This window comes from Parambassis ranga, chromosome 1, assembly GCF_900634625.1.
Source record: "Parambassis ranga chromosome 1, fParRan2.1, whole genome shotgun sequence".
Classification (NCBI taxonomy): Eukaryota; Metazoa; Chordata; class Actinopteri; family Ambassidae; genus Parambassis; species Parambassis ranga.
Genome location: NC_041022.1, coordinates 21056215 through 21199570, shown reverse-complemented (window position 1 = coordinate 21199570; position 143356 = coordinate 21056215). Strand labels below are relative to the sequence as shown.

Genomic DNA, 143356 nt, shown 5'->3' with positions numbered 1-143356 from the left:
AGTGGAATGTTTTTCCCCCCTCTGTAAAACATCCACTGAGCGGAGCTAAGATCAGATAAATAAAGTACGCCGCGTGTTGTTCAGCTATTCAAAATGTAATTACCCGCTGCTGTATCTGCTCAGGTCTGCCTGCAGGCCGCTATCTGTCTGAATGGGCAGAATGATTAGCAAATGTAATGTCATTGTTAACCCTGCGGAGCGGAAGCTTTTATGTATACACATAGAGAGTAAAAAGAGTTTCTTTATTACCATCTAGTTATGTACACAAATCAGTTATTGGTTAAGGTGAACAAAACCTATTGTAGCAAATGTTTTATACATCATGATTCGAATTTATTATTTTTTCCCTTAAGAGTATCTTTTATTGACTGACAAAATTACAGCGCAACAGCTCTTACTTCTTCTTCAAAATATTGACTTAAACTTGAATGATTTTTTTTATTCCTTTCAAAAAAGAAGAAGAGAGAAAATGAATAAAACTGAAAACACAACAACTGTGAGATTAAAAAAAATTACTGGTAGTAAATATCACCCTATAAAGAAACAAACGTTCAATCTACACAATAAAAAAACAAGTCTGAACAGAATTACTCGAAAAGATAATGCAACAAAGACAAACAAGAGGAATTTAATTACACTTACATTTAGAAGAACTTATTTAATCTAAATTAGAGACAGAAGCCATTTGTAGAATAAAGTGAAACAAATATGTCTTAGGGACTGCCCTAAAATTTGAGCTTTTTTAGACTCCGTCTCAAAATTAAAGTGCCAGTCTGTCCTTATAATTGACTGACAGGCTACATTAATTGCCAATTACTCAAGAAAACAACAAGCTGAGTAGAGCCCGAAAACAAAGGGAAGTAGAGGTATGACCCCAAATCTAGACTTTGACTTTACTGTTGTTTCAGTTCAGCCTGTTTTCCATTCACAGTGATAAAGCTGCCTTTATTCAAATGTTCAAACCCCCCCCATGCCATTTGGGCCAGCCATAGAAATGTCACACATTTCTCCATTTCCTTTCTTTCCATGGTCACTTGTACTACACTAACCCAAAGATGTGTGTAAGCAGTTTCAGTCGACCTCTGAAAATTCATCCTTTTCTGTCATTTGTCTGGTTAGAATGGGCAAAATTTACCAATAGGGCCATTTGAGAAATAACTCCTCTCATTATTTTTCCAGCCTGGTGAAGCATGTACAAAGATAGCTCCATTCTAAAGAGATCTCAATACTGACTGATGATAACATGAAAGTTGAAATTACACCCATTTGGTACATGATGCATTCTGCCTTCGCGCACTTGTTTACTGAGGATTTGCATCTGTATGCTGTTAAGCGTTGCTTCTATTGGCTTTAACCTGCTGAGGGACTGCAGATGTAAATTAGCCTTTTTACTAAAGATCTAACATGTTTACATTGTGTAGCACATACTCATGTTCATTAGGGCGTATTGTTTTTATTAAATGAATAAAGGATTTGTATTATTCTTCTCATGAGAACAGCCAGATTTCCATCTTCTAAAATAAATGTTAATATTTCCTTTGGGCATCTTTACTTTACATTACAGAATTTTGCTCCTCTGTGCCTATTATTACTCCATGTGTCACTATGGTTAGCCCAGCTACTATCGCTATGACCTCTGAACAAGAATGACACTCAAGCACAAAATTGTGTGCCAAGATTCTGCTGTTTTTTTTTTTTTTTTTAACTTGTACTGCTGCCATTATTCAACGTCTGCATCCTGCAGCTTTAAAGTCATTATGAATCATTGGTCATGATCCATGACTGTGTCAATTCTCAGAATCAACCACACAAGACCACAGGAGATTGAAGGAGGAGAATTTAGTCCATCTGCTTCAAGGTAGAGAGATCAGAGAGATGTGAGAGCGACACGACAAAGAGCAGAGCTGGAGCATCTCTCACGGGCCACCAGAACACATTTTAAATTGCTGGTGAGGCTCTGTTAGAGCATCACATTTGCTGCACTGTGAAAGCAAGAGCCACTCCAGACTACATTGTCGCCACCTGAGTCTGAGACATTTGATAAACACCAGCTTCTGTCTGTGCTGCACGCTAATGCACCACTTCAGCTTGAATTTTTGAAGATCTTAGGTGTGGAATAGCACACGTCCAAGCTGTAGTAGCAAAGGCGCACTTAAAGTTGTCCTCTACATTTTTAAACATCCAAGCTGCTGCCCTGCTGAGTTTAACAGAACACAGGGAAAAAACAGAGGAAGGATAAATATGGAGAGAAAAGCAAAAAGTATTGTGATGTTTTTTTTTGTAGATTCATACTGTTTTCCAGCGGTGCTCTTGGAGTTCGTCTGGCATGTGAAGTTATGAGAAAGAATTTTTGGGGCTCAATGGGCAAAACTTTTCTCTGAGGAACTGCCGAGCTTTGTAGCTATTGTACAAGTCTCACATTTTGCTGCCTGAATTGTTGAACTCCTGATGTGCTTTGGCTGCAGCTTCAAAACAGACTGGGGGAAAACACAGTTTTGCACTCCTGTGAGGCTGCAGAGATTAGAGGGACTTGTCCTCTAACTAGTTCAGAGATGATGGGTACTTCTTTACAGATTCTGTTTAATGTACGGATATATACACATAAACATGATCAGCTACAGCCAGGTGTAGCCCCTTGGTGACACCGAAACAGCAGATTCTCTCTACAAAACCTGAATAATCAGTAGCATCTAGCACCATGATATTAGCAGCAGTCCTGAAAGTGAGGTCTCTGTGGACCAGGTATCTGTAGAGCACATTCCAATGACACTTGATTGGATGAGTAGTCCAGTCTATTCACCATTGAGATCCCTGCCTGTAGGCTAACATTATACTACTAGACACTGGTTCTTCTTAGCAATCTACAAGAGTAGTTGCCATGGCAGCACAACACAACTTCCTGTGTTCACTAATAGTTTTATAAGCAAAAGGTTGTCTGCCTGCAATAGTATTTTACACTATGGTGTGATAGTGTGTCAACAGCAGTGTGAGAAGACAAGCCTGTTGTTTCCAGAGGTCAGTGCCAGCAACTTCATAGCATTGAATGATGAATCATGACAAGAAGATCAGTGATGTCACTGAGGTAAAGGAAGGAGAAATGGATGAACAGCTATGCCCTGATATCGGCTAATACTCAAAATCACAAGTAGAAAAATCTCACTGGAACTTCTGATGCCTTTTCCCCTTTGGTCATCTTTCCTGCACCTGGTGCCAGGGAACCTAGCTCCATAGTCTAGATCTGATTCTCACAAACCAATTGGAGACATTTGTAAATGATAACAAAGGTCAGCAAAGGTCTCACACCTCATCCACATCATCCTCTTCATGACATCTTCAGCACCATTTTGGCAGGAATAAGCTCCTGCAGTCCACAAACAACACATAGGACATGCTCTGACACATCTCGCCATCACAATTTACCCCTCCTCAGAGTTGCCCAGATCCTCACACTTTTCCCTCCTTCGAACCATTAAGCTTCAAGAACTGACTGTCTGCTTGTTTCTTCTGACAGGGGCCATTGCTGTTATTTTTACTTCACGTGTCAGTGTTGTGGCTGAACATGTCTGATAGGGTGCAAAAGTTTTAGATGCTCGCTATGTTGGACTTACAATGTTGATCCCTCTAAAGTTTACACATATTTTCAAACATTTTTAAAAATCCAGCACTCAGAAGTTACGAAGACATGCGTGAGAGATGAATACTTTGTGTTTCAAAGTACTAATGTCAGTAAAAGGCCTTCTAAAATTATTAATATTAATTTTGTGTTTTCTAAAATCCAGAACAAAGTGAGGACAGACAAGAAGAATTCATTTTCCTCCACTCTGAGTGCAGGTCCTTTCATTTTATTACTCTACTGTCATTTGCATTTCTATCTGTTTTTCAGTCACTTCAACTTTTTTAAGTCGGCACCTTGGGCTTCAAGGCAGAACATTATGAAGTTTCAGGCAACAAAAAATAAACTGAACAAAACAGTATAACTCGGGGAAGACATAAGGCAGAGAAAGTGTGTGTGTGACAAAGTGAGGAGTCCGGAAGCTAAACAATGGCTCCTTATTCTCATTTCAACACATCATCAGCTCCTCGATGGATTCAACTGCCACCATCATAAACAAGTTTTACACTGAGAGGAACTCGCAGCAGAAACTTCGAGTCATTCTGCAGGCTAAACAACGCAGCACACACAGACACACATGAAAAAAAAACTGCAACTACCACCTTGTGGTTGCGTTCCTTTGCTACAGATGAATGGCTGTCTCCTCCCAAGATACATTGTGCTAGACTTCTATGCAAAAGTACATCCATGGTATCTTTGTAAAACTTGTGAATTGAAGCTGAGGTAGCGTCTCTCTGAACAACACACACTTTATACTTGTGTCAAACTGTACACAAAAAGTAGAGCCCGAATAATATAGCAGTTATTACTGTTGCCATCAGCCTGTCACAGATCAGAATCAGAGTACATGTTGGCTGATATCTGCTGATCATAAGTTTCCTGAGCTTTTAAATTCATGGTGTCATTACATAGTTTCAGAAGTGCTTAAAACAACCAGGGTTTACAGTATTCAGCAGGTCTACACACTACACGATTTTTGCCTGAATGGCAGGAAGAGTCTGCACCAGTCTGCACTAGTTGGGGACAATCGTCATGTGTGGTCGGCACCAAAATCTGTTAGCATGTGAGGGAAACAGACCCACACAGACCTTATTCACAGTCATTCTAACATGTTTGAATTTTTCTGGCTGATTCTGGATGCAGTCATGTGTGAACTGATCACTGACCTGACTGCAAACACATGTTGTCAACAGCCAATGAAAAGGGAGGGTGTGACACAGGAAATAATGTCAAAAGACAACGGGAAACAGTGGGAATATCAAAACAACGATCGACTCCTTCACAACTTGATCCAAACCCATTTTTTCTCTGAGCGGATAGCTGCACAGACAGCAGCAGCAACCGCCTGTCATCAGTGTTTGTTTACTTTGTCCTCTTCTTCTCCCTCTTCCTCTTCCTTGAGTTTGTTAGTGGTTGGCAAACAATAATTTGCCCCACAACCTCCACCAGCTGGTATGTTTGTTTGTAAACCGTCGCCGTGGCAAAAGTTTGCTGTGTTCAGTGGTCTTTAGTTGGTTTGATAAATCCTGGAGTCTGTGATCCCTCATCAGGAGCAGTTAAGTGTGTGACCCCCATCACCATAAAAAACCTGCTGGAGTCTGTTAGTGTGTCCTCCTAGTCTTTTTAAAATCTGCTAAAACTGGAAAAGTCATGTAGTGTGTCCCCAGTCTAAGGGTAGTATTTGAGCACTGAAGACATAATATAGTCAGTGACAACCACCATGTTTCTTATACAGTAAATGTATATGTATCTACACTCAACAAAAATATAAACGCAACACTTTTGTTTTTGCTCCCATGTTTCATGAGATGGACTTGAAGTTCTAAACTTCATTCCAGATACACAATATTACCATTCCTCTCAAACATTGTTCACAAATCTGTCTAAATGTGTGATAGTGAGCACTTCTGCTTTGCTGAGATAATCCATCCCACCTCACAGGTGTGCCACATCAAGATGCTGATCTGACATCATGATTAGTGCACAGGTGTACCTTAAACTGCCCACAATAAAAGGCCACCCTGAAATGTGCAGTTTTGTCTCACAGCAAAATGCCACAGATGCCACAAGCATTGAGGGAGCGTGCAATTGGCATGCTGACAGCAGGAATGTCAACCAGATCTGTTGCTCGTGCATTGAATGTTCATTTCTCCACCATAAGCCGTCTCCAAAGGCGTTTCAGAGAATATGGCAGTACATCCAACCGGCCTCACAACCGCAGACCACGAGTAACCACACCAGCCCAGGACCTCCACATCCAGCAGGTTCACCTCCGAGATCGTCTGAGACCAGCCACTCAGACAGCTGCTGAAACAATTGGTTTGCATAACCAAACAATTTCTGCACAAACTGTCAGAAACCGTCTCAGGGAAGCTCAACTGCATGCTCGTCGTCCTCATCGGGGTCTTAACCTGACTCCAGATCGTCGCCGTAACAGACTTGAGTGGGCAAATGCTCACATTCGATGGCGTCTAGCACGTTGGAGAGGTGTTCTCTTCACGGATGAATCTCGGTTTACATTGTTCAGGGCAGATGGCAGACAGCGTGTGTGGCGTCGTGTGGGTGAGCGCTTTGCTGATGTCAATGTTGTGGATCGAGTGGCCCATGGTGGTGGTGGGGTCATGGTATGGGCAGGCATCTGTTATGGACGAAGAACACAGGTGCATTTTATTGATGGCATTTTGAATGCACAGAGATACCGTGATGAGATCCTGAGGCCCATTGTTGTGCCATACATCCATGAACATCACCTCATGTTTCAGCAAGATAATGCACGGCCCCATGTTGCAAGGATCTGTACACAATTCTTGGAAGCTGAAAATGTCCCAGTTCTTGCATGGCCAGCATTCTCACCGGACATGTCACCCATTGAACATGTTTGGGATGTGCTTGACCGGCGTATACGACAGCGTGCACCAGTTCCCACTAATATCCAGCAACTTCGCACAGCCATTGAAGAGGAGTGGACCAACATTCCACAGGCCACAATAGACAATCTGATAAACTCTATGCGAAGAAGATGTGTTGCACTGCATGAGGCAAATGGTGGTCACACCAGATACTGACTGGTTCTGAGTCCCCAGACCGCCAATAAAGCAGAAACAAAATGCACATTTCAGGGTGGCCTTTTATTGTGGGCAGTTTAAGGTACACCTGTGCACTAATCGTGATGTCAGATCAGCATCTTGATGTGGCACACCTGTGAGGTGGGATGGATTATCTCAGCAAAGCAGAAGTGCTCACTATCACACATTTAGACAGATTTGTGAACAATGTTTGAGAGGAATGGTAATATTGTGTATCTGGAATGAAGTTTAGATCTTCAAGTCCATCTCATGAAACATGGGAGCAAAAACAAAAGTGTTGCGTTTATATTTTTGTTGAGTGTATATATATTAAAATATTTTCAGCATCTTAGGGAGGCTAGTGAATGTATTCCTTAATAACAAAACACTGAGGTGCATTTCAAAAATGTTTGTGGTTGGTGTTCTCTGTGCCCTAAAATACTTCAATCATAAATAGCCGTGTGCATTGCTCCACTGTATGCCACTTTTACTGTAAGTCAATATGTTGCATTTTTATCACCCTGACTGTAAATGAGCCTCCTATATCAGTTCTGGCTCCACAAGTGACTTTCAGCCTTGGTCAGTTCCAGTTTGAAATTATCTTCACCGAGACAACTGCAGGTCATTGTTGGGAATCTGTATAATGTATTTTATTGGCAAAAAGGCATGCAGCAGCTCTGAATACCAGCTCCACACTGTGACAACTTTTTATCCTCCCTCCTCCTCCCCTTTTCTCCTTTTTTGCATTCATCTAAAACCGCTGTGTCTCTTCTCTAACTTATCGCCACCAGCCACAGTCTGCCATTTGACAATGGCAAAAAATAAACATTCGGGGCGTTGATAAGATTTGTCCTCGCTGTTTGCCAGAGTCATTGTTGCAGATGAACAGCAGAGTTAACAGTGGAACGCATCCTTCTCTCAGACACAGGCCTCCATCTTTCCCCTCCATACCTCTCATGTTTGTGCCGAGGGAAACAGATGGGGAGGGGAGAGCCAGAACAACACAGACTACTAACACATACAGTATACAGACAGAGATGCATGCAGCACACTGGCCACTTCACACTCACAGACTTCACACACACAGCAAAGCTGAAATCAGACATGTTCAATTCTCCTCATCTCTCCATCCACATTCTATTTCCACATATTCATCGCCAAGGTCAGAGTGTAGCTGGAGCTGCTCCCAGCATGCACCTGCTGAAAAGCTGAGAAACAGCTCAGACGTGTTGCTGCAGCATGACAAGGACTTCTTCATCTATAATACATGTTTATTGATGTTGTGAGTTTGTTGTTAACCATCCACTTAAAGGGCTGCCGCACAGGGATTATGTAACGATCTCCCCACTTACAATAGCTCCTCAAGTGTTTGTTAAAAAAAGAAATCATATTGTGCAACACCTAAGAATGAAATAATATTGCATCCAGTTCTATTTTTGTCCTGGTCAGATTTGGCAGCTTGTTGGAAGTGTTGGATGAAATCAGTATTGATTTGTACTGCTCCTTTTTTTCCTGATTAGCAATAGCAGCCTGCTGCAGGTGTTCATGGTGGTCATTGGGATTTCTGGACGTTGTTGTCTGTTAGCCAGTAGATTTTTCATTATCATGGCAGACAATCCTCTAAAGACCAGCATGGGATACAGGTTGCCTAAAAATCTCATCATAATATTCTCCCTTTCCTCTATATTTCCTCTGCTCTCTCCTTATCTACCTCTTTCTTATTCCTGTTCCTCTGATCGGCACCTCTTTGAATGTGGCCCTCAGGGACCCTAAATCCAATCCACTGCTTATATTCCCTTCAGCACTGCATTGTAGCTTCGGTTACAATTAGACACAGATTACTGATCAACACACCTAACGTAGCCTGAAGTTGTGTTTTTAAATAGTTTTTGTTTTTGTTGTCGGTTTCATTTTTTTACGAGCTGGTGCACGTTCGTTGTTTTGGATTATTTCATTATTTGTCCAGTGGCTTCTCAGAGTTGACATGACACCTTGTTGTCATGGTCACCTATGTTCACTGATTATTGGCTGATGTGTTTTTTAGAGACATTATAAAGGTGCACTATGTTTGTGTACTGAGGAAGCGGAACCAGACCAGGAGGAATGCACAGGTGGTGATGAAAGAACAGTTTGGGAATGGATGCTGAAGCCAAGTTTGTACTGACAACTCTGTCGCACTAAATAACCAAGTAATAATATAAAAAGAAGCGGTGGTAGCACAAGCTAAAGTTCAAGCACTGAGCTTTTCCTACATTAATACACCCTTTTTGATGTTTTCATTCAAATACTACACATCATTGTTATCAGCACATATACAACCTAAAAGCAACAACAAATATAGTGATGTCTGACTGCAGGGCAATGCACATTCACCTGTTGGCCCTGCAGCAGATTTATGAATAAGATCTCAGGCCTGTGGGCATTTATAGACCTTTGCCTGCTGACAGCGTGTGTTGTACTTTAAAGCTGGAGGAGAGGAGTCTCAATATGACTATTTGAATCAGTTCACCCACATGATGATGATGATGGTGGTGCTATATATTCCTGTAAATAAATGTAAAGTAGTTAAGAGGAGGTTCAGGAGGATGATGACAAAGATCACAAAGGTGAGGAAGGCAAAAATGATGAAGATGTCTTTCGAAATGATAAATGTTGTGGGATTATAATGTTTATGGCAACAAGGACAATGAGGAAGAAAGTAATGAAGTCATGATGGTCATCGTTATGTTAATGAGGAGGAAGAGGATGGGGACACTGTCAGGTGAGAAGATGATGAAATGATAAAAAGAGTACGGGGGTGAGTATTATTTAACTATGAAGATCAATCTGTGCTTTGGGTCTGCTCTGTCCCTAATGTTTTTCTATCAGTCCCATTGAATTTGGAGCTCTTCCTAACAGCCTGCAGCGCTGCGCTGCATGGCTTCCACTGTCCCGGCACTGCGGCCACATAAGTCACGCACGCATTATCGCAATGAGACGCAAAAATGAATGTATCCGCATCTTAATGCAAGGTTAGAGATAGAAATCTCAATTCATCAATCAAACCATGTCCATTGGTTTGCTCGTCACATTGCATCAGTCATGATTGCTTTCGCGGTGGCAATCACCCGTCATGTCTTTACGCGTGTTTGGCCTATGGGGCCGCCTGGTAATAACAGTGGAGGAGTGGGTGGAAGAGGAGGAGGGAATGGGGGGTAACGGGGTCTTATCTTTGGGTGAGGGTATGTTCCTGGTGGCTAGATGGGTTGACGACCGTCAGTGTGACATAATCCTGATCAGTCTGCGAGATGACGACGAATGAGAGCGGGGGGGACCCGGAGCTCCGTGCGTCAGTGCGCATTGGAGAGGCGATAAATCAAATGACTGACAGAAAGCGCTGGTGTAGGGCGCCATCTCTCTCCTTCTCTCTCTCATCTCTCTCACTTGCCGTCTCAACCCCTCTCCCCCCTTCGCTCTCTCTTCGTCCCCCCATCTCCCTCTCCACGTCTCTCTTTCTCTTTCCTATTCTACTCACCGTCTCCAAACGCGTAGCTGAATGAGGTTTGTGTCTAAGGACTGAGAAACAGCCTCTCCCGCTCTCCTCCATCCTGAATTATGCAAAATCTATCGAAACCATCACTTTGATATGGAAATTGATAACTCTTGCACAGGCACTTATGTGCGTGCGCGCGCAATATACGCACGCATCTGTTACAGCGATCGCTACCGCACACAGCATGTATCTATCTTCACACACACACAGGGACTCAGTGATGATGGCACACACACCCAAGCAGAGATGCGCACACATAAGTAGCAGCTGCCTCTTTTGTGTGTTTGGCAGCGTGCAACTCCAGCAACGCCTCCCCGCTCAGAGCGGATCATGCCCGGGATCTTCTCATCCGCAGACAGCCGCTCTAAACCGGAGCGCGAGTCTAATCTTTCTCACACACCTTCTGTTCAACAGCTGTCTTGTCCACAGCAACCGTGAAAAATACACACTGTGAAGCGATAATGATAAGTCTGCCCACATAGGATGGATGTCACTACTTGTCAATAGGTCGCACCGGCAACAATTTGCCCAAATCTCTCCACACTTTCTCGCTTCTGTTCTCAGTGTTTTCTCCCCAGTCTTTCATCCCTTGCCCTCTGCTCTCACACTCAGTTTCTCTGTCACTGAAGTGTCTGTGGAGGGGACCCTGCCCAACAACAATCGGTGGTGGTGGTGGGTGGGGGAGAGAGCCCGTCCGAGCAGCAACATGATTCTTTTTGAGCACAAATAAAGCTACAACAAATCTTACGACCCACACGGACCGCAGCCTCTCAAACGTGGCAGCATGTGCGCGTCTCCACGCGCATCCCAGTAAAACCCACAAGTGCAGACATCCACACACACACCCCTCCACCCCCTTGCACGCACCTTTCCACCCCGACACTGACCAGCTATGCCCAGCGTGGACACAACACCAGCGATGTTTCACTTGTCTTACCTTGATAGGAGTCCGGGTCTGGAAGGAAGGAAGAGGCAGCGTGCAGCTTTACGGTCCGTTCTGCAGCAGCTAAGACGGAGAAAGCGAGAGTAGGCTATTATCCCTGGACGTGCGTTCCAGCAGAGAGAGAGAGAGAGAGAGCGAGAGAGAGAGAGAGAGAGAGAGAGAGAGTAAGCATGGGGCGGAATGAGGGACAGAGGCGCGCTAACGGGAGAGGGGGGTGGTTCAGTGATGTGGAGTCAGGGCAGCAGCCGCTCCTGATCAGTGGACCTGCAGGATAAAACAAGAGGAAAAAAATCTGGTTGTTTATTTTTATTTTGATGTCACTCATCAGTTATTCAGGAGTTGTTTAAATGCCAAAGCACCCCGATTGAAATGCCACAGTTATATTCCCACCGGGATTTGACGCATCTGTGATTCTCACTAAAGAGCTTCAAGTGCTATTTTACCTCTCCTCGTTAGATATTATTGGCATACGTATATCTTATTATCCACAGGCTAAGCTACAGTCAACTTCATTTCTGGTTTGCAGTTTCACAATGTTCCAGTATTACAGTCCTGTTCGTGTGGCACAGCAGTGCGCATTATCGGCTCCAATCTGTAGATATTAAAAATGATGGGAGGCGCGCAGCAGCCCACTCCTGTCTCCAGAGGCAGTAATTACATAATGTTTACTCTCAAACAGTGTGTGGGATTTTCGGGGAAAACTGGGAAGCCCACTCGCGGGTCTCTGTCTCCCCTCCATCACTTGTGCAACTTATTGCCTCCCCCATGCAGCGGCGCGCAGCTGCTTTCCAATCTGGACACGTAGCAACGCGCTTCACAAGTGCGCGCCCGCGTATAAAGGAGTAAGGGAAGGGGGCAGGCTCAAACACGCGCGCGCGCACGCGCAGACACGCAGATGCAAAGAAAGACAGAGAAGAAGAGGTGGGGGGGTCCTAAAGGTGAAGCTGACGTCATTGCCGGTCAGCTGGAGATTGTATTGATTTGCTTCAGTGTAATTTGTGCATGAGTACTTTTGGGGCGTATGCATGGACAGAACACACACACACAGAGGAAGATAGACAAAAATCAGGACTCTTGTACACACCCAGACTTTCCCACTGTGTCATTCTTCAGTCACCCCAGTGATGAAACACCACATGTGGGACAATCCACAGGTGTCACTATCAGTTATCCCTGTTCATTTAGTTTCTATCTGAACGGCGGGGGCTTTGTGTTTAGTCATCCGTCAAATGTAAGTTTGCCCTCAGTCTATTTAGTTTCATAAACACAGCATTTTGTATAACTAAAAGCGACCACAGTTCTGTCAGATAAATAAGTCCATGTGATGTCTGCATCATGTCCTAATATGCTTTTAAAATAAATGAACCAAATCATATTGAGTGAGTGATACAGCCCTAAAATGTCCAACTTTACAGCAGATTAAGCACATTTGTTTTATAACTCACTCTTTTTCACTAAAGTTTTGCAAAATGAAGACTGTGTCAAATATGAGTGACAGGATGATGCAGACTGAGACTTCTAGCTGACTGCTCACCTAAGCGCCACTCATGCTCCACATCTTTGCCTATATTTGGATCATGGAGATAGACAGACCCATGGAGGTGATGCCCACATGGAGCTTCTAAACTCCTAAACCTGTGCGTGGCATCAGGGAGGTGATTTATTTACAGGCTACGGTCATGTTACATGTTATTACTAAACATGTGGTTTTGGTATGTTACTTAAAGCTGTCCCTAGTTAGGGACAGGGTTGGGAGGGTTACTTTAAAAATGTATTCTGGTTCAACACTCAACCATCATTTACAGTCAACTTTACCACAGAAAACAAACTAGGGACGTTACCAATTTCAATTGTTTAATAAAAAGAAAAGACCAACTTGGATAACTTAAATTTCACTGTCAACCACAGTGTCCTGTTAAAGGGCTTGCCCCGCAAAACAATACACTCCCAATAAGGAAACAAAGGTTTTTTTCTATTTAAGTATTTCTCACCCAACAAAAATTCCACCCCTTTCCCACAAAACTCTCAACACAACAGGCAGTCCAAAAGGAGGCCAAAGGCACATCCTACTAAGAGAGAAGAAAAGAAAAAGAAAAATGTCCGTTTTCTTATCCTGTGGGTGGCAATGTCCATTCCATATGAAAAGGTCCCATAAATCCCAAAGTCTTTCAAAAGGTAACAAAAATAAAGTCCAAAATACCAGTTGTAGCAAAAAACGAATTAGAAGCTTCTCCCTCACTCACCCTGGACACCAGGGGTTTCCATCCAGGCTTTGTGGTGAGGTGATTCTCTTCCCAGTCTTTATTCTCACTTCAGGCTAAGAGTTCCTTCTTGTGTAGTTTCGCTGGGGTCCACTTTTCCCAGAAAAACCCCTGTGGGCCCTGAAGAAACACAGACTCCCTTCCTTCCTGGTCCTCAGTCTATCTCTCCCCCCCTCAAACTTTTCTCACTCGCCCTTTTTCAAATCTAAGCCCCACCCAGCTAACCTGCATGACACAGGAAACACTTCTCCCCAAACAGGAAGGAAACATACATATACTCATGCACATACATTTTCTCATTTTTGTGGTGGTGCCACACAGTTACTAGTTACTTGTTAAAAATGTATTTAGTAAAGTAATCCAAGAACTATAATATTAAAGTAATGAAACTTGATTACTTCCAATTACTAAAGAAAAAAAATATCAATAAAGTTACTAGCGTTTGTGCATTCTGTAAGACAACAGAACAATGTAACCTAGCAGACACAATATGCCCTGTTTTAATTCACAGTATGGATCAAGAACGGTCAAACAACAAATCCAGTGTTCACCTAATAAATTTTCAATAAAAAAAGTTATGAATATACAAAACAGTATGCAGCACAGAAATAAAGTCTGCTCCTTACACAGTAAACATAAAATTCTCTTATTTTAATTGTATGTAAATCGGGGTTCCTCATTTAACCATGTGTTTATCTGTAAAACTACCTGACTGCAAGCCAAATGTTCGTACTTTAAATTAATGTTAATCAGCCTGATTATTGGTCAGAATTACATTAGACTCTGGACTACATGACTCTGGCAGTGCAGACCTCCCTTCTCCCTGTTTATGGTAGTTATATAAAGAGAAAGGAGTACAGAGACTAGAAGTAGCCATGAGGCGGTACAATATTAAAAAACAATGCAGTAAGCTACACACACCACTTTCATTCCCCCAGTGGTGAGCACCTGCAGCACTCAGGCGACCCTGTTCAGTCTCACTACATGTTCAAGCTCAGCTTTTATTTGGACTCATCTGTCATGGTTCACCGGCTAATAGTGTGTAATTGCTGCACATTTGTTTGTTTCAGGTGAGCAATAAGTCTGCAGAGGAGCTTCATGGTCTCTACATTTGTCTAGTGATGGGGGTGATTTCCCAGCAACTGGATACTGCTGGTAAATAATTGCAGAGAGGAGGAGAGGGCTCACAAAGCCGCTGTGGGCAGGTTTATGAAACACGCCACCATCAAAGGCTAAGAAATCTGCTTCCCTTTCTCACAATAGAAATTTGACAGTAATTTGTTGCCAGATGAGCAGCAGTTCAGTCTCATTATGATGCTGGTACTATTTACCTTGGAAGCTGGGGATGATGTCACACTAGAGGTTCAGTGTGACACAAGTCAAAGAAAATAAAAACCAAGATGGATGCCACAAGTCCAGCTTTGTTTTGCTTGCACAATACAGTGGGGTTTGGTCACTAGCCATCATTAACATTTGGTCAGTAGATTTAGTCTGTGTAGCCTACAGCCGATATAATGGCACACAAACTGACACAAGTGTTAATATGACTGCAGCTTGCACTGTTGATGCCTGCAGCATCTGTCTAGGATTTTGCGGTGGGAGTTTGTGTGGTTCTTCCAACTCCCGAGTTCTTCTTCTGACTTGTGGGGGTGTTCTGTTAACATTTTGTTATTATGACTTCCCACTTCAAATGGAAAAACACAATGCTGTTATAGAATTCCTTCTAAAAACATAGGTTTGGTTGGGAGCTGTTATACAACAAAAAAGTTTCTGGGGAAAAAAAATAACAAATACTACAATGTAAAGCATCACATTCTCTAGTTATGTTTTTTTAAGCTGCAGTGCAGCATGGTAATCTATACATGGCATCACCTCGTTCGAAAATGAATCCACAATAAATCAACGTACGCAGTCGCTTTACAATAAAAGGACCACAAACAAACCTAGTCTTTCTTCATTACTATTCCACTAACTGTAAGTAGGTTACTTTCATTCTTTGAAATCCTGTGAAATGATTTTAAATGCCTGTTTCACAGGTTGATAGCGACAGCAATAGAAAAACAAACCAATGGAAACACTTTCATTATGTTCTCCTCTGCCGTGAAACTGAGGCAAAGACGCACACTGCCAGAGCAACAACATTTTGGAGGGATAGAAATTTGGGCACGTCACAGTGCTGCAGTTAAACAGCATGTTGTGGTGGCGTCTCCTTCTTCTTGTTCATGTTTGACCTTATGTGTTGTCATACAAGGATGTCTACACGTATCTAAGAAAATCTGGTGCTCTCTCTGTGACATGTAGACAAATGTCCTTCTGTTTGCAGTCAGAGCTAATTAAAGCCAAACACATGTGGTCCTTTTCCATGGTCGTCCTCTGTTCGATCGGTGGACTGCCCTGCCAGTGTGGATCTCTTTCTCTCTCTCTTGTGGATGCCATGGGTGCTTCTGCAAGTGTACCATGGTGGAGAGAGTGGCTTAATCATCCTTTGATGGAGAGATGAAGTAGACTCCTCAGTCCTTCTCCTTCTGCACCTTTTCAAAATTAGGTAGACTTAATCAAATGATTTAGTCAGCAATACAATAGTGATTTAGGATGAATGGCTGCTTTGGTGCTTTGAAAGTAAGATCCGAACATAATGTGTCATTCGTCCATTCCTTGACAGTATGATCTAATAATACAACCACAGTATTACACCTGAGTTACAGACTATACTTTTTTTAAACTAATGACAAACCTCCATCCACCTGTTAGTCATGCTTTTTTTCTTTTAAATAGGCTCTGTCTGAAGTCTATCTGAGCTGGAGCTCTGGGAAATGCGAAAGAAGGATTATGAGATGACAGTAATCCCATTAATCTGTGTTCTTCCTTTGTTATGTTTGCCCTTGCTTATGATATTTGGAACGACATTTAGGCCAAAACTCATATATTTAAAAGGATAGAATTTTTTGTTACTGTCTCATAAGAGTACTGGGTATGAGTGGGGGATACTTCAGGGTGTAGTAGAGCACAACACTAGGCCATTGTGAGGCAGCAAAAATAAGCTTTGTGTTCACATAGATAACATGTTGAGGATTAGCCTGTGATGACTTCATCACTTTGAGCGAGTAGCTTTTCAATATAGACCAAAATATGTGGACACCCTGCTACTATATGTGTTGGCTGGCCTCCATTCTGATGCATCATTCTACAGTCCAGCCCATAAATCTGACAAAGGGTAAAATGTCCAGGACAGGCAAGTGTTTTACATGCTCTAAATTAGAATGGCAGTTGGAAAGTGTCCAAACTGTCCTTACTATCCAAAAACAATAACATTTTTTATTTTACACTGGTTTGCCTATATATACACATTGATTACTTATAGGACAGCCAGTCAACAAAGCCAACAATTATCAGCTGCAGATGTAGACAGCAGCTTCAGGATTTCCCACCTTTACAACTAAAAACAGACCAGCGGTGTACTAACGTTGCACAAGGTGTCCATTTACCTTTGGTCACATAGTGTTTTTGCTGTTTATTCTCATTGAACACAAAAATAAAAAACATGTTGCAAACATCAGTCCTCTGCTCCAAGCCTCTCTCCTAACATTTTCTGGACTGAAGACAATTCAAGGAGCAAGATCTTTCATTTAGATCTTAGGCACTGAAGGAAAATTCTGAGGCTCCCCAAATCAGCAGGATTCATCCAACAAGGATTATGAATGCATCTTGCATGTGTGTCTATGGTTACACTCCATCATAATCCAACAGAGGGTTAACACCAAAGTCATTAGGAATCATCATCTGCGCCATGAATGGTTGCATGGTAGCTACAAAGTTCAACCACCAACACACATAACCATGTATAAATCCTTGCCTCCATCCCACAGTGTGACCACCATGAACGTACGTACTGCAGATATCAGATGTGTGAAATGAACCAGCACAGCTCTGACCTCCACAGCTGCAAGCCATTTTTCAGCAGTGCCAGATTTTTGCCTGAGCCACCTGTCAGTTTCATTTTTCTGCATACTGTACTCCTTGGCGTCCTTTCTTTGTCAAAGTGGTAGAAAAGTCTCCAAATATCCCTGGCAATCTCCTCACTATCTCATCACATGCTCAGTGGGCAGACAGAGGGCTTTGTGACTGTGACTGTTTTTCCATCAGTGAGGATTACCTCAATGTCTGCATCCCACACAGACATAGACCTGTGTGTGTGTTTGGGGGGTGAGGGGGTGAGGATCTGGGAACAAGTCAGTTGTGTATGCACCCTCACTACACAGGAGTCAGACACACCTGCAATGAAGAAGCAACTGCACAAGAGCATGATATTCAATACAACATTACAATCCTCTTGTCTCTAAAATTACAGTGAAAGATACAACACCACCAACCACTATAGGGCTGTGCAGAAAAAAACTAATCCATATTTAGATAAATATCAATATTTTTTCATCAATTTACCAGCCCCTGTATCGATACTCCCTGGCCAGTGCAACATGCATCTTTTGTCTTGTCAGATCAATTGATGCAAGTGAAAGATTCAAATGTCAAAAAGCAGCACCTCTGTCTTCATCACACACAGTTAAAAAAGTGGGCAAACACATGTTTGTGTCATGTGTCATGTTTTGGTCTGGCAATGCAACTGCTAGGTTAGTCTTTGTGTGTGTGGAGGAAAACTCCCCTGTGTGCGACACAGACACACAGTGGGTTGTAAACATGTGACCATAAAGTGACTCCTTAGCACACATCTCACCATGTCTGCTCACCACTACTATACCTGAACCAGTGCCAAGGTTTGCCAAAAATATTTTGGGATGTTGCTTGCAACAGTATAACTGGTACATAGCAAGTCATATTTTAAGCTCTTTTTCTTTAGGAGGTGCATATAGGGCATTATACTGTGTATCAGTATAAGTAAAAGTATAAAGTATAATATTAAAGGTAGGGTATGAGATTGTGAAAACTCAGTGAGAGTCAGCCAGATATTGAAAGATAAATGCATGCCCTTTATCTCGGAGCTCACCCCGAAGCCATGCCTCCCGATCAAATGGACGCGCATTACCTGAAGACGAGCTGCGGTCTGTGACTTCGGCCATCATGCACGTACCTCTCTGGTGAGCAGAACAGGAAGAGAGTGACAATCAGCCAACACTCCGCGCAGGGTCCACCCAGAGGATTGGCTGATGTTTTTAGCGTTTTATAGCTACCACAGATGATTCATATTCTTTGTTTTAATGCGAATTAATGCAAACTAATTCGTTGCTATCGGATTGTAAATAGAAGTTACACTAATTTAACAAAACGTGCATCAGAATGAAACTACCTAACAGCACATGCCGCAAGGCTAGCTGCTTTGAAATCTATTATTTTGCCAGTGTAACACCTGTGCTTTAGAAATATGCATTTCCACATCCTTTACATGAGTTTGTATGTCTACAGATGTATACACAATCTCTATTGTTACCCTGTAATTTATTTAGTGCTACCAGGTGTGAAAGTCTAATCCTCAGTGTAAAAGCCAAGGAAGCGACAATCTATTTATAATCTGTGTAATCTGTCTGACTGTCTGACTTTTCTCAGCAACTGTTGATCCATTCTCATTCACACTTTACAGGGTTATTACTGAGGAGCCAGTCATAGAAGTGCTCTTCATGTTCACTGAGCCAGAGGAGAAGCAGGCTTGTGTAGTCAATATCAGCTGTTCTGCTCTAAGAGGAACACTGTGGTGGTTTATGCAAAAAACAATGAACACAAGTTTCCTTTTAAGTAATAACCAACCCCATTAACATTCATTTCAATTCCGTCATCTGTTGTCTTCAGGGGCTTTACAGACCCCTAAGCAAACAGATCAGGTGGCATTGACCTCAAGCTGCCAGTATCTTAACTGTGATTAAAAACCAACCGTGTCTGACTTCCCCCATGACAAACCTGGCAGGAAAGCTAGAATTCACCAAGATGCTGTCTATGTTTCTTCCACAGACAATGTTAACTCAGGTCCTATTATTGTCCAGGCTGTTGATGCAAAATACACTCTGGCTGCTTCAGCAGAGCATGCAGGAACTACATGTCTGTGTGTTTAAACGTATTCACAATGTCGACAAAACAGTGGAGAGCAATATACAGGGTGCAACAAAGTGTGAAGCAGCAACTGCTTGTTTTGGCCTCCTCAATATTGTTATCCGTCTACATTCACACATCAGATGGATCGGACATTACCCAGACTTTGTGTCAGGGAGTCAGTGGGTTAAAGACCTGCCTGTCTGTGGGTCAACATACTACATGTATGTCTGGAGACCACTGCATGTGTGACAGGGGTCTAGGTCACTTACATAGTAACTATGCTGAGCTATAAACTGTAGCACAGTTTTATTTCTTCATTTGTTGACAGAAATTTATGTAGGTTACAAATACACATCTAAAAATGTTTGCATCTACAAATTAATACAATCATTATTACTGGGTCACAGCGGGGACTGCAGCCTATCACAGCTATCTGCAGTGGGAGGCAGGGTACACCATGGACAGATCGCCATTCCATCATATAATATATATATATATATATATATCATATAATAAATTAAATCTCTAAGGAACATTTAGAACAGGCACTATTTTGGTACTACTAAAAACAATCAACAGTTTTATCAGCTGGATTTAAGCCACATCCCTCCCCCCATCATATCTCCAAAATGCTGTTTTGAGGAGCAAAAACAAGAATAAAGTCGAGGCATGGCAACGTAACCTGAATCACATGCAGAGTCTAGGAGTGGCATGAACACAATTTAATTTATGAGGGTGCCATCTTCCTTGACACTGACCCGGTGATACACATCTACTTCTGTGTAAATGTTACCAAAGCAGCTGCTGTGATATTTCAGTTTGGGCATGTCACTTTTTAGCAGTATAGTCCAGGAAACATGGGAAATTTGTAAGCTTTTTATTTTAAAAAATGTGTTGCAGAAAAAAAAGAGAACTTGCTTGATAAACAACTAGTGCCACAAGTTAGGATAGTAAAGGAATATTGAATAATAGTTTCTGACTGTATGTCACACATGATGCATTCAAAGACCATTGGAATGTTTAAAGTCTATAAATTCTCTTCCTGCTCTTACAGTTTCAGACAAATCATTAAAACTTTCTTTCCTGACTGCCTGTACAGAACCGTGGCTTCCAGTGTTGTGTCTTGATTATGGTGCCTCTATATTCTGTGTTTTAAGAAGACTCTATCTACTCTAGACTCTATCTACTCTATCTATGATGTAAGGTGACACACATCCACATCCCCTCATGCAAGGCACTCACCCACTCAACAACAAGTTCAAGGTCGAGCAGTCAGACTCTCAGATGGGGAATACCTGACCCATGTGGGTATGAAACAGGGCGTACCTGAGGAGCAGGATGCCGTCTCAGCAAATCCTCCCTGGATAAATACAGGCTTAAAAGAAAAGACAGGAGAGCATGTCAGAGAGATGGATGGCAGGGTTAGGTGTTTAGGACACCGAGACGGTTGGGAGTGCAATTCATTGACTGCCCTGTAAATAGACAGCTTGAGAAATGAACTGGGCTCACTACTGCCACTAGTGAGCTGTGCTCAATGGTCTGCATCGCTGCTGGGGATTACCACGCCCACACAAAGATGCATGCACACAGGGAGGCAAAAAGTTACGCCCCCACATGATTTCATTAGGATCTGCCCTCAAGGGTAAGAGACTTGAGAATTAACTTTACAGCAAATGCAACATGATTTGTGGGTCCACAGACATATGAGCCATCCTGTGTTCCTGTTGGGAAGCCCTTTGGCAAATCCATAGCTGCAGTGGGAAGATCACGGCTTTGAATTACTGGATTCCATCTCTATCAAAGGGTGCACCCTACAAAGGTGATGCTTTTTGAGCTACAGCACTGACAAACTAAAAACCAACCGCAAGCAGCCGAGGCTGGCTGATCAAACGCATTGCTTCACCTCTGTTAAGTTGGCTGATCAGATGACATTAAAGCATGGGCATGGCAAACTGGCTTCAGGCTTTAAGGCAGGGTTTGGGCTAAACAGAGCTAAGACTCCATAGCTCCTCTGTGAAGCTTAAACACAGCAGCTCTTTTAACTAAATGCCAGTATGGTAACATCTTCAGTGACAAATAAAGGAGTCACCATGTGTGAACAACAAGCAAAAACTTCAGCGGGGGCATTCAGTGGCTCTTCTTTATCTCTAGGGATTGATAGGTCGCCTAAGCTGCAGACATAATAGCAGATCTCAACAGTAGGCGTTGGTGTGTGGAAAGCACATTTATAACGTTCATTACTGTATTTTTTCAAACAAAACTGTAGCATACTGACTGAAAATCTTTTTGCCAGCTGAGTGCTTTTTGGGCAAGCTGCAAGCCTCATACAGGCAGGCATTTTACCAGTGCTCATTATTACAATACTAACATCAGTGGCGGTTTTTGGCACAGGCGAACCGGGCAGACGCCCAGGGCGGCACGAGTAGTTGGAAAAAAAATCATCTGCACGGATAAGCGGTTTTCTATCATATTATCTATAATATCACTGTGTGGGGAATTGGCAAATTGGCGCCCCCTGCAGCTGGAGGCACCCCTGCTTGCTCAGAGGGAGTAATTCAATATAGAACCACCACTGACTAACATACAGTACTAACATACTGTTCAGAGTTCTCTTTTGGGGTTTGACATGTTAAAATGCTCATAATAATATTAGCTCATTTGCACCAAATGATGCACATTGATTTGAAAAATCATTTGCACATTTACAGACTATTATGTGCAGAGATCAAATAGGCCTGGAAGTGAGTTAAACATGCAGTGGATGGAGGGATGGATGGATGGTAGGGTTGGAGACATTTACATTGTTATCATCAGTATCTATGATTGACTAAAAAGGAGCTAGAAAAGATCTCTGTCAAATATGTGCAGTAATCCAATACTGTGCACCACAAAGTATTTAAGTGGTAAAATGTTTCACTCAAACTCAGACTAAGTGGACCTCCAGAGAAGCAAGATCCCCCTCTCAGTAGGTGCTTAATTCTATGCCAATCACGACATTGAAAGATCTTTTGTGAGGGAAGTTCGTGCCATTGAAACATAATTACTAGTGTTGCATGCTGGACTAGCATTAATGCAAGTAGCAGCACAATCTCAGACTCACACAGTTCTGTCTTTGCAGATGGGACTGAAATATTTAGTTTAGCAACCCTAAAAATCAGAACCTATTATTAATGTGAAGAAAAGAACAACATCTCTTCCTGGAACAAAAAAATGTGTCAGCTTTAGAGTTTCCTGGGTGATAAAATGTAGAAAATACACATACACAGAAGCCACACAGAAACAGCCACAGATCACACACACTCCAATCCTCTGCTCACCTCCTTGAAATCCACCTTGCACAAATACCAGCAAGAGATAATTCTCTTATTTTGCCTCGCTGCAGTTTGCCCGATTTGTGACCGCCTGAAAGATCTACAGACAATCTCCTTGTCTGCTCTGGAGGAGAGTAAGTGAGAGTCACTGAAGTGTTTTTCAAACTCTTAAACCCAGCAAGAGGTGCAGGCGGGGAGGCGAGGCGACACCGAAGAGAGGAGGCTGGAGTCCGCTGACCTCCTTGGAGTTGACAAATGTGTCGCTTTAGACAAGAGGCACTTGAATAAGTACAGGATTATGGTACATATTGCTAACTGCAATGACCATCAGATGGACACTACTTTTCATGATGCATTGTGGGATACATTGAGGGCCCTATATGGGGTCTACAATTTGTCACTATGCATTCAGACCCCACTACAAAATGGCAGAGCTCTATATAGTGATGAGGGAGTGATTTGTAATTCTACTTCCTGGGATGACTGAAAATCTTCACCAACATTATTGCTGATGTTTTGGTTGTCTTCTAAAACGATGACGGCCTTGTATGTCTGTTAGTGTGCAGATTTACAATGCAGTGGAGTTGCATGTTTTCCTTTGGGAATCCGGCTCTCAATAAAAAAAAAGCATTTCTCTGCAATTATAATGCTTGTGGAAATGGAAAAGCAATTATTGATGGCTATGGTCAATAACTTCCTGCTGTTTGTTAGTCGCCCCATTTTAAAGTGAGGACGAGCTAATGGTTTGTCTATTAATGTTTCTCATAACCTTTCATTTGCTTTCTATGATAATCATCGCAGAAAGCAAAGTTCTTATGCTGCTTTTAGAACTTCTAAGTGCAGTCCTCTAGCTGATTGGTTACTTGGTGGTTTATTCAGACCTTGGCCACATCATAGAGCTGTACACTTTATAAGTGAATTTCCCCTGCGGGGGACAAATAAAGGATTATCTTATTTTACCTTATCTTATCTTATCTTATATTATAACTTATAGAACTATACAGCTTTATAAAGTGTATATAAGTGTGTATAAGCTGAAGTAACAGTTTTTTAGCCACTAGGGCACAGAGAAACTGCAATGTAATTGTATCTACTGCCATTTAAAGAGGGGTTGTTAAAAGATGTCTGACTGGCAATGAACAGTTTCCTGTTTAAAAAACCTGTAGACACAGATTGATGCTATCATTGAATGTACATTTTAATCTAGATTACTATCACAGGCAGGTGTTATACACTGCTCAAAAAAATAAAATATTCTAGTTGAAAATCTTCATTCATTACATAGTGGAATACGTTGAGAACAAAATAACATAAAATGATCAATATAAATCAAAATAATAACCCATGGAGGTCTGGATTTGGAACCATACTCAAAATGAAAGTGGAAAATCACATTACAGGCTGATCCAACTTGAGTGGAAATTTCTCAAGACAAGTCAAAATGAGACTCAGTAGTGTGTGTGGCCTCCACGTGCCTGTATGACCTCCCTACAACACCTGGGCATGCTCCTGATGAGGCGGCAGATGCTCTCCTGAGGGATCTCCTCCCAGACCTGGATTAAAGCATCAGTCAACTCCTGGACAGTTTGTGGTGCAACGTGGTATTAGTGGATGGAACGAGACATGATGTCCCAGATGTGCTGGATTGGATTCAGGTCTGGGGAACGGGCAAGCCAGTCCATAGCATCAATGCCTTCATCATGCAGGAACTGCTGACACACTTCAGCCACATGAGGCCTAGCATGGTCATCATCAGAAGGAACCCAGGGCCCACTGCACCAGCATCTGGTCTCACAGTGGGTCTGAGGATCCCATACTGGTACCTAATGGCAGTGAGGGTACCTCTGGCTAGCATATGGAGGGCTGTGTGGCCTCCAAAGGAATGCCTCCCCACACCATTACTGACCCACCACCAAACCGGTAATGCTGGAGGATGTTACAGGCAGTAGAAGGTTCTCCACGGCGTCTCCAGACTCTGTCACGTCTGTCACATGTGCTCAGTGTAAACCTTCTCTCATCCATGAACAGCACCAGGCACTAATAGTGAATCTGCCAAAGATGATGTTCTTTGGCAAATGCCAATCACCCTGCACGGTGTTGGACTGTAAGCACAAGCCCCACTTGTGGACGTCAGGCCCTCATATTACCCTCATGGAGTCTGTTTCTGACAGTTTGAGCAGAGACTTGCATATTAGTGGCCTGATGCAGGTCATGTTGCAGGGCTCTGGCAATGCTCCTCCTGCTCCTCCTTACACAAAGGAGGAGGTAGCGTTCCTGCTGCTGGGTTGTTCCTCTTCTACGGCCCCCTCCACGTCTCCTGGTGTACTGGCCTGTCTGCTGGTATCTCCTCCATGCTCTGGACACAGTGCTGACAGACACAGCAAACCTTCTTGCCACAGCTCGCATTGATGTGCCATCCTGGATGAGCTGCACTACCTGAGCAGCTTCTGTGGGTTGTAGACACTGAGCACTGACAAAATGCAAAAGTGAGCAAAACATCAGGCAGAAAGGATGAGAACAGAGAAATGGTCTGTGGTCAGCACCTGCAGAACCTCTCCTTTATTGGGGCTGTCTTGATAACTGCCTCTCATTTCCATCTGTTGTCTGTTCCATTTGCACAACAGCAGCTGAAATTGATTCACAATCAGTGTTGCTTCCTAACTGGACAGGCTGATTTCACAAAAGCATGACTGACTTGGAGTTACATTGTGTTCCCTTTATTTTTTGAGCAGTGTACTTTGCATGGTGGTTTTGCCCAAAAAGAAGCACCCTGAGCAGACAGGGTTCTGTGGATGACCTGGACAACCAGGCAACAACAGGATTACTAACAAGGTCCAAAGACACAGAGAGCAAAGCAGATTAACGTGTTGTGCTTGTGTGAGTAAACTGATGATCTGGTGATGTGTGACTGCCGCACTGCATCACTACTTGATAAATGATAAGCCTTAGGTGGAGCCACATTCACACCCATACTGAAGATACACAAAAACAGAGGAAAACAAAGTGGAACAATTAACAGGAAACACAGTAAAGAAGAAAAGGGGGAGAAAGCTTCCCTCATGGTCACATGGCTCACATCACAGCCAGTAATGGCAGACACAAATGCAGGACAACAGTCAGCTGAAAAGGCAAAAAACAGAGGTCGATCCACAGGCAGGCAGTCAATAAAGCAAAGGTACAAAGGGTTAGGCAAAAACGGTGGTCCAAAAACACACTAGGTCATACACTAAGTTTCTATAGCAAGACAAATACCAAAGCTAGAATTACTCAAGAAGGAATACAAAGAAATAAAAGGTTCTAAAAAAACACTCGTAAAACTCAAAAGACAAACTGGCACCGTGTGGAGGGAAGACACACATTATATATAGGGGGAAGGGAGAGACAACGAGGTACAGGTGAGACACATTAGGGCGGAGCAGGTAATCACCAGGAGGAAGAGGAGAGAGCACATGAGGAAGGGGAAGACAAGACACTTGAAACGAGAGGAGGGTCAGTGACTTAAAATAAAACTGGAAATATTACAACACTACATGGTCAAACTCGAAGCAAATACAACAAAACTACAAACGAAAAGCCCTGGCTCAGACTGAAACCCTGACCCTAATGATACATTTTTTTGTTTTTTTGTAGGGATCTAACTATATATATATATATATATATATATATATATATATATATATATATATATATATATATATATATATATATATATATATACATACTTAGAATATGCTTCACACCACATGTTGATGACATACGTTTCCATTGCTTCCCATTTGTCTTCTGCTCATATTGTTTTGTTAGCAGATGCTACCACACTCCCAATATTTTGTCAAATCAGCTGATTCTAGGGTCTGCATCCTGTTTTTGTCTCATTATAATTAAAAGGGCCCCAGATCTTTTTTCATGAAAGGCTCAAAATGAAAAAAAGAACAATATGTTGTTTTTTGTGCTGCTTTGTTACCAGCTGGCTTAAAGCCAGTAAGTACAATCACACCATTGTGTCTTACCTAAACCTAAATGTGTATTCAGTGAGTAAAATGTGTTGCTATTACCTAGCCAGCATGTACAATTGAGTTTTAGCAGTCCTGGTTGACAGCAAGAATGATTAAAACTGATAGAAATCCTTCATTTGTAATGGCTCAGGATCAAAAACATTATGCCTTTTTGTTTTTATCTTTCACATTTAATCATTAATCTGATGAGTATGGCCAATTCAATTCATTAGCCTTACATACACTGACAGTTACAAAGCACACACAGCCCACACATCTATCACATATGACTGCTGATTACATAAAAAAACTCAATAGCATATTACTCTCAAATAGCAGCCTGACCATGTCAGAGATACACATTAGGGAAATGATATTACCAAGCAGAAATTCTTTATGCCTCACTTTTTATATAAAATGGGTTCGGACATGCTGCTTTTTCTTGTATATTTACATTTGAGGTAATTTATTAGCTCCATCACTTTCAACTAACACACATATTTGAGATAATAAACAGCAACCAAACCAGAAATAACATACAAAAATAAAACATGCTTTATTGGCTACAGATGTAGATTTGCATTCTGTACAAAGCGATACAGGACAGAGTGAACAGAATGGGAGGAGAATCAGCATGTAAAACAACATTTGTTCAGCTTGTTGATTAGGCGTCAGTTATTCAAACGTCACAGGAAGAGGATTGGAGAAAATAAATATAGCATCTCTGGGGAAAACTGCACGTGTGTGTTATCATCGAGCTAAGATGTGTTTCTCCTCCACCACTTCAAAGGGCCTGAACAACAGTTGCTGGCTTTATTTGGCTCATCTCCCTTGCCAGTGACTGACACTTCCTTTTGAGATAAAAAATTCACACTGAGGTGCCTCATCAGGAAAAAAACATTACACTGTGTTAATGTGTTCACATGAATTTTTGCTAATGGATGTCTACCTAATAAAATCTCTAAAATTTGTTGATATGTTGGTATACAACTGCAGCCATTGGACAAATTTATCCATTGACTGTATTTATTCAGATTTGCATAACTTCATTGGAATGCACTTTGGATTAATTATGAAGTTGATTTAATTAGAAATATAAATTACAACTCAGATGGATAACTTTGATAAAAGAATTGCTGATTGCAATTTAAGCACATAACAGCTGCAAATAAGTTTGTTATTTCGGTGCCTAATGGTGTCGTGTACTAGTAATTTGTCAATCAAACAATGTTGCTGTAGTTTATCCTTTTAGTTTATTAATGTTGAAGTTTAACTTCTCCCATTAGAAATGCTATGGCCATCCCACTACTTCCTGGTTATGAACTGAGATACCAAAATAATACCTTTATATTCACACATATTTTCCATGCTTTGCTGTAGTATTGGGTAATTGAACTTGTAGTTATGAAGAGCTATTTCAAGCAGAAAGCAGCCATGCTGTTTCTCATACCTCCACATCACCCTTTCATAGACTCCCTGAAGTATTGACATCATTTTTAATGCATCCAAAGAGTGTTTGTCAGAGTCTTACCAGCCAACCTGTCTGCTGATATTGATACCAATGTTTTGTTCATAATATAGTATTTCCTGGATTGTTTGTTGACAAAGAAACCGTTCAATATTAATTACATTCTTTGGACTACATTCCAGTCTATATATTTGTAAGCTGTTCAGTCTTTCTGTCTGTGATTGACAGCAATAAATCATCCTGGTGATTGATGAAAATTGGTTTTGTCTGGTTCCTTAATGGCTGTCATGTCCCTCTCTCCCTAACCTCAAATGATTTCCCTCAAATACAGGATTATTTTTGACCAAACAAATCACCTCCTGTTGTGGATGTGTTAATCAGATGCAGCCTAATTTCTAATTTCCAAAGAAATGTCTTATTTCATTCACTCATCAAAATCACAGTGATCAGCGAGCAGAACGAATCAACAGAGAGCAGACTGGCGGTGCCAAAACAAGCAGCTGCTGGTCAGTGGAGGACCTGGTGTTTTGGCAGGGGGAAAGCATGACACTGAAGAAATGATATGCACATGTTATTGTTTATCTATCATGCAAATATATGGAAATAAGTTGATTTAATTCATGATTCACATTACTGTCAAAAGTCAACTTTACCATAGTTTGTATAATCTGAATTTTTCACTACTGAAGCCTTGTTCTCATTTAGCTTAGCATATGTGTGTGTAGTGTTCCCACAACTATTAGAATATTCACATCACTGATTAACACAAAGAATATTTTTCACACATAACATGTGAATGTTGTTGAACATAAACTCGAATTATTGGACAAAAATCAATAAAATGTTGCCAAATCTCAACAGGTCCTACAAGATGTTGTGGTGCTCTGGGAAACATAGTTGTTCAAACAGACCTTTGTTGCAACCCCTCCCTGCAGTAGCCTGGTTAAAAAGCCAAAGTAACACAGTACTTGTTTACTTTCAAAGTTTTAACTCCATTAATCCTTCCATTTATTTTGTACCTACTTATCCTGATCAGTGACAGACTACCCTTTTAAACACTTTCCTTGAGCTCCTCTAACAGGAAGCCTAAGGACATTTCATACCTCCAGTGACTGCTAGGTTTGCCCTCAGGTTACCTCTTAGACTAATGTGCACCTCCAAACACGTCCAAATGGATGGATAGGAGTAAAATGCTATCGGAACTTCGTCTACAGTTAGGACATATAGATTGAACATTGTGTTATAAATAACTCACGTTGTTTCTGTTTGTGCTGACGGTGATATGACAACACGCTTCCTGCTTTCCTTTAGTTACATGGTCCCTAATATAAATCAGGACATATGACATATGAAGTCTCATTACTTCAGCTGAACTATCGCTGATCCATCCGCTAATGCATTCAATAACCACACAGTCACAGATAACAGCACCCAATTATCATGCTCTGGTCAGCACCATCATTATTTCTCCAGTGTCACATCTGTGGCAGCTTCCCAGTGTTATTTGTCTCTGCTGTCCCTGAGCAGAAGCCACTGAAGCAGAGAGCCTGGGGAAATTGCGGCTACACAGGTGTGCCACCATTGTGGCTCAATACTGTGTACCAGAGGACTCAATTTGTCTTCTGAGCCCATTAAGAGAAACACTGATCAAGGTGAAAGTGAGCAGGTGTTCAGACACTAGAAGAGTTCCTTTTCCAAAACAGCCTATTATCCATTTTGTAGATTTTAAAGTTTAATTAATGGGAAATAAATTATATAAGTGATCTACTGTATTGACTGTTGGTGGATCAGTTACAGAAACATGTAACTAACTGAGATTGAGTACTGTAGACTTTCCAAGGAGATTTGATTCTCTATAGAGACTAATGAATCTCCTGGACAAAGGATTACAGTAAGGCAAAAGATAAATGTACATTCCTCCAATCATTACTTAAGTTGTTCATCTAGAGAGAACAGCAGTAGCACTCAAAACATGTCAGCAAATATAGGTAGACAATGTGAGGGGATGATCAAAACTGGCCGCCATATACTATATAGCTACGGTCTGGACTAGATCAGGACTACATATTGAGAGGTCCTTTGATGGCTGACGCATCCAGATCAGCGGTTGCTGGCATGCTCAGCTCTGGGCTCACAATCTCCATCACAGAATTCCCCCTGTCCTGTCACAGTGTTTAGAAACTGTCTGCAAAGCCAAGGCCTCTGCAACCACTGTCCACCATTGTGTTTGGTGTAGATAAAGCCCTTCAGGTTCCAGTGCAAACACGACCCAGAATGTGCACAAAAGCACATGGCAGACTGGGTTCTCATTGGTTCCAAGACCTTGAACTTATTACAGGAAGAAATTGTCTTCCTCAGTTCAGCACCTGTGTTGATGTTTTTGTCACCCATGACACTATCACATCCCCTTGAGTGAGCTGTGTTCCCCCTGCTGCACTGAGACCTGTGCACAGTGGCTCTACAGGTCATCCTGGTGACACGTCCCTCACTGACACAAAATGATCCTACAACCTTGTCACAGCTAAAGGAATGGTCTGGTACATAATATAGTCTGAACCACTGCCACACATCTGCAGACAGGGCCTGTGGCTTCCTCATGGGGAGATTAAGGCATTTCTGATGAATCCTTGAAACAAATATTGGGCTCTTCATCCCTTGAGAAGCCTTTTAGACAATTGGCTTTTTGCAATCTGAAATGCTAGCTCAGAAAACCTACACATTCCTCATTGGAAGTCATTACTCTGCTTTATTATTTATTGACGGTCTTCTGTGAAGGGTGGACAATGGAATATTGTACACTCTGACATATATTCACATAAACAGACTGTAGTTTAAATAGCTACAGTGCTGCTTTCAATCCTCTTTAAAGGGTAACAAATCTTCCCATCCCCCTCAGTTTTGGTGCAGGCCATTTCCATCAGCCACTGTGCACATCTGTTTGCTCTGCAGGCTGCTGTGTCCAGCCTCTCTGCTCCATCATGGCTCTCTGTTGTTCCTCAGGCTGCCTGTCTGTTATAGATATCATGTGTGATGAATGACCTCAGGCTTTGCTTATCACTTTACTCTTAGCTGAGCTAGTCTCTCTCTCACACACACACACACAGACACACACCCTGTACTCATCCACACACATCCACAGGATGTGGGTCTGTAGAAATGGTACCATTTCTTTCTTTTTTCATTGGTTCTGCTGCTTCCTCCTGCTTGTCCTCCAGATGAATCAACAACATTTTTCCACTTTTCAGCTATGATATTGAATTTCTTCTGGTTCATTTGAATTTGTCTTGGAAGCATTTCTTTCTTCCATCTGCAGCCTGCTTACCTTCTTTCCCCTGGGAAGACCATTTGGCACACGGATGACATCCCCTGCCAATCAAAGAGCGAGCTGCATAACTGAGGTGGAGATTCCTCTCATGTTTGGCCTCCTGCAAAGTCACACACAGGCACTCAGATGCAGATATGTAAACGTGTGGATGCACAGATAGACACACACATGCATTCAGGTGTGAAAAAATTCACATACATACTCTCAGTCCCTGTGGTATTTTCCAAGGAATAGCTTCTGGTGAGCAACCTGAAACACACACACACACACACACATACAAAAAAAAAATATCACAACATACATCTTAGCTACAGCACAAGCGATCAATCATCGCTCTCTAGTGGTCCACCCCACTGTCATCATCCAATTACCAGCTCGCGAAACCATGAATCAACCAATCAGCACAAGCCGGGGGCTGTCCAAATATTGCCCAGCTCTTGCTGGCAGAAAATAAGCTGTAAGAAAAAAAAATATATGAGTCAGAGGTAGCCAAGCTAAGTTTGTGTGTAGTCTGAAGAGTTTGAAAAATATATATATAAAAAGGAATGCTATGACCATTTTTTGCAAAACAATACAGATATCTTGATTTTTTTTCTCCATCAGCTCCATCAGATGCTCCTAGAAACATAACACATTGTGTTGTATTTCCTGTTTCTGTTTTTTGTCTAATCATATGGCTTCATACTCACACTGATTGAGATATATTTGTGATATACTAACATCGACCAATTGATGTCAAAATGTTAAACTCAGCAGTCACATATAAAGTTTAATAAAAGTGCAACTCTGGTAATTTCATCACCCTCCATCTGGTAATACCACTGTATCTTGTCTTTGAAGTGACACACCTTCTCACTCTGCTGCAAGTGTGGTGAAATATTTTATAAGCTTTCAGAGGAGCTGTAGCACCACTCTCAGGGCCCATTAATGCTGACACGGTATGGTACCAGTGGAATTTACTCCTCACAGGTTCTTTATGAAGTCAAGACTCTCACAGACTCTCAACCCAGCAGTGAATGATGCTGCGCTGCCGCAGTCTTTATTTAATATGATGCTTTATCCCTGGTGACCGCCTTAGCTGCCCTTCACTCACGCTCATTGTGTATTGATATGCATTTAACTTCCAGCAGCAGACACATTTGGAGTGGCAGACGTTTGACGGCTCGGCTAATAGCCTTCTGCATGTTCTGACCATGACAGTGTTTCTAAGAGAGACATAGGGAGTGAGCAAAGAAATTCAATCTATAATTATGTCTTTAAAGTGCTAGATGATTATAATAATACATCTATTATTTCATGGGACATTAATTTCCATTATGATTGGCAAGAAAATTAAGTTGAGTGTCACAATTGTCACCACTTCTGTCTGACTGGCACACAAAAATCCTGTGTTCACAAATGCAATAACAAACATGTGGCCTTGGTTTGCAGCTATAGCTCTAGATGTTGACTCCGATATCTGAATGCCTGTTTCCAAAGGATGCTTTTTTTTTCCTCAGAATATTCACAACCAACCCTAATGGCTGAAAAAGTAGGGGTGAGCACTTCAAGTACACAATGCTAGCAAACATTCTGCAAACAGTCTGCAGTGTCAATATCTACCATTAGATTTGGTCTATACTATATATCTGAACCTAGGTAAAGGAAGCCAATGGCCAATCTGAGGACTTATTCAATGTTCATAAACATACACCAAGGTCACATTCAAGGACCTTAAAGGACTAGCAGTCTGCCTTGGAACTTATGCTGAGGTTGATGAGGGTACAGGCAGTGCAGTGGACCTTCAGTCCAGGGTTCAGGTCCCTCTGTGACACTCATGACACATAGAGATGTGGTCAAAGAAATATACACGCATGTTCCATCTCTAAATACTGAAATCTTGACCTCATGTTAGGTTTTCCTGGTGGTTATGGTGTGTTCAGGTCACTGGGTACTAAAGCTTCCCATAGAACATTTCTAGTCTGCGATGATAGAGCAGTCAAAATAGTGGAGCCTGGACCTGTCAGGAAAGACAAATCTGTGGAGTCTGCAGACAAAGCGATGACTTCCAAAAAAGTGAACTGACAGTGAAAGGTCTACAGAGGCCTACTACACCAGTCACTCCAACCCACAGCTCCCCAGTGGTGATAGCTGCCAGGTTTGTGGATCTGAGTTCAGCCTGGTTGAAGCTTATTTTGACTGTGGTGCTGACATTGTGGCTGCTGTGGACCACTTTGTGGAGAACCAAACAAATTTCTAGGAACATGGTGCACAATAAAGTTGACTCCTCAGGCCATGAACAAACAAAGCAGCATCAAATGGGGAGGCCCAGTCACCTTTGACTTTTCTCTGTGAGAAATTTTACAAAAGCACCAAAATGTCTAATTAAGTTAGCATACAGGAGAATGAGAAAGAATGAACAAAGGAGAAGTATGCACAAAGAACAGAGCATTAAAATAGAGAGTAGGAGGTGAATGTGTCAGTGCAGCAGAGTGAACCCTGTAGGGGTGCTGCTAAGTCAACCTCCTCCGGCTACAAGAGAAGCAAGGATTGAGAGACCAAGAAAAAGAGCAAATGCGAGGAACAAAAAAAGTTTCTTGTTTTTAAATTGCCTTATTTTGTGTTGGAATGATAGCATGTATAACCCAGAGGCTTGTTGCTGTAATATAATCTTACACGAACCCACCCACACACTCAAACACAGACTCTGTAAGTGGTAGAAGAACAGGGGAAGTCCTGCAGTTTATTGGGTCATTGTACATTCCTCCGTGGATGAAATATGCTTTAATTTGCAGAGTGCTGGAGGGACAGTCGATAGGAAACCTCCTGTTTCCTCTGCAGAGAGGGAGGGGAAGCAGGAAAAGGGAAGAATGAGGGGAAAATAAGAAGGAAACCGAGAGTGAAGTGAAGGAGAGTGGGTTTAATGATATGTATAGTAAGAGGTGTGGAGAGTGCTAACGGGAGGAAGACATGACAAAAGAGAGGGCAGATTATACTGGAGGACAGAGAAAAGAGGTCTGCATGGTGTCCGCGCTCCATACATGCACATCACATAATCAGTGCTGACACACAGTTCTCTTTGTTTTCTTTTAAAGGCAACAGAGCGCACACAGTTGTGGGTTGGCGTCAGGGGTGCTTTTCTGGCTGATGCACAGCTACATCTGCATGGTGCTCACATGCTGGAATACATAAAGGACAGAGATGTTTGCAATGGTCAATTTGTAATTATTTTAAAAAAGCACTGAAGATGTACTGCTAGTGAAGAGTTTCATCACCATCGTCCATGTCACTATTATGTCTTTTTCCGTGTGCTTAAAGCAGCCTGTCCTCAAAATTAGTCTTTCATTGTCCCTACTTTTAATGTCATATGTTAGCTAACTGACAGAATAGCACCAGAGGCTGGACGAGTTGCAGCTCAGCACATCATCAAAAGGCCAGAACAAGCTTTTACTCTACTTTCTGGGGCCCATGATGCTTTGCTGGTTGGCCCTCGCTCACACAGAAAATAAACAAAAACAAAACAAAATTTTAATTACACATCTCTCTTGGAAATTGGCTAATGAGCCAATGAGGGAGCCAAAGTGGTGACACATAATTTGTGTGGTCTCCTGGCAAAGGCTGTCTATTTAATACAAATGGATTCAGGGATTTGCTTTTTTTGCCTTAGTAAACTATAGACTTGTGAGTCAGTTCATGTAAAAATGCTTCAAAGTACACATAAGTCAGACTTGAATTAAACTAATTATTGAGATGCTAGGACTGATGCTACATTTGTAATATGTGTGCACTAAATCATAGTGTACAGTTCAGACATCAAAAGAGAAGAAGAAATGAGGTATTCATTTCCAACCAAAATCACCACACAAAGGGTCTGCAGGTAGTAGGAATAATAACAAACTAAGGGCTCAGGTTACTGTGACCCTTCATTGATATATAATTTGGCTCTGCCCCATACCTCCAAGTGGTCTCTCAGTACAGACTGCAGTCTGTGTGAGAGCTGGACTCAGCAGAGGCCGGGGCACAATGAGCCTAAAGAAGGAAACGTATCAACATCGCTTGCAGACTAACTTTGTCACACAGCAGTCAAGTTTATCCCAGTTGAAGAAAAAAAACACACTAGCAGGCATGTGTGGGGCTGCTGTACGTTCAGAGAGCTGACATGCAAGGTGCTTGTCAGCCATCAGGAGAAACCTGGGGTTCTGTGTCTTGCCCAAGGACCCTTAAACATGTTGACAGGCATATTAGTGGACAACACACTCTGTCACCATGACAGCCCCGGTGCAGATACAGTCACTCAGAAAGGCCGCCTCCAGCCGGAGGCCCTTTTGGCTGTCAGCCTGCTGGGATCCAGCTTCCAGTCCAGGTTCTCGAGAATTCACACTAAACTCGCCCACTCGTTTATTTACAGGGTGTCACTGAAGGGAGGCACTTCCTTTTATGTACAGTGAAGTCAATGTACACCCTGTGCAAAGTGCTTTTGTTGAATGTAATTCAACGAGGTGACATTTGAACTGGAACACACATCTGTTTTAGCTGGTGGGGCTTGAAACTGGGGGAAGCAAAAAAGGAGAATATGTTAAATAATAGGGAGGAAGTGAAATCATTGTGGTTTGGTGAAGACGAGAAAGTGAAGAGAAAAGAATGTTTGAGGGATGAAAAGAGAAAAGGGTGAAAGCAGGGGGAATTAGAGAGAGCTTAGCGGGGGGTGAAGGAATAGATATAGGGAGGGTGGGTCAGGGGGAACACAGGCTGAAGAAGAAGAGAGGGAAGAGAGAGGAGTACGAGGAGAATCTCAAGCGCCGCACTCCTGGGTTCAGCCCGTTGTCATAGTAACAGCAGCGAGGCAAGACGAGCGGCAGACAGGCTGATTCGCTCTCTCTTGATCTCAGCCTCTCTTTATGTCTCTCACCCAGAGATTAGTGGACAGCTGATCTCAGTGCCTGGTTACGTCTGTCTTCTCCTTCCTTCTGATGGAACATGGATTGACAGCAAGGAGACCTCTGGCTACTTCACACATGAACACCTACAGCACTGGGAGTGTGTGTCTGTGTGCACGCGTGTTTGCATTCCTCTGTTTTCTCAGGAGTTTTAAAGTTGCTCTTTAGGTTTGGAAACATCACGAGAGTCTAACCTTTTCTAAACAGACACAGTGGGAGCACCTCTGAGACACACCTCAGACAGCCAGACCTCTTCTTCCTCCTCATAGCTGCTCCACTACCTATTGTTTGTTCTTTACCCACACACATCATCACACAATTAACCTCGGAAAAGGTCAATTTACATGACTACTGATGCTAATTTGGGTTAAAACCCTCTTACACAGACCTAGGCATAGCACGGCCCGCAGGCCACACCCGGCCCGCTTGCATCTTCAATGAGGCCCGCGGACCATGCACACAATATTAAACCAAGGCAAGGGTGTGTGTTTCACAGCACACACTCAAAGTAGACATGGACACACGCAGAGAGGACAGAGGAGTAACCAGTAAATGACAGTAAAGGATTCTTACAGTGATGAAAATGTCCCTCACAAGAAATAATTGCCCACCCCTGCTCTTACAACATTTCACGAACATCTACAACAAGTCTCTCCACCATTTTCTAGGATATAAGGTATAACCCCATCATTATCTTGTTGTTGAGCTGGACATGATATATGAAGATGAGGGAGAGGGGGACGGTTGCAACAATTAAATGAGAACTGACAGAGAGGGGAGCATTTAAAGTTTGACAGCATGGACATGATTGGCTAATTGAGACAGAGGCAGAAGCTCCCAAAGATAGCTCATTAGAGGGAGCGGGAGAGCGAGGGGAAGATAGAACAAGTTAATTAATGGGACATAAAGAAGGAGAATGTCCTTGCAGAACAAGTTTCTTCCATGAATCTATGAGTGTTTTAATAATTTACAGAGAGAGGAGTGGATGGCACAGACAACAAGGTCGCTTCAAAATGAGGCTCCATTCAACAATTTTTTTCCTTTTTTTTATCATTACTCTGTCAGTTTTCTTGTAAACAAGAACTAAAGTTTATTCAAAGGTTTTTGTTACAGATTGTAAAAGAGGCCAACATGTCACTTTCCCAAAAGTGAAGCCAAATCATCTCAGTTACCCCCCTCTGGTTGGCTGCAGTATAGCTCTTACACCCTGTCTCCTCCCAACTGGGACATGGACCAAACTAAAAACTAAAATCAAATGTTTTTTCCCCAGACATGTATTATGGCTACTTTTTTATCATGCTGACCTGTGTTAAAATGCTAATCTTTTAAATAAGCTCATGTTTGGTTATTGTTGCTGTAAAAGGAGGAAGCGGCAGCAGCTGCAGCTGACAGCTGTAGAGACAGAGTGGGTCAGTGTATGAGGGGAACAACAATGATCTGGCTTCAGCTCTCGACCTCTGCTGCTCAGGCATCTTTTTCCAAGATGGCAGTGCCTGCAAGAGAGATAATTTGGCCTCACTTTTATACATGGACAGAGGCAGATTCATCTTGTCAGTCTTTTATACAATCTATAGTTTCAAGCCTGCATATATTACACCCAGCAAGCAGTGTTTTCCCTCTCCTCTGTAAAGAAATTGGGATCCATTCTCTGCCATAGAGATGAAGAAAAAAAACATTATCATATCAACAGCAACAAAGCAGATTCATTTTAACATTGACTTGTAACCTTCTTGGACAACAAAGAGAAATGACGCCCTGTTGATTCAGGCGTCTCTCATCTTCCTGTCATTCTAGAGGGCACGAAAAAACAACATCTTGGATGTTTTGTCACACATTGGATGACAAATTTATGTGTACAAAAGCTCAACAAAGAAAAAAAGCACATGAGAGCATAATACCATAATAGTATTTAAACTGTGTTTTTGAAGTCCCTGCGTTTTGGGTCACGTCTGCTTTCATCTGTTTATTCATGCACAGAAGTTATCTACGCTAGCAGGCACTGCTATGTTTTGAGCTCAGTGTACAACCAGTAACCCTGTTTTAACCCTGCAAAAAGTAAAGGCCAGTGCTTTATGGTTCATGAATCGGAATGGCTGAGTGGCTCATACAATGAAAAAAAAAAAAACATTTTTTTTGTACCATCACTGTGCCAACAGAAATGCAATACATGCAGCCTCAAATAAATGCATTCCAGTTGAGGCTACTACATAAATGTAAAGTGGCTCAGCGGACTGGAATGCAAGCATCATAAAAATGTCCTAGACACAGTAACAAATTGCACAGCAACCTTAAAATGTGCAACAACAGCAGAGCTGTTTTGGCAAAGTGGTGCAGAGTCATGATTATTGGCCTGGTCCTAATCGATGTGGATGAGCTGGAGATGAAGAAGAACACACTGCAGCTACTGTTTGCATGATCTTTTCTGTTCTTTACCACTCTAGGAAACTGTCAAAAAAGAGAATTAGCATAAAGGCTTTCAGAAAAAAAACAGATCACTTAGTGCAACACTAGTCCCAGACAGTCAGAATATCAGCAGTTGTTTTACAGGTAGGCCCAGTTGCAGTGTGTATAAACTGGAGCCTATAATCATTACAGTGTAATTTGTGTTTACAAGGCCTTTTTGGATTGTAATCAGGCAGTGTTACACACCATTACACCCGCCGTGGCATTGGGTTTGTGCACACATGCACAGGTGTTCTCACTTATTATGGCCAGAACAGGTTTCCTTCCTGTTGACTGACCTCAGCAGTGTCTAAGCATAATGGTGTGCAAAACAAGTTCGCTTTAGTCTGACTCTTTGAGTTACCTTACTACACTGTCCTTTTCAATCAACAAACTGTTACCACAGTAACTGATAAAATTGAGGAAAAGCTAGCATGTTGTGAAAGGGTGTATTTTAACCAGGTTAAACAGAAATACAGAAGAAACAGGGAGCTGGAGAAGCTTTGGGTAAGGCAGGGAACACACACACAGAAATACACACACATTAATAGGTACAAATTTCCTACTCACTGTACAGGGGAGGGTTTGTTTTATATAACTGTCTTGCTTTAATTACATATAATTAGGCATAATGAATGCTTTTACTGAAAGGTCAGACTGCCTCAGCTCATCCCTTTTGCCTGGAATTGGGTTAAGCAGAAGTTTATGTGGACTCAGGTGTCGCCAAGATGGCAACATTAGAAAAAAGGTTACCTGTTGTTATGATCCTCAATATGTTTTCCATCCGAGTCAGCTCACATAATTAAGGTTCAGATATTTAACACTATAAATTAAGAGCTAGGGAGACGGGAGGTTTGCAAACATCATCTCTATGTGCTCGTATAATTGAACTTCTCATGGCAAAAACAATTCCTCACTCACATCAGTGTACTCATGACTTTACTTGCTGTTTTTAAAATCCATGTCTTCTCTTCAGTGGCAAACTGTCTCAAAATCCTGCCCGTGGGCTTGCCCAGTGGCGTTTGTAAATCCAGCTGTGGGAGGACTTTCATCTCTGTTCCTGATGTCACTCCTGTGCTCAGAAAATCTGTTTCTCAATTCCTTTGACTTCCCATCAGAACACAGTGTATGGTTATGGGAGCTCTAAGCTCTGGTAGGTAGACAGTTCATGCAGTTGAGACAAACTGTGCAAGGGTAGACTTTTACCATGCAGAACAAGGGAATATAATAGAACGTTCTTTGACTTTGTCTTTTCTAACTCACTAAAACTTATTGTGTTGACAGCTGTTAACTCATACTTAACATCATTTAAGGCAGGCGCTTTGTGTCCAGAGGCTTTGTTGTAATGTCATCATTTTACTATAAAGTTCAGTAGAGGTAGTAGGAAGTTGTGGTAATGGTACCAGGATGAGAGTCTGAAAGTGCAGTGCTGGTGCACAGAAAGTTGAGGCTACACCAAGTTTAATCACTGTATGATATCAGTATTGATAAACAACCACATAAACCTCTCAGATACAGTATATTATTGTGAACTATGGGGCAATAAACCTTATTGCCTCTCGCAGACCACAGCATATTGTTTTTCTAACTTTTTTTTTGTCGGCTAACCCCTGGAATAAGATTTCCTCCTGTGTAGAAACAGGGTGACTACTTAATAGAGTGTCTCTCAGCAGGACAGACAGCAGGGAGGATGGCCAAGCACCCACCTGACCCTGAACTCCATTAGTCATCCCAGGCTGATCCTCAGAACCTTCTTCCATGGGCACACGGCCGGCCGGCCAGCCCAGATGCATCGTCACCCCAGCAACAGGAACGTGAGCTAACTGCACAATGCTTGGCTGGGATGCCCGAGGATGACGGTGGCATCTGTGGGGCTGGAATGGAGCATGTGCCCATGGGGGGAAAAGAAAAGAATGTCAAGAGAGATTAGAGGAGGCGGATGGGAGGAGGATGCAAGGAGAGATGGAGGATGCAAAGCAATCTGGAGACATGGCTTTGACTGCATGTGTGTATCCAGAGGATAGCTTTGTGTGTGTTAGTGTGTAAGGGGATAGGGATTTGTAGGTGTGTGCCGTCATGCCTCGCTGACTTGCTGCTCCTCCACCTGCCAACTTGTTTGCAAGCGTGTGTGCGCTCATGCATGTTGAAGACTGCTGGTTATTTTGTATGAAGCAGTGTCTTTTGTTGCTCATTTCATTCTGCACACTAACCCGCCATCTCCTGCAGAGTGGATCCTTTGGTAGACAGATCAATTAGATGCATACATGAGTGCTGATCAGCTTCTGTCGAGACCCACATGTCAATCATGAAACTGACTGAATTTGATACAGAGAAAAACGTACATCCAGCATACTAATTGAGACTAATTGATCATATACAGAAAGTGATCTGATCCTTTTGTATTTTATTGTGCACTAAATTTGACTTTAAGCCTTTAATAATGAATAATTGTGAACAATTTCTTTTTCAAGTAATGCATTTCAAATAGTTAGAGTCCTTAGGGGTTGCCTGGCAACCTTGAAATGATGACAAGACCTCATAAAACTATAGAATTGGCTTTTATTGATTAGAAATGTTTTTCTTAGCATTGCTAACAAGCAGCTAAATTCAGCTGCAGACGCTATTTTAGGCGAATCCCTTGCTTTAGTTGTATAGTATGCTTATTCTTTCATTTATGCAAATCAAGCTGTGACACAAACAAACTCTTTAAAACGAGCATGTGAAAACCCACTTCATCATTAAATTGAATGCTTTAGCTGCTTCCACCAGGGCAGGCTCCCTGCACCTCCAATGTGTTGTGTATAATTGGAGCAGTCTCAGATCTGATCTCAGCATCCGGGATGGGAAGCCTTCTTTTTGCTTCTTGACTCACTGACAGAACGTCTTGCACTGGGGAAAAAACAACCACACAAAGCACTTTTCATGCCTTCTATCTAAGGATCGTCTGATGTTTATATGTTAGCGAACTAGCCTGCATCTGCAGCATCCACAGAGAACCAGAATTATATCACATTACACATGTTATGTCCATTTAACTGAGCTGATGAGGCCAAGGCAAAGAAATGTTGCCTTTACAAGAAAAAATGTAATAATTTGAGTGTTTACTTTGATCTTTAACATCATATCTTTACATCTTCCCCTTGATCCGCTTTCACCGCTGTCACTGCAAGGCTCATCTTGGCAGCATTGCTCCTCTGGTGCACTTTTAAGATGTGTGCAGATTTTGCAGTGTTGGCTCCAGATGCTTCCACCTCCATCACAGAAAAGTTTACAGATTGCCTTTTACTTTATGTTTGTTTTGATACCAAATCCTCCTCCATCGTTTTGCTACCTGGCAAGTAAAATCAGACTCCTGCTGCTCTGTGCTGACACATACACTTTCTGATTGTAGCATCTGTCGTCTGACTGAGACCTGATAACACACTTTATGTCAGGAAATGAACTGAATGGTTTTTAAGGGTTTGTTCGTGTTTATATCTGCCATTCACCTACCAGCCCAGTTCAAATTTCAACAGTAAAAGCCACCTTGTAGGCTCTTATTTTGAAGTAAACAGTGAGGCTACATGATTCTATTACATAAGGAGGTAACACAGGTAATCACACTATGGAAATACAATAAAACTAATTGATTTTATAATATACATAGCTCTAATTCCAGATCATTATTGAAGCCATGTGTTACTGAAAAATGCACTTGTCTCAGGTAGTAAAAAATAAATAACAACCCCCCAATCTGCTGGCAAGTCCTCACCATGCAGTCCCACAGGGTATTAGAAACCAAAACAATTAAAAATGAATAAAACCTTCATCTCTGCACTGCTGGCTCTTTTTTATCTTCTGAGAGTTAATATGTGTGTGTGTGTGTGTGTGTGTGTGTGTGCATGTTTTTTTTTTTTTTTTTTAGCTATGAGTGTGTGTAAAATACCAAAATGATCCAGGGAGGTGTTTCAGCAGTTGCATAGTAACAGCAGAAACCTTGGCCAGCATTTGTAATCGACAGTTAGCACTATGGGTGTTAATGAAATATCTCTGCAAGAGAGTCCAAAGAAAAGACTATGATGTCAGGATTTTGGCAAGTATGCCTGTCAAGGCACAGGAAGTAAACAAAAAAAAAATAAATAAATAAATCGAAATTCAAATCCCCTTTGGTAATGAGCTGAAGCAGTGCGTCCTATGCCCAGCTATCCAATGTGTGCTATAAAAACACCATGTTTTTATTTCCAAAAGTTCAATAAAAATATGAAATTTATCATTCCAACTGGCGGCATCAAAAGTTAAATCTTGACTCTGAGGCCAAATTTCGTCTGTTAATCTGACAGGATATCAAAACGATACGGACATCAGAGCCAGCAGTAAATTACTACATGGCTTGCTGAGATAAGACTGTCCTCCTAGGAAGACACGGACACTGACCAGCTGGTCATCTCATGCTGATCAATCTCATCTGGCAAACAGCTCCTCGTATCTCTAAGCGTGTCTGAGCAGATTTTAAGATACATATATATATATAAACTGGATATATAAGTTGTCGATTGAATTGGGTACTTTCTCACCTTGCACCAGGGAGCATTGTTTATATTACATAAACAGTCGATTATCACAATTAAAGGTAGGTATAGGAGATTTCATTCTGATGCACTTTTTGTTAAATTAGTGTAACTTTTCTTTACAATCCGATAGCAACCAGTTAGTTCGGCAGTTTTACATTAAAACGAAGAATATTAATCATCTGTGGAAGCTATAAAACGCTAAAAACATTAGCCAATCCTCCGGGTGGCTAATGGACTGCGCGGAGTATTGGCTGGTTGTCACTCTTCCTGCTCTGCGGGCACCAGAAAGGTGCGTGCATGATGGCCAAAGTCACAGACCGCAGCTCGTCTTCAGGTAATGCGCGTCCATGTGATTGGGAGGCGTGGCTTCGGGGTGAGCTCCGAGAGAAAGGGGCATGTGTTTACTTTAGAAATCTGGCTGACTCTCAATGAGTTTTCGAAATCTCCTACTCTACCTTTAAGGCATAAACATCAGAGCAACTGATGCAACAAGTACTTGTGAAAAATCACTATGTTTGATTAAAGATACACTCGCTACATACAACACATCTGATCAAAGGATTAGTACAGCTGCTAAAGTCTGTAATAGTAGGAAGATTGCAGACAGCGGCAAACCAGACTTTTACTCTGGAGTCCGGGGTTTGAGTCCCCCTGACCCCATAAGCTGTTTTGTTTACACTTAACGCTGAGTTTTGTTTGTGGTTTGGCATTAAAAACACGGTAATGGGATAGATAAAGTAATCTTAAAACACACACAATCAAGACATCAAACACATTTTACAAGTTAAACCACTTCTATTGCATCATTTAAGGTCATTTAAGGCTGCCATTACCTTCTCCAAGAGATGTGCAGATGCTGGTGAGGATGGACTGATAATCATATGCCATACCCCTAACCCATGCATGAGGATGTGTTGGTATATTTAAATAGTCTGTTAGACCCATTCCCCTGTGTATTCCTCTGTGTTTTCCTTCTTCTTGTGTCCCACCATTATGATTGCTTTACCCTGCCCTAATGTGTCTCGCCTGTGTCTTGAGGACAATGAGTCGAATCAGACTTTTGAAAGAGTTATTTGACCAGGAAGCAGAGTACATCAAATGACAATGACCTTGACAACCGCCCAACCTGATCACACATAGTGAAGTGAAAGCAGTCAATAAGCACTCAGCGTCTTTCAAGTCTTCAGTGACAACCCTTGAATATATATATATATATATATATATATATATATATATATATAAATATTTCTACCTAATCTGTTGCATTGTAAACTCCAGCTCTCCTGGTCGAGCACCACTCAGGTAGACGCAAAATGGGAACCGTGAAATCGGTATGTTTTGTATTAGACTCTCCTGCTGCTGGATTAATTTGAGCTGAAATGAAATCTGAAATTGGCTCTGCTGCTGAATACTTGCCTGCCTCTCATTGCTAAATGGAGAGGACATATACAGTATAAGCACACCACACACATTCACACAGAAAAAAAACACAGCTTGACCCGTCTTCTGCAGTTGGCAAAAGGAGAGGCCAGACTGACGTGACATGCACGCCGTAATGTTAGGGGAGGAAAAACAGAAACCTGCTGTGAAATGGAAAGTCCTCAGAACAAATTGGAACTGACAGCATGTTGCACCTGTGCATGCTGGGATGTTAGAGTTTGTTGGTATTCTTTTTTTCTCTCCTCTTCTTTCTTCTTCACCATTATGATTATTTGTTACCTTTGCATTTTTCTGCCTCCATCACTCTCCACCTTGTTGCCTCTTCATCCTGAGAAATCCCAGTTATCTCCCTCCATTTTCCCACCCGTCACTGGTGATCAGTCTCTAAATCTATCCAATCCAGCTATCACACAGGAACCAGTCGTGACCATTTGATAATGCAGACAAGGCACGTGCGAGACCCCTCTTTTTCACGCACCAGAACGAGACCACGTGTGCTCACATTTACATTCCCTGCGCCTCTGAACCCAGCCTTCTTTTTTCTCTCTATTCATTAGTGGCTGTTTGTTGGCAGGCTGCTGCCTCTTGGTGGCTGCTGGCGGTACGCTTGGTGCCGTTCACAGCTGGAGTTTTGTGCTTCGTGGGGCTTTCATAATGCGAGAAGAATCCTTCCCCCGCGCCCCTCGCCATCTGTCTCAGGGACATTCCTCCATTTCCCAACTGAACACCATCCTCTCTACCTCCGCTCTCACCTTCATCATTATCATCATCATCACCCTTTTTTCTCAGCCCTCTCACAGGTGCTGCTTTTTTATCAATATTTATTACATCACCTCACTTCGCTGCTCTGTGCAAGACTGAGCAGATTTGCTCCACTCAAGGGCCAATTATGGATTTAACTAAAGAGAGGCGGGTTTATGTTAAGTAGAATGAATAAGCAGGCATTTTAGGAAGCTGTGTCCAAACTGAGAGACAGAATTGGAAGTGATGTGGCCTTGAAATATTGATATCATGCTAATACACATGATAATATCATCCTTGTGCCTTCTCTATTTTTTTTTATAATAGGCAACAGTAATACCTATTTCCTGGTTGCTACCCGATATAAAGCTCTATCCCAGCTGTCATTGGGTGAGAGGCAGGGTACACACCAGACAGGTCACCAGTCAGTCTTAGGGCTAAGCCAACCTACGGAAAGTATTCAGACCCCCTTAACATATCACCTTTTTGTTATTTTGCAGCCATTTGCTAAAATCATTTAAGTTCATTTTTTCCTCATTAATGTACACACAGCACTCCATATTGACAGAAAAACACAGAATTGTTGATATTTCTGCAGATTTATTAGAAAAGAAAAAGTGAAATATGACATGGTCCTAAGTATCAGAGCCTTTGCTGTGACTCTCATATATTGAACTCAGGTGCGTCCATTTCTTCAGATGGTTCTACACCTTCATCTGAGTCCAGCTGTGTCTGATGATACTGATTGGACTTAATTAGGAAAAACACACACCTGTCTGTATAAGACCTTACAGCTCACAGTGCATGTTAGAGCACATGAGGATCATGAGGTCAAAGGAACTGCCTGAAGAGCATTCCACTGTGGCATGGCACAGATCTGGCCATGGTTACAAAAAACTTCTGTTGCACTTCGGATTCCTAAGAGCACAGTGGCTCAGAATCCCATGTTTGGGATGACCAGAACCCTTCCTAGAGTCTTCTGTTATAGGGGGAGAAGAGCCTTGGTGAGAGAGGTAAAGAAGAACCCAAAGATCACTGTGGCTGAGCTCCAGAGATGCAGTCGGGAGATGGGAGAAAGTTGTAGAAAGTCAACCATCACTGCAGCCCTCCACCAGTTGGGGCTTTATGGCAGTGGCCTGACCGAAGCCTCTCCTGAGTGCAAGACACATGAAGGCCTGCATGGAGTTTTCTAAAAAAAAAACACCTGAAGGACTCCAAGATGGTGAGAAATAAGATTCTCTGGTCTGATGAGACCAAGATAAAACTTTTTGGCCTTGATTCTAAGCGGTATGTGTAGAGAAAACCAGGCTCCTGCTCATCACCTGTCCAACACAGTCCCATCAGTGAAGCATGGTAGTGGCAGCATCATGCTGTGGGGGTGTTTTCCAGCTGCACGGACAGGACGACTGGTTGCAATCGAGGGAAAGATGAGTGCAGCCAAGTACAGGGATATCCTGGATGAAAACCTTCTCCAGAGTGCTCAGGACCTCAGACTGGGCCGAAGGTTTACAAGACAATGACCCTATAAGCACACAGCTAAAATAAAAGGAAGGAGTGGCTTCACAACAACTCTGTGACTGTTCTTGAATGGCCCAGCCAGAGCCCTGACTTAAACCCAATTGAGCATCTCTGGAGAGAAAAACTTGCAGTCTTTTCCAAAAAGTCTCATGGCTCTATTAGATCAAAAGGGTGCTTCTACTAAATACTGAGCAAGACCATGTGATATTTCACTTTTTCTTTTTTAACAAATCTGCAAAAATGTCAACAATCCTGTGTTTGTCTGTCAATATGGGGTGCTTACACACACTTAGCTGTGTGTACATTAATGAGGAAAAACTGAACTTTAATTCTAATGATTTTAGTAAATGGCTGCAATATAACAAAGAGTGAAAAAGTTAGTTAGCTTGTGCAAATTTCACCACAGAAAGTCACAGTTTTGTAACATCTGCCACTTTGAGGAGAAACTGTGCATCCTTACCCCAACTGACTCTAAATTGGGTCCCAACAACACAGCAGCCTCCTTTTTTTGTTCTCACTTAAAGCAGCATCATCATGTGTTGATCAGACAAAGAGAACTAAGGATTTCCTTTTGATCCTAGTTGCCTAGTACCATCTCTGCATGGCCCCATGTAGCTGTGGAGAGTGGTGGACTGTAAGAAGCTGCTCCAGCTGCCTGCTGAGACTAATTTACAATGCAGTTGGACTGCAAGATTTTCCATTTCACACTTATCTATAATTCAAACTGTTTGTGGAAGTGTTGTGGACATGTTCTACCGGGAGATGCTCGCTTTACTGAAGTGGTCAGTTATACATTTTTCACATTCTTTATGTGGGCAGATAGAGAACCTGAACATGAGTGAAGATAAACAAAAGCTTATGGCTGAATCAGCAAAAACCAAATGTTTTACACATTTTCACAAATAGGAACAGTATCAGACATAAGAAAAGAAGAAGTAGAAGGACACTGACTGGATCCAGGATGTCGAGTAAGAGGTGATATTATGATGTTTCCAGAATGGCTGCCTTTATAATCTGTCTTTTCTTTTTCTCTACTTGTCTGCATTAAAGCTTAATCCTGACCTCACTAATGTGAACTCATGGGAGGGACCTGTGTAGCATTCAAGGTGCTGGAGAGGAGTCTATATGACCTGCTTGCAGACTGGAACTCCCTGCCTCTAAATGAGATCCATCCCATCACAAGACAGGTTTGTGTGAGTGTGATATGACACTACTTATCAGTGAGTCTGGGTATTCCACACTCTGATTCACAATGTCAACATACAGAGCCACCTTCAAAGCCTGTGTTAGAGCCTTGCTTGGTGAGACTACACCTACCAGGTCTCCATTAGTGACAGCTTAAATTGAATTTAAAGCGTTCACAGTTGGCAAATCTTTGAGTGGCATTAAACAGATGTGACTTTTTCTCTCCCACTGCACATGTGCCCTCTGTCACAGGAAGAATTAAAGCAGGCATCCCAGTCACAGCCGGCATGCCTCACATCTTTCCATTAAGTTAAGCATTCGCAGAATCAGAGAGATACTAGAGCGGAGATACAGCAGGATGGAAGCAGCGGGACGGTGAGCAACAAAACAACTCAAAACAAAAGACGGAAACCAAAGCTGAGGGGTGGTAATGTGAGAAATAAAGAGAAGATTGCAGGCTGAGCATAGAATACAACCCCCTCCAAAAAATATATTACATAGATACAAAGGGATATTCAGGTATTAAGCAGCACACAAACACATGATTCACATCAATAAAGCTTCTGTGAAAAGGAAACCAAAGCTGACTGAATACACCAAGATGACAGATCAACAGTGAAAAATAAAAAAAATAAGTTAGATGCTTTGGAAAGTTTATTTTACATAACAAAAAAAATAAATCACCCACCACAATATCCCACCTTCTTATTGATGTGTTTTTCAGGAAATCTTAGAACTGATGAGCAGTTTCACGTTCAAACTGAGCTCAGACGTATGCTCTATAACATTTGTATAGTGTATTAGTCAGTGGCCTCTTCTGTGCTTTCACATGCTTTCACATATTTCGTCGAGTGCACCATCTGTGTACTCAGAGTGCACTGCATGTTGCCATATCTGTCAGTGTGAACCCACTTATCCTTTCAAATGTGATTTGAGACACTTGATTTGACGCCTTATTCTATTTATAGACACCGAGTTAAACCAATATGTGCATCTTTTGATGCATATACCTATATAAAAATATTCACATGAGTACATTACATGATTGGGTTGCTGTTATTAGATTTAGAACCTGGTTTGAGGTTAAATATAGATAGTGAGCAATAAACCCAGGCTCACTTCAGTTTAAGCCAAAGGTCTATCTTGATGCTTTGCTGTGTCTACTTGGTAAGGTTTTAAAAATCTGCTGTATTCTTCTGAATATAAGACAGTGTTTTTTTTTTCTTGAAAAAATGAGGGCGTCTTATTATCAGGGTCTAGACTTTTACATGTCAGTAATACATCAGTAACCAGTGCTGCCATATACATGTAAAACATACGTGGATAACTACCAGGTGTATAACTTATCTTTTATCTTTTACTGTATGCCATAAAAGGTTTATTATAAATGTGATTGTTAGTTCAATCATTTAAATGTGCAATATGAAAATAATTTTCACTTATTTAAAAAGACATGATTTGGTCTTTAAACAGCCTTTTCCAAAAAGTACATTTTAAAAAAGCTGGGGTCATCTTATAAAAACAAGGTTCTTTCATATTTGACACAATACGGTAATTGGTTAGGTTTAAACAAACTATTTGATAAATTATTATTACATTATTATTAAAACTACTTGGTCATGTTTAGATTGGGTTAAAATTAAACCCATAAACATGTTCCAAAAGCCAAATTCAGCCAATTCAGATAGCTTTTCCATTTGAATCCACATATATTAACATCAATGGTTCCCTGTGATTGCAATGATCATCAACCAGCATGCAGACAAACCATTTATATTTAGCAGGAGCACATAGTACTGCATAGCAATAAGATGACAAAATGTGTCAATGGTACCCTAACCCTTTGACACTCTCTTTATTTCTGCACACATCTCTTTACCGGACTGAATTCCACCTGCCAGTCACACCTTTCCTCCCTCCCTGCCGCCTCCTCCGTCATTTTATTCTTCCCAGGCATCTTTCCGGGCTTGCTGTCCCTTTTACAAGGCTCCATCGATTTAATGTGATGGACAGAGGAGATGAGAGACGTCGTTCCTCTGACAGCAGTAACACTCTGCCTCCAATTGACCTGGTCCTCTGCTACCACAGTTAGTCCTGTTTATGGACAGTGGAGGTCATAAATCTGCTGTACAAGCGACGCAGAAAAAAACACGGGGGAGGAGGAGGAGACAGGAATATGATTTTCACACAAATATACTGGAAGAACATGCAGTACACAGTGGGTAGCAATGGTTCTCCAACTTATTAATGGTGTAATATGGAAGAGTGCATCTGTAGCTTGATTAATATCTACACATTTTTATCACCTAGCTTCTGTCTGGCCCTGCGTTCTATGACGCACAGAGCACAGTCTTCCAGTTAAAACCATTCCCCATACTGTCACCAATTGTTTTACAAAATCCATCCATTAATTTGGAACATCCCATTAAAACTAAACGAAGTCTAGAAAAAAAAACAAATAAAACAATGTGCTATCTGAAGAAAATTATTTAATTAAGTTGTGATCACAAGAAATTGGTTTGTGTTCCTGAGATAATGAGCTAATTAACTTCTGATCTCCAGATAAGAGGCACAAAAAATGATTACGCTCCTTCAAAAACCCCACACACTCATCACTGATAGAAGTCTACACTTGTAAAGATAAGTGAACTTTGTAAACTCTGATATTCCCTGACAAAAAAACACATCCATCAGCTGTGGAAATTAAACAAAGGAGGCTGATAAAGTGGGTCTAATCTTGGAAAATGGCACCATTTGTAATTGCGTGCTTTAGGCCTTTATTTTTTTAGCACTGTAGTTTGTATTGTTATTTCGTCCATCAAATATGTTATTTGTTGTTTTGTATTTTTTTTCTCCAGGCTTTGACCAAGTATCTTGGCCAAAGTCTCAGCTACAAAAGAGGATCCTAATGTCAGACACTTCCTGAGGTATAAATCTACCATTCTGTAAGCGTATTAAAGCTGTAGGTGTACATATGGTTGCACAGCTCATTACTGGGAGTTGTAATGATGTTAAGACGGAGCTAATTACATTCCAGCACACAAACACACACAAACTTAATTTCCATTAAAGTGTTTCATGTAAAGTGATTGTAATCAGATCAATTAAAAACAGGACTTTATTTAAAGTTGCCGTGTGTAAAGAGCAACTATATATATATATATATATATATATATATATATATATATATATATATATATATATTTAAGTGCTGAAAGGTCATCAAAACATCACATACAACCTTGATACATAATACCTCAAGCTGTCATCTTGTTTATACAGAAACTATTTTCACAAGTATTAGATGCAAATTCTACTTTTACAGCTTATATGAGGCAGTCAGACAGAAATACACACTGGGAAAAACAAAACAATGAGGAGAGGGACTATTATGAGTACAGTCACATTTTATATGAGGTGTCTTCACACACAGATTAGGAGGATTTGATGCTAACTTTATGACTGTTGTCTTTTTGTCAGCTAAACAACTGTAGTGACATTTAAATAAAAAAAATCTAAAAGGAGCAAAACAGAAAAACAAACTACAACAAAACACTCTGAAAAGCAGGGCATGGAAGACTCACAGAGGAGAAGAGCAGGCTAGGAACACAGCCGGGGAAGCAACCAACCAGAGAACAGACAACAGGAAGCACAGGACTAAATACACTATTGGAGCAAACACACACACACACACAAGTGAAACTAATCAGAGGATTGAGGCAGGATGTGAAATACTATGTCACGACACACAGGAGAAATACCAAAATAAAACAGGAAGTACAGAAAAGAACCATGTCACACATTTAACTGTAAACAGGAAACTACAAATACAAACTCAACATGTGACAATTTGAGAAATGATTTATAATAACTAAGGATGTGCCATCATGTCAGCTCGACATTCATCGGAAAGCGGGAAATCTTTGTGAGAGTAAACAAATATTAAATATGATATATGAAAAAGCTATCATATGTATTATTTGTGTAGATGTCAGTCAGCCACATCAAATATATTTTTGTGTAGGCTGTATCTATAAATGATCTGTTCACTAGTCAACATCTTCCAAGAACTGCTTACCTTCTTATTTCCCTTTTTTATTAAAGCAGTATGAAACTGTAAAAATACAATAGTAGTAAATAAATTTTACATTCACAGTGAACTTTGAATGTTATTATTGATGGTGAGGATTGATCTCAGTATTCAGGTGAAGACGTGTTAAAGTCACACAGTCATTCCTGGATTTCAATCCACATCACATAGGGTCAGCCTCTGGCGCTTCCGCAGCATATCTGTATTCATCACATCTCCATTCACGGCAAACAAGCTACGTACGGGCAGTCGGCAGTGTCATCTCTCTGCATGTACTCTGCATCTGTCCTCTGCCTTTTATTCCTGCACTAACGTTTGATTGTGTGCATGTCATTGTGACATTTGTATTCCAAGCCTGATCCGTCCAGCTTGATGAGATTTGCCTGCATATATGAGCTGTATTTTCTCACCAGGAGAGCAGGTCATCTCAGGCATGTCAGCTGTGATCTGCTTCATACCTTCAGGAGTTTGTTGTGGTTTTATAAATTCAAGGCTAAAAAAAAATAAATGCAAATGAGCCAAACGGGATTGGTGGAAGTTCGTTTTACTTTCAGCCAAGGACCACAACGACTGTGGACGAGACTGAGTAAACAGAGAGAGATGGAGGGAAGAAAAAGGAAGGAGGAGGGTGGGAAGGAGACAGATGGAGGGGTGGAGGGAAAAAGTGAGACATGGAAGGGAGGGAGGGAGGGAGGGAGGGACGACAGGAGGTTTGGATAAGGAGGGAGATGTGGGTCAAGATGCATCACTGTGTGCAGACTTCAGAGGTGCAAGGACAGCCTCTCCTTCATAACAGCAAACACACAGGTACACGTATTCAGTCAATAAGAGCTCAAATATTTCCAGCTACTCAGAAGCTCAGCAGCACCTGAGTTAATCTAGCCTCTGTTTGTACAGCCTGCAGTTTTAATCATCATTAAGTTAAACCAATCATATCTTTGTACATCAGAAATGTAGGAACACAGTCTGTAAAAGTTGGAATCTAAATTTTCATTATATCTTAAGTGCTTCAGTCTCACAAATAAGTCACAGTTTCTTCATGATTTTAACACAGAGTTGAAGACTTTATAGTCTTGTAAGTAAATGTCTACGTCGTCACTGCAGGCAGGTACAAGAGACAAAGCAGATTCTTACGGCTCATTCCCCACTTCCTGCTTTTACAGTTCTTCATCTCCGACTGCTCCATCGTTTCCACATTAAGACACCCAGGAACGTCCACCGGCACAGCAGCCTTGTCTCAAGAGTTAGGATGTTGTAGTCTTCCATATGTTACTCAAGGACACCAGCTGGTGAAAGGATACAGCATGCAGTGGACGGTCTTAAACCTGCAGAGGGCAGAAGTCAGAATAATAATTCACCTTTGATAGCTCTTAGTCACTGTTAGTGATGTCAGGAAAACACAGCCAGGCTTGGACATATGGGACCTTAATGTGGAAACAATGGAACATTATTATTATTAAATACTGTATTCTTATCCATGTGTGTCCAGCAAGCACTGATCAGCCATGACATGGCGCCCACTAACATGTGGGTGGGATATATCAGGCTGTAAGTGAACATGTTGCCCTCAAAGTTGGTGTCAGAAGCAGGAAGAATGGGCAGCAGAGGGGTGTGAGTGAGTTTCACACACACCAATTTGTGATGTCTAGACAAGTGAGTCAGAGCATCTGAAAAACCTGCAGGTGAACTGGAGGCAACGTCATGGGTGGTCAAAGCTCATTGCACATGGGGAGTGAAGGCTGGCTTGTGGGGACTGTAGCTCAAACTACTAAAAAAAATGTCACGCTAAAGGACTCAGAACACAGTGCATGACAGTTTGAATGGGGCGGCTGGATGCAGACCATCCAGGGTGTCCATGCTGGTCATATTGTTATAGCTGATTGGTGTTATGGTCAGTATAAAAGTAAGAGGAAACTAGCACAGCTGTTTTTAGAGTCTATTTATTGTGGGGTAAGCAGAGGGCAGTGGGGCATCTGTTGATACAAAGTTACCTGTGACTTTGTAGTGTCCTCTATCAGCAGCCAGTAGCAACTGCTGCTACTACAAAGAAGAAAGCTACACGAGCTAAAAATACTCCACCGGGAGCTGCTAATGAAGATGTCATGCATCATGTTAATAAGTGTTTATGCATTTTTATGATTTTCTATTTTACCTCTGGCAAGGAGAGGATGTTTCTGCTCCCACAACATGTCTGTTGTTGTTAACAAAAATATCTTGTCTAAATGAAAACTATGTTTTTTTTCTAATTTTCATTCCCACTTTTTTTTTCCCACTATACAAGCTTCAAAAGGATTTTTTTTAAACTAATTCTGCCTTTGACCGTGTACACCCTTCATTCTCATATATTCACCAGGAAAACTGTGATGGTGCAATGTTGACTGTATAAAGAAATCTGAGATATTCCATTCCTAATGCTTTATCTTTACATGAGATGGACACAGCTTAACAATTACATCATATATTTCCATTATATACCTGACCAGCTATGTTTGTACACAGGAAAACCATTGACCTGCTCCTTTAAGGCTGCAGTGATGTTGGACGTAAGTCTGTGGGACACCTGAGGATGGGAACAAATGGAAGCCTTTTATAGCACTGCCATAGAACTTGGTGATATGAAGATGGGGACAAACATGTCTGTAGTTCCTCTGTATTACATCAAATTGCAACATGAGCTGGAGCTATAGGGGTGTCATGTCTTCATGTCAGATCGTATGAGAAGAAACTGTCCAGAGTAAACAATGCACAGGTTAATAAGTCTGAAATATTTCAAAATATCTAGTATATCTTGATAATGGGTCAAAATAACCTGTCAATATAATATTCTAGCTAGCAACAGACTCTTTCACACTAATACTAATACTACTAGACTAATACACATCAACAACCTTTGGTCTAAATTAGGGATGTCCAGATCAAGTCACGTGATCGGAAATCAGGCCTGATTACGTGGTTTCAGACTCGTCTAGAATCGGACGTTAGCTCCCGATCAGGACTCGGATACATATTTATTAGGGCTGTGAAAGTTTCGCCAGATTAATCCAGCATAATGCTGTGTAGGATGGCTCTCTGGTTTGTAGTGTAGGGGTATGATAGTCACTTCAGGTGTAAGAGGCAGGGTAGTGTGGCCGAGCGGTTTGGTAGTGTGTGCCAAACAATTATGTCTTGGGGACAGCAGTGGCGCAGTGGTACAGCAGGGTTGTCCAATAGTGGTTTGATCCCGGCTTGGGCAAGACACTTCACCCTAGCCTGTGGCGCGCCTTGCTAGTCATTGTATCACACTGCTTGGCAGCAGCCTTAAACAATTTCCCTTACTAAAGTATCTACAATAAAAAAATATATAAATAAATAAGAGGTGCCGGGTTTGGAACTTGCATGAGCTTTTTTTTGAGTGAAATTTCTCAGTTTACTTTACCATGTATCACCAACGAACCAGATCCAGAAATAGATAAAATCAAACACAACCTGCAGGAAAACAGGATTTAGCTTTTTGCATAACAATGTTTTTGTTGTTTGTCAAGTAAATGTACACAAATGCATCTCATGCCTGTAACTGTTTGTCCAAAGATGCTTATTAGTCTGAGCCACACGTGGCTAAGCCACAAGCACATAGATTGAAGTATGGTGCTGTTGCCCAAGGACCAACCTTCTGATTATTGGACAAGCTGCTCTACTAACAGATCCACAGTGAGTGTCATTGGTCATTGTTGATGCAGAAGGCCAGCTAAAAGCACATGAGTGTGAGCATGAACGTGTTATTTTTGCTGTTCATTTATCTTTGTCAGAGGTCAGAGTAAGCTCTGCCAAGTTTATAGCATTTTCTCACACTAAGAGAAGTTTAAAAATTTACCTTACTCTTAGTCTAAAACTGTATCATATATGCCGCAGTGTGCATCAGCCAAGAGCTTCACTAAATATCAAAGACACTAAACACACTCCTGGGAGCAGAGATCATTCACAAATGAATGGAGGGAGACAAACCTGGAGGGGTCCTCCTCCTTAGAGAAACTTCCTTTCACCTCGATGCTGTTCAGCTTATTCTCAAACATCCCATAGCTCAGCGTCACCTGCAGACACACATTGCAGTAAGAGGAAGTGTGTGGACTATCTGTGTGTGTCGTGTATGCCTGTGCTACTACCTGCTGTGGTATGCTTCTGTGGCTGATGAGCAGCAGGTTTTCCAGGTGGGAGTGGAATAAAGGACAGTGGACCATCGAGACACCCAGCCTCTTCTCAACGATGAAGCCCACCGTACAGTCGTCAGGGAGACGGATGGTTGCTGATGTCTTCTCAAAGTGGGAGCCACTGAAAAAAAAAACACGCCCCGCAAGAAGACATTTGTTTATTTTGCCTTTGACATATTTTCACGGATCACAGATTTAAGTGGTATTTTTTTGTGGCAGAAATTCTGCAAAAACAGCATAAAAACTGTCCAACTTTTTATCCTGCAGGATCATTATTGGTGATATTGCATGTTTTGGCCCATTAACTATTTATTGTGTGTGCTTTACTGCTGACCTTTTCCAAAGAACACCATAAATTTTGGGATTGATTCTCCAGCATCTAGCCCTGGGCAGCCATTAGTCTCAGTTCTTTGAGAGCAGTATAAAAGAAGTCGCACAGACCTGAAATTTACTGGTGGACTGGTGATTCATCACTTTGAACATTTAGTCAGCTTTATTTTTTTTTTCTTGATCAAAGTCTCACTGCTGGATAATGCAGTCAAAAGAAAACTGAGGAAGAGACAGCGGTCTGTGCAGCCTACTGACACATTATTCAGATTATTACCTTTCCATTTCCATTTCCTTTTTCTGTCTTTTTAACAAAGGTAATGATTGTTTTTTATTTTTTATTTATTTTTGGCTCTCAAAATATACTTTTAGGTGCATTACTAAGTGAATATTTTATAAAATAAATAGCAGAATATTAACTTGCAACCGTCATGGACTCACATAAAATAGTAAAAATCATCATTTGTCATTATCTTTCAGATCTCTGCACTACCTATAATGACGGTTTTCCTAAGTTAGGATTTAAATACCATGGACTTCGGTCAGACCCTGAACTTTCAAGACTCATATTTATATTATTATATTTTTTATTATATATTTATAATATGTTCATATTTTAACATATGTTGGCCTGATTCCTTTCTATTGTTAACTGCTGCACATTTTAAGTCAGAATAATAGTCAGAATAATGTACACATCCCTCCTTATCACATGAATCCTCTTAATGTTTTGTTTAGCATTGTGCGTAGATTTGTTTGAGACCGGGGAAGTCACTTGATTGCAGCTCAAATCAAATCTAGGAGGCAGGATCACTGTTTGACTATGTTTTCTCTGTTAAATTAGCAATTAGTTTAAAAAAACATGCATCTCAGCATCACATAACCTCCTCACATGATTACAGTATGCACAGATCAGCCACAACATTAAAACATTATGATGATTATGCCATTGCCAGGGTCCCTTTAAAAGAGTGGGATTTATCAGCCAGCAGGTCAAAACTCCATTCTTGAAATTGTTGAGTGAATTCTGTCTGAATGACTTTGTCAGGGGTCAAATTGTGATAGTGAGTTGGTGGTTCCAAAACACAATAGGAGCTGGTGTCCTCTCAGCCTGACGGTGTCCTCCCTGTGTTTGTCTGAGTGTGGGTGTGGCACACCTGAGAGTCATCAGCTATCTGCTTTCCTGGTCTCCATCACACTGTGTGTCATTCAGCAATCATCCTCTGCCAAACATCTATGTTTGTTTATGATGCTCTTTGAGTGTTCTCTCAGCTCTGCTGTGTCAAAATATAATCATTAGGGCTTTCAGTCACTTCCCAGTGCAGAAGGGCTGGCCTAGCCCAGTGACTCACTTATTATTTTTAGAGTTAAGTGTGTGTTTTTGGTTTTTATTAGAATATTAGGTGGAATCAGATGCCGCCTATATGGCAACAGGTTGGAGCCTCTCACAGAATGCAGACAGGCTTTTCAGAAGCCTATGGGTGCCTTTACACAAGTATCAGTCACATTATGTATTTACGTATCCTGTGTTTCAGCTGCATAAATGTGACCATCTGTTGTTTCTGGGACAGGTCGTTATCGATTTGCTGGTTATATCACAAGAGATGTTGACAATAAATATTTTATCTTGTGCCCATTAAGACTCACAATGTCCCAGTCCATTGTCCACCTGTGTACCCTCATTTTAATGCCTTTAAGCAGTTGTCGTAGTAGCAATAGGCTAAGAAGACAACATGTGCATTCAGGGTATTGAAGTTGTACCAGCTGAAGTTGTATCTTTCAGTTGTCTTTTCGTTGTCTTCGTATCTAACTTCCTCTCCTGAACCTGATTCCAACCTGTACTTTCTTTAGTTTCTGAACCATATGTATTGTTGCTTGAACCTGCCCTTGGTGTTTTCTGTTATCTTGTACAAGCTGTTCACTTTTTGCTTCTACAACCTGCCTGCCCTGTGATGCCTTCCTGTAACTGGGATCAAATGTGCAAAAACGTTTTACTTGACACACAGACACATGCAGTTTTTTTATAAATACCTGGCCCATGGAGCCATCTTTTCTGCCAACCTTTGAGTCAGACAGAAACCTGCTCCTCCTGTCGCGAACCAGAACCGTACCTCCCTCTGATAGACAAGACACACACATAGATAGATATTAAAAGACACATTATATGTACTGTAGATACAAACATAAAGAAAAAAGAAAGTGATGATGAGAGATGAAATGTGGTCGTTATACAGATGTTTGAGGGCTCTGGGAAAAAGCTCTTGCTTGCTTGCTGCATCATTCAGCGCTGTACAGTCAGTGGAGCACAAAATGATTCCTGCTGTGGTGAGTTGCTGTGGTTGTTAGCTGCTGCTTAGTGCCATCTGTAATTTAGTAATGCACCACAGAAGGTGCAGCTCTGACTCTGAAATGTCACTCAAACATGGCTGTTCGAGCTTAGAGAAAACCTCTAAAACCACTTTAAGATGGAAAAAAAATGCTGACCGCCTGCATTAGTTTTTAGTTCCAGAAAAAGAAAAAATTCTATTTTCATAATTGCCTTTCAGGCTGGCTGTCCTTCAGGTAAAGAGGCTTTTACCTTTAAAGGGCTTGCTTTCAGTTCTTCTTCTTTGCTTTTAAGTCATTTTTTGTACAAACATGAACTGTAACATTACACATATTAGGAAGCAGTAACTTACTCTGTCACACACACACTATCACTGATTCTAAATAGTGTTGTTTTCAGCTTATTATGAATAGCCTGTCTTTATCGGCTCACTCTGAGCCATTTGTCAAACAGATTATGCACTTTTATTTCCTGCAAAATAAAGTGTTACAAGGATATTTTAGCAGAGTAAATGTATTATTTTTGTGTTTCGGTTTAAATTTGTCTTTGCCTTTTTCATTTCCTTTCCTTTATTCCCCTCCAAACTTCAATTTCCCCTTTGTTCTTTCCTCTTTGCTTCTTTTTTGTCAACTTGTCTTTCCTGTAGGCCACACTTTGTTTTCATTTGCTGTATTTTCTTTTCCTTTCTCATTAGTTTCCTTTGCCCTTTATCTCCTAACCCTTCTTATATAGTTTCATTCTTTTTCTTCATACTGTTTTCCTTCCTTGTTCCTGTTTTCATCCTTTTTAGCATTTCCTTTAAATTTATTTAATTGATTTTCCTTTCCTTCCTGCCATCCCTCTCTTTTCTTCCCATGTTTCTTCCTTTGGATCTTTCTGTTGAAATTAATCCTCAATATTTTTTCTTCTCTTTTATTTCTTTGCTTTCTTTTCCCTGCTTCCTCTTCTCAGTCTCCTATAATAGTGTCAGGAAATCGAAAAAGATAGGCAGCGAGATGTAAGAAAATGAGGAGAGTCGGACTTTTTTTGTTTTCCTCCTTCCAGAAAATAGGAAGAGAGGGAGTGAGAGAGGGTGAGGAAAAGGAAGTCAGGAAGCAAAGATAAATAAAGATCTATTTTTCACTGTAAATGGGTGCAATCAGAGCACAGAATGTGACACGGGGGAGATGAAGAGTGTAATTTCAAGAAATAAGCAAGAGAGGTGGAATTGTGCGAGCGAGAGAGAAACAGATGATGGCATGGTGTTCAGAGAGCTGGCTATAGAATCAGGATGCACTTTAACTCAATACGTGCATTAATTCTGTAAACCCAGTGACACATACTCATGCAGACACACACCTGTGAATAGCTGCATGTGTGTTAACCCTCCTGTTGTCCTCGGGTCAAAATGACCCGCTACTGTGTTTAAAAACCCCAAAAAATGACCTTAATGATAATTTTTGTACTTGAAATTTTATGACTTTTCCTAGATTGACCCAAACTTTAAAAAAAGTGAATTGTTGCCTTTGTTCACACTATCATGTATGCTGTACAAAAAAAGGTACAAAGGTGGTCTTCGGGTCAAAATGACCCAACAGTGAAATTCAACTAAAATCACAGTCACAGAGTTATTTACACACAACAGAATGTGAGAATGTTTTAGTTCTGCCTCAGATCAATCAGTAGCAGACGTAAACAATCAGTAGCAGACGTAAATAAGACAAGAGTTCTCGTGGACAGTGCCTTTGATCTGTGGATTTCCAGAAGTTATAAAGGTGCTGCAGATGACATTACCCCCATATCTCTCTGTGCTGAAGCCATGAGTGCACGTTATAACGTCCAAAAGGCTCTGGAGCTGATTTTTTCAGATGTCCAGCAAGACAACTCTGATTCAGAGGAGGAAGTGGTATCAGAAGAAGAAGATGGGGAGGAATACAACCCAGAGCATGATGAATCATCTTCAGAAGAAGAAGAAAATGCTGAAGCTGAAAGAGAGACTTTCCTTTCAAAAAACAGCAAAATAACATGGTTCTCGGAAGCATATGACCAACATGGCAGGGAGGCAGAACAAAATGTCATAAAGATGACCCCAGGACCCACAAGATATGCTGTTTCTCATGCCCATGACATTGTCTCTACATTCTACCTGTTCATCACACCAGCAATAGAAAAAATAATCCTGGAGATGACAAATCTGGAGGGTTTTCGCAAAAATGGAGACAGCTGGAAAAAGATGGATGAGACTGATCTGCGGGCCTACTTAGGGCTGCTCATCTTAGCAGGTGTTTACAGGTCCCGAGGTGAGGCTGCAGCCAGTCTATGGGATGCAGAGAGTGGAAGGCCAATTTTCCGAGCTACAATGCCACTCAAACTCTTTCACACCTATTCAAGACTGCTACGTTTTGATAACCGCGAGTCAAGACCAGCGAGACGTGTGACAGACAAACTTGCAGCCATAAGAGAGGTCTGGGATAAGTGGGTGGAGCGGCTGCCCTACCTCTACAACCCAGGGCCTGATGTAACAGTGGATGAGCAACTGGTTCCATTTAGAGGTAATTTATTTTCATATTTCTAATAAAAGTGATTTTCACTATTGAATTATATGACTGTTTTCTGTGACTCAGATACAAATTATTGATGCTAATCTCTGTCCAAAGGTCGTTGTCCTTTCCGCCAGTATATGCCCAGCAAGCCAGCAAAATATGGGATCAAGTCATGGGTGGCTTGCGATGCCAAATCAAGCTACGCTTGGAAGATGCAAGTCTACACTGGGAAGCTGACCAGTGGAGGTCCAGAGAAGAACCAGGGGATGAGAGTAGTGCTTGATGTGACAGAGGGACTGAGGGGTCACAATGTGACATGTGACAATTTTTTCACCTCTTATGAACTCGGACAGCAGCTCCTGAAGAGGAAGATAACCATGGTTGGCACAGTTCGAAAGAACAAGCCTGAGCTCCCACCTGCACTGCTTGCAACAAAGGAGAGAGAGGTCTTCTCATCCAAGTTTGCCTTCACACCCACCACCACCCTAGTGTCCTACATCCCAAAGAAAAATAAGAATGTAGTACTTCTGAGCACACTACACACAGATGCTGGCATTAGTGATCGTGAGGACAGGAAGCCATCCATCATCCTAGACTACAACTGTAACAAAGGGGGTGTGGACAATCTAGATAAGGTGATTGGAACCTACAGCTGCAGAAGGATGACTGCCCGCTGGCCCCTGGTCATCTTCCACAACATCATTGATGTTTCCTCTTACAATGCCTTTGTGATTTGGAGAGAGATCAACCCAACCTGGATGCCTCGTAAGCAGAACAAGAGGAGGGTGTTCCTGGAGCAGTTAGGAAAGGCACTTGTAACACCACTTATTGAAAGGAGGAAGCATTTCCCCCGCACAGAAGCCTCTGCAGCAGTTGTCAAAGCTATACAGAGTGCAGGAACCCCTGATCAACCTGAGGATCCAGCTGCCACAGCCACTGCCCCAGCCGGGGCAAGTAAAAGAAAGAGATGTCAGTTCTGCCCGCCAAAGAAGGACTGTAAAACACATACTGTGTGCAGTAGGTGTAAGAAATATATCTGCAAGAGCTGTGCATTTGCATACTGCCCTACATGTGCTAATTAGTTGAATTATTGTTGTTTAGTTGGGTTATATTGTTTTTTGGATTGTATATTTTCTTACATTGTTCACTGGCAAAAAAATCAGAAGAATCTAACTCATTGCGATGAATTAAGAGGCATTCGATATTCCTTTTTGAATATTTGTTTTGTTTCTAAAACTATAGAAATGCAGGTGAAAAGGGAAAACTCAAGTATTTACATGTTTTGTGGTTAATGTTTCTTCAAGCAAAATAAAATTTGGTGTTTAAAAATCGAATAAACTGCTTATATTATTGTGGATTTAGTGAAGACGGGTCATTTTGACCGGGAGGACACGGGGTGTATAGAGGATATGAGGACAACAGGAGGGTTAAGAAAACCTTGCTGTGTGTGTGTGTATGTGTTTACTGTTTACCAATCAATAATCCCTAAGACACTTATTGATCTACTGTCCAAAAATCTGGTGCTTCGGCTGTGATGACAGTGAAAATGATGAGAGTATGGATGCTTGAAGAGCAGCGGTTAACCTGGCTGGGCAACATTTGGCACAAAACCAATGAGAGCAGACCTCAGCTTTGTTTTGCTGTTCATTAGTGTCCTCAACAGAGCAGAAAGAACAAAGACAGGGGAAAAAAAAAGGAAGGAAGGAACACTGGCTGGACAGAGAGAGGGTGGGAAAGAGGAGGGGGGGGCATAAGAAAGGAGGAAAAAGGGAAAAATGACATTATTCATCTTTGGCTTTTTAGTTTGCAGAAGCAACAGAAGCACATGTACCAGACCGCACAGACTACAATGAGTGATTCGGTCAGGTGTTTCTACTAATATCAGTGATCAGTATCAGAAACAGCTGGTCTGGTTCTTCTCAGGACACTCAGTGAATACAATATGGGAGAAAAATGAGTGGTGACTGTGTGGGGATCTTCCTTGGTCATCTTTTATGTCTAGCTTATTTCACTCAACTCAGTCCATCCCGTAACATGAAATAGTCACGTTATTTATGAGTGCGTTGTTTAATGAACACTGACACAAATGTCAAAAGACACTAAGCAGTCATAAAACTTAATGGTAAAAGTCTACTGTGGATTTGTGCCGCCCACCATTTCTTCTACCTCCTAACATGGACTTTTCTAAGCTTATACCTGGTTATCATTGTTTGTTTGTGTCCCATATATGATGCAAGGGGTTGTCATGAGAGGTCGGTCAAAAACCACCACACATATCGCCTTTGGAGTAGTGGTAGAAACACATTCACACTGGACCATTTTCACCAGCTGATTGCTTTGTTTTCAAACTTTGGTGTTTTGTGAGCACTGCTACTTCAGTTACCTTGTTGAATATCAACCTTTTTAGCAGCAGTAATGTTAGGTCTTTCATAGATGGATGGGAAAGATAGCCAGCTAAGAGACATTTCTGATTGTTTATTGATTTTATAAGACAAGATCATGAGTACCGACCACTGGTCCAGCCAGCCATGTTATGAATCATGGATGTGCTGACTGTGTTGCGGGCTCAGGCACATGTCATGGCATGAGAGATCATTGCTGAACAATAACTGAAACAGGTAGAGATGTGGGCTGGAAAATAGGAGCAACAGATATTGTGTGCTCAATACAGTCAGTAAGGAATAAGTAAAAATAACCATGGAAGAAATTGAAGAAGAAGAAAAAACTCTCAGGAGGCAGGACAGCAAGAGAAGAGTAAATCTGTTGAGTCATATTAAAGACAGTAATGTATCTCAGGGGGTCACCCTGCCGTAAGGACTTACCAGCCCATATAAATTAAATTCAGTGCGGGTTTCAGGGGACTTTAAATCTGCTGTAGTATAAATTGCTCTAGCTGTTTGTCTGAAGGTGCCAGAATTAGATAGCTGTGCTGACCATGCTACTATACTCCACTTTTCTTGCCTTTATGCACATTTATTAAATCTTTTTTTGCATTTAAACAGCCCCCTGTTCTTTGGGCTGAGACTTAAAAAAAATCATGACATCAGCATGTGCTTAGCAAAGCTGCGCCAAGCGTCAATGCCAAAGTTGAATCTGCCAAGAAGCCAAAAATGTGAGTGTTTGAAATGAAATGAGCACTGTGGTGTAGTACCGTTGTGTTGCCCTCCAGCAGTTCGTGAGCTGTGATGGGTTTGTCCAGGCTCGGTTTGCCCACATAGATGTCGCCATCCTGGGGAAAGGCTGAGAGCAGGGAAAGGAGAGCCTCTGGATTCACATAGTTATCATCATCCACATGACAAAACCACCTGAGGAGCAGCAGAACAAGAAGCGTTTAATATACAATTTATCTCAAAATTTACTCTCAATAACCTTGTGTCTCAAAGCATCAGACTTACAGATACACCCCGTTACACATGATTCATAGGTGATTATAAGAACTCAGCTGGTATTGATTCTGTGGTTACTTGCTTGGCAGCTGTGTGTTTAAACCACTGAACCAACATGTTTCGATGTTCATGTTTTTTTATCTGAACAAACTTTTTTGACTTTTTTTCAATTATATGCAACACAAATTCTTATTATACACTATAGTCGGTGTCTTTGTGAACTGAAGAGCTACCACCTACAGCATGAGGGGGTATAGCTCAGTGGTAGAGCATTTGACTGCAGATCAAGAGGTCCCCAGTTCAAATCTGGGTGCCCCCTAGTATTTATTTGTTTGTTTCTTAACTGGTGAATAGTTCCTTGGCTTGTGATGCTGAATCAAGCGGCAACCTTCGGGGCTCAAAGTTGAAGCCCATGCGGAAGTGTCAAAACTTGTAATTCACGCCGCAACTGCTGGGGGCTGGCTTCAAAAGCAAGTAATTTTCCATAGTCTCCCATGTTAAAATGGCCGACTTCACAGCAGAAAAAAACACTATGGTCTCGGATGATAGGTTCTCTTCTAGTGTCAATTGTAGGAGGGGTGAATTTTTTTACAACTCACTCATTTCAATGGTATTCAGACTTAAAATTACGCATAATTATGGGCGTTGCCGCTTGAGTGACAGACAGTTGACATATCACAACGTGAGTTTCCTGCTTCCACGATCGCCCGCCCCCCTAAAGCCCGCTGGTGCTCCCCCTTTTTGTCCATATTTAGGGTGTTTGGCGGACGTGACGCTGCCAACATGGCGGCGGTCGTCAACGTCCTGGAACCTCCCACCGAGCCTCAGAACGGCTCTTCAGAAACAAACGGGTGACGTCACGGAAGCTCTGTCCATAGTGTTTACTTTCAATGTGCTGAATCAAGAACCCTCCTGCTAGTTGCAAAGCTAACATTTGTAGCGCCTTAGTGTAAATCGGACTGAACTCTGTTCTGAAGGGCGCTTTCCATACCAACAAGTCTGATGTGGCTCTTTCTGTATTTGAGTTTCCCTCTTACATAGAGGTCGTATACAAGCAGCTGTTTTTAGCATTTAGCAGCCATGCACCGGTAAAGAAACAGGTCAACAAAGCACTATTGTGTCAGTCAGGATGATCAGAAGACGTGATCAGACACCTTGGTCTTGTAAAAGGGAAAACACAGAGGGAGCTGTGTCGGAGTTGTTGGTACAGGCCGTCTATTTCAATCAGGTGATAGCAAATTAACAGCGGTGCACCGTTAAGGCAACAGATCAACAGCGGACTCTGCTGTCAGTAGACAGGATGCCCCCAATCAGCTCGATCTTTGAGCTGATTGTGTTCATTCATTAAAAGTGACATAACTAGATTAGAAAAAGTATGTCACGACATTCAGTGGGAGTACAAACATGTCCTTTGTTTGGCCTTTGTTGCTTTTAGCTTTGTAGTCATTGTCAAAACTGTCAATGCTGTTTAGCTAATGCTGCTGTAGGACTTCCACACAGACCAGCTGGGACACAGTGGTGCAATACATGTTGGAAAATGTTTAAAAAATAAACAGTGATTATTTTAATCCTGTTTCACTGACACTAACTTGTGAACTCTGTCTTTACCAGGAAGTGTCAGATTAATGGTTGGGTTTGGGTAACAAAGTTGCTGTTTCCTTCTGATTCTGAGCCGTCATGTCTCTTAGAACAGGGGGTATAGCTCAGTGGTAGAGCATTTGACTGCAGATCAAGAGGTCCCTAGTTCAATTCTGGGTGCCCCCTGGTGTCTCATTTTTCCCATAAAACGTTTACAAAAAGCATAAAAAAAGCAACCAAAAGTTAAGAATTGATCTGTTCTCAGTTCACCATTACCCCCCTTGATTTTCTCTGTATGACTCAGTGATTACGCTGTTTGATTATTTCTTCCATGTTAATGACTGGACATGATGTCAGTCTCATTCCAAACCAAACAGACTTCTACTGCAACATCAGAGTCCAAATTACAAAGCTGTTGGTTACAAACTGAAGTGCTGCCTTGTTTCCTCTGCCATCCTATTGGCTGCCCAACAACACAAGCGGCTTCTTTCCAAAGCAAACAGCCTCACTTCCCTCGTCAGTGGGGCTTCAGGGAAACTGGGGAAGTTTCGGAGAGGGCCTTGGAACCAAACTGAAAACATTCTCTCTGCCATCTTAACAAGATAAAGGCGCAACAAGCTTTCGTCACACACCAAACACAAGTTGTTGATTGTTTTTCCACAAATCAAAAATACGTATTCAACACATGTCCGGTACCCTGTGTGACAGCTTCAAGCAGTGAAAATGTCATCTAACACATATTGAGCAGTGAAGTTCTGACTGATATTCAGTGTTTACACACCCTGCATTAGCTCAGCCAAATATCACATCTTCCTCATTCTAATACACCCAGATACAAGTGTAGGAATGTGATGAGCAACTATTTTCTTATCCACAATGAAAACAAATTAAACAAACTAATTATATAGAAAGATGATGTGCTTAATTTGGCACCTTACAAAGACGAGGCTAATAGGCTGTATCTATTCTACCAAGTTATTGTTGCGGTTTTTACCCTATGAAGCTCAATATATTATGGCAGGTTTAAAGTGTATGCTTTAAAAATAGGGAGAATAGAAAAAATGAAGAAGCTGAGCTTTCTGATGGTCCTTAAATGCACCTTGAACTCTTTTTTTAAAAAAAACTGTAATATTGTGATATTTCATTGAACTAAACTACGTTATTCTACATGCAATTACAAATTTTCACTCAGAATAATTATGCATGATTAATATTATTCAAAAAAAAATAATAAAAATAAAATCCTCATCAAAACCAAAAAGTGACTGAATTGCAATCAGAGCAATCATGTGGAGGTTCCACGGTGTAATGGTTAGCACTCTGGACTCTGAATCCAGTGATCTGAGTTCAAATCTCAGTGGAACCTTTTGTGGGCAGTAGTGGCTCAGTGGTAGAGCAGGGTTGTCCAATAACTGGAAGGTTGGTGGTTTGATCCCAACTCCTCCCTAAGTCATTGTTGTGTGTCCTTGGGCAAGACACTTTACCCACACTGCCTCCAGTGTACTCACTGGTGTGGCGCACCTTGCTCGTCATTGTATGACACTGCTTGGCAGTAGCCTTAAACAATTTCCCTCTGGGATTATTAAAGTATTTAAAAAATTAAATAAAATTATAAGTCATGTTATGTATGCATATTGACTTTAACTGTATCAGAAATGCTGTAAATCTAACTTTAAATATCACCTTTATGCTTCTGTAACTCCAGAAGACTGTTTATTCTTTTGATTTTTTTTTCTCTGTTGCACCACCTACTGGTGTAACCACCTGATTTCCCCACGGTGGTCATTAAAGTATGTAATCTTAATCCTATCTATAAACCCTTGTGCGGAGAGGCTGATAGATTTGCTGTAATCTTTCTCACCTCTTGTTTGAGGCCATGAAACCGTCGTACTCAGCAGACATCTTGCAAGACAGAGCCTGCTGACTGTGGTCTGACTGGCAGCCAGTTACTACCATGTTATAACCTATGAGAGAGAGAAGGAAGGTGACATGTAAGAAAAGAGATGAGAAAAGAAGCAGAAAGTAAAACTTCATGACCAAAAGTATGTGGACAAATTATTGATGAATTCCCACATTAACCCTGTCTGCCATAAGCACAAGACTTTGGGTCCTGACTGCTTCTATTTACAGACTAAATCATTAGTGAATTCTGCCGCCGATGTTAGATGATAAGGTCTTCCTTGTTAATCTGTGTTTAAATTGACCATTTATCAGTTGTCGTCTCAGCTGGCAAAACAGACCGGGAATGAGAAGCCGGCTGGAAATGCTGCTTCAATTGAGAGTCTGTTGTTTTCAAATACTGCTTTAAATATCAAGTGGCAAATCAGCTGCTACATTACAGCAAGCAGCACAGTGAGGATGTAGCCACAAGTTAAGGAGTTAGGCGTCAGTTCATTCCATCCCTGTGTGAATTTCTTTACTGTGGAGCACTTTAAGTTTGTGTATGTTGCCCTGTGATGGACTGGTGACCTGTCCAGAGTGTACCCCGCCCCTTATCCATAAATAGCTGGGATAGGCTCCAGCCCCCCGTCACCCTGTGCTACAGAACAAAGCGGGATCAGAAGATGGATAGATGCATGTATTAGATCCATGATCGCTGCTTACCTTGCAAACCTAACTCCTCATCCTCTGTGTCAGTGAAAATGAATGTCTAAAGGGGAAACACAGACATAAAGGGGTTTAACAACACACACTTTGATTAGAATACATTCTTCTTCTTCTTCTTCTTCTTCTTCTCCACACACTGAAAGCCCTCTCATTAAGGAGTAACCACGCTTGCAGGATCAATATCGTTTTTGGATGTAGCAAATTCAATGCCACAAATGAGTCACTGCACACACGCGCGCGCGCACACACACATACACACACACACACATTTATGGGTCACAGTGGACAGAGGAGAATAACTGAGTTCATTTGTTCTTTGGCAGATAGATTAGTCAATTCAGTCCCAAATCACATACAGTCGAAGATAGATAGATAGATAGATAGATAGATAGATAGATAGATAGATAGATAGATAGATAGATAGATAGATAGATAGATAGATAGATAGATAGATAGATAGATCAGTACAATACTGACATCTGGTGGTGCTGAATTGTAAGTGTTACATTGGTGTGTTCTCAAACAAAATCATCTCAAAATATGATTTAACGACCTTTACCATCTTTGGCCTAAATAAATAATATAAGACATTTACAAATTGTATAAATAGCTGGAGCTGCACCAGTCTCCTCTAGCAGACACTTGACTGAAAAGACTGCATGCTGCATGAGTCACTGAGGAGACCGGCGATGTTTGCCCTTCATGCAAGCTACTCGATCTCCACAGCCCCTCAGGCTGAACCGTGCTCTCTGTGCTCAAGCTTTCTTTGCCACTAAATAAATAAAATAACTCCAGAATGGGACAAATCACCTGTTAGATAAGATAAACAGCACCCATAACTCGTGTTTTTTATTCAAGGCCTGGAAATGTATTCATGTTTTTGGCTGAAATAGAGAAATATTAAAAGAAGGTTGATATATCTGTGGATGCTCTCATTCATCCAGGTCATAGTCATATAGTCAAGAGTTTAAATCGAGGCAACTGGACTCAAGGATTGTTTTTTGAAGACGTTTTCTCCACTTCTTCTTCAGTTCTGGTTGATGTGACAGAGTTGTTTAAAATCTCAAACAAAAGTCCACACTTGTATGTGAGGATAATACCTTTGGGTGCTGAATTTGTTAAATTACACTAACAAAAGGTGATTTCTGAGTGTGGTAAAAGGGTGTAGAGAAATGGGTTAAAATTCAAACATTCAAAGCAATTGAATTTAGAGAGACAAGATAATATAAATTCAACACACATGATCAAGACAAAATATTGTGCTGGTACAAAGTGAATAATCATGTGAGGGGTGTGTGACAGAAAAACAATAATGTATATAGTGGGGCTAACGTGTGAAGAGACCAGGGTGTGAAACTGAATTTCCCAACACAGAGACAACATACAAAGCCTGTGTCTGTGTGTATGTGCCCATGTGTGTGAGAGACACAGACAGCCTGACAGGCAGAACCAGCTAATAACTTTAATCCCTGGATTGCATGATGCAATTACAGAAATATATAAAACAGGGATATATAGATATAGCAATATCTCTGATTTCATGATTGGTGTTAAAAAGAGAGCTGAGGACTGAAGTAGACATGAGTTTGTAAGTGGAAATAGATATGAAGACAGCCAGTAGAGGGCAACAGAGTTACTGCCTCAATCTGTGGGTTACACTGTGACTTCTGCCTTTGGTAGGATTACACATGGAAGGGCAAACATGTGTATAATGTCTCAATGGGTCCTTACAGGCATGTCCATGAATAGGAACAGTATAAAGGGCCAAGACCTGCATTATGGGGACTTCCAAGCTTGTCTCATCCCCACAAACCTATAACAAGGTTTGACAAAAAAATCTCTCCTCTGCTCATACCTCAAACTAAAGTACCTGTGCTGAGATCAGTCTGAGTCTGGTCCGAGGAAATGGCTGAGTGTGGAGCTTGTGGTCGCTTGTAAACCGGGAGTCTGTGGGGATGTTTCACAAGGGCCATTAAGAAAGATTTGTACAACCTCGTAAAAGAAAATGACTCTAATATATCTGATTCTGATCAGTATTTTGATGGTTCCCTAATGGAGCTGTCAAATTTGCCATTGGGATCCTCTTAGGTCCCGAACAGCATATATTATAAAGCCTTTGTCTTTTAAAAACCCATCTAGATTTCAATGAATCCAGTTCCCTCACAGTTAAATACATTCATAAGTTTCTGCCCAAAACGTGTCTATTATATAGAAAATATGAAGCATATCAGGGACAGCACAGCGTCAGGACATTTCTGTAGCCACACACAGCAAAAAATAAAATGCATGAGGCACAAAATCATATAAAAAATCATATGAAAAATACTATTACACTGTAATTGTAGTAATCAATTTCTTACTTAAAAAAAGAGAACACATTGAAATCTTATGTTTGACTGTGTAATAATTGTGAAAGGGTTCTGTTTTGTACTCAAAAATTTCAATAAAAAAACCATGGGAAAAAAAAAAGAGGATCACCGCCTATGACGTGCCATTTTCAGGTCCCGACCGAGCATGGCAGGAGGCTATGAGGTGCTGGTACTGCAGTAAACAATTGGAGTGTTAAGAAATATCTTCTCATCCCTTCTCAAGATTCAAGATTCAAGACTCAAGAAGTGTATTGTCAAATGCACAGCAGAGGTTACACTGAGCAATGGAATTCTTATTTTGCGAGTTCCCTTCACAGGACTTCGTACACAACTAAACTAAGATAAAAGACAGTAGACTTATTTTAGTCATAGTAGAATAAATAAAAATAAGAACAAGCAATAAAAAAAAATAAATAAAATGTGCAGTTCTATGTACAGAGGGTAAAGTGTTATCAGTGTTTAAGGTGCATTGTTGAGAGGTAGGACAATTATAGTGTGGAAATATGTTTCTAAATTGGAATAAACATGAGGGGGCACCCAGATTTGAACTGGGGACCTCTTGATCTGCAGTCAAATGCTCTACCACTGAGCTATACCCCCCAAATGTCATCATACTTTGCACAGCACACAACCTGTGCAGATGCAGCACAAGTTACAGCTAGAGCTGAAGTTTAGGCTTGATTTCACATGGGCTTGCATTCTTGTGTGGTAAACGAGCGTCATGTGATGAGTTGTAAAAACGGATGCTGACTATTACGTTTTGGTTGCGCCTGCAACTAAAGCAATGTGTGAGGTGTGGAAAAGTTTGACCATATGCATAATGAGAATAATGATCCAGTGGGTTATATGAAATAAAAAAAATATGACATTCTGTTAAAGTGTGATAGCAAAACATCAGGGAATTTGGCCTTTAGGCCATTAGGCATTTTAACATCATAAATGGCGAGGGGTTTGAAGAGCTGGTGCAAGAACTACTTGATGTCGGGGCTAGAGGGTTCTCGTAAACTCTGTTTATCCCCGCCATGTGACAATTGAGGTGCACTGACATGGCAGAAGAAAAGAGGGAAGCTTTAGCACAGAACCTAGGAGGGCACAGTCACAATGTCACGACGCATTCTCTCTGCAATATTGTATGGGTGACCGATGGAGGGCAAACTTTAAATTAGCTCTGCGGCCATATCAGAGATTGGACTGCATTTAACATGTCATTAATATGGTACTGTGCCATGGACTTGACATTGCAGTTATCAAAAGCTGACGGTGCTCGGACATAGGAGATACAATTTCTCTGACCCTAACCCTTGAGTATTACCAAGCAACACATGTGACAGTAATGATGTTCATGCTGTCTGTGCGTATAGAGTCAGCCTGCTTACTATGTATGCTGCAATACTTTGCCAGTTCATTTCAACAGGACATTAAATGAAAGATTGAAGTCTGTCTCACTGCGACTTCCTCCAACAATAAGAAGCACACTTGACATTGTGACAGCTTAAATGTCACTTGAATATGTCATATATGCAGTACAAGAAGGTCATGTATATATGCATTTTTATTGAATGCACTGTGCTATTAAATGGTATGTGTGGGGCTTTATGGCAGGCTAGAGGGCGCTGTGACTAGCGCCGCACCCGAGTGCATTTAAGGGGAAGTCAGGAGAGAGATAGGAAGCCGGAAGTAGAGAGAGAGAAGTGTGGCAGGTGATGTGTGTTGGCGCCAGGGTGTAGGATAGAGTGAATTGTGTAAAGGTTGTAATGTGTGTGAAGGAGCTCCGGACCGATCGAGTGCTGGAGAAAAGAGACTAGACAGTAAAGCAAGAAACGAGGAATACCAATCCCGGGAACGCCGCACGAGACCCGCACTTGGCCTCCTCGGACAATGAAGTGAAGCAGTTGCCACGTTGGCGCAGTGGATAAGTCGGGCGCTACCACGCGGTGGGCCCGAGTTCGAATCCTTCTATCGCCGACATTGATAACTAGGGTGAGATTTTTCCATGTTTGATTCGTTTTTGGAACTATTTAAGCGATCGCTTATTTTTGTGTATATTTTTGGGTTTTTCTTCATTTGGATTAATCGTTTGGGATTTTTGAGCCAGTGGACTATTGGATTAAGGACTGAGCCTCAGAAAAAGACTGAGTGTATTCGCTTTGTATGTACAAAATATTATGGACAAATGTATGCCGGGTTTGTGGTGGTGGTGATTTCAGTTGGTTGAATACATTTTCTTAAAAGAATTCCCCTGGTTTATGTTCCTTTCAACTAACAGTTAACTTTAGGAGGTCATTCAAAGAACCCGTGTTTAGTAACGTCAGCTAATTCACCTAGCAGATTGTTACAGATGGTGGCCCGTACGGGGAATGATATTGCAGTGTTTTTTTGCATTATTGTATTGATTGTTGACTTGTTTATTGAAGGCTGGTTTTGGGGTGTTCTCGATAAGGATTGTTTAGAGACGTAGAGTAGGTAGCACAAATGTACTGCACAGGTTTTACTGCAAAACAATTGGTTAGTCAGTGAAGCGTACACACACAAAAAAAAAAAAAAACATGGATGATCTGAGAGGTGCCTCACTGGATGAGCTGGAGGAATACCCTGAGAATGAAACTTTTGAGCCGGGCACACGGGCTTCTACACCTACGTCAGGGCCTGGGCATAGTGATCAGCACCATGAAGAAAGGGGAGACACCTGGGTCACTAGGCGGAATCCTGTTGGTGAAATAACTTCCCTACTTAGTTCGTTATGGCTTGCAGACGCGGATGAAAGTGACCAGAGCATTGGTGGAGAGGAGGGTAGCACATCTTACCTCAACTTTCCGGCTCTTACATCCATTACCACTGATTTAGGGTCAGTCGTGGAGAGACTGAATATCCTTGAGAGCGATTTCAGGGATTCCCTTAATAGTGCATTAAATCGAGAGGCCAGCATAAGGAACTATGTGGACCGCAGCATTGGGATGATGGAGGAAAACATGATCTCCACCTTTAAACAGTTTGAAGAAAAATTAGTGGAGTGCCTACAGAGACGGGATGATAAATGGAAAGCAGAATTTGAACGGCTGAAGCGCGCCAGCCTGGTTGCTGTCCATAGGCCCGTGTCACATGCTGAGGCGACTGTCCATCTACCTCCTAGTCGCTCCGCTCTTACTCCAATTGGACCTAGAGCTCCATTAGCACACACAACAGCTGCCAGTACATTCACCCAAACATCTGATCCTCTTAACATCGAGGGAATAAGTCCACGCAGAGTAGCTCCACTTCAGTTGTCCAGCCTGGCCACTCCTGAGATGAAGGCGAGTACTACCAGTGCAGTTCAGGATAGCCAGCCCACTCCCACTCCAGTGAGTGCTCAGGTTCCACCTCCAGGTACTGGAGTTCTGGCTCAGCCGGGCACCCAGCCCTTTACACTCCGCTCCAGTGTATCTAGTCCAGGGGATGTTTCGTACAACCAGCCAGCTACCAGACCATCTGTGGTTTATTCCAAGCCTGCCATTCAGATGGAGTTTCCTTCTTTTAGTGGGTCAAGTGAGGTATCCGATGTTTTAAATTTTCTAGACCGCTGTGAGATTTTTTTTGCAGTGCGTCCATTGATGGATGCGGAGCTGATCGGGGCACTGTCCAACAATCTCAAAGGTCCAGCGCACAGTTGGTGGATGGTGGCAAGAAACAGCATTCACAACTGGCCAGAATTTAAGGACGCCTTTAAGGCCGCTTTCCTTCCCCCTGACTACCTCACAGAAGTGGAGGAGAAATTGAGGGATATGGTGCAGCTACCTGGACAGTGTCTGAGGGATTTTGCTTACGACTACCGCGCTCTTTGTCTACGTTGGAAGCCAGACATCTCTGAGTCCGAGTTGGTGCGGAAAATCCTGAACAATTGCAACCCTCGGATAGCAGGATGCCTCAGGGGCACAGTTACCAATGTGGAGCAGCTGGTTCAGATTGGTACCTTGGTTGAGAAGGACTGCACCTCATCTAAGGAATACTGGGGCAAGGTGGACCAACAGAAGGCCAAGGAAAGGACCTCGAAGAAGGACAAGGGCCCGTCTAAAGAGCCCAGGAAGCCTGCTGATGTGGTGACTGTGGTCCAGCAGGGACAGAAATCTCCCGTGCTGCTCCTATATGTTCCAATAGAGGTGAGGGGCAAACAATGTCGTGCTGTTTTTGATACAGGCTGCACTTACTCACTGATGCGGCATAGTCTTTGGCTGGAGATAGCTCGGAAAGGGGAACGACTGCTGCCAGCTGACGACCAGAACTTTGTCCTGGCAGATGGGAAAAAGTATGGAGCTGCGGGGAAAACACAAATATTGTATGCCTGGCATGGGGGGATATGGTCTATGGAGACCCACATCATGTCTGACCAACACCTCGCAATCCCCATCATCTTAGGTCTGGACTTTCTCATCAAGACCTCAGCCATCATAAATATGAGAGACCAGACCTATGGCGTGAAGGGCCCTAGAGGTTATATCTTTTATCCTTTTCTGTCCCTACCTCATGAAGATACCATAGGTCGGGGTCGGGAAGTGGGCTCTAACGCCGGTCTGTATGTGGCTATTCCGTCTTCCAGCTCTGTAATTCCTTTTCCTTTGTTGGAGACAGCCCCTCCCTTTCCAGAATACTCTCCAGAAGTCAGGGAACTGTTTCAGACCTGGCCAACGGTGTGTTCTGGGACATTAGGTAAGACGACTGTCGAGGAGCACAAGATCTTCACCACAGACAATATGCCTGTTCGATGCAAAGCCTACCGAGTGTCCCCGCTCAGACGTCAGATCATTACTGAACATGTGGAACAGATGCTCAAGGATGGCATTATTGAGCCATCACAGTCTGCTTGGGGAGCACCGGTTGTGTTAGTCAAGAAACCAGATGGATCTCTTCGTTTTTGTGTGGATTTTCGCCAATTAAATGCCAAAACTCTCCCCGATGCCTACCCAATGCCTATGATACACGAGCTGCTGGAGTCTATGCATGGTGCTGCCGTTTTCTCCACACTGGATATGAAGTCAGGATATTGGCAGGTCGCCATGGATGAAGACAGTAAGGCCAAGACGGCCGTCATTACCCCCATAGGCCTGTACCAGTTCCGTTCCATGCCTTTTGGGTTGAAAAATGCAGGGGCAACGTTTCAGCGTCTCATGGAGAAGGTGTTGGGAGAGCTTAGGGGGAAGATCTGTTATGTGTACATTGATGATGTCATTGTCTTTTCTCCCACCCCTCAGCAACATCTCGAGGATCTGCATGCTGTCATGGACAAGCTCCATCGGGCAGGGTTAACACTTAACCTGAAAAAGTGTTCCTTTTTCCAACGTGAGCTGAAATTCTTGGGTCATGTGGTATCGGACAAGGGGGTGCAGGTGGACCCAGAGAAGACTCTCGCTGTGACATCATATCCTACACCTACCAACATCAAAACTCTGCAGCAATTTTTAGGTCTTGTGGGATGGTATCACAAATTCATTGATCATTTTGCAGACATGGCTGCTCCCCTGAACCGCCTGAAAAGAAACAATGTGGCGTGGGCCTGGACCGAGGAGTGTGAGAAGAGCTTCAATCAGCTGAAGAAGGCGCTGGTGGAGGCACCAGTTCTTATGCAACCAGACCCATCTCAGCCTTTTGAAGTTCATACAGACGCCAGTGATGTGGGCTTGGGGGCAGTGTTGGTGCAGAGGACTGATGATGGAGAGAAGGTGATTGCTTACGCCTCCAGGGGGATACGTGGAGCTGAGTGCAATTATTCCACCTCTGAAAAGGAGTGCCTAGCAGTTGTGTGGGCGATTGAGAAGTGGAGGCATTACCTAGAGGGGGCAGAGTTTACGGTGTACACCGACCATGCTGCCCTGATGTGGGCCTTTAACTGTCCAAAAACGTCCTCCCGTTTGACTCGTTGGATCCTGCGTCTCCAGCAGTTTCAGTTCAAGGTTCAGTACCGAAAAGGTCTTCATAACATTGTTCCTGATGCCTTGTCCAGAGGTTTTACTCATCCCAACACTAATGCAGCCTATGTCACGTTGAATACCTCGACAGGGTCTGCTGATTTGCCCTCTTCACTGGCTGAAATAAGGGAGGCCCAAGAAGAGGATCTAGATGTGGCAGACCTGGTAAAAAAGGCTGACACCAATGATAGGACAGACCGTATTGGGGTTACCATGTTGCAGGGACTCCTGTACAGACGATCTCCCGTGAAGGGAGGGGGAGACAAATACCAGCTGGTCGTTCCCAAATGTCTTGTCCCTGTTTTCCTGGCATACTTCCACGACCATCCTCTTAGTGGACATTTGGGTAGGATGAAAACTCTTCTAAGGGTCCTTGAAGTTGCCTGGTGGCCGTCTGTCCGCAAGGATGTTTGGAGCCACGTCAAGTGCTGTACCACCTGTCAAGTCTACAAAGCCGAAACCCAGAAACCAGCGGGCTTCATGCAACCTACAGCCATAGAGGATCCTTGGGAGAAGCTGGGGATGGATCTGATGGGGCCTTTTCCTCGCAGCAAAAGGGGTAACACCTACCTACTCGTCCTTGTGGATTATTTCACTAAATGGGTGGAGATGTTCCCCTTGAAGGAAGCCAAAGCGCACCGCATTGGCACCATCTTAAAAGAGGAAATCTTCACCCGCTATGGTGTTCCCCGGGAGCTGGTCTCGGACCGCGGGCCACAGTTCACTGGCCATGAGCTGGCCAACCTCTGCAAAGCTTGGGGGGTGACACAGAAATTCACCACCAGTTATCACCCCCAGGCTAACCTCACTGAACGGTCAAACCGCTCCATCAAGACCATGATCGCCTCGTATGTGGGGAACCACCATCGGAATTGGGACCAGTGGATCAGAGAGTTTCGCTTCGCCCTCAACGCTGCCTACCATGAGACCACGGGCAAAACCCCCGCAGAGCTAGCGCTCGGAAGGTCCCTGAAGGGCCCACTGGAGAGACTCATCAGTTCACCACCCACTCCACACCAACCCTCATACTCACTCCTGGAAAGACAAAAACAAATGATGACACAGGTCAAGAGGAGAATGGAGACGTGTCAGTCCAGACAAGCCAGGTACTACAATGCCCGCAGGAGAGGTGCACAACTCCTGCCCGGAGACCTGGTCTGGGTTCGCACTCATCCACTATCCAAAGCATCTGAAAATTTCTCAGCCAAGCTAGCGCCTAAGTGGTCGGGTCCAGCGACGGTGATGAGAAGATTAGGCCCGGTAAACTACCACATACAGTGGAAAGACCAAAATAAGAAGACTGACACTGTCAACATAGTCAACCTCAAGCCCTACTTTGGGGCTCAACCTCCGATGCCTCCGGCTGGGGGGGGGGGATCTGTGACAGCTTAAATGTCACTTGAATATGTCATATATGCAGTACAAGAAGGTCATGTATATATGCATTTTTATTGAATGCACTGTGCTATTAAATGGTATGTGTGGGGCTTTATGGCAGGCTAGAGGGCGCTGTGACTAGCGCCGCACCCGAGTGCATTTAAGGGGAAGTCAGGAGAGAGATAGGAAGCCGGAAGTAGAGAGAGAGAAGTGTGGCAGGTGATGTGTGTTGGCGCCAGGGTGTAGGATAGAGTGAATTGTGTAAAGGTTGTAATGTGTGTGAAGGAGCTCCGGACCGATCGAGTGCTGGAGAAAAGAGACTAGACAGTAAAGCAAGAAACGAGGAATACCAATCCCGGGAACGCCGCACGAGACCCGCACTTGGCCTCCTCGGACAATGAAGTGAAGCAGTTGCCACGTTGGCGCAGTGGATAAGTCGGGCGCTACCACGCGGTGGGCCCGAGTTCGAATCCTTCTATCGCCGACATTGATAACTAGGGTGAGATTTTTCCATGTTTGATTCGTTTTTGGAACTATTTAAGCGATCGCTTATTTTTGTGTATATTTTTGGGTTTTTCTTCATTTGGATTAATCGTTTGGGATTTTTGAGCCAGTGGACTATTGGATTAAGGACTGAGCCTCAGAAAAAGACTGAGTGTATTCGCTTTGTATGTACAAAATATTATGGACAAATGTATGCCGGGTTTGTGGTGGTGGTGATTTCAGTTGGTTGAATACATTTTCTTAAAAGAATTCCCCTGGTTTATGTTCCTTTCAACTAACAGTTAACTTTAGGAGGTCATTCAAAGAACCCGTGTTTAGTAACGTCAGCTAATTCACCTAGCAGATTGTTACAACATGACTTTGAATACCAAAGCTGTCGTGCTTATACTTCCTGGTTTGTGTGTTAATTCGTGGAGGTGCTTCCTGTATGGGAGAATATAAGTGTATGAGAGAGTCAGAAATGGCCCCCTTCTTATTTGAATTGAGTGTGTGTGTGTGTGTGTGTGTGTGTGTGTGTGTGTGTGTGTGTGTGTGTGTGTGTGTGTGAGAGACCCTGTGAAATATAATAATATATAACGTCATACATGAGGATACATCCTTTGAACAACTTGCCATGTCAAAAAATTCTTTTGCTGCCTGAAGTATCAAGATGCATTGCCATGGCTACAAATCTGTAGTTCTATTGACATCAGTTTGCTAAAATCCACTTGTAAAGTGACTGCTCTTTATTTGGTTAAATGGTTATGACTGCATCCATTGTGTTATTGCAAAAAGTGCTAAAATCCTCAGAGCACACAGAGCTGACTGTGTTGATATGTTGATATGACACTGACTTTTACGAAAAAAAATTTTTTAAAAAGTGTTTTATTTATTTACTTTAATATTGTGTGTAGATGTGGAGTGTATTTGACATCACCTGTAAAACTATGAACATAGATATCACTCTCAATATACAAACAGTATATCTGTCCTCACGTGTTTTTCCACTCTTGCTTCCTCTGAGGACAAACACAATGATTTTTTGGTGTTTCTCTGAACTGTCCTCTTTGACTCATTTTTCCTTTTTAGACTAATATCTGTAAAATAAATGCCATCCTTATCAGAATAAGCTGTTGAGGTGTATAATAATAAGTGTAAACATAAAAAACATAATGTAGTAAAAGCATGTTAACAGCCTGACATTAACCTTTCCTGTCCTCATCATACCATTAAAACGTTAACTCTTGTACAGCAAGCCACATGTTTAAATCATTAGAATATAGACTACATTTCCTGTTCCAGGACCTCAAATAAGTTGTTATTTTTGTCACTAAAAGCAAATTATATTTTTTGACAGCAGCTGCCAAGCTGGTTAGAACTGGCTTTTCACCCTGTATGTGTGACGAGGTTCACTCTGTTCTGCAATCTGCCTCTACACTTCCTGTTCTATGACCACCTTCCGTTTCGGTATTGTTAACAGAGTCACTACACTGCGGCAGCTTCCCCTCAGTCGAGACAACCTGCCTGCACAGTTTCCTGAGTGTGTGTGTGTGTGTGTGTAGGCAGTCTATACAGACTAAATATGTGTACATATTGTACATATGTATGCATTTGTTTACCAAAGGCGAAACAATCATGTGTCTTCACATCTTCCTGTTTCTGACTTTCTGACTGTCAGCACTTTATAAGACAGAAGACATGTTGCTCAATAGTTATCATTCAATGATATTCGCTGGGCCACCCACTCAGAAAAACATGTACTGTTCACAGAGATTAACTCGAGTGTGATTTTTTTCCAAGCCAGGTTGGACGGATCAAACCTCTGCAGATTAGAGATGTTGAGCTATGAGATTAACAGATGTTCCCACTAAAGTGTTTTGACAAGCCACTCATGGACAAAACTGGTCTTGGCAAGGGCTCAGAGAGAGGACAATGAGAGGAAAAGAAAAATGCCAATTTGTGCATGTGTATGTGTGTGAGAGAGAGAAAACCTACAGAAAAAAACAAACAAACACAATTTTGATTGGATTTTGCTTATTGTACATGTAATTGATTTTTGAAAGAAAATATCTCATTTCAACACCAAAAACTTTCTTATGTTCAAAATTTGTGAGTGTGAGTCTGAGCTGCAGTGGAATTATGATTATAAGACAAGACTTTTAGACTCTCTGTCATCACAATAAGGTCACTTTCAGTTTTTAGTTTAAAAAAGTCCCTGTGATCCCACAATGATTCATGTGTCAACGACTGTTTGATCCAACTGCATTAATCCCTGCATGTTGGAAACAATTCATCAGAAAACTGCTCATCGAAACACTTCTGCAGCTTCGATGCAGAGAGCAGTGAGTATTTTCATCATTAGGCCCACAGTGCATGGCGTGATGGGACAGGTGTTTTATCTTTTAATGAAATATATGCACGAAGTACTGTCTTTAAATTCTTTTTGATCCAAAAACCCATAATATATAAATCTATTTAATCAAAAAATGTGTGTGTAAGATTCAGGGGATTTAAATTAAGTGATTTTAGAACACACTCACGTGCGCTTTGGTTCTGGAGATCCAGGTCTCCAAAAGGAGCGCAAGCCGCGTCTTGTGGAACCTCCCGGTTGTTTTAACGGCGATGTAAATGTCCTCCAGCTTCAGCGTCGGCTGGGTGACATCAGAGTGTCTTCTCTTCTCCATCGTAACATGTGTTCCACCGCTGCTGCTGCTGCTGCTGGTAGCCAGGGTCTGTGCATCCTTGGCAGCGGAGAGAGCCTGCTGGATGGAGCGCTGGTGGGGCGCACTGGGTGACGGGTCTTGGGCCACATAGAGTTTGGGTAGGTTGCTGGTGGGCAACTTAAAATCCAAGTAAAGAAAAAAGAAGATGGTGAAAATTAAGACAGGCAGCCTACGGCGTGTCCATCTCTTATGCATGGTAGAAAAAAGTTCTTTAAATCATAGAGAGCCTTAAAACCATGTTCCTGGTCCCCGCTTTAAAAACACCCTCAGGTCTTCAGTCATAGCGGTTCCTCTATCACTTCTTCCTTCTTGATCACGTTATTGTCATAGTTCCGTATTATTTACCTTATAAGGATCAATCGGAGAATAAATTCCAATAATTAATGTGATCAGATTGTTGCTGTTGCGAACAAAACGTCACAACAACATGGATATCCTCTCGTTTTGTGCGTAAAAGTCGCCACTATCAAGTTATACTTAATGTTGCTACAGACGCAGCTCTGCCCTCTCTGCCTGTGGCTTTGTCAAGATAGATGGAACCAAGTAACGTTAACTCCTGCTACCGCTTTCAAAATAAAGGCAAAGAGGTGAGACACTGTAAAGTCCGGTTTAAGGTTTTCATTTTTATGTATTGACAGATGTGTCTTGGGCAAAGTTGCAAAATGGATAATATGATGATAAATGATATGAAAAAGAAATTCCCCACTGTCTGTATTTTTTTGAATTAAACTAACATAAGGCATGTAAACTAGAGCCCTACAATTGTACTGGATCAAACATATGTCCTTGCTTATTCAGACAAAACAAAAAATATTTCACTGTAATAAAATAGGACTGCATTTTATACATAAATATAATTCTTTGTTAGCAATGATAGTGCTTTCAGATTTCAGTAAGTAGCATAAAAGGTTGTAATGAGCTCAGAGGTGAGCTGTCCCCTGCGCCCCTCCCCTCCTCTCACAGCTTCTGTACGGCAGCTTCTCAGCATCAGGGGCGCCTGCAGCTGCAGGGGGCGCTAATGTGCCAATTCTCCACACAGTGATCTATAATATACACTCAACAAAAATATAAACGCAACACTTTTGTTTTTGCTCCCATGTTTCATGAGATGGACTTGAAGATCTAAACTTCATTCCAGATACACAATATTACCATTCCTCTCAAACATTGTTCACAAATCTGTCTAAATGTGTGATAGTGAGCACTTCTGCTTTGCTGAGATAATCCATCCCACCTCACAGGTGTGCCACATCAAGATGCTGATCTGACATCATGATTAGTGCACAGGTGTACCTCAAACTGCCCACAATAAAAGGCCACCCTGAAATGTGCAGTTTTGTCTCACAGCAAAATGCCACAGATGCCACAAGCATTGAGGGAGCGTGCAATTGGCATGCTGACAGCAGGAATGTCAACCAGATGTGTTGCTCGTGCATTGAATGTTCATTTCTCCACCATAAGCCGTCTCCAAAGGCGTTTCAGAGAATATGGCAGTACATCCAACCGGCCTCACAACCGCAGACCACGAGTAACCACACCAGCCCAGGACCTCCACATCCAGCAGGTTCACCTCCCAGATCGTCTGAGACCAGCCACTCAGACAGCTGCTGAAACAATTGGTTTGCATAACCAAACAATTTCTGCACAAACTGTCAGAAACCGTCTCAGGGAAGCTCAACTGCATGTTCGTCGTCCTCATCGGGGTCTTAACCCGACTCCAGATCGTCGCCGTAACAGACTTGAGTGGGCAAATGCTCACATTCGATGGCGTCTAGCACGTTGGAGAGGTGTTCTCTTCACGGATGAATCTCGGTTTACATTGTTCAGGGCAGATGGCAGACAGTGTGTGTGGCGTCGTGTGGGTGAGCGCTTTGCTGATGTCAATGTTGTGGATCGAGTGGCCCATGGTGGTGGTGGGGTCATGGTATGGGCAGGCATCTGTTATGGACGAAGAACACAGGTGCATTTTATTGATGGCATTTTGAATGCACAGAGATACCGTGATGAGATCCTGAGGCCCATTGTTGTGCCATACATCCATGAACATCACCTCATGTTTCAGCAAGATAATGCACGGCCCCATGTTGCAAGGATCTGTACACAATTCTTGGAAGCTGAAAATGTCCCAGTTCTTGCATGGCCAGCATACTCACCGGACATGTCACCCATTGAACATGTTTGGGATGTGCTTGACCGGCGTATACAACAGCGTGCACCAGTTCCCACTAATATCCAGCAACTTCGCACAGCCATTGAAGAGGAGTGGACCAACATTCCACAGGCCACAATAGACAATCTGATAAACTCTATGCGAAGAAGATGTGTTGCACTGCATGAGGCAAATGGTGGTCACACCAGGTACTGACTGGTTCTGAGTCCCAAGACCGCCAATAAAGCAGAAACAAAATGCACATTTCAGGGTGGCCTTTTATTGTGGGCAGTTTAAGGTACACCTGTGCACTAATCATGATGTCAGATCAGCATCTTGATGTGGCACACCTGTGAGGTGGGATGGATTATCTCAGCAAAGCAGAAGTTTTTAGCACATTTAGACAGATTTGTGAACAATGTTTGAGAGGAATGGTAATATTGTGTATCTGGAATGAAGTTTAGATCTTCAAGTCCATCTCATGAAACATGGGAGCAAAAACAAAAGTGTTGCGTTTATATTTTTGTTGAGTGTACATAGAAAACTGCTTAGCAGATGATTTTTTTTTAACTGCTCGTAAAACACCCCCCCCCCACCCCCTGTGATGCCACCCCGGACGACTGCCTGGTCTGCCCGTGCCCAAAACCGCCACTGGTCGAGTGTCACCTGTCCACTCAGCCAGATACAGCAAACAACAACAAAACTCTCCACCTTCTTTCTTCCTCTTTAGCTCTCAGACTTTCTCAAAATGGCCAGAAACGCAGCAGAATTGCTACATTTGAAGGTTTAAAATACTATAATTACATCATTTCAAACAACAAGCAGGGTACCAGCTACTGTATAGTAAATAACTTGATCCAAAATTATTTTAAAGGAACAGACAATAATGATATGAGTGCAAACAGTAAAGATTTTTAAATGTGACATCTCATACAAGACTTTATTGAAGTAAAATGAGTGTATATTGAGTAAAACAACAAAAGATTGATATAAATAGGATTTAAAGTGAAGTGGCCAGAAACATCAGAGCATCACAAAAAATGAGAAAAAGAATTGAGACCTAGCTGACCCCAAGCTACCTGCATAATTAAATGTGTTGTTTGTTTGTGTGTGTATTTGGCTTTTAGTACAAATATATTAACACACTGCTTCTTCATTCATTACATAGTGGAATATGTTGAGGACAAAATAACATAAAAATGATCAATGTAAATCAAAATTATTAACCCATGGAGGTCTGGATTTGGAACCATACTCAAATCACATTACAGGCTGATCCAACTTGTGTGAGTGGAAATTCCTCAAGACAAGTCAGCATGAGGCTCAGCAGTGTGTGTGGCCTCCATGTGCCTGTATGACCTCCCTACAATGCCTGGGCATGCTCCTGATGAGGTGGCGGATGCTCTCCTGAGAGATCTCCTCCCAGACATGGATTAAAGCATCAGTCAGCTCCTGGACAGTCTGTGGTGCAGCGTGGTGTTGGTGGATGGAACGAGACATGATGTCCCAGATGTGCTGGATTGGATTCAGGTCTGGGGAACGGGCAGGCCAGTCCAAAGCATCAATGCCTTCATCATGCAGGAACTGCTGACACACTTCAGCCACATGAGGCCTAGCATGGTCATCATCAGAAGGAACCCAGGGCCCACTGCACCAGCATATGGTCTCACAATGGGTCTGAGGATCTCATCCTGCTACCTAATGGCAGTCAGGGCAGTCTGGCTAGCACATGGAGGGCTGTGCCTCCAAAGAAATGCCTCCCCACACCATTACTGACCCACCACCAAACCGGTCAAGCTGGAGGATGCTGCAGGCAGCAGAACATTCTTCACAGCATCTCCAGACTCTGTCACCTCTGTCACATGTGCTCAGTGTGAACCTGCTCTCATCCATGAAGAGCATCGGGCACTAATGGTGAATCTGCCAAAGATGGTGTTCTTTGGCAAATGCTAATCACCCTGCACAGTGCTGGGCTGTAAGCACAAGCCCCACTTGTGGATGTCGGGCCCTCGTGGAGTCTGTTTCTGACAGTTTGAGCAGAAACATGCATATTAGTGGCCTGCTGCAGGTCATGTTGCAGGGCTCTGGCAGTGCTCCTCCTGCTCCTCCTTACACAAAGGAGGAGGTAGCGGTCCTGCTGCTGGGTTGTTGCCCTCCTACGACCCTCTCCACGTCTCCTGGTGTACTGGCCTGTCTCCTGGTATCTCCTCCATGCTCTGGACACAGTGCTGACAGACACAGCAAACCTTCTTGCCACAACTCGCATTGATGTGCCATCCTGGATGAACTGCACTACCTGAGCAACTTGTGTGGGTTGTAGACACCGCCTCATGCTACCTCTAGGGCTGAGAGCACTGACAAAATGCAAAAGTGATCAAACATCAGGCAGAAAGGATGAGAGCAGAGAAATGGTCTGTGGTCAGCACCTGCCGGATTCACAATCAGTGTTGATCCTAACTGGACAGGCTGATTTCACACAAGTGTGACTGACTTGGAGTTACATTGTGTTCCCTTTATTTTTTGAGCAGTGTATAAAGCAAAGTAGTGAATATTTTCATGCTCTATTGCTACAACATAAAATTGCTTTACTACATCTAATATCCATCTCTAATCTAATCTAGTCTAATCAAATCTAACCTAATCTAATCTGAAGTGCAATGTGTTTGGGAACCTCTCATTTGCCTCTCATTATCTTTGGATTTTATCTGCCATAGGACCATCTCAGCATAATCATGACATCATCTACATTTATCTGGAGCAGAACTGAATAAAGGCAACAACTCAACAATAAACTGTACATTAAAGGAGGAACCATGAAATGTGTGCCTCTCTCAGCTGATGGAAGTCGATTGCTGTATCCACTGTCTACTGTTCCCAGTGCTGCTGTCTCTTGAGACTGTTTCGGAAGAGAGAAAGAGCTCGATACAATTAATTCACCTCAGACCCTCATCGCCACCTTTGTTTATTTGTCCTTTCTCAGCGTTCTCACCTTACATCCATCCTCCATCACCCCCCCTCCGTTCCCTTAGTGTCTCACTGACCAGCTGCTTTCCTCCTCTCCACCCTCTCTATTACCCCCCCCCCCTTCCCCAATACCAGGCCCGGCAAGGACTGGCCCACCCCGCCCCACCCCTCCTGGTCCCGCAGGTAAACCAGAGACGCCCAGGGCACACCCTGGCCAGGAAAGGCCCAGGATCGCCTTACGGCCTAGCTGAAAAGTCCTCTTTCTAATAACAGCGAGTACATCACGGCCCCACTTTGAACAAAGCGCCAGGGGAGTCGAGGGACCAGACCCCCTTTCAGGGCTTTGTCTGAGCTCTGATTTAGAAAGAGACTTGGACCGTACTCAAGAACGGGGATTGAAGAAACATCACAGACACACAAGTGAGGAAGTCTGAACAGTATGGAACCATAAGGGAAATAAATCCATAAATCCAAAGCCTCGTATACATTACAACCTATCAAAGCAGGTGAAAAATACATGTTTTTAGCCATCTAGTGTGGATATTATTCCAACATTTGCATGACTGCTTGACTGCTGTGGCAGATACAAACTCTGACATTTAAGTGAATTTTAGAGCCTGCCTTCAGAAAATCATTTTGTATCAGTGCATGTACAGACATGGAAGACTAAACTTGGGTCCCACTGGCAAACTAAACCCCCACAGAGGAAACCACTTAACTCCACAGGCAGGTAAACTGACCTGTATGTGTGTGCCTGATATGGCTCGGGCAGAGCAAAGCTTAAGTACCTGAAAATCCCCCTCTTAACCTTCAATCTCCTGCTAAACTGCAGCTGAAATTCAATTCGTAGGACCACTTTGAAATGACTAAACACAGAGATGACAGCAGACAGTGTGTGATTTCACCTCTACAGGTTAAATGGGTTCAAATTGACATAGAAAAGCATGACAAAGAGTGTGGATGAGTAGAAATTAGTGGGGCACACTTGAACTATAATTAAGGTGTTGCTATGTTAGCACCTGCTACCATACATTCATAGTTGTACACACTGTGTTCTCTGAGGGCTAAGGCCTGCCCCAGCAGCAAACAAGTAGCTTTTAATAATTTGGTCGTGGTTAGTGATCCAAATGTGCCAATTTGTGTATCTGTGCTGCAGCAACTGGCGCCTCAAACGTTCCTCTCTGTGCTGCAGACTCACACCCCCATGGAGGGCTTCAGCATCATCTATCCTTGTACTCCAATATACACTTTTTCAGGCTAATGAGGATTTGAATTTAAACCCTCTCAAAATAAATCCACAGAAAGTCTTTGTTCCACATCAGTTCTGATGAGCTCTGCCTCACATGCCGTTGATGTAATTCCACACTGTAATAATCAAGTCTGTTCTCTGCTCATCCATCCTGGTTACCATTCAGGACAGGTACAGACTGCAATGTACTGTCAGGACTGCTGCTAACCTGCCTGACATTATTTTTTTTACAAATAATATTGGTACAGTTTAACCACACTGCTTTCTACATACAAATCATGCACTTTCACTGTATACATAATTGTCCACTCATGGACCTTAAATACTATCTGCTCCATTTGTACTACTGATAATTTAAGGCATTTAACAAAATGTTTGGACACCACCGCTCATGTGGGGCTTGACATGAACCTCCTTAGTGATAGGGACTGCTCTGTAACCACAGTATGTTACACACAGCAACAATCTACTTTCTATAAACAAACGACAGAAAGCTGCAATTGACCAATCACAATCAAGGATTCATCACAGCTGTAGCATATAGTAAAAAATGCACATGCCTTACAGCACTGTGTTACACCTCTTTTTAAAGTACTCTCACGGAGACAGTGTTAGTAGTTGTCTTTGGGACATACATCATGCTGCCACTAGATGTCAATATAACTATATTTTAAAAATAGAAGACTATAAGCAGTCTTCAATGATGCTTGTCTGTAAGTTCTAGTGAAGTATTTTATATCCACATCTGATACATGGCTGTCTAAAAGTCTCCAAATGGCATGAGCAAAAATATTACTTTTAAATGAAACAGTATAACAGGTTCATTCCCACACTTTTATTTTGTCCCTGAAACTATATGTTTTGACTCAATAGTGACAAAATAAAATAAATCTATTTTATAAATCGTTTTTATTTTGTTGTTTATTTTCTCTCCTTTAAAGCGACGGGATGCCTGTAAGACAGCGCTGAGGTAGAAGACAGAGGGTGTGTGTGACACTGCGGAAGCGCTCTTCCTGTATCCTGACCCTCCCCTTCACACCATCATACAGGAAAAGCTGCTCTTATCAACACGGACGGAAGCAGCCGGCAGATCAGAAGCCATCCGGGGACGGAGGACTTCACCGCCGAGATGGCTCAGGCGAACATCTCGGTGACGGAGAGCCAGTTCAGGTGCCCCATCTGCCTGGACATCCTGAAGGACCCGGTGTCCATCCCCTGCGGACACACCTACTGCATGGCGTGCATCAGCGACTACTGGGATCAGGCGGATTCGGGCTACTTCAGCTGCCCTCAGTGCCGGGAGACGTTCAGCCCTCGGCCGGTGCTGCGGAGGAACACGGTTCTCGCCGAGGTCGTTGACAAACTCAAACTGAGCGAGATGGTCCCGGCGCCGGAGCTTTATCTGGGGGGCGTCGGCGAAGTGCCGTGCGACTTCTGCCCGGCGGAGAGCAAGCTGAGAGCGGAGAAGTCTTGTCTGGTGTGCCTGGCGTCATTCTGTGAGCTCCACATCCTGCCGCACCGGGAAGTCGGCACCTTGCGGCGGCACAAACTGGTGGCCGCGGTGGAGTGCCTGGCGGAGCGTCTGTGCGCTCAGCACCGCCTCGGTCTGGAGCCTGCGGGGAGCGGGTTCGAGGCGGAGGCCGCGTTCGAGTGGAGCGGGGACTGCCTGCTGTGCGAAGCTGACCAGGAGGAAATGCACAACGTGGACACACACAGGGCCAGGAGACAGGTGCTGGCACGCACTCCAAATTCTAACATATAAACTAGGACTCCTAAACTTAACCTGGTACGACAGGAGGGCCCTTTGAAGAATAAAGTTTGATTAGTACACTAAAACATTCCTAAAATATTGCCTATAAAATATTAGTAGCTTTCATAACATAACAAACTCCACTGCTATGTTAAAGTTATGGGAACTTGTGGTTTGGTTTCCTCAAAATTCACTACTGTTAGTGAGTCCTTGTAATGATTCACTAGTACCAGAACAGAGCCATTGTTCAATCATTTGAATGAATCAAACATTAAGTAGTCTACACTCTAAAGCAGTGTAGAAAACTAAAAAATACAATCTCATAGCCTGATCCCAAATATCTGAATGTCTCTGTCTTATCTCTGATCATCTGCCTCTCCGTCTGTCAGCTCCAGCTGCAGGAGTCTCAGAGGATAATCCAGGGGAGGGTACGGACTGTAGAGAGAGAGCTGGAGGAGTTTCAGCAAAGCCTGGAGTCAGTCAAGGTGACACACATGCACACACAGCCCTCTTCCACGTGTGTTTATTTAAATACATACAGAGAGCTTCCAAGAACCTGTTAATGACTTAAATAAACCATGAGTGCTGGAATTTACCTGAAAAACATGAGTTGTTATCCAACACCTGTCCTGTGTTTTGAAAAGGCCATGGTCACACTTGTGTCATGGAGAAACTGGAGCATGATAATTATATTGTAGTGTTTGATAATGAGGAGCTTGGAGGTGTTTGGGGTTAATCAATAAATTTAAGAGGATACAGGAAGATGCTGAAACAGGGTAAAGTAGGTATATCACATTAGACTTTACCAGAACTGCTCATCTCGTAGAGTCTGTCATTTAGAGCATTGCTGTAGTGCAGATAGACACCAGAGTCCATTTTTGAAGACAGCCGGTGCTGTGCGGTCCCTACCTAACCTCCAAACAAGGCTCACACACTCACCTCTCAAACACATTGGAAACTGATACGATAGCTCCTAAGCAAAACTAAATTATGAAAAAAAATCCACTTCTTCAGTCTTCTTTCTGCATCCCCTGAGCATCAGCTCCCTCCCTCCAGCCTGCATCAGCTGCTGTTGGTTCTTGGAAAATCACTCTGATCTCTGGAACATCAGACCATCACTTTGTATTGACCTGCCTGCACTTTTTATGCAAGCTAAAAAAGCATCACTATAGGAGTGGATGTAAAAGACATGGTCATGGTTTATTAAAAAAATATCCAGTATCACACAGCAATATGAATTGATAAGGTAAAATATGACCATAACGTCCTGTGTGTGTGTTTCAGGTGTCCGCTTCAGCTGTTTTGGAGGACAGTGAAGCTCTCTTTGCGGAAATGGCGCTCCGTTTGGAGAAAACCAAAGCAGAGGTGGGGAGCAAGTTTCAGCTGTAATGTTTTCAAAATGTGGACCACTGTCTGAGAAAGTAAGCAAGTAAGACCTTCTGTTTGCATACCACAGGTCAGAGCGAGGCTGGAGGCAAAGGAGAGAGCGGTGGTGGGGAGAGCTGGACGAGACATAGAGCTGCTGGAGAAAGACCTGGAAGAGCTGAGGAGCAGAGACCAGGAGATCAGCCAGCTGCTGCAGTCTGAGGACAGTGCCCATTTCTTACAGGTGAGGAAGACAAACAGGAAGAATGTGCAGCAGGAAGTGGGCATCAGATTTCAAACAGTGTCGGCTCTTTTTATAAGAACATTATGAGGGATACTCAGGCTCATCAAGAACACAAGTAGGATGCATTAGATTACACAAGTGTATGCAGACCCAATAGCATCAAGGTGCAATAGTACCACCCACCATTTTGGAGTCTGAATCATTTAAGCCACATGTGTCAAACTCAAGGCCCGCGGGCAATTATTCAAGAGGGAGAGAGTCTTAGTAGCACAGCAGCATAAATCTTCACATTTGAAAATTTAAGACTATCAATGGTTCCAGACCTCTGCTACAAAATAATTATTAAAACAATCAATCAAATGAATAAAGTGTTCCAGATTAATTTACTTTTCGTTAATGAATGCATTAATCTGCTCTTTTTAAAAGGATTCTTATTCGTCTGGAATTTTTTGCCACACTTGAGAAGTTCACTTTCTCTGAAGACATTAGCAGCTTCTGCATACAGTAATATTCCCCCATTACAGTTAATGCATCCTGGAGGCCAGAGGAACTCACCAGAGAGTACTCATCAGCCTGTAGATAAAGGATGGAGAAGGACGAGTGGATGAGAGAGAGAATGAGTCAGCGGTGACCAGTGGAAAAAGGCAGAACCTGCCTGAGTGCTATTTTCCAATTCAATTGTACAAGGAATGAAGGAAAAGGGGGGGGGGTATTTTCCACTCTCTGTCTTTACCTGCTCAGGCGGCTCCACTGCTCTGCACCCCTCTCGCCGCTGGTCGGCACACTACAGCCCTCAGTCTGCCCACAGAGGCCTTCAGCGGTGCCAGGCGAGCCCTATGTCACCTCCGCAGCCACATGGAGGAGGTCTGCAGGGAGGAGGTAGACAAGATCAGCCGGGCAGGTACACTATACGATGCTCAGTCGAATACATACACAAAACATGTGTTACCCATGGTGTCAATTTCTAAAATGACTGTATTCCATTTCCAGTTAATGAGAACTATATGCCTGGTGGAGAGTGTGTAAAAGGTAAGCATAAGAAACATGATACACACACACACACACACTGTGATAGTCAGATCTGAGGTGACCCATTTCTACCAGGCTGTGGGTTTGGACATGACATGTAACACTGTGAGGGGCAGTGGACGTGTTAATTATTGATGCTAAAAAGGACAAGGCGATGTCTGATACAACTCAGTCTGGCTCCTTTCCAGCTCTGCTAATCTGTAGTTTTACTGGAGGCAAGCAAATTCAATGCCGATCACTTCAGTTTAAATGAATTAAGTTAATGGAGGCTTTTCAGCCACAGGAAGTTACTTATGTTAGCTGTGTCTTACTTTAAAGCTTCTGTGAAACTCATAAACACACTTATGATGATCGTATAGGATGAAGCTAGCATTAGCTCGCTGACTGTAGATACAGATTACCTGCCAAAAATCAGCATTTTACCATGTGAGCATGCAGATAATAACATGAAGCTTAAAGTACTTGTGTCAGAATTTATGCAGATGACTGAAGACACATTGCTGCTGCTCAAACAGTTATATTAGCTTCTGTGGGGTGCAAAGTGAAAACAATGTGGTAAATGCTTATCCTAGACTGCATCATTGCACCACTTATAACTTGCCAAAATGGTGGCCTGTTTTTGGTTAAATGGCAGATTATTATTGTTATTAAAACAATTTTAAAATCCAACCTATATCTATTGTAGGTTGCCGAAATCATAGTGTGGAGAACTCCAAACCTCAGCAAATGCAACCACAACTATCTGCAGGGCAACCTACCAATAGGGGTAAGTGGAAGAAAAGGGGGCTTTTAGTTCAACAGCTAACTAAACATCAGATTTGGCCATGCTAATGCACTGTGAGAGACTAACAGGCTGACTATTCCTCTTGTCACTAATTGTACTCCTTAACCTGGTTACTACAGTGCATGTATTATTGGTTCCTGTTTTCTTTTCTGGTCTTTTGTTGACGAGTAAACTGAACGCTGGGCACAGGATTTTAGATCACATTTGTCTGGCACCTAATTGGTTTTAGAACACCCAAGCTACACTTTTGAATACCAAAACTGTGCAGTCGGATACATTTCTCTGTATGTCATAGTACACTGGAGTTACAGCCTGGTTTCTGTTGGGACATTCCCGTCCTGACATTTTGATAGCAAAGACTTGACGAACTGTTCCTCTGAGATTTAGTACAACAAACCTGCCAAAACTTGAAATTCCTTCAGAAGAACTCACCAGAGTGCATACTCTGAAATAGATAAAAGCCAGATCAGCAAGATCAGTGATCCTCAGTATGTTTTTTCCCCACACTGGGGGAGAGTGGTGAAGAGGGGAGCCACTTTTACAACAACACACAAGGTCATCCACACAGATAAGCTTTTCTACTGTATATATAAACTGGTCATTCCACAGCCAATACATTTGTAATTACAACCATACTTACCTTAATACTTAGACGAGCAGAAGCTAAAGCAATCTTTAAAAATCTTTAAGTATTTTTGAGTGTTTCTGCGTCTGTCTGTTTTGTTTGTTTTCACCCTCCTCTCCAAACCCATGCTATCTGAAAAGACGTCTCTGGTAAACGCTCTGCAGTAGAGGTTGTCCTGTTGATAGGATTTTGCGGCTCATTAAATGAAGCAGTGAGCTGTGCTCTTTAGGCTCTCTGCCGGGCGGGTAGCTTTGATTGAATCTTGGATGCGTGGTTGAATAAAAAAATGGCGTCTATGTTGCCTCCCGGTGTGGGTTTGTTTGGATATTAAGCACAGAGTGTACATGCCGTGAAGAACAAAACATTAATTTTGACTGAAATTCATAAACTAATTATTGTCCATCATACTTGTGCTGATATTGAGTTTACAGATAAAAGGTTTTAGTAGTGTGTGTGTGTGTGTGTCTTCATAGCAGTGCCAGTGGCGTTCCCTCTGTCGCCTTTGTCTTTGCAGCTGGCTGATCAGAGGATGCGGGCCACTTTCCTCAGGTGTAAGTACTTGCTACTTGATCATTACCCTCTTTTCATTTTATTTTTCCCCTCTCTGCAGTACTTTGTGGTTCATCCATTGATTGTAATCACCCAACATGTCTTTCCCTGTCCTGCTTTCTCTTTCCTCCTCCTCCTTTCAGTTCACCCCCATAATAAGAATCTTACTTGGAAATCTGAGAGGCCAGTTTAAGATCCTCATAAAAGATGGATGCGCAATCATACTGTATTTATGGCATTCTGCACTGTGTTAAGACGGCTACATTGTCCTGACACAAACAAGCCAGCAGACAGGATGACAGCACTTTGTTAAGCATGAATATTTGATGTGGTCAGAGGAGGGATTAAAGCTATATGTGTCATTTGTGCCCTCTGTGCCAAAATGTCAACTGAATTACAGGAAAGGTTCAAAGACACAAGACGATCTGGCAAAAGAGTGAGGGGGGTGCACAGACATTAAATACACAAGGGCAGGGAAGACGATCAGACACAGGGGACACACATTAGGGCGGGGCGGGAGTACACGAGGAGGGGGAAGACCAATGAAACCAGGGGAGAGTTAGAAACTGTCAAAATAATGATTGTTACTCATCAAATCTTATTAGCAAAAGATGATCATTCTGATACTTCTTGTTGTTCACCTTTCTCTTCCCTTTCCTTCCAGTTTCATGTCGTCTGACACTGGACCTCGATACAGCCCATCCCACCCTGTTCGCTTTGGACGACCCGCAGGGCGCCCACTGTGGCGAGGAGCTGCAGTCCTACCCTCCTCACCCTCAGCGCTTTGATTCTGTAGCACAGGTCCTATGCAGGGAAGGCCAGTTTGGTGGTGCCAGCTACTGGGAGGTGGAGTGGAGGGGCGGAGGGTGGGTGGACATCGGCGTCACCTACAGAGGGATCGGTCGCAAAGGTGGAGGAAAACCGTGCTTGCTTGGACGCAATGAGAACTCTTGGCGGCTGAGGTGTACAAATACTGGGTACGCCGCATGGCATGACAACCGTAAGACCACGGTGGCCGCGCCGCCCTGCCCCAGGATTGGCGTGTTCCTGGAGCGCCAGAAAGGAGCCTTGTCCTTCTACAGTGTGTCGGACACTGTGGTGCTCCTGCACACTTTCAGTTGCCCATTTTCTCAGCCGCTGTATCCAGCCTTCCGTCTGGACCTGGATTCCACCCTGCTCATTTGCCCCCATGAGTGAGGCAATGGAAATCCAACTTGACTGTGCCCCCTTTCTTTTCCAGGACCCTGCATTTTATCTGCTGCAGGGAAGGACTGTTCACTCTGCTTCATGAAGGTTGCTGGTATGGACACAATATCAGAAACGTCACAGTCAGTCAACAAACCTGTCTTTTACCAACATCCTTCATTCTTTCCACCTGTGAGTGTCAGTGTACTTTTCCTATCGTAGCATGTCTGCTGTTAAAAGTAGCATCAGAGGGATATTTCCCCACAGATTCCAGATACACGGGCTAAATCAGTAATGCTAAAATACTGATCAGTGTTTGGATCTGTTTGTGTTTTACATTGTTTTCTTTGTGCTTCTTGAAATTGAAGGGAAACGTTACTTTTTATAATAGTAATATACATAAATAAAGCTGCAGACTCACCTCAGATGAAATGCCATGTAGCTTTGTAAAAGGGCATTTCTTGGGTTAATGTTTGTTTTTTGAATGTATTTAGGTTATTTTATGTAATTTGTGTGTGTGTGTGGTGCAGAGAGGAGCTTTGTTATTGTCTTGCTAGAAAAAACTGACACTGTACTAGTAAACCTCCGTCTGTTATCTGAGCTTAGCCCTTTGCCCAGTCAGCAGTCAGGTTGTTATGCTAAGCTAAATGGCTGCTGGCAGTTTATATTTTACATGCGAGTGAGCAAATAAGGTGCTCCAAAGCTGTTAAATGGTTACATACATACTGCAGGTCATTTTCAATTTTTTCAAGTTGTAAGCCATTATAACTATAGTAGACAGTACAGTACCATTGACAGGCGTTTATTCTGACAAGCCATCAGATGTGTTTTTATCCATGTAGTAGGTACGGGTAGATTGTTCCATGTCCTTCTGAGAAGTCATTCTCCTTTGTAAATCCCAGACTGACTCCTTGATGTACAGATTGAGCCTCTCTGGGGTTTGTACCATCAGTCATAGGACGTATTCCTCCTGCAGATGATGAGCTTAGATGGTAATCTAAAAATCTAAAGTGCCTGAAACATTATACGATGTAACTTACTGTACTCTGCATGCTTCCTCATCCAGTTCCATTATTCCATCATATCCAATCATGTTCGATCTTATTAATACCTCATTTCTATCAGTCATGGGAAATGTAGAAAAAAAACTTCTGCTATTTTAAGCTGTACCACTGAGAAAAGGTTTGTTTTAATGTGACAACACTTGTTAGAAGATTAAATATTTAATTAAATATTTTAACTGCTGTTTCCTTCTGGAAACCTTTTCATTGTAGCATGATGAGGAACAAGGCAGTAATAGACCTTGCCTTCTATCTGAATGGATGCCATACTGTAGCCACTGGCTTTTTTGAATTATCACAATGTTTTGTTGTTGTTTTTAAGAAGCTTATCCAGGATTGTGATGATCTGACCGAGCACTGTGTGAAGAACTGAAAATTTATCATGAATCCCAAAGACACAAACAAAGATTCATCAAACTGTTGACTCTGTAAAACATTAAGCCAAAGACATGTTTCATAATATATCTTCATTAGAAACTGCTTTTTTTGCCATAAAGTGCATTATCCACAGACTATATATCATGAAGTGAAATGTCTCCTTGACTCTCTGTGTGCTTTTGTTGTGTTTGTGTGTGTGAAATATGTTGTACTTAAATTTTGTTTTTCCAAAGATGGTTTTATTTAACTTGCAATAAAAAGGATCCATGGAGGTCTTACCTGGACACCTGAGGCTACTTTTTAATCATTATGGGGAAATTACAGAGGTGCACAGTGTATGGATTGGTTGTGTGCAGATGTTTCCTGTCACATTTTATACAGTCATGTTCAAAAGTTAGTGCCCCCTCTTTTTTGAGTAAAATATATTAAAATCACAGTGCTATGTTAAGTAAAAATAAAACAAAAAAATTAGACTTAGACTGTATTTACTCCCCCTACCTGCTTCCGTAGGATTTAATGTGGTGAGCTGCAGCAGGTGCTGCTGATGATCAGTCCTTGATGAATTGATCATCAGCAGGTGTGCAGACCTCTCCCTCAGACCGGTAGTACATCCTCTGAATATTTACTGTACCACCAGTGATCTGTTACAGGTTTAAGCATATTCTTCCTCTTTACACCCCAATGTCTCAGTATCTTCATCTAAAAAATTAGTCCATGTAAATAAAAAGCTGGTTTAGCAATAACAAGTCAGTCTCTGGATTTACTGTTCTTATGTTATATTTACTGTTGAGTGCTTTCTCCTACATAGATGAAAGACAATTTTGTATTGTTCCCACAAGCAAATCTAAAATGGGAAAATGTATGGTTGATGGCCCCATTGTTGCTGGCCAATAGGGCCATGAACAACAACAACTCTCTCATCATCAACATTTTGAGCACAGCCTGAATAAAAAATGTCACCAGTAAAAACATAAAAAACGTTCTTTTAGAGTATGTTTTATCCAACAGTGTGACTCATCTTCCTCTGTAAAGATGAATCGTTCTCTTCATCGTTCCTCCGTGTCGCCTGACAGTCTGAACTCAGGGAGGCAGTGTGTCCTGTGCCTCCTGTGGGTTTACTCCACGGAGTTTCCACCCATCGCAGTTATTGTCACGTGACCCACGATAACATAAACAGGTGTCATATGATTTGCGGGGTTTTTCCAACATGGCGGTCGGTGTGCAGCAGCTGGCTGCGGCTCTGCTGTTTATCTTCGGCGGGGTGTTAAGTTTTCCTGTCGGTCAAGAAATGAAAGACACCTCCACCTGCGGATACGAGGTTAGACACTTTTACACTGTTACACGCTGTTTGTTGGTTTGTTTTACGTGCTTAACATCAACAGCTAGCTAAAGCTACTGGAGCTACTCTCACTTTCATTTATCCCGGCGTCCTGCTGTCAGTGTGGAGGGAGGTGTTGCACTGAGAATATGATTAAAATAGATTTATTTCGCCTTAAAGTCCTTAACACATTTTCTCTACTACCTGTGTGTCTTCCTTAACAGTAGAAAGCAGAGCAGTGCTCATAATGTGTGTGTTTGTGTGTGTGTACAGTCATGTCATGCCACCAAGTCCAACATGCTGAATGTTCACCTGGTCCCTCACACACACGACGACGTTGGCTGGCTCAAGACTGTGGATCAATACTTCTATGGAGGTCAGACTGAATCTGCTGACTTGTTTGATCAGTTTCATTGATATATTGTTTAGTTTTCAAATACCCAGTGACAGAAGCATTTGTCAACAGCAGTTTTGTTATGTTATGCTTCTGCATCAAGGTAAAGTAGAGTAAGTAAAAGTAAGTTTAGTGAGTTAATCTCATGTAATGTACAAATCCAATTCCTATAATCACATGCATTTAGAGAAGATGAAAAGAGGAAAACACAGTCTTTGTGGAAAGAGGAAGCTTTTTTCATTGCTTTTTGATGTTATTAGATTGTGACGAAGAAGAGGAAATGTGGGGGAGAGATAGCCAGCGATGATGTGCCACTTAGCCATTGGATTGCTGTATCCAGTTAGTGCATAATAAATAGTTAAGTAGTACAAAGTAAACAAATCTACAGTGCAAAAAGGTAAAGAAGAAAAAGTCCTACTGCTGTTTTTTTACTAAATAAAAAAACCACTGTGATGGAGTTTGCGCCACCTCGTACTGTGGTTTTACGCTGAATAACACTTCCTCCCAAGCAGATAGGAGAACCCACTGTCTGCTACATCAGAGTTAAACCACAAAAGACTAGTCCAGACTAGTCCAGAGCCAATTTGTGTGTCACATATTCTTCCTTGTTGGACAGGTTCTTTCAAGTAAGAGTGCTGAAGGCCTTCCAAAGGTTCAGAGAACATACAATGGAACAGCAGTGGTGGATCTTAGAGGACTGAGTAGTACAGTAGTCGTAGTGTCCTTTAGAGGACTAACATCATTGTTTAGTTTGTCCTTTCTTGGCTACTGTAGAAACAGGGCAGACCCCATTCTAAGCCTAATCTAACCATCATTACACAGACCAAAAAACAAAAATGTACTTTAAACCTTAGAGTACTCTGACTTCTCCATAAAACATGGAGAAGACAGCCTCCTGCTGAATGGGCATGTTAAAGACATTGCTTAATAACTTGCAGGTCCTGTCCTGTGTTTTCTGTCAAGAGATCTCACTATAAAACTATAAGAATTTTATAGTTCTAGTGTGACTAAGGGGACTAGCTTGCACTTTTCAAGATCACATTTCTTTTATAATGAACCATGTGGGTCATTGTCATAAGGCAGAAATCATGTGCACTCTTGATTGACATGTACTCACTATTTGTATGCGACTGTGCATAAATGCAAATTATTATCCAGTTTTTTCATATTTCGCAGTAATGTTTGGCAGTTTTTAGTGATTTCTTTTTTTAATTTTCACATTTTACAATATTTCTTTTGAAATTTCTGCTGCCATGAAAGGTCCTGCTACAAATAAGGAATGTAAAATACATATTTATACTATTTGAAAAAGCGCAACAACTTCTAGTTTTCATTGCAGTTACATAACTTTACTGTCTTTGTTTACGTGTTTTTTTATTTGCATAGATCGTAATGACATCCAGCATGCTGGGGTTCAGTACATCCTGGACTCGGTGGTGGATCAGCTGTTAAAGAATCCAGACAGGAGGTTTATCTACGTGGAGACAGCCTTCTTTTACCGTTGGTGGAAGCAGCAGAGCTCCAGCATGCAGCAGACAGTCAAACAGCTGGTTAATGAGGGTATGTGATAGTGTTCTGCTGCATTCATTCAAGCAGAGTTTGAATGTCTTCACTGGAAATATTTCTTCCTGCAGGCCGTCTGGAGTTTGTGAATGGCGGCTGGTGCATGAGTGATGAAGCCACCACACACTACAGTGCCGTCATTGACCAGATGACCATGGGCCTTAGGTTCCTTAATGAGACTTTTGGACATTGTGGTCGTCCCCGCGTTGCCTGGCACATCGATCCATTTGGCCACGCCCGAGAACACGCCTCCATGTTTGCACAGGTAGCTAAAATGTACACCTGTGTGTCATTTTGTTGTGAGTTGAAGGTGTTGACATCAAATAAACCACAGAAAAAGTTAGCAATAACTAATAACAACCTAACAAAAACGCCTTGAAAATGTTTCAGATGGGGTACGATGGCTTCTTCTTTGGTCGTCTGGACTACCAGGACCGTGCTCGCAGGATGATGGACAAGGAGCAGGAGCTTCTCTGGAGAGCCTCTGACAGCCTCACACCACCAATGGCTGACCTCTTCACTGGTGACAAAAAAATCAGGATCAGACAGCGCTCTGTGTAAAATTGCTTTTTAACCTTTGTCTCCTTTACCAACAGGGATCCTTCCCAATGGTTACAACCCTCCTGAAGGCTTCTGCTGGGACCAGTCATGTGATGACCCACCAATCAGAGATGACCCTGATCTTGAGGACTATAATGTTAACGACGTAGTGCTGCGCTTCCTTACAATCGCCGCTGACCAGGTTTGACACAAGCACACACAAAATCCCTTTATAGCTTAAAATACCTTTTACCACAAAATGACTTAAATAACAAGCTCAAGGCAAAAGTAAGCTTGACATAAGAAACAGATGTGTAGGTGAAACTGTTTACAAGAAACATGTATCTCTGCCCCATGGCTAGCTGCCATGGGACATGGAATAAAGTTCCAATAGTTAATAGATAATTCTTCCTCCTCTCTCAGGCTAGGGTGTATAAAACCAATCACATCATCATGACTATGGGCTCAGACTTCCAGTATGAGAACGCCAACCTGTGGTACAAGAACCTGGACAAACTGATCCACTATGTCAACGCCCAGCAGGCAAACGGCAGCAACGTCAATGTGCTTTATTCCACGCCGTCCTGTTACCTCCAGGAGCTGCACCGAGCAAACTCCACATGGTAATGTCAGCTGCAAATGAGCAGGGAAATGTTGTTACTGGATCTGTAGTACCCAGAATCACTGTGTGTGTGTTGTTTCTGCACAGGGCCCTGAAGAGAGATGATTTCTTCCCCTATGCAGATGATGCTCATGATTTCTGGACTGGTTACTTCACCAGCAGACCAGCGCTGAAGCGTTACGAGAGGATCAGCAACAGCAACCTGCAGGTAGTCTGAGGCTCATGCATGAGTCTCAAATCTGTATCATGGTTGCACCATGTCTGTTATATTGGAAAAGATTTACATTAAGTTACATTAAGCTCTTCTATGAAAACAAAATTCTGACAAGCATGTCAGATCAATCAGATAAATCCAAGGTTGTACTAAGATAAATATTCATAATTTATGTCATTTGCATGCACATGTATTGGAGCCATATTATGCATATTAGCATGACTGTAAAATGTCTGCAGTCATACAACTGTGTGTTTTTGTTTTTGTTACAGACATGTAACCAGCTGGAGGTTCTTGTTGGTCCAACTTCCAGAAAGGGACCTTTTGGGACGGGTGACAGCCAGACAATGAGTGAGTAATCAGTGCAGTACAGATTTAAGTGAACAGATTCTGAGATAGATGAAAGTGTGAAGTGATGACTGTAATTCTTGATGTTAGTGTTGTATTGATGGTAATACTCGGTTCAGAAATGGTAAAGAAAACTAACTGGCAGTGTTGTGTTGTCACTTGTGTGCAGGGAAAGCCATGGCTGTGGCTCAACACCATGATGCTGTGTCGGGCACAGAGAAGCAACATGTGGCAAATGATTATGCTAGGAGGCTAGCTAATGGCTGGCAACATTGTCAGGTATTTCCGTATTTACAAGATGTTATGATGCTCATGTAGAGTAGATTCATAATTGAATATTTTTTGGTTGTGTCATTTCTCTTACAGGTTTTAGTCAGCAACAGTCTGGCTTCTCTCAGTGGTTCATCTGCTGAACGAATCTACTGTGATAACCTCAACATCAGTGTGTGTCCTCTCACTGAGTCCAGCAAAAAGGTGATAAAATGAACTATAACACGAAGTACTGTAACCATACAGTTAAGTCTTTCCCCCTGTAAAACAGTCCTATTACAATAGAGATTAACCTTTCATTGTTTTTTCTTTCTCAGTTCTCAGTCAATGTGTACAACCCTCTTGCTCGGCCCGTCTCCTGGCCTGTACGGCTGCCTGTCAACGGCAAAGCATACATGGTGGCAGATGCTAACGGAAAATCTGTGGACAGCCAGGTCAGTGTGTGGTTCATACAGCAATCCTGCCAAATTGCTCGTGTTTTAAAATGGATTGTTTTTTGGTTATATTTTCGAATGTTGTAAAATATGAACAAAAAGGAGTTTGTGCAAAATCTGAGCCTGTGTCTGTGTTTTAGGTGGTTCCAGTGTCCAGAGCCACTCAGGGGGTGAGGAAGAAGCGGGGCTTTGCTGTCAACGAGCTGGTGTTCCAGGTTCAGGCTCCTCCTCTGGGCTACACCACCTACTCTGTGTCACTGCTGGAGGACGGGCCTCCACCTGCCTCCACAGGACACCGCGCACCCACAGTGATCCAGAACAAGGTCTAAAGTCTATATATTTATAGACTATAAGGCTATAATCTAATACTTGGGACAAAAAGAAAGCGAAGTGTGATTCTTTTTTTCTAAATACTTGCTTGTGTGTCTGTGTACTTCAGTATCTACAAGTAACCTTTGACCCTGATACCGGACTCTTAAGCAGCCTCAACAACCTGGAGACCAAACAGAGCATCAGCCTAACACAGAACTTCTATTGGTAAGTGATACTGAGACACTAACAGTACTGTATTAAACAAAATGAGTTTACCGAAACTGTTTTTTTTTTGTGTTTGTGTTGTGTTGCCTATTCCAGGTACAATGCCAGTGATGGTAACAACTCAGAGAGTAACCAGCCATCCGGAGCCTACATCTTCAGACCCAACTCTTCCACTCCTTTCATCATCAGCAAAACGGCCAAAACTGAGATCATTCAGGTAAAGAAAGTTCACATTCAGCTCTTTTTCTTTTCTGTGGGTGTTTAGATGGCTAAACACGTATTGTCCCCAGAACTCGGTGGTACAGGAGGTGAGGCAGTGGTTTGCTCCGTGGGTGTCTCAGGTAGTGCGTCTCTATGCAGACAGCAGAGCTTTGGAGCTAGAGTGGACAGTTGGACCGGTGCCAATAGAGTGAGTTTGTGCTCATCACATATGCACTGTAGCAATAAATGTGAAATACAATGGAATCGTTTTTAATGTTGCATTTTTTATGCCTTCAAATAAAAGTGAGTAATGGTCTCGTTTTGTTTATCCTTTAGTGACAGCCTGGGGAAGGAGGTGATCACTCGTCTAGACACCAGTATCAAAACGTCTGAAATTTTCTACACCGACTCAAATGGCAGAGAGGTGTTGCAGAGGAAGTAAGATAAAGATCTGTGGAAAATTCATTTGAAGCCTTTAAAACATCTAATGAATGCTACAGGGCTATTATAAGATGGACAGCTTTGCGATTGAATTCACATGAAGGAAAGTTTGCAGAGTGTCTGTGTATGCCTGTGTCCAACAGGAAAGACTTCCGCCCCACTTGGCACTTGAGACAGTCTGAGCCCATTGCTGGAAACTACTACCCCATCAACTCCCGTGCTTTTATCAAGGTGTGTTTTCAAAGGAACAACAATAAAAACATTTCTGAGAGTAAACGTTCTCTCCAAGATCTCTAAGAAAATATTTTACCTACCTACCTTGATATACTTGTGGCTCACTGCATATATGTGTCTTTAGGATGATGTGGACCAACTCACTGTGGTGACGGATCGCTCTCAAGGTGGAGGCAGCATCCACAATGGCTCTCTGGAGATCATGGTATACCCATCCTCCTGCAACATAATTAAATGCTTCATAACTGAATTCAACTGAACAACACAACCACACATAGCATTATTTGTCAGTACCCGTGCAATGAATTTCACCTGTTTTGATTCCTCAGCTGCACCGCCGGCTGCTGTACGATGACGTCCGTGGCGTTGGTGAGCCTCTCAATGAGACCTCTGACATCTTCCCAGAGGGGCTTGTAGTCCGCGGCCGCCTCCTGCTTTCCCTTGACCGTCCTTCCACTGCAGCTGACACACACCGGCCCCTCGCCCAGGAGGTCGTGCTCCAGCCCCTGTTGACATTCACTGATGGGGAGCTGGACCCAAGCAGTCAACTGGAGGTGAGGGGCAAAGTGTGCTAAATGGATGTTGTACAAGCTGTGCAGGTCATGTTAGGTAACATCTTTGTATAGATTAAGATTTTAGTTTGTGTGACAGATTGTGTCAGAGCTCTGACCCCATTCCTGTGAGTGTGTACGGTCTCTTAGCTGTATGAAGTGCTGCTGGTTCCAACCCGTTTCTGTCCTGTGCACATATTTGCATTTTCCAGACATCATTTAATTATATCTCAGGGGAGCTAAGCTGAGCTGTATGTTGCCTTCAGCTCCAGTTGCACTGACATGTTTTCAGAGGCAGCACTTACTCAAACATATTAACCTCCTCCTAGTAATTACACTGTGATTAAATATGCCGTGTACTTCCTGTAACACAATCTCAAATGCATCAGTCAAACATGAGCAGGCACCTTATGATGTTTTTTTTTCCGACCAGCCGCCTCTATGTCTGTGCTTGTCTGTCTGCAGTTCTCGGGGCTTCAGGCTGCGCTGCCCCCTGCTGTCCACCTCCTCACACTCAGTCAGTGGGATGAAGACTTGGTGCTGCTGAGGCTGGAGCATCAGTTCCAGAGCTGGGAGAGCAAAATAAACTCAAAGCCTGTCACAGTCAACATGCAGGTCAGACATTCTAAAACATTTTACACCATGACAGACTAAAGCTGTAGTGACATGATAGAAATTATACAATCATTCGTTAATTTAAGCTCAAGTCTTTTTATGTATGTGCAGAAGCTCTTTTCCTCTCTGGATGTTCTGGGCATGTCTGAGCTGAACCTGTCAGCCAATCAGTGGAAAGATGAGATGAAACGTTTTGATTGGACACCTCAGAAAGGTACAAGACACACAAACACCAGCCGATAACTACACTTAAATGAGTCACATGAAATCTGGACTGAACGATGATGCAGTGGGTGCAGGTTATCCCACATTTAAAGCTTCCTGCTTGAAGCATCCCTAAACATCAGAGAGGGTGACTAATACAATATAAACACTAAAGCTGTGTTCACACATCAAGACTGTTCCACACATCCTGTTCCTCTTTCACGCATGTAGCACACAGCAGATGTGAAATCACTGCTAGATATGGCTGTGTCTCGGTTTATTGCAGAGCAGGAGGTCTCACATATAATAATGTTAATACCTATGCTGCATAAAGCTGAAGGTAGTTTTAATGCTAACAAAAGAGTGAACAGCTACGTGCTACATGGGACAGCTGGAAAGAATATAAGATGATGGACGCACTGTGCAACAGCTTCAATGTCATCCATACACCCACCATGTAGTCTGCTGTTATAACAAATGAGCAGCATCTTCTGGGGATTACGCATATTACCAGTAACAGACTGTTGAGTTAGAATACCTGGCTATGTTTCAAAGATCACCTCCTCCTGCTAATGAGATGAGTTTCAACCTTGACCTTTAACCCCAGGGTAAAAGGAAGGCTATCTGTCGTGATTACCCAGAGTGAACACTAAGCAGCCAGATGTTGGTGTGTTCTGGCATCTGACCAGCGGCTTCCTGCCAGTCACTGATGGGCTACTTGGCTGCTAGTTGCAGGCTCATGTTTAGTTTAAACAGAGTGGAAGGTGAATATAGAAATCCACTGACACTTTGTAATTCTACAATGATAATCGCTGCTCTATTACAGTCAGCTATAAAGACCATTTCCCTGCAGGCTCTAATTAGGCAGGCAGTGCAATATAATGGGTCATAAATGCATTGTTATGGTTCAGTTTTATTGTAAACTACAGGGTTTTCATGGTTTAATAAGACCGTTTTGGTAAGGAAGTACAGTCCATCAGGCTGTTCACTTTCACCCTATACTTGTTTTTTCAGAGGAAAGGCCCCTGCTGAAGACCTTTGAAGACCCCTCTATGTGGGAGGTGACCTTGAGGCCAATGGAGATCCGAACATTCCTGCTCAGAGTCAGTCTCAGATCGGCCTCTGACTGAACACAGACTCGGCCTCCTCTTAAGATGTTTTTTAAACTGACGTGCCAATTGAATGCCTGAACACGACACAAGCCGATGCTGCCTTTTTGGAAAATGTTGATGTGTTTTAGCACTTTCTCCTCCAAAAACATTATTACATATTAATATCACTACCACAAACTGGTGCCAACTTGTTCTGACTGCCTGACGTGTGCAACCTTGTATTTTCTACCAATGATACTTTGAAAATGATTTTAAACTGATCGTGAAACTGCACATAATAAAATTTATCTTTCTTACTTCTTTTGCATGTTTTTGTTAATCCTCTGCATAATCACAGGGCAAGTTTTCCTCTCATGACCTTTTATTATACAGAAGACATCAGAAGTGATTAAGTCATTGTGAGGGCTTTACTAATACATGTTAATGGTCAACAAAGGCCAACAGAATCCTTGAGCATAAACCTGAATAATGGAAACTCTATATACACTAAAAGGTTTTATATTGATGTCCTCAAAAAAAAAAAAAACAATCTGATTGCAGTGCATCATTCTAACTCCATCCAGGCTGCACTGGGCCATTCAACCTACAAAATAAAAATTCCATTTAAAATAAAAGAAGTGAATAAAAACTTCAAGTCATTCCATTTTCTCTTCATGGGTCTGCTCCAAGTCGTGGGAGTAGGAGCATTTGTCTCCGTGTGTACATGTTCCCTGGGGGAAGAAAAAAACAATCATTATATATTAAAAAAAATCTCCTCTGACAAACTAGTGGACTCGTCGATACGTTTTGGTTGCAGTTGGTGAACACATTCAGCTCTTCTGGCAGGAAACCAGCAGTGAGTGGCTACTTGCCAAAGCAGCTGACGGAGAGGACTATTTTAACAGCATGTGTTTCTTTCCCAGGACACAAGTGTGATTAGTATTCAGGCTTCTGCCTTTAATTCTAAATTAACTTTACAATAAAAAAATGATGTTCACCTGCAGAAACACAGACACTTACAGTATCTGATGAAAAAACAAGTCATCATGTGTTCAGCCACTTGGGGTCAGAACTGCACATTGATTTCATCAACAGTGTGAGATTTTGTAGGTAGTGTATTGTGAGTGTTAGTGTCGAACCATGAAGTCTGAGCCATAAAGTTCAAACCTTGTGTTGAGAAACAGTGTGACGAAGTTAATCCTGTGTTTAATCTCTGAATTTGTCCCAAACATGACCAGACCACCTAAACTACATTTCATCATCACAGTGAAGTGCGGCGTAGGCAGCACTGGCTGTTTGTGGCTCATTGTGCACTACGGGGTTTTAAGACTCAACTGCAATGATTCAGCAAAAGTCAGGTGACGCAGCAAAACAATGAACCTAAACATCAATGTGAATGTGTTAAAAGAATGAACGAAAGCAACAGATGTTGTGGAATTATTGCATGTCAGAGTGAGTCACACTGTTCAATATGGAAACTGATGACATGCTAGTTTCACATTGTTCCTAAATAACCAGTTTTTTAAAGGACGTTTTCTCCTTATATTTGAGTGAAAATGATTTAATGGCATAAACATCTCATCTCTTAAATATGAACTCATTGTAATGCTGTCTACAATGTGACTGGTGAGCAGATTCTTTTTCTAAATATGGACCTTTGAATAACTCCTAAATCATGAATCCACTCAGTGTCATTAGATTACGGCGTCTTCTGGCAGCAGGGCTGCTTTGTCTTCCAACACAAAAGTAATCATTTCAGGTGTGCGGCCACAGGCAAATTATTCATGTGTCTTCCACTGCTGTTCTAGGAACAGAAACTGTGTGTCTTCTCAGGAAGGACAAAGCTTTTCTAAGAAAGTAAATAGCAAGGTTTGTTTTTTTCCCCAGAAGGTGACCTTTACTAGAGAATCGCCATGAATTAATAAAAGAGTTCCACCTACAAAAACTCATGATCAGCACCATCAAAAGAATTAGAGGTTAGCTTAAACTAACAGCTGTGAGATTAGCTTGAGTTGCTCTGTGGTTTTGTGTCTTAAAGCCAACTTGATTTAATACTGTTGAAAGCAGCAGATCTGACCTGTTTGAACCTCTTGCAGGGGAAGTTCTTCAGCTGAGAGGAATCTGTGATCTGGTTCTTTCTCTTGTTCTGGTACTTCTTCCTCTTGTCTTGAAGGTCAGTAGAGATCCCACCGCTGGAAGAGGAAGAGAACGTTAGCAATAGACTGAGCATTTCAGAGTTGAAGGAGAGGGAATGAAGGTAGGAAGGGGTTAAAGACAGGATAATAAAGACAAAAGAGGCACAATATGCACACAGAATGAAGCAAATGGGAGGAGAAGGAGCAGCTTTAATTTGAATTGTTTATTCCCTGATATTTTTTACTTTTTTAACTGCAATTTAAGTGAAAAATGTGTCGTTTTGCAGTATGACGCCCTTATAAAGGAATATAAGACAAAAAAATACCAATATCAAATATAACATGATCATTATTTTTACAGATATGTGTTACCAATCTTGTTTGTATTCTAGCAGCCTCTACCACCAACCTCATTTTTGAGAAGTTTACACATTAGCCAAATATTTGCTGAATTGTTGTCGCTCGACTGCTGGTCGCATGGGTGTCAATTGTGGCTTCCTAGTTGTGTAGAGTGGAACAGATTTAAATTTTACTGATTTTTTACTGACAACAGAACTGTACCTCACTCATAGTGCATTCATATACAGTTTCTATGATGAGCAGTGTTATGATGAAATGCATTTAGTGTTACAAAAAACAACCCAGATTTCTAATGTTCCATGGTAACTTTAAAGCCACTTATGCAAACGTTCACAGTCTAATTAATATTCCCTTACGTCAGTGTGTTGGATGGAGCAGGGCTCATTGTTCATCCTTATTTTTAAAATAAATAGAAATCCTGAGCCAAGTATGAGACACAGTGTGTGTGTGTCCTGGCAGAGCGTGTTACTTACCTAGCTTTGGCACGAGCTTTGGGTCCCCAGAAGGCCTGAGGATTCTCCTGGAACCGGGTCAGGTGGCGTTTACGGGACTGAGGGTTGGCGTCCTCCCTCACAGTGAAACAGGCCTCTAGACTATACACACACACACACCACCAAAGGTGTTATTTTTTCCTACAGTCTCACACTACCTGGCTCTTTACCACATTGATAAGTGGGTGTCTCTGGTCTCACCTGGGCGCTGTGGACAGGATCTTAAATGCGGGGCTGGTCGGGGACAGTTTCTCTCTCTTCACAGGGTTGGCTTTCTCCTGCAAGAGAAGTTTTACTTTATAGCACTCTGCAAAACACTTTTATACTTATAGTCTGTGTTTCCAGGTGGTGGCGAAAAGCTTCAACCAACAACAGCAGGGTGTTTACCCAGCATCGCATAATGTCCCAGATGGCTGTGGGAGGAGCGTCTGTCTTGATGGCGTTCTTACAGGCGTGAGAGAGGGAAACCCTGTGACCGGCATGAAGCAGAGCAGACCTGCAGAGACAGGCAAGAGCTGATGATTCAGTTTGTAGCAAATGTAGCGATATAGGGAAAAAAAATGAGGCTACAGCGGGAAAAGTTTTGATATGCTAACGTTAGCCTAGCAGATTGGTTTAGAAAGGCATGTTTGATCTTTAAAATTAAAGTAACAAAACATATATTTGAATATGAAGCACTGCTTTAAGTTCAGGTTAAAGACAGGCAGATTGTATTGATGGATAAGTGATGCGTACAGGAAACACATGTAAGTCAATGTAATGGATGGAACTGGTGTGTGTGTGTGTGCGCTATGTGTATACCTGAACTGGAGCAAGGGTGGAGTATTACAGTGTATGGTGCTGCTCAGATTGTCAACAGTGTAATAAAGAGGTACATCCTCCAACTCCTGAAATAATCAGCACACCAGATAAGAGAGAGAGAATTAGTCTAAGGATCAACAAACCACACCCACATGACCAAAGCACAAGATGATGCCAATCTTTAGAATGGCAGCGTATATAAAAGATGAATGAATACCTCAGTCACCATGCTGAGCATGCCCTCAATACGCTTGGACGTCCCAAACCTGGATGGGTTCCCCGACACGGCAGCCAAAACCTTCTGGACAAATGCCATGTCGTGGACTGGCTCCGCCCACATGGGACCACCCATCTACAGAGAGGAGGCACAGCTGATGTGATGTATGGTTTATAACAAGCAGAGGTATGGCAGTCCAATTCAGGTGTTATCAGACACACGTAAAATACAATACAGAAATACAAAATACATATTCTGATATGCTGATGAGGGGTGTGTGTATCACCTGATGTCTCTGTCCACAGTGCTCACACTCTGGTCCAACTGGAGGGCCGGTCGCAGCAGAATATTTCATACTGAAATGCAAACATCAAATTTATCTCCACCAAAAACACAGGGTGCGCTGCAGAGCATCTTATGGTTCGAGCTATTTACAGGGACAATATTTCAATTTTTAAATTAAAAAAAAAAGTTTAAACAATTCAACAAAATTGAGAAAATAAGAGCGTTGACATATGTTGAAGATGTTTATGCAGGGATTATTGCTAAGTTTTGCATGCTAACACATGATACCACTCTGCATCACAACATAGAACAGTGTGTCAAAATAAGAGAAGGTGAATGAGTAACACTGCTCGTGTTGAACAGGAAGTCGTTAAATGGTGCAGTAAACACAATGGTTGCTTAAGTAGAGAATAATGATGCACAGTTCCTACAAATTGCACTAACTTTATGGACCTAGCTCCGTTAGCTTTTTATGTAGTTATTTCCAAGGCAATTTGATGTACCATTTGATGTACACCTTCACCACTTCTGGTGAAGGTTAGTAGCATATTGGGTGGTATTGAAGTTTAGGTGTAAACCAGTCTATACTGTAACTAAGGATGCAGTGTCTGTGACATCACCTGCAGGTTTCTGAAGAGCTATTTTGAGTCTCTGTGAGGCAGGTGGGCAGATGTGGAAGCAAGTTTAAGCTGTGAGTCATCACCTATCTGTCACTCAAAGTGGCCAAGCCCATAATTATGTATAATTTGAAATCCTAATCTGATTAATATAAATGACTTATTCAAAAAACAATACAGAGACCCAGACTCTTTTTGACCTGGCTGTAAAAAGGTGGACATACTAACTGGGTGTCAGTGTTGAGTTGACCTGTGTCTGCTTCCAAATCCTGATGTTTCTCAGCAACATCTCAGATCAGACATGTCAAATAATGCTCCACACAGTGTGAGGACTTTCATCTCTAGCAGACTACATGTATAATGTATGTATAATAAACAGCCCCACCATACCCCTGCAGTGTGTACTGTCTTACTGTTTTCCATTGATGGTTCTCCTGCCCATTCTCTGCAAGTGGAAAGAGCCACAGCCAACACAGTTATAGACCAGAGCCTGTTTGCTGCAATACAACACACAGGAGAAAGCACAAACATGTAACTTCTGTGTTCATTTGAGTGTTTACCCACTGAGCACATCTGTCAAGTACGACCTTTTCTCAGTGTGTGTGTGTGTATATTCCCTGTGACAACTGCTCATATGTTGTATACATATGAACACAGCACATCCTGACTATTTTCATACTGTTCTTAAGGCTTTGACTCGTCTTCCTCCATATAAATAATTAACTTTAAATCTGTGTGCATTACCATATTTCTATTATTTTCCATTTTCTTTTCTTCTTTTATCTCGCCAAGTTCAGCTGCTGACATTACTTTAAGAATTTGTTGCTGCAGTGACCCAGTTTCAGGATCATTCATCTTTCATCATACAGTATATCAGCCTTTGTTAGAAGACAGTATATGCATGCATGCGTGCGTGTGTGTGTGAGAGAGAGAGAAAGCACCTGGCTGAGTTTTTGACTGTAGCTTGTCCTGTGAAGACGCGAACAAACACCCGAATGTAGAAGTCGACACTGACAGACAGCAGCGGCTGGATGTATCGCTGGTACACCCCTGCCCGCTGGTCCAGGCTGTGGAGGATGATACGAAGAGCCTTCAAAGGGTTAAAAAGAAAAAGAAAGATTATGAGTTAAAAGAAATCAAATATGAGGAGTCCTTTGTGTAGAAGGAAATGTTTGTTTGACAGCTGCTGTGTCCAATATATTTTCATAAACTCTGGTTTTTGATGCTGGTTACGGTGCTTTTCCTTTACCTTCAGCAGCTCACTGTAGTTTCATTCTGTAATTGCCTCCCTATATAGGATTTCATCATTAGTGGCAGCATGCCGCTGATGCACAGGAAACACATGCATCTAATTCAGTGATATTACAGTGCGGATATCTACCTGCAGCATAGAATTACATCATGGCTGCACTGTAAATAAATTCACCACTGCTCATTTCTTTCAAAGCAGCCGCTCACATTATCACTGTTACTGTATTACATGGCGCCAAACAAATAAGAATGAAAACTCATTAGTTTGGAGAATTTTTCCACACCGACCCACCTGACCACAGCCTCAGGCCAGACTCCATCACAACCGCTCCTGTCAGACTCACAATACTCACATAATGTACGCCCTTCATGCACAAAGGATTAATGCATTATGAATGTGAAAGGGTGACATGTCTGTGCATGCACTACATGTGCATTTGCACATTTCTGAGTGAGTGAGTTTGTGTGTGTGTGTGTGCTCTGTGCCCTCACCATCTCATGACAGTATTTAGCTTTGATGGAGACTGAACCATATTTGCTGTAGCAGGTCTCTCCACTGTTTCCTGCCATCACCGCCATGTCTGTACACGTTATGCACAGCAGACCTGAGATGGTAAGAAGGAGCGACAGTCAGCAAAAACATAGAACCACAGGAAATATAAAAGGTTTCTTTTCACACCTTTTCAGACAGACGATACAGTAACCCTCAGTGTTTGTTTCAACACTGTTGTTGCAACAAATCACTTCAGCGAGTACGTCCTCTAAAGTACATATACTGAAACTTGAATAGGATCAAACCAAAGCAAAAACCATGACCTACTTCTGGTGTAAATGTCACACAGATTTTATGTCAGTATTTGAAAATAAAATGCAACTATGCACAATTCCTTAAAGCTGCTGGGAAGCAATTTTAGCAGGATAGCTTTCCTGAATGTCTAACACGTGTGTGAGAGAAATGATGTCAATTACAAATGATCATTAAGGCTTTCATTTAAAGAAAAAACTACTGAATATAACTGGTAAACTGTTGTTCTGCAGAAAGTCTTGAAGTCTACATGACTCAAGTTAACAGATACCTTGACCATGAAGAGACTGTAAAAGGAGCTTTATTGGTACATTTAAGAGGCTGTTTTCTCAAAAAACCCCAGAGCTGCAGAATAATAATATGGTAAAGATGGGGAGACGTGTAACAAATGAAACTGACATGTGTAAAAAAAACTTTCCTTTGCACACTGCCATATGTTCATCTGTGTGTCCAAGAGAACATTGGATCCAAATCTGGAAATTCCCTCAAGGCGATAACACATTTATAAGAATGGGTCTGATAGACACCACCAATACAGTATCAGTTGTCACTAATGCACAACAAGCTACAAGTAATAACACTTTCATAGGCAAGTCAAATTTTATCCAGACCATACTGTTAATTTAAAGTTTGTTGAATATTTTCCTATTACTGATCATCTTTATTAAAAGGGAAACTTCACTGAAAAACATATAATTTTCCTGTAACATGCAGTGCTAGGCATCAGTCTTTCAGTGTGGGAGATGTCTACCCTCTCTACAATGTTTACGGTGCCCAAATGATAAACTACACTCAGTAACTATAGCATAGGCTACCCATGATGACTAATATGGCTCAATCAAGACGAAGTCAACATCTAGTCACTATTAGTGAGCAGCATGTGTCCACACATGCCGCCATCTGTGTGTTGGGATGATTGCTGGGTGTAGTTAGGTAGAAAATATTTCCCACATGTTGCTCACCACCATGGTCTGTGGATTTTCTGAGTAATCATAATAAAGTCAGTCTATAATATTTTGTGTTTTGAGCACCACAAACTGAGTGCAATTTAATTCTATTATATTGGAAAACGAAGGAATCTTAGCAACTTAACCTTTTCATTACAGAAGTATAGAGAGCAGCTTGCTTGATAAATCAGTAACCATAGAGAAATCGGGCTCATAATCATTCTGTGAATCATGGATGTGCACAGCTTGAACTGAGCCTACCTTATTTGAACTTAATCCACTTAATGTTGTGACACTGATGAACCACTAATTCAGCTTTAAGCTTCTCATATTCACAGCAGGATGCAGAGGAGTTGGTGGGCTGATTGACAGATTTGACCCACCTCCTTCGCTGACAGCCTGCACAGCAGCATCCAAAAAAGAGGCGGGGCTACCGTAGGGATCCAGATCAATGACATCATAGCGCTCCTTCTTCCCTCGCATCTCGTACATCAGCATGCTGGGCGCACGACAAAAGCAGTGGAATGAAGAAAAAATATTTGGCACATTCGTGTCTCTGAGCACTGAAAAAAAATGTGGGATCACAAGACAGACTAGAAACAAGATCAATCAGGGAGAGTTAAAAAGAAGAGGAGATTAGTTCAGAGGAAAAAAAGAGCGAGATGAGTGAAGAGGAGACGCATAAAGACAAGCAAGCCAAAGAGAAAAGCAGGGAGAGAGACATGACTGAAGAAATGGGGCAAAGGGGTAATAAAAGAATAAAAGCAAAGAGACAAGAATGGAAGAGATCAGAGCACAGGAATGAATAGAACAAGAGGTGAAAGGTGAAGACTGCAGAGGCATGAACATGAGAGAATTGGATAAATACAAGAGGAGGAGGAACAAACGCAGCAAATCACTGAACCAGATAAATAACAATAGCAGAGGCAGGCCAGCAGAAAACAAGCATTTTTTCTGAACATGCTGTGTAATCATACCTGGCATCCTTGCAGCTGGCTTGAAGCAGGTGGCTGACTCCGTTGTATTGGGCGTTTCTGGCGATCAGAGCTGCTGCTTTTGTGGAGAAGTCGTTGGCAGTGATGCTCTGCAGGCCCGGAACCTCCAGAGCAAAACGCACCGAGCGCAGACCAGACGCTGCCAGGCCCTCCAGGACGCGGAGACCATGCTGGAACGAGAGGTTTAAAAGGAAACGCAAATTAAAGCTGTATGGAATGATTTCCTGGACACTTGGGGGCAGCAGAAACAAGCTAAACACAACACAATTCCCCCCACAGAATTTTATGACCTATTCCATGATTTTGATCACAACTAACTTATGACAAAAACTTTTGTGAGTTGGCCCTTGTTGCTGAACAGGAAAAGTCTAACAAAATGGGGATTGTTCAGTATTTGTCTGGTCTGGTTTTGACAGAAAATGTGACAAAATTGTTATTTTGTCAGCTAGAAGCGGAAAAATAAGGTCTCCAGAGAAGACTTGGGTCTCTAACATTTAGCAACTAAACAAAGAAAACGTCAGTCTGACATGTTTACTGGACATTAAAGGCTTTAGTTTGAACACCACGGAAGTGTCCCGAAGTTTAATATGATTATCTAATTACCTCTGCCCACCACTTGTGGCCACCAAAGTGTGAAATTACCTTTTGTAACATTAATATAAGTCACTCAGTGGAAGCAATGTCGCACAGCATTGTAGTTTTAGCATGGGAAATCCTCACGCTCACAGCCTCGGAATGTTGCTTCACTTTTACGTTTCAGTTTAATCCACCATTTATGAGCCTCTGTAGCCATTTTTAGTGTCATATAATGTCAGCAATAAAGGAAACATTCAGGTGTTTTACTGGTATCCTTATTTTGTGTCTTACTGCTGACAGCAATGGCAATTACACAGAAAGGGAAAAGTCTGTATATAATATTGGGGGGAAAATAAATAGGCATTAGCAGTACAACATAAATAGAGCAGCTGCATATATTTGTATATGAAATCAGCCTTATGTACCTCACACTTTTCTCCCACTGTTGCAGTCACAGCTGGCTCCTCTGCACCATTTTTCTCCTCCGTCTGTGTGTCGGCCTCGTTCGTCTCATCTGACAGAGAAACCACAACCCTCTCTTTTTCTCCAGGCACCAATACCTTCACTCCACGCTGAGCCAGCAGATCTCTCGCAAACTCTGTGATCACAGCACATCTGGAAACAAGAAAAAAGATGGATTCTCTCTAAACCTCTACTGCAGAGAACAATGATAACGGGGTAAAAACCTGAGCTACAATAACAACATTCACAGTGTTCTCTATCCATGATTCTTGGCACACACATGAAGAGACAGAGGAGGGGAGGAAGAGACAGAGCCAGCAGTAGAACAGGGTTACAGAATCTATTATGACACAAGGTTGAATAAACTTTTTCTGTCATGTGTGTTATTTTATACTAAAAACTACCTGACGCACTTTAAAGATGAATTTAATGAAATTTTGTAAGGGACACACAAAGATCTTAAGGGTTTTTGGCTCCAGATGGCACCACCATGTGGCTGCTGGAAATACTATTACCTGGAAAAATCTGAGTTTTAGGTGGTGCCACAAAAATATGACGACTTAAACAGGATATAACAGGACCATGTCCGACTTACAAAGAGTAAAACACAATTTTGCCCTTTTCAGAGGCCTAACAGCATTTTGATGTCTATCCTAAATAGCATTTAAACATATAGACGCTATAGTTTATACTCACGTTAAATCTCTGTTAAACTCCTGGACTGGGTTGTAAAACACCTCATTAGCACTGGGAAACAATATGGAGGCCTTTCCCTCTTTGACCACTGTCTCTCCCGGTAACAGTCCTGCGGTGGGTGTTTTCTCCTGTGCATCAGCGGCAGCTGGCTTCATGCCTTCTGCTGAAGATTCAGCAGATGTGGATGTTGGAGGATTGGTGGTGGGGATCTTTGTTTCCATGAATCTCGGTCCCCTAGTGGCAGCAGCAGCAGCCCTTCCGGCACTCCACCGAAAAGCAAGCCTGGTGAAACGGGTGCAGGAAGGATTTAGGTGATAGGAGATAGTGAGGGGGAAAAGACGGGCTGTCCACACCAGCATAAAGGACCACAACCTGCAAAAAGACACAACACAGACTGTGTCATGACAACATGTTCATACATGTGTAGATGAAATTAACACCTGCTAGATAAGGGACTTTAATGAATGATATATTCTGATATCTAATTATGTAGGTCAAATGAATCTGTATGCTTCTGCCCTTCAAAGGTTCACTGATTTCATGCTGTGTTTTAGTGCTGGGCTTGCCTTTCAAGCAGCCAAACCCCAACTATATTGGAAAAAGAAAGAAAAGCATAACTAACACAGAGGTGTGGACTGCTCAGTTTATAAATGGCTTACAAAACACACACACATACAAAAGTATTCATTACCAGAGCTGCTGAGGGATTTATGCCAACCCAGTAACTGTCAGCACTTTAATATACTTTTAACTTACCTTAAGAACGTCTTTTAATGTGTGCTACAGTGCCTAGTACTTTGAGTAAGCTGGTTAAATTCGGAATGTTTTCATTTACCAACCATGACACAAACTGCACACAAGCTGTTGCTACAGCTGTCATCCTAGCATACTTATTAGCAAAACTGCTAAACAGGCTAAAGACGTGCTGGCAGACGCGTTTACCTGAGACACCTCCTTTACGCAGACACCGCTTTTCTTTTCTTAGTGGTTTAGTAGTGAAGGTAATTTGCGTGGTCCTGTTTTCTGTTTACTTGCAGCTGTGGTGTACGAAGGGGGTGCAGTTTGCTCTCACGTTAGCACATGGAGGCAGCCATGTTTGGAGCGACTCTACGGAAGCCTTGCGCGGTCTGAAAGAACAAAAATAAGAAGCCGCATGTTCCCCTCGTGTATCAGGGGAAACGGTGTAATGTAAGGACAAGAGGAAGAGGGTCGATCAGTCAGCCGCTGCACAAACTGGCCTACTTCCCCCACAATGCACACGTGAGAAGGCTGGAAAACACTAACATCAGTCCGTTTTCATGAATAATCTAATTTAATCTCATCGTGCCTGAAGTTAGGGATGCATTTTGATGAAAAGGCTAAACATAGTCTATGGATTAACCACGATATCCCAGACCAATGCGATGACGTGCAAAGTGCTAGAAAGAAAATAAGGTCAGTGCGGGTCAGTGCTATGCAGCTGGGCCAATGTACACAAGCAGTAAATTGAATTTAGGTCGTTACTCTATGAGAGTGGGGTCAGATAAGGACAATGAACAAAACAGGTTAGTTGTATCACATACAGCATGCCGTGCTGCCTTTCATTGTCTTACATTGATACTTAGATACAAGTTAGTGCTGAGAAAAAAATAATAAATGTAATTTGTCTATTCTACAGGTTTTTGTCCTTATTGTTTTTTCTTGTTTGTTTTTGACACCCAACACGGTAGACATTTTATTTTCAAAGTCTAAAACTAGAAGAACCTATAAGGGCCTCCACCTATAAAATAATTACACAATAGATCCATTAATATTCCAGGAGATAAAAATAGTATCCTATATACACAATGTGCCCCCACCCCCACATTATTGCAGATATATACTTTAAAGATTAATAATAAAGCTAATCATTTTATCTTGAAAGAAAATAGACAGTCATCCAAAGGTATGAATTTAAAAAACTCCAGTTTAACTTTATTTAAATACAAGTATAGTAATACAAGGCACTGAATCTACGATCTAGACTTAGCTGATACCTGTTTCTCAATAATTAAAATGAAAACATGTTACACTGACCTCACTATTTAAAGTGTGAGTTCAGCAGAAAAGAGCAGTGTACAGTTTTATTTATTCTGTTTAAGATTCAAAAAGGAGGTTTTATGGAGTTACAGGTGACCTCTGTGGCTTTCAGCTGAGTGTTTCTATAAAATACTGTTTATCATGGACAGATTATTCCACAGCCAAGTGAATAATAAAGCATAGAAAAAAATGCTGAAGCAGCTGCGTCTGACACTAAGTGCGATATCATAAACCATCACTGTTTTATTTAGAATTTCACACCCTGTTTCGATAAAATGGGACATGGATGACTGTGAGTGATAAAAACCCCGTTTTTCACTGTAGGCACACACACGCCTGAACATCTGGATGGGGGCGCTGTGACAATGAATGCCCAGAGAGCGTGGCGCTATACATCTGACACAGGAGAATTATAGAGTTAATAGTATTTGGCATGACAGGGAGAGAGAGCGGGGAGCGCAGTGCCGTGCCTGAATGCAGTCTCATCCTGTTTAGTATTCACTGTGCGCAGCGCCTGGAGGCCCCGGAGGGCTCACCTGCCCGGAGTCTAGACGCACTATCACACACGTTAGACAGCGCGGGATCGAATCGCGCCAGCCCCCGGGCTTCACGGTCCGCGCAGGAGGGAATTGGTTCCACGGCCAAAGACGCCCCGGTGAGTGAGTGGGTTTGAGTGGGTGGACTGGTGGGTGGGGCTCAGACAGTCGGGTCGGCTGGGGACGCTGCCTGTCTACCTGCCTGCAGCGGCGCGTGGGCTCGAACCTGTAATCCGTCATTCCACTAAACGTGTAATCTAATTACTCCTGCTTTGTTACGTTATATTCCCGCCAAAATATCATTTCTATTGATTATAAACGCGATTTAGGAGAGAATGAAACCACTATGCCTATATATGAGGGAATATAAAACAAATCAATATTCAAATCATTTCAGATCGGTGCATTATTTTGAAAAGATTCAAATATTATTTCCACGTGGATTAAAATCAACTTTCCTGGTGGTTAGAGGTTGAAAATAACATAACTAAAAATGTTGTTTCCCTTATAAGTCGTATTTTATAGTTTAAATGACTAATCCATCCGGGAAAAGTTACATTTTAATTTAATGACATTTTTCCTGACATTAAAATATTGTGCATCAATAGGCTGGAAGCACCCATGCAACATACCTGATATTACTTACTATGTGTCATCATTGGTAGCTGAAAATACTGTATTTAATTAACTGTTGTTCGTTACAGTAGAGGGGAAAGTAATGTGGCAGTGCAGACAGACCTGTCTGTCTACCTGTCTATCCGTCTAGCCGATCGGTAGCTCTGCGATCTGTCTGCAACCCCTGGGAGACTCGATAAAAATCCCCGCTCCGCTCCTCTGCGCCCCCCCCCTCCTCCTCCTCGATGGCTCTGCGCTCCTCTCCTCTCCTGCATGTGTGTGTGTCTGTGTGCGTGATCGACAGTCCGCGCGCGCGCACGTGCGAGTGTCTATGTGTGCGCGTGGGTTGTGTGCGTGCTCCGACTGCTGGTTCACAGCAAACAGTCACAGTGAATGACTGTCTGTAGCGAGGCGGAGGGAGACACTACACCGCTTCTTCTGCGCCGCTCCTCCATTGAAACACTTTCCAGCGCAACACAGACGAAGGGGTGAGTAAATAAAAAAACTCGGCCGGTCACCGTGTGCATCGGTCCAGACTCGACCGGTAAGACGGGTCGTGGAGTTGTCCGGGTCCCGCACTGTGTATGTGTGTATGTAATAAGGAGGGTGGTGGAGGGATGCCTATGGATATGTGGGTGAATTTGGATAGAGGGGTGGTGTGTGGTGTGTGGAAGTGGAGGTTAGGCTATTGTTTTTAGGGGAGTAGGGTGGTAAAGTTGTGCTGGCTACGGGGCTACTATGGGGGATGGGCGCATGAGGAGGTGGGGGGGCAGACCAAACTTTAACACTTCACACCGGCTCCACTCACTCGTCGCCGCGGGCTGCCCCCCCCTTCTTCCTGGGCAAATGACTTGATGAGTCCTCGGCACCTATTTCTCCCGCATTCCTGAGCTTTCTAAAAACTACTTGGTGTTTGGGGAGGCGGCAGTTTATTTTTTCTTTTTTTTTTAATCACGGTGGATTTGAAAATCGCTGGCAGTCGTTGATTTGCCCAGTATCATGGTGTCTTGTCGGTAAACGGGTTAAGATTTTACAGCCAGCCCCCTACTTTCCTTTCCCCTCCTCTCCTCTCGCCATGCCGGATCCATCCGTCTGTCTCGCCCACAGTTGCAGCGCATTTGTGTCCCGGGATGACCTGTTGATGTCGGCTAAAGATGGAGTGCCAGGATCGGCTATAGACCCCCACCCTCTACCTCTTCGGTCAAAATACGAATAAGAATCGGAGTTTTAGCCAAGTATTCACAGCCCCGCGTGTGTTGCCGATCCGATTTTTAGTGGAGATGTAATAAATAATTTATTCGCTGTGATATATCATAAGCGACATTTTGGAAGGGGAACAACGCGTGTCTGTCCCGTGTCGGTCGCTGCCATTCCGGCCAGATAGAGGAGGAGGGAATTCGGTCTGATCGGACATCACACCGCGCTGGCACGGAAAGAGGGGAGAGCACGGAACTGCTGAATATTTCATCCTCCTGGACTATTTTTGTGGCGTATTTCGTGCCCCCAGCTCCTCGGATGATCAGCGTGTGTGTGTTAGGGGAGTTATAAACGGTATTGACATTCAAAATAAAGGAGAAGAGCTCTCTTTTTGTCCCTTTCCGCTGCCGCCCCCTCCCTCCTTCCCTCTCCCTCCCTCCGTGAACGCACGCACACACCGGCCCGGGCCATCCGAGGACTCCCAAAACCTACCGGGCATCGAGGCTGGCACACGGCGGGGCACCGAGAGCTCTCTGCCCGCTCTGACTGCCCTGGTGCACCGCTGGTGGCGGTCTCCTTCTCTCCCGAGGCGTCGACCGGCGAGACATCGACTCTGTTTGACTTTCATGTGAGATTAATTGATGTATAATTGATGTGTATAAATGATATTTGGTTTTTTGAAGTTTCAGCTCTAGTCGTGCTCAAGGGAGGCTACACTATAGCCACAATGTGGTGTCTTGTCTACCCACGAGTGTCGGTAAATACAACATTTTCAGCGGTAAATGTCGTAAAACTGGTGGCCACACAACGCTGGAATTTATTACACGTGTTTTAAAGCCATGTTTGTGAGTTATATGTGTAGGTGAAGTGTTTTACTAATGCCACTGTTAGCCTTAGCTTTAGCTTGCTACTTGCTAACAGGCCACCTTTAACCTCCCCAAACCAGGAAACTGAATATGATTAAGTTGTGATTGACGTTGATGTCACAAGCTTGCGTTCATAATAGTACGTGGATTGAATGAGTGCAAGCACACTGGCTGTAATCATCATGTTACTTTGTAGGTATTTGGGTGTTAGCATGTAGTCAAGTCAGCTTAAAGTCAACCACAGCACTGGAGATGAATTGTAAAAGTTAAGCAGAGATGATACGCTCACACACTGGGACACACTCTGTTTAGCATGGAGTCAGAGCATATAATGGGGCACGTGGGGACTGCAGGGCAAAGGTCAAGTGGTGTGAATTAACTCCCCTTTATGTTTCTTGGAAGTTGTTGTGACCTCTCTGACCTGTGAGGAGGAAAAGGTGGCTGGCAGGATGTCCTTGTGACATGTCAATGCTCCACAGTGTGTTAAAAAGATCAGGCAAGCGGTTGACACGTGTGAAAGAACATGTTAGTTCCTAGGTTAAAAAACAGACTGCTGTCATGTTATTTTGAGTATATATATATACATGGCTGGTGTGCTGTGATTTAATGTGCGTTCATTTCGCTTCTATTAAATGCGCACAAGGATTTTTCTTTGTGCACATTCTTTGTCTTGGCAACTGCCTACTTATGATTCATATGATTGCACATATTCACACCTGGAGACAACCACAGTCATCTACTATTGGTCGATGTGAAGTTCCATTGGGATACTTGTCAGTTCAGTCGCTCGCTCAAGGCCACAGAAAGTGCAGATGTTAGGGGGCAGACAGTGTGTAGATCATGCTTTTTTTTAGTTCCTAGATTTTTTTTTTTGACTCAAAGGTCAAAAAGTAACTTTTGATTGATTTGATTTTAATCCTGCAGATGTTATGCAGTTGTTAAAATAGGAGCAATGCATGTAGACAAATCCTGGATAAGACCCAGAACGTGTGGAGGAAATATCACTCTGAGACACTTGAGTTGAATTATAATAGAATTAATGCAATGCATATTGATTTCTTTGCATCGACACACACTGTCAGGGCACACTAACGTGTCAATGTAAAATAGCAGGCAAAAGGCGAGTCCATTATTGCCAAAACATTATTGATTTTAAGAAAATTAGTAGGAGAAAAGTGAACTGTAATTTATGTAGCATAAATGATGTTTTGTGTTACTCGGATCCAGTTGTACAAAGTGCTCCCAATCCAATAATCTTTCTGTCTTTAATCTTAATTAGTTTTGTACAGAACAGGACTGCACTATTAATTAGGCTTAATAATATTTTATTTACGCAACTAGCACACACAGTAATATTATACTAATATAATATATGGACAATCTTTAAAGTCTGTAAGCACTCACAGATGCTGCTAACTATGCCTGATATACTGTATTTGACATGAATTTTGTGGCTCCTTGTCCAGCATAATCAGCATTAAAAAATAAAATTAAAACACTGTTAATGAAACGTGTAGCACAGGAGCTGTAAATAGACTCGGTTTCTCTTTGCTTGCTGCCTTACTGAATATGCTAACATATATCAAAATTAATTAGTTACCATAAATTAAAAAATGAATTGTGATGAAATGCTGATGGCCCTCTGCTCTCAGTGCTGCCCTTATGTAGGTGTATGGCAGGAGCTCAGGGCTGCTTAAGTTCCCTGTGTTTTCAACCTTTTATTTTTCAGGGAGGAAAGGTTTGCTGAGCACGCACGCCAGAGCATTCTGCTCGCATTCACACCTGGGAGCTTCCCAGTACAACCACTATCTACACTGAAGTAGTTAAAAGTTTAAAGGGAAAATCCACCTTTATTCACCCTTATAGTGTTCCAATGGGTCGTATTTTGCAAGTTTTGCATGGTCTAAGTTTCCCAGAAGGACTTTCAATGATTAAAGCCTGGCTGTTTTGTGTGCAGTGTAATGAATGTGTGGTTATAATGAGAGGTTCTGTGTGGAGACATTGTCACGTGTCTTTCCTATTTGTTTAGATTACATTTAAAGTTGTCAGCACCATATCAACAAAGTTTAATGTTTTGCTCCGCTGCACAATGCTTGGCCAGTTCTGATTGTGTAGAAATCGGCCTCCTCCCACTCTGAGTGTTACTGACAAATGGTAGTGCTACAAATAGCTTTCTATTCAGGGAATTACAACATAAGTTTAATGTGTATTTTACTGCACCTCTGTCCCAATTTCTTCTCATCTTATCATTGTTTTTTTTCCCATTTTTGCTCAGTTTAAAGTGGTGCATGTGTACTTCAGGTATTCATTTATTTTTCTTCTGGTTCACCAATACCTGATTTGTTAGTGTTGTAGTATGTTCTCCCTAAATAGCTTTGCAGTTGCCATTCTTTCAGTTTTCAGTGAATGGTTGGAACTGGTGGATTTCTTTTTTTTTTTCTTTTTTTGCTTGAGGCCATTTGCAAAGTCAGCCTCAGGAGGTTTTGTTGTTGAGTGATAGTTTTTATATATAAGGCCACTGCTGTGGGTGGATTGTGTTTACATTTTCCAGCTGTGGAGGTGGACATTGTATCCAAAATGACTCAAGCTGGGCGTAGTTATACTGTACTGGGCTGAAAATGGCTGCCATTGAATCTCGTCATTTGTGTTAATCAATCTTGACTCGACTCTGGTGCGTGATCCTGAAAGCTGTTACATAATTAATACAAAACATGATGTTTGCATTCTATTAAAGTCAGTGTGTGTTTTTGAAGTGTGAGGTAGAACCACAAATCCTGCTACTTAGGGGAATCTGAAAAGAATCATCTAGTATATTTGTTTCACACCCAATGCCACACACTCTAGCTTAGCTATAATGCAATTATTGTGGACACTTTTCGAACACGAGACTTGCTAAGACAGTCCTCAAATCTGCTTTGGCAGGCCTTTGCTGTGACCTCTGGTGCTGCATCACTGAACGTTCTTGCCAGATTTATGAGGAGGACTGGAGGTGAGGTAGAAGGCTGCTGTTTAAGTTCTGTCTGCGAGTCTTCCTCCCTGAGGAGGAATAAGGCTAATCAGTATCATATTGTTTCCTGTGAGGCGTTTATTTGGAGTTGTAGCCAGAGTGGGAGCTCATCATCATCATCCACTCAATTTAAGCACCCAATATTTGTGGGTGTCCTCAGCTAAGTTTAGCCACCATCCATCACTTGGAGGCCGCGATCATGTATAAAACATATTGTTTCAGTAGAATCATGACTGACCTTTGTGTTTTTTGTCTGTTTATTTCTGCTCCATCATACTGGTAATTTGAGTAGTTACACTGTTTATAGTTATGTATGTGTTGTGGATTTGTGAAGAAAAATAAAGGAAAAAAGCCACTTCAGTTGTGAAAGAAAGGATTTTCAACATTTTTCTGCTGCAAGTTTGACAGTTCCTCCAGTTTTGATCACAGCCTTCTTTGTTGGATGGTGACAAAGACGAGTGAAATAGATGAGTTATGTAAGCGACTGTTTTGACTGAGAAGGAGCGACAAGAAAATAACAAAGTAGGCCAAAAACCACCAAACAGTTTATTAACTGTGAATTAGATGTAATGAAACAAGGTTAAAAAAATATAAAGGCTTATATAACTGTCGCTGTTGGCCCAAAATTCCCTTTCATTTGGAAGTTGGAGTTGTGAATTAAAGTTGTTTACCAAATACTTAATTCATTAATCATCATACACTTTACTTACCCTGTTTCTTCCAGTCCTCCTTTGCTCTGCCTCAGAACTCATTTACTTACAGTTTTCTCTTCTCCTGTTTATCTGCATCATTTTCATCAATTTCCTGATTCACCATTCTCCTCAGCTACCTCTCAATTATCTCAGCTACATGTCCATCTCATCCCTTCATCTACGCATCCCACCACCCTTTCAGATATCTCCTCCTCTGTATTGTTCCTCAGAGCATCTTATCCACTTCATAACTTCTACCTGTCTGTTTTCCTGCAGACCCTGTGGTGCTGGGCAGAGCGTTATGGCTCAGACGCTGCAGATGGCGATCCCTAACTTTGGCAACAACGTCCTGGAGTGTCTGAACGAACAGCGGCTGCAGGGCCTCTACTGTGATGTCTCTGTGGTCGTCAAGGGACATGCCTTCAAGGTCAGAATTATATTGTTTGGGCCAAAACGTAGAGAGAGAAAAAGTAGAAATACAATGACAACCTTACAGAAAAGACACGACTAATAAATATTCTGGTTTTCTTAATGGAGTGGCACAACCTGCTGGCCCACTGTAGAGTTTGCCTTACATGGTCTGTGGAGATCAGTAATTTGAGATTTTAATTTTAAACGCATCGAGTGCATTTCCTGATATTGATCTTGATGTATGTATCCTGCACCAGTAGCAGTGTATTTTTAAACTCCTATGACTTACCTCTCCCTGCTGTTTACCCCTCAGGCCCACCGTGCAGTGCTGGCAGCCAGCAGCTCCTACTTCCGGGATCTGTTCAATGCCGGGGGGAAGAGCTCAGTGGTGGAGCTGCCCCCGGCCGTGCAGCCACAGAGCTTCCAGCAAATCCTGGCCTTCTGCTACACGGGACGCCTCAGCATGAATGTTGGAGACCAGTTTCTGCTCATGTACACCGCCGGCTTCCTCCAGATTCAACAGATCATGGAAAAAGGCACAGAGTTTTTCCTTAAGGTAAACCTGAGACAGAGGACACTGTAAACACAATTAAGAATTGTAACCTAGTAACTTAATAAATAAAACAATGACTGCAATAGTTTGTAATCAGTGCAGAAGAATGGACCAGCATGTGCTATGTGCCACCACCACATCACTTGTTGTAGGTGACATTATGCATGGCATTGTGTTGTGGCACAGGCATCTGTGTTTTTCAACAGGTTCTTGTGACTCAAGAATAATTGAAACATCATACTGACACTACAGGTTACATCTATAGTAGCAGATGATCTGATTAGATCTGGAGTGCCTTGCTGCATAAATCTCCATATTAATGAGAAAAACTGATTTTCTCCAAAGTTCCTTTTAACACCTCCAGACATAGAGTTGATATGATACCAAGAGAAGTATGTAAAGATACAATATATGTCCCTGAAGGACGTGTCTAGTCAGCTGCCACTTTTAAAATGTTTGTCAATTGAGGACATGGTGTGTTTACTCCATCAGCCACTTTTGCAAGCTGCTAAATGCCAGGAACTTGACTCACATCTTGCACTAAACTCTACAGATCACATTGATGTGTTTTTTTTCATGGAGATATCAAAATATATTGGTCATTTGACAAAGCCCTGTCCTAACATTTTTCCTGGTAACGTATTTGAATTTAACCAATATCTCAAACATTTATTGTCTTCCCATGAGGCTGTAAGTCAATGGATAGTATGGAATGTATGGACCTATAGCATTTCGCAGACAATTTTGCTTAGCTGTGGGCCAGAAAGATCGGATAGAGTTCACATACAACAACAAAACTAGCTAACTAGCCATGTTATTATCATGATTTTCCCAAACAAGGGATTCTCTTGAGTAAGCTCAACTGCAGTCTCAAGTATTGAGTCGAGTCGCGATATGTGAAATGATCTCTTCTGTCACATGCTTGTTAATGTGTTCAGTGGAACAGGGGTGCCTGCCGCTGCAGCTTATAGCTTTTTAACATGTTGGCTATTAAGTGTAATTGGAGTGTTTGACTGCGTCCTTGTTGCTATGGATACCCACTTAGAGATACAGGCTGAGGCAACGTTTTCATTCTAACAGAAACACAATGGAACTACTTAGTGAGTGTGTTTGTCAATAATCAATGGACACGCCAGAGCCAAGAATAGTTTATTATAATAAAGTTAAATCACCAGCCAAACTTGGAAGTTTTCAGAACTGCATAACCTAATAAAATATTGGCATAATATTTTCTGTGTATATATGTCGCCTTAACCCCAGGTCTCCTCACCAAGCTGTGACTCCCAAGGTCTCCACACTGAAGAGACTCCACCCTCTGAGCCTCAGAGCCCCGTCACTCAAACAGTGGGAGGAGGCGGAGTCGGTGTCGCTGGTGCGACTGTAGGAAGGCCTGCTTCTTGTCTGACGCCCCTTCCTCTGGTGTCAAAGGTGAAAACTGAACAGACAGCCACTACGCCTCAGCCAACTCCACAGCCACAGCAGGTAGGCTTGAATCATAAAACAGTTATCTGAAAAAAGAACAGTCTATGTGTTAACAGTGTATATGAATAAAATGAGTTTTTGTTAAACACTCATAGCTAGCTTTTTTAGTAAAAGGGGAATTTGCAGCATATCTTGTTGCTGAAGACTCTCAGTCATTCAGGTCATTTCATTCAAAGGGTTAAAGCAAGGCAACTGGAGAGTTTTCTTGAAGACGTTTCGCTGTTCCTCCAAGCAGCTTCATCAGTTGAGGAACTGATGAAGCTGCAGCAGCATATCTTGTTTCTTGATACCTAAAACACAGGTAACAGAGAGACTACAGCTATTAGTTATTTAATTTAGAGGAAAACATCTGTTGCCAGTTCAAAAATAGTTGCCATGTGATGTCAGGTGCTAATCTCCATATCAGGATTGAAACGGAAAGGATACACCATGAGAGCAATGTGATGATCCTCACATACGTCTGATTTAGATAAGCAAACACCATCACGTGTACAGATTTGTCAGCATATGACTCAGGAGGCAACACTGTGTTAACATTTGCTGTCACTGGAAGATGTCAGTGAATTTAACATCAGCTACTTTTAAGTGAGAACATCTTCACACATTTCCTGTTCATTCAGCATTTGAGATGTTTAGAGTAGAGCCTTTTTCTGTGTTTTTGATATTCTTGCAGTTAGAGAAACTGAACACCAATGAGACATTTAAATGTTACTGTGCCAAAAAAAGAGAGAGAGAACTTCGTCAAATTATGTGCCAAAGACTTTTTTTGCCAGTATTTGGCAAGTGAGCTGGGTAGTGAATATAGTTAGAGATAGAAGCTGTGAGTTAAATTGAGTTCTGTGTGTCGGCACAGTTACTTGATGTTTAAACACTTCTGATGCAGCTGTAGAAATGATTTGTCATTAGTGTTGGTTATGATTATTAAGTGTTAACCCTAACCAGGGTTTCTTTCTCCTCCTCAGCAGGAAGGGTCTCCCTACTCTGTTGTCTGCACCCCTGTGGCCAAGCGGCTATGGGAGGGAGGCAACCGTGATGGTGGTGGGGGGTCCGGAGGGGGCGGGGGAGGCGGAATAAGGAAGGCAGCTCGCTACTCTTCCTCCTCTTCTTCCTCCTCCTCTTCCAACAATGTTACCCAGGATGGCCCGGGGCGTGGACCTGCAGTCAACGCTGCCATGGTGGGCAGTGGCAATGCCACCTTGGTGGGAGGTGCTGGACTCAACAGTAACCATAACAACAATAACAACAACGGCGGCACCCCCGAGGGCACGAGCCCGGGCACTTTGAGCATGTACACTAGCGACTCGCCCATCAGTTACCATGACGACGAGGAAGAGGATGATATAGCAGATGAAAGCGCTGAAGAGCAGTACAGGCAGATCTGCAACATGTACACCATGTACAGCATGCTGAACGCGGGAGCAGCAGGTAAGCGCTGCCAGCGGACGAATACATCAGTGTGTGAGTTCATTTATGGGTCACAAGTTTTTTCTCTTGCTGTAGTGTGTTTATGAAAATGAGTCCTGTAAAGTTTGTTTATCCAAACTTCTTGGGACTGGTTGTTAAGGAAAATAATTATATAAATTGAATCCTGACCTAACTTTATAAATTGTTTATAAACTGTTTGATCTCAGGTTTTGGGAAGATCAGACGGTTGCTTAGAACGAAATGTTCCAATCAGTCACGATTGTACATTGATGGATATATGTTCAAACAATCCATCCATCCTTCTCCCTCAGTGGTCGGTGAGCGGGTGGAGGCTCTGCCAGACATGACCCTAGACTCTGGGGGCGGTCGGGGTGGTAGAGGGGGGCGGTCCCGGCAGGACCTGGCATCGCTTCCTGCTGAGCTCATCAGCCAGATTGGTAACCGCTGCCACCCGAAGCTGTATGAGGAAGGTGACCCAGCCGAGAAGTTGGAGCTTGTGAGTGGTACCTCTGTGTTCATCTCCCGCGCCCAGCTCATGAATTGCCACGTTAGCGCTGGCACTCGCCACAAAGTGCTGCTCAGACGCCTGCTAGCCGCATTCTTTGACAGGTCAGTGTCCGCATTTGAATGTCATACGCTGTCATCTCTTACATCACTGTGAATATTCTCAGAAACACATCAGGAATACAGAATGTAAAGCCAACTAGCACTGTCTTCCTAACACAGAATTGAACTCCTACGGCAACTAAATCCCTCAATTTACAGCTTGAACTGTTGAAACCTGCTGTAAAATACATGGGCATTATGTGTAAAAATATTTTTCTGCTTTAGGAGCACGCTTGCCAACAGCTGTGGAACCGGCATCCGCTCCTCAACCAATGACCCCAGTCGTAAACCTCTGGACAACAGAGTTCTGCATGCTGTTAAATGTGAGTCACAAAGAGAGAAACACACTTTCTGACACTATAAATACAGTGACTTACATGCCATGCTGTGTGTTTTTTGGAACTTCCAACTTTGAAATCTTTGCATTAAGATTCTCTTCTCCTTTTTTCCATCTTCTTCTCATTTTCCCTTTTTTCCTCCCAGTCTACTGCCAGAATTTTGCTCCGAGCTTCAAAGAAAGCGAGATGAATGCCATTGCAGCCGACATGTGTACCAACGCCCGTCGTGTTGTTCGTAAGAGCTGGATCCCCAAGCTTAAACTCCTGATGGCCGACAGTGACGCCTACTCCGCCTTCTTGGCTGACAGCGTGAAGATGGAGGCGGATGCGCTGGGGGCCGACCAAGGCTTTGACCCTGCCTCGCTGGAAGCTGTGTCAGCGGCAGCAAGCACCAACAATATTGAAGCAGGAAGTGGAGCTACGCCGGCAGATGCCCTCCATGGGGCAGGAGGAGATGGCAGCACTTTGTTTTGAGTGAGTGAACGGACAGATAGATAAATGGACAGATTGATGGAATGGCATTTCTGTGGGTAATGAGTAGAAAACGATGGCAACTGTGGTCTTTATCACTCCTCCCCTTGCTGCCACGTGCTTGGGGATCTGTTTCTTCTCTTACACCTCTCTCAGATTGTTCTGCTTTCCTTTCTTTCATTTGTCCACATTTCTATCTCTCTCCACAGCCCAGAATGAATCGCTCTGGGTCGTTCTTCATTCCTCTTCTGGCGAAGAGAGATAGAAAGACACAGAGAATGGTTGCAGAGAGAAGAGGTTGACAACCCCCCCCACCCACCCACACACACCTCTTGATTCTCTGCAACCTTCATAAGACCTTATTGTTTCAACCTTTATTTGTTATGTTTTAAAGTATGTGCTGTCACTAAGGCCCTTTTTTTTACCATAACCAATCACAGACATTCCCTGGGGCGGGGGGTGGGGAGGGGTAATCCTGTTTGGAGAAAGTGATATTTCCTTCCCAAACTCTGCTAACACTGTTGTTTTGATATTGAATGTATGCGTGGCGAAGCATTCGAAGTCAGTGGGCCTGAGTGAGATTGTGCCGAGCCCCTTTGTTTTTTCCTTTGATTTGTTTGTTTTGCTTTATTTCATCTGGACGGCCAGATGGAAGCTTCTCTGAGCATGGTGTTGATGAGGTCAGGCGTTAGACTGAATATTAATATGTATATTGGCATGGTTCATGAACTCCTCAACCTCAACCTGACCCCACCAACTCTGCTCTTTAACCCCTGCCAGACATGCTGGGAAACTGACCATCCCGTCTTTAGAGAAATGCTACCAAGTTCAGACTTGGACAGCAGCACTTTGATTGGCTGGTGAGTTGTGGTTCAGATTTGTTAGCCAGTGTAGTGGCAGATGCAGAAAACTAAGATTTGCTTGACTAAAACCTATTCCCTTGAACCTCCCACACTTTATTACCCTTAAAAACAGTTTGTTTACTTTTTTTGTGCTATTTTTTTCCTATGTGTGTTTTCTGCCAAGGATCCTGAGGGAGAGGAAACTTGTTACTGATGATTGTCAAAGAGTTTGCGCGTGATAAATGCACTGTTATTTCCTGCGGTATGAGTACAATCGAACTAAGTTTTTGTAAGTATCAGAAAGAGAGGGTGGTTTTATTTAAAAAATGCAAAAAAGGAGAAAAAATATTTGCTGAAATCCAACATATATCTCTGTTTAGCACCCGTTTTTTAAAAAAACCTGAAGGAAAGTCAAGAATTATCTTAAAGCGAGTTTTTGCCTGTGAACCTGGTAACGAGTGTGTGTGTGTGTGTGTGAGGACATAGCAGTGATGTTCTTTTCGTTTCAGCTCATGTTTAAATTGATTTCCCGAGGAATCTTAACAGCACAGGTTTCCTCAGGCTCTGCTGCCTGGATGTGTGCTCGCCTGGCACGGACAAAGGTGCTAATTCAGGCGGCGGTACATGGCGAGGATACAGCTCTGTGCGTATGTGTAGGTGTGTGTCTGAATGGGCTTACGGTTTGTGTGTGTGCTGCGGCAGAGAGAGAGAGAGGGAGAGCGGGAGGCCAGACAGCGTGTTTTCACACACGCTTGGTCGATTCATTCACCCATCACTGCGGTGAGCACACATACACGCTAATACGCATTTGGGCGCTGTCAGCTGCATCAGCTACAGTACACCAGAGCAACGTGGGAATTAAAGGGGAATTACACCGAAGGCTGTTGTCCATCACATGTAAGCAATCAGCTAAAAATATGTTTGGTGTTTAAAGAGGCTGCAGTTAATCTCACTGCACTGGCCGAAAGTTGGTTTAGAAGTTATATTTCTGGCTTTGTGGAGGGTATTAAAAATTACAGAAAGCTGCTAAGTAATGGAAATCACAGAAAAATGTTGGCATAGAAACAACCCTGAAAGTAATTCCAGTCATATTTGATACTTGTGCACTGCTGAATGGCAGCTTTCAGAAAAAAAAGAACAAGAATGCAAAAGTGCTTTTATAGATAGAATCTGACCTACAGAACACACAATACAGATAAATACACTCATCAGCTAAACCCTGGAGGGGTCGTTTGCTCCTGTTCAGTTTGAAATTGAATAAAGGGGCTCTAAGTGAACGTTTAGTTTAGCATCCTCTGTACCACTGCTTTGGTTCAAGTTTAGTTATAGTCGGACTAAAGTCTAGAACTTGTAAGAAGTAGTGTAAAAAACAAACATAATCTACTGTGCTCTGTTTTATTTGGTCTGATGTTGAAATGCACACGGCAGTTTCTTCATGTGTCCACACATATCTTTGTCTTGAAAATGTTTTTTTTAGGTTTATGTTGTGGCTTAAATGAGGTGGGGTTGGGATCGTGTGTGTGACAAGACTGAGGCCAGAGCAGTGAAAATTCAACTCCTGATGACTGTCAGCTGTTGGTCCCCTTTTATTGACAGATTGTTGTTGTGGTTCTGGTGGCTGCATTTGGCAGTGATGTGGTAACTAGTACTCACGTTCAGTTTGTTTCCTCCAGTCGATGCACCGTTCCCACAGTAATTAAAAATCTGGAAAAGTCATGGAATTTTCTGGCACTGGAAAGTCATGAAACTAATTATGATAGTTATACTTAGATCAAATTAATTAGAGAATTTAAACATATCATCCAAGTCTTAATGTCTTCAGCTGTTGGCTGCATATGTGCAGCGTAGCTGGAGTTTTCTGGTCCTGAAAAAAGTCATGGAGATGTTTTCAAATTTTGTGGGAACCTTGTTGATATTACTTTCTACCAAATTAGATGATGGCTGCAGTAAGCCTTCAGTGTGTAATGTGCCATAATGGTTAAAAAAGGGAATGCAGTCTAATTTGAAAGAACATCAGCTCACATGTGTAGTTTCATTTCATTCATTCAGTCATTTTTAATGTTTTTATGTGCCATTGCCTGTGTGAAAAAATTGTGCATTTGCCAGAATTGACAAACATGTTACTACTACTAGTAGCTTATTGTTGCTAAAAACACGAGTAACACTAAAAGAACCTAAAACCTTTTGTAAATCAGTGTTCATTTTTTAGTATTCGGCCTGTGATTTTCCTAATAGCAGAAACCTCAAGCACCTTATTGGCAGTGTGGCATCAGGAGTGAGCAAGTAAAGAAACTGTCACTTATTAATGATGTTTGGACTGTCACACGCTCACACACACACACACACTGTCGAGAGCCTGTTGTGAAACACAAAAACGGCGCTGCACATAATTTAAGAACCAAAAACAGCCTTAAAGGCGTTGTCTAACCAGTCTTAAACTTAACCAGTTTTATAGATCAGTGTTATAAAAAATGTCTGCTTTAAAAGAAGGATGGAAGGAGGAAGTTTATTCTGGAGCACAGTGGTACGATCTATGGAGAGTAAACCGAGCGGTGAGTACCCGAGGGCAGATGTGAGACATAAAGAAGACAAGAATATAGAGAAAGGTATTAGAGGAGAGACGAGAGGTGAATGAGATGGTTTGCACATTGTTTTTATTTTCCCTCTTAAAAATGGTTTCATTCCAGTGCTTTGTTTAAATACAAGAAAGAAGCGCTGCCTTAAATGAGGAAAAAAACATCTGAGGTAGATGGAGAGGGAAGAAGAGGACAGTCTAAAGCCTCCCTGGAGAGAAGGGACGAATGAAGAGGGGGGAAGAGGAGGAGGAGGGGGTGGTGGCTGGGACGCTTGGATGATTTGGTGTGAATGCATGCATGCATACCGGTGTGTATGTATGTGTGTGTGCCGTTTGTTGCAGGGTGGGTTCAGGAGCTGTTTGTAAAGGCTTTGTGTGCATCTGTGGGCGAACACAATGTGTGGGTGTGTTTTTAACGTGTGTGTGTGTGTGCATATTAATGTATGTATGCAGTTTTTCTTTCCTCTCCTCTCGCTTCCCTCTATCTCCATTTATGGCATGTTAATGTCTGCCTCCTCACTAGAAAGAGCTTTTGACAGTGGTACAGTGTGTGTGTGTGTGTGCGTATGTGTGTGTATAATGCGCATGCCTATGCCAGGCTGGGTCTGCGTCTCGATCTATGTGCTGCATACGTGTGTGTCTGGCTTCATACAGCGACTGCGCATGTCTGTCACTCTGTGTGGGTGGTTTGGGTGCTCAGCTCTGCAAGGTCTGTATATATGTGTGTGTGTGTGTGTGTGTGTATGTGTGTGTGTGTGTGTATGTGTGTGTGTGAGTGGGTGGTATGTGCACAGAGGTTGAGATGAGTGGCTGTTTGTTTTTGTCTGCCTCAGAGAGCGGCATACCTTTTTTTCCCTCTGCTTTACACACACATCTGCAGAGTCACATATCCATATCCAACACATGGAGTCTACACCCGTGCCATATCAAAGCTATACAAGTATTGTGGCCATGTTGCATGTCATGGCCGCAGCTGCACTGTTTCAGGAGTAGTTTTGAGATGAAGCAGATTACGAGCACTTCTATTGACCCTTCGCTTTAGGTCTTTCTGTCTTCCACATTCCTTCCCTAGAAACCCAGTTGCTGCCTGGTAAACGTCCTGCATGGGACAGCAGCACAACTGCAGCCAGGACTCATACTCTGTTCCCCACCTCTCCTCCATCTCATACTTTTTGGTCTGCCCTCAGTTCTCCTTTCCTTCGCTCCCTCTCTGTCCTCTCAGCATTTCTCTGTTTTCTATTTTCTTTGTTTACATCTCTTTCTGTCTCGCCTTCCCTCTATGTATACATTTCTGTTTCTCTCCCTTGCTGCCCCCCCATGTGTATCTCTCTCTCTCTTTCTCTTCACACACACAAACACACAGGAAGGAGCTAAATAGTGTTGGTCCCTTGTTGCTTCATTACGTGAACCATCATTTTCTATCCACCGCTGCTTCATTTCTGTCTTGACTCCATTTCCCTCACAGAATGCAAATCCCTGCCAAACTCTCCCCCTGTATATCTGTATGCCCTTGTATGTGTGAGTGGGTGAGCGTTTGCTGTCTACAACAACAACAGATGGGTCTGCCAAATATGTTGTTGCATGTGTGTGCATGTGTGTGTGCATACACATGTGAGCTACTTGCAAATATGAAAATAATTGAGCGTAAGCACATCTGTGTATGTGTGTGAGTGGGACGCTGTGGGCTGTGTGTGTGTGTTTACTGCACCTTTAATAATCAGACTATTGATGAGGATAGTCTATCTGTCCCTATATTCCCCCGGCTGTTGCAGCCGACCAATCAGAATGACCACATGAGAGACGCAGCCAATCATGAGGTGAATATCAACCAGACAGTTTTAACCAAGTGACCAAGTGTTTTTTTTTTTTTTTTTTGGGGGGGGGGGGGGGGGGGGGGGGGTGTTATAATTCTTAATATCTTTGACTAGAGCAGTAAGGGGAGGAGGAGGGAGGTGGTGCTATTCTTCCTAAGGAGGAGATGTTTGTTAAGAATCTCCCAGGACAGACGAGGCATTGCGGCATTCTGCCATCACATGAGCGAAGCCTCAATCCAGACAAAGACACAAGAGTGAGAGGAGAGAGAGAGAGAGAGCAGTCTAATGACAGAGGGGAGGAGGAGGTGATTGTCTCTCTCTGGCCCTGTGCCACCAAGATAAATACCTGGGTGCTTGTTTGTTTATGTAGCGTGGCATCTTGCAGAGGGGTGGGGTTGAGGGGCTGAATAAATAAATGGTAGATTTGCCTAAATCTCTCAGAACGACTTGTGAAATGGGATCCAGATCTCAAGTAAAGCTTTCAAACATGAGCTAGGATTTGTCCAGAAAACAAAAGAAAATGATCTATAATTGTTTTTCCATTGTCAAAATTGCACTAAATATTTCTAAGTGGATAAAAAAAAAACATCTTTTATGTCCAGAAACATATGGCTGAATGTCTCCCCCCACCGCCTGCGATGTGATAATGCGAAGGCATTTTTACTGAGACCATGGATGCGATTTGGCCTTGCTGGCAGTCAAGTGTGCCCAGCTGTTGTCAGTGTGTGTTACGTTTAAAAAACTACGCAAATCTTCATCTGTTGTCATGAAGTGGAGGTCTGGAAAAAACAGTTAGCAGGATTTTGAGAGTACAGTACTACTTGTGACCCCTCATTTGATCAAATTCATGTTTATTCGCAGTCCATGACAAGTTGTATGTTCAGTGGAACCAACTCCTGAGATAGAAGGACAGTCTTTGTTGCATCAACTGGCTACTGCATTTTCTTCTGTAGTTCCAAATGTAAATATTTGCTTGTTTTCTCAATCTTCTGTGATACTAAATGGAATATCTTTTGGTGTTTGGACAGTTGGTTGAACAAGACAAGCAATTGGAAGGGCTCAGGAAAGTAGTGGATGTTTTACACAAACCAATAAGGAAAATAAATGTTAGTTGTGATCCAAGTCAAAATGCTTTACCTTCATCAGAGAGAAGCAATAATATGTGTGATTGTATGTAGCAGATACAATTTGTCATTCTTTGTATTCATGATGAAACAGCCTGCAGGGAAACCCACATATTAGGAGCTATTACGCCCTTTTCTACTGAAGGAACTACTGCAGAAGTTGCCCCCTGTTGGACTACTTCTCCTGGGGAGAAAAAAACACCCCCATATCATTGGACATACTTCTAAGCTTCCATGACGGATAGAAGAGGTCAGCACTGATTGGTCAGATTTCTTGTTGAGGTGTGCCAGGAATTCATGTTGCCATTGAAGCTGCCACAAACTGCATCATCATCACCTAGAGCAGTGGAAACAGTGTGGCTGACAGGGCAGGTAGAGGGCAAGCCTACTGAGGCAGTGCTAAGACCTCTTTATTGTTTTTACACATAGTCTGAACATAGGCTTTATTGATCTAAAACAGGAAGGAAGATCATTTAGACGTAAAACATTTTGTGATTTTTGAAAAATATTTTTTTGTGAGACTGACAAAAAGACGGTTAAAGCGAGTTAATCGTTTGCATGTCTTCTTATCTGATGGTGCCCGGGCCGGATCACCAGGAGCCTTGGATTGCTGACTGGGTGCGCAGGAGTTTGAACTGGGTTTCAGAGAGGCGGGGGTTTTTAAGATAAATTTGGCGTACTTCCAACGAGCACAGCAAAGCGATATTTACATAAATATCTGTCTGTGTCTGTTTCCTCTTTGGTTTAGAGGAAATGTGACAAGCCAGTAGCTGAGTGCTATGAATAGAGGAAAGACCAGAAGGATTTTTGTAAGGAAGTTTTGAACACTCCTCTGACCTACAAAGAGCAAAAAACTGTATGAAACTGCAAACAGCGAACCTCGGAAATTCCAGAACCACGGGATGTATATCACAGAATATCTTTTTTTATAAGATATAAGATGTACCTGTGACCTCTGACATTTTAAAAGTCATCACAGGTTGCAGTTTTTGCCCCTCTGTAGGGCAGCTATGTCTGAGCACAGTTTTCTGTCTAAAGGTTGAGTGGGGCCAGAGCAGGCTTTTTTTTGTTTTTTTTTGGGTTTAATTTTTATTTTTAAGCGATAAAAGTTTGGTTGTGTCATTTCATATTCTGTTATATTGTTTTTGTTTGTTTGTTTTTTTACATTTGAGCTAGTGTACTGTAGTTGTTGAAAGTTACTTTAAGAAGATGCTACTAATAATTGAACATTAACACCTGTACGTAGAGTTGCCAAGTTGTGTATTAAAAAAAAAAACAACAAAAAGAGAAAGTGGAGACATGGTTAGCTGTATAATAGTTTAGAGAAAGAGAACCACATATTTTTGCATTGCGATTGTTATATGATTGAGGTGCTGTGGGCGGGGAGGGTTGAGGGTCGGGGGTTTAATGCTGGACCAGATGTTTGGTTTTTACTGTACTACAGCTGTTGTCGGGACGGGATCAGGAGGTGACTAAAAAAAAATGGATGGACAGATGAGGCAAACTAAATGCTGCCAGGCTCACTTCATTTTAAGACTTCAAGTCTGAATGTCTGTCTTAAAAAATCTCTTCATTGTCCTTTGACAATTCAGATACATTCCTTTGCATAGAATTTCATTAGAAATCAACCCAAAGTAAGTTTACTTGACCTGGTTCTTGAACCAGCTTTTCACAAAGAATAAGCTACTGTTGCTTGAATGTTTTTTTTCTTTAGACACCATCTGGTGGCTGAACACAGCTACTGCAGCTCTGAGAATTGGAGGGGGGGGGGGCTCAGCAGCTGCAGTAACTTCCCACACCACCAGAGGGTGGGATCCCAAGAATCAGTGATCCTACTACAGAAGCTACGATTGTTATCTATCTCTTAAGTCTCGATCACTGTATTCGTCTGAGCACCTTAACAGCAGGCCGCTGGAGGCTTCTGCTGCTCATTCAACAAATCAGACACAAGACGCCAAAACGTCCACCAGTCGTGGGCTACGTTGCCAAATAAAGCTGTCAGCAGATTGAAAGTTGCTGATGTGACTTCCAAAATAAAAGAGCCATGCAGGCTTTGTCTCCCCCATCCCTGAGTTGGGCCGCCTGTTTTTCACTCCTGATCTCCGTCTTGACTGCCAATCCACAGAAAGGAAGAAAAGTGACAATGAGTGGAATAGTCTTTAAAAAAAAAAGCACCTTTGGGTGAGCGCTCAACTGTCCCAGAGAGCCAAAGCCCTCTGCACCTTTCCAAGCACACTCACTGTGTCACTTCCTGTCTGTGGTTTGGACGTTGGCCTCAGAAGTGGGACTTTTATTGATTTGTTGGGGGGGGGGGGTTGTAGACGTAATGTGAGGGTTTTTTGTAAGTTCTTTATTTTTGTTGTTTTTACCTTTTTGTACTATTATTCCCTTTTTTTATTTTGTATGTTTTTCTCTTCTTTCTCTATGACATTTGTTTACTGTAATAATGATGAGGGTGTACCCATTGACCTGCCTACCCTCCCCCCATCTTGGGTGGGATATAGCGGGCAAATGAACAGACTGCAGGGGTGGGGTGGGGGGGGGGGGGGATGGAGGCAGACCAGTTGGGTGAGGGTTACCAGTAAAGGGTTAAGGCTGGTGCTGTTGATCCAAACAGGGTTCCTACACAGTTCCTACAATTTTGACTTTTATTCAAAATATTAAAGGGAAAATTCTCCCTAAAACAACTAAAAATAATCAAACATATTAAAGGGCCCCATGTAGGATTTAAAGAAATCTGGAAGCAGAAATGTAGAATAGTATCAGAATATAGTCAGAGCCAGCATGGGTCCTCCTACACACACACCCTAAAACCTGTAATTCAATTTGTTGTAGTATGCTGCTTCACCACTAGATGTCACTAAATTCTACACGTTGGTCCTTTAAGTAGTGTTGAAGGAAACTTCAAAGCGTTGGGTGAAATCTCTGTTCTACACTGTGATTGCTGTAAAATATGAACATTAAAAAGCAAAGAAACATGCCAAAGGATGTGTATGGAAGGTTTCAGAAGAGGCGGGTTTTTCTGTGTAGGGACCCTGCTGAACATCTGGAGGAATGTCAACAGTTGTGTCATTACTTGTATAAAAACTGGCTAAACTTGAGAACAGAGAGAGCGGGAAGGGGATGCAAGACTCTTTTGAATCACGATTGTAACCCAGAGGTGAAGCCTTGTGGTTTTATCTCTCCCTCTCCATCCCTGACCCCTCTTGCTCAGTCGCCTTCCTCCTATTCTTCCTCCTCATCTTCCTCGGCATTGCGGCCTGACCTCCCTCACCCCTCCTCCTGACTTCCCACATGCTCCTCAAGTCTCTTTTCCTGCTGGTCTGTCGTGTTCGATCAGAAACATGTACTCCGCTCTTTCCCAAATCCCCACACACCAGAGACAACACACGTGCTCACGCATATATATATCAAACACACACATATATATATAAATACTGTATATGTATACATGAATACAAAACGGGCAAACCTCTCAGATACAGAAGCTCGCACCCACACCTGCAGACTCTCAGGATGTGTCGCAGGATGTGCGTCTTCGTGTCACTGATGCAGTTTAAAAAAAAAAAAAAAGTACCAGTTTACCTCGGGAGCTCTCAGCCATAGCAGACCTTAATCCCCCGCAGATATCTCAGCGCTGCCAGCAGCTTCTGAACTGCTGTGGCTGCCGTTACAAAGCAGGTACATACTTTTTTTTTGTTTTTCAGGAACAAACCCGAGAGCCTCAGCAGAGCGCTCTCGGGCCATCTGAACGAATACAGTGCAGGGTTTTTACAGAAACGGGACACAAGCGAGAATCCATGTCAACACACTCTTACCTCAGAATCATACTACAGAACCGGAGGGGGCGGGGCTTACATATGATCATGGCAACAGTGAATGACTTTTTTTTATTCTTCTCTTTCTTGTCTCTGGTGTTGTTGGGTGAAAATAGTCTGCAGAACTTTTTTTTTTATTTTTTCTCATTTTTCCCCACTATAAATATATAAATATATAAACTGTACATTATGACATAGAAGCACTATCAGAGTTTGATTGTTAGATGTGCACTCGCAGCATGAGGTATTATTCTTTATTATGCTTCATAACCCAGAAAAATTAAAAAAAGTGAAATACAAGCTTTTGGAAATTAAAAAAAAAAGAAGGAAAAAATAAATAAAAACAATGCAGTAGCATCTACTGATGTCAAAGAAAATACCCAACCTCACCCCCACTACACACACTCACACAGATCTTAACCCCAGCCCTGCCCCTCGCCATCCAAACCCTAATGCACCCCCGCTGCGCCCCTGCCCCGCCCCATGTACATGCCAGTGTTTCCCTCATGTGTTCCAAGTGCCAATAACTTTGTGAATTCCTAACTGTGACCCAGTAATAAAAATAATTGCACATTAACTACTGTAAAGAGAAAAAGAAACCAGACTGATTAAAATGAGGAAAAAAATCTGAATATCTTAATAAAAGGTTTGTAACAAACAGGACTGACCTTACGGCTGTGTCGGGTTTTCATTTACCTTCTCTGTCCAAGCACACACACACACACACACACACTCTCTCCAGTAGGAAAAGCAGCATATCCTCACAGAGATGGTGAACAGTGGCCACTGTGGCCATGGGTGGCATTACAAAATAAAAGCATGTGGAAATTTCTTTCATGTACAACATAAGTCAGTTACATTAAGGAGAACATTAGTTCACCTAATTGAGAGCAAATGTCAAGCTAACAAAATAAAGCTGATTGTGCTGATAAGTCCTTGTTAATCAGACTCCAGTTCTTGTTGCTATGGCAATCAGCGGAAATGTGTTACACCAAGTACATCAGGTTATCACACACACGAGCACTGCAGGGTTTAAACCAGACCGCCATACATCTGCAGCCATACTAGCAGCTCGATGGGGAGGTAATTTAAGCAGCCATTTTCAAACCGCTTCTGTGGCATTTGAG

At 42.4% G+C, this 143356-nt stretch overlaps 6 protein-coding genes and 3 non-coding genes across 13 annotated transcripts; 6 read left to right on the top strand and 3 right to left on the bottom strand.

Annotated features, from left to right (window-relative positions):
• Positions 1 to 52962: 52962 nt before the first annotated feature.
• Positions 52963 to 82780, bottom strand: mfng (MFNG O-fucosylpeptide 3-beta-N-acetylglucosaminyltransferase). The gene is made up of 8 exons (XM_028411592.1): positions 82070 to 82780; positions 69362 to 69407; positions 68619 to 68721; positions 64945 to 65098; positions 58977 to 59062; positions 56574 to 56739; positions 56416 to 56501; positions 52963 to 53759 (listed from the first exon to the last, which is right to left on the bottom strand). The coding sequence occupies exons 1-8, from the start codon at positions 82445 to 82447 to the stop codon at positions 53708 to 53710; spliced, it is 1071 nt and encodes a 356-aa protein (XP_028267393.1). The 5' UTR covers positions 82448 to 82780; the 3' UTR covers positions 52963 to 53707.
• Positions 60624 to 63239, top strand: LOC114439134 (piggyBac transposable element-derived protein 4-like). The gene is made up of 2 exons (XM_028410927.1): positions 60624 to 61802; positions 61908 to 63239. The coding sequence occupies exons 1-2, from the start codon at positions 61070 to 61072 to the stop codon at positions 62873 to 62875; spliced, it is 1701 nt and encodes a 566-aa protein (XP_028266728.1). The 5' UTR covers positions 60624 to 61069; the 3' UTR covers positions 62876 to 63239.
• On the top strand, positions 65427 to 65498 carry trnac-gca (transfer RNA cysteine (anticodon GCA)). The gene has a single exon. It is a non-coding gene; the product is annotated as a tRNA-Cys (tRNA).
• On the top strand, positions 66872 to 66943 carry trnac-gca (transfer RNA cysteine (anticodon GCA)). The gene has a single exon. It is a non-coding gene; the product is annotated as a tRNA-Cys (tRNA).
• Positions 72262 to 72333, bottom strand: trnac-gca (transfer RNA cysteine (anticodon GCA)). Its single transcript has one exon. It is a non-coding gene; the product is annotated as a tRNA-Cys (tRNA).
• Positions 82781 to 89666: 6886 nt separating the features above from the next.
• LOC114439064 (E3 ubiquitin/ISG15 ligase TRIM25-like) lies at positions 89667 to 97750 on the top strand. 3 transcript variants are annotated; one of them, XM_028410809.1, is made up of 9 exons: positions 89667 to 90343; positions 90754 to 90849; positions 91649 to 91729; positions 91821 to 91973; positions 92715 to 92874; positions 92964 to 93002; positions 93688 to 93768; positions 94888 to 94962; positions 95625 to 97750. In XM_028410809.1, the coding sequence occupies exons 1-9, from the start codon at positions 89744 to 89746 to the stop codon at positions 96155 to 96157; spliced, it is 1818 nt and encodes a 605-aa protein (XP_028266610.1). In that variant the 5' UTR covers positions 89667 to 89743; the 3' UTR covers positions 96158 to 97750. The 3 variants fall into 3 exon arrangements, with proteins under 3 accessions (XP_028266610.1, XP_028266599.1, XP_028266618.1); XM_028410798.1 differs by having other exon boundaries at positions 94885 to 94962; XM_028410817.1 differs by lacking the exon at positions 93688 to 93768 and having other exon boundaries at positions 94885 to 94962.
• Positions 97751 to 98752: 1002 nt separating this feature from the next.
• Positions 98753 to 107478, top strand: man2b1 (mannosidase, alpha, class 2B, member 1). The gene is made up of 23 exons (XM_028410285.1): positions 98753 to 98902; positions 99176 to 99278; positions 100683 to 100856; positions 100931 to 101124; positions 101250 to 101382; positions 101456 to 101601; positions 101823 to 102022; positions 102109 to 102229; positions 102508 to 102586; positions 102753 to 102862; positions 102950 to 103057; positions 103171 to 103287; positions 103428 to 103610; positions 103727 to 103824; positions 103921 to 104041; positions 104115 to 104233; positions 104362 to 104463; positions 104610 to 104697; positions 104825 to 104905; positions 105030 to 105254; positions 105717 to 105866; positions 105978 to 106080; positions 107085 to 107478. Exons 1-23 carry the CDS (start codon positions 98792 to 98794, stop codon positions 107198 to 107200), a joined length of 2982 nt encoding a protein of 993 aa, XP_028266086.1. The 5' UTR covers positions 98753 to 98791; the 3' UTR covers positions 107201 to 107478.
• Positions 107479 to 107570: 92 nt separating this feature from the next.
• On the bottom strand, positions 107571 to 118915 carry trmt1 (tRNA methyltransferase 1). 2 transcript variants are annotated; one of them, XM_028410690.1, is made up of 16 exons: positions 118742 to 118915; positions 117800 to 118171; positions 117067 to 117256; positions 116048 to 116235; positions 115454 to 115569; positions 113811 to 113923; positions 113009 to 113157; positions 112481 to 112564; positions 111452 to 111521; positions 111166 to 111300; positions 110949 to 111034; positions 110535 to 110643; positions 110349 to 110425; positions 110130 to 110249; positions 109239 to 109353; positions 107571 to 107892 (listed from the first exon to the last, which is right to left on the bottom strand). In XM_028410690.1, exons 2-16 carry the CDS (start codon positions 118156 to 118158, stop codon positions 107818 to 107820), a joined length of 1986 nt encoding a protein of 661 aa, XP_028266491.1. In that variant the 5' UTR covers positions 118159 to 118171; positions 118742 to 118915; the 3' UTR covers positions 107571 to 107817. The 2 variants fall into 2 exon arrangements, with proteins under 2 accessions (XP_028266491.1, XP_028266502.1); XM_028410701.1 differs by having other exon boundaries at positions 117800 to 118081.
• A 2459-nt stretch (positions 118916 to 121374) lies between these two features.
• On the top strand, positions 121375 to 137347 carry nacc1b (nucleus accumbens associated 1, BEN and BTB (POZ) domain containing b). Of its 2 annotated transcripts, none has more exons than XM_028410727.1 (8): positions 121375 to 121496; positions 127047 to 127197; positions 127495 to 127737; positions 128995 to 129216; positions 130179 to 130641; positions 130953 to 131250; positions 131473 to 131570; positions 131731 to 137347. In XM_028410727.1, the coding sequence occupies exons 1-8, from the start codon at positions 121402 to 121404 to the stop codon at positions 132057 to 132059; spliced, it is 1899 nt and encodes a 632-aa protein (XP_028266528.1). In that variant the 5' UTR covers positions 121375 to 121401; the 3' UTR covers positions 132060 to 137347. The 2 variants fall into 2 exon arrangements, with proteins under 2 accessions (XP_028266528.1, XP_028266534.1); XM_028410733.1 differs by lacking the exon at positions 121375 to 121496 and adding an exon at positions 121971 to 122833.
• The last annotated feature ends 6009 nt before the right edge of the window (positions 137348 to 143356 follow it).

What these genes read in the sequence shown, in the direction of transcription:
- mfng (XM_028411592.1), bottom strand. Translation starts at nt 82,447, where the DNA reads ATGCATAAGAGATGGACACGCCGTAGGCTGCCTGTCTTAATTTTCACC. An exon ending in TTCATGGCCTCAAACAAGAG is followed by an intron (nt 65,099 to 68,618) that starts GTGAGAAAGATT and finishes GCTGCTCCTCAG; the next exon opens with GTGGTTTTGTCATGTGGATG. An exon ending in AAGATGGCTCCATGGGCCAG is followed by an intron (nt 56,740 to 58,976) that starts GTATTTATAAAA and finishes TTTTTTTTTCAG; the next exon opens with TGGCTCCCACTTTGAGAAGA.
- trmt1 (XM_028410690.1), bottom strand. Translation starts at nt 118,158, where the DNA reads ATGCTGGTGTGGACAGCCCGTCTTTTCCCCCTCACTATCTCCTATCAC. An exon ending in CAGTGGGAGAAAAGTGTGAG is followed by an intron (nt 116,236 to 117,066) that starts GTACATAAGGCT and finishes CTCTCGTTCCAG; the next exon opens with CATGGTCTCCGCGTCCTGGA. An exon ending in ACAGTCAAAAACTCAGCCAG is followed by an intron (nt 112,565 to 113,008) that starts GTGCTTTCTCTC and finishes GTTGTATTGCAG; the next exon opens with CAAACAGGCTCTGGTCTATA.
- LOC114439134 (XM_028410927.1), top strand. Translation starts at nt 61,070, where the DNA reads ATGAGTGCACGTTATAACGTCCAAAAGGCTCTGGAGCTGATTTTTTCA. An exon ending in GCAACTGGTTCCATTTAGAG is followed by an intron (nt 61,803 to 61,907) that starts GTAATTTATTTT and finishes CTCTGTCCAAAG; the next exon opens with GTCGTTGTCCTTTCCGCCAG.
- man2b1 (XM_028410285.1), top strand. Translation starts at nt 98,792, where the DNA reads ATGGCGGTCGGTGTGCAGCAGCTGGCTGCGGCTCTGCTGTTTATCTTC. An exon ending in TTACAATCGCCGCTGACCAG is followed by an intron (nt 101,602 to 101,822) that starts GTTTGACACAAG and finishes CTCCTCTCTCAG; the next exon opens with GCTAGGGTGTATAAAACCAA. An exon ending in ATGGCTCTCTGGAGATCATG is followed by an intron (nt 104,906 to 105,029) that starts GTATACCCATCC and finishes TTGATTCCTCAG; the next exon opens with CTGCACCGCCGGCTGCTGTA.
- LOC114439064 (XM_028410798.1), top strand. Translation starts at nt 89,744, where the DNA reads ATGGCTCAGGCGAACATCTCGGTGACGGAGAGCCAGTTCAGGTGCCCC. An exon ending in AGGGCAACCTACCAATAGGG is followed by an intron (nt 93,769 to 94,884) that starts GTAAGTGGAAGA and finishes GTGTCTTCATAG; the next exon opens with CAGTGCCAGTGGCGTTCCCT. An exon ending in GCGGGCCACTTTCCTCAGGT is followed by an intron (nt 94,963 to 95,624) that starts GTAAGTACTTGC and finishes CTTTCCTTCCAG; the next exon opens with TTTCATGTCGTCTGACACTG.
- nacc1b (XM_028410727.1), top strand. Translation starts at nt 121,402, where the DNA reads ATGACTGTCTGTAGCGAGGCGGAGGGAGACACTACACCGCTTCTTCTG. An exon ending in AGCGCAACACAGACGAAGGG is followed by an intron (nt 121,497 to 127,046) that starts GTGAGTAAATAA and finishes GTTTTCCTGCAG; the next exon opens with ACCCTGTGGTGCTGGGCAGA. An exon ending in CAACTCCACAGCCACAGCAG is followed by an intron (nt 129,217 to 130,178) that starts GTAGGCTTGAAT and finishes TCTCCTCCTCAG; the next exon opens with CAGGAAGGGTCTCCCTACTC.